Source organism: Myxocyprinus asiaticus, chromosome 29 (genome assembly GCF_019703515.2).
Source record: "Myxocyprinus asiaticus isolate MX2 ecotype Aquarium Trade chromosome 29, UBuf_Myxa_2, whole genome shotgun sequence".
Taxonomy (NCBI): domain Eukaryota; kingdom Metazoa; phylum Chordata; class Actinopteri; order Cypriniformes; family Catostomidae; genus Myxocyprinus; species Myxocyprinus asiaticus.
Window position 1 is genome coordinate 6,336,263 of NC_059372.1, and position 131,525 is coordinate 6,467,787.

At 36.7% G+C, this 131,525-nt stretch overlaps 4 protein-coding genes across 11 annotated transcripts in view; 2 read left to right on the forward strand and 2 right to left on the reverse strand.

The window, feature by feature from the left end:
* The window catches only part of si:ch211-196c10.15 (uncharacterized), a 10,655-nt gene extending 5,939 nt beyond the window's left edge, over window positions 1-4,716 (reverse strand). Inside the window, exon 1 of one of the 2 annotated variants that reach the window (XR_007893704.1) lies at window positions 1-4,702. This exon is cut by the window's left edge and continues 1,190 nt beyond it. Coding sequence is in view for 1 of the 2 variants with exons in the window: in XM_051661218.1 (XP_051517178.1) it covers window positions 3,175-3,993 (819 nt within the window). In the remaining variant the exon portion in view is untranslated. The other variant, XM_051661218.1, reaches the window with a different exon arrangement.
* Window positions 4,717-39,104: 34,388 nt separating this feature from the next.
* Window positions 39,105-82,716, forward strand: LOC127419640 (E3 ubiquitin-protein ligase Itchy-like). Of its 6 annotated transcripts, none has more exons than XM_051661202.1 (25): window positions 39,105-39,251; window positions 46,501-46,590; window positions 50,166-50,307; window positions 50,507-50,631; window positions 54,395-54,529; window positions 54,780-54,825; window positions 56,347-56,522; window positions 59,949-60,144; window positions 60,808-60,882; window positions 61,110-61,205; window positions 64,666-64,840; window positions 65,397-65,460; window positions 65,752-65,836; window positions 67,980-68,108; window positions 68,983-69,055; window positions 69,195-69,266; window positions 70,641-70,733; window positions 70,885-71,040; window positions 71,707-71,840; window positions 72,370-72,510; window positions 75,881-76,001; window positions 76,084-76,188; window positions 76,267-76,363; window positions 76,466-76,538; window positions 79,742-82,716. In XM_051661202.1, the coding sequence occupies exons 2-25, from the start codon at window positions 46,521-46,523 to the stop codon at window positions 79,839-79,841; spliced, it is 2,679 nt and encodes an 892-aa protein (XP_051517162.1). In that variant the 5' UTR covers window positions 39,105-39,251; window positions 46,501-46,520; the 3' UTR covers window positions 79,842-82,716. The 6 variants fall into 6 exon arrangements, with proteins under 6 accessions (XP_051517162.1, XP_051517163.1, XP_051517164.1 ...); XM_051661203.1 differs by having other exon boundaries at window positions 56,350-56,522; XM_051661204.1 differs by lacking the exon at window positions 60,808-60,882.
* On the reverse strand, window positions 81,809-105,522 carry LOC127419641 (zinc finger protein 341-like). 2 transcript variants are annotated; one of them, XM_051661210.1, is made up of 16 exons: window positions 105,472-105,522; window positions 103,683-103,790; window positions 102,234-102,424; window positions 100,167-100,316; window positions 99,830-100,045; window positions 99,481-99,655; window positions 99,128-99,218; window positions 96,698-96,903; window positions 96,331-96,506; window positions 94,276-94,484; window positions 92,735-92,831; window positions 92,437-92,569; window positions 89,974-90,085; window positions 89,821-89,891; window positions 89,377-89,586; window positions 81,809-84,856 (listed from the first exon to the last, which is right to left on the reverse strand). In XM_051661210.1, exons 1-16 carry the CDS (start codon window positions 105,500-105,502, stop codon window positions 84,597-84,599), a joined length of 2,436 nt encoding a protein of 811 aa, XP_051517170.1. In that variant the 5' UTR covers window positions 105,503-105,522; the 3' UTR covers window positions 81,809-84,596. The 2 variants fall into 2 exon arrangements, with proteins under 2 accessions (XP_051517170.1, XP_051517169.1); XM_051661209.1 differs by having other exon boundaries at window positions 99,128-99,221.
* Window positions 105,523-107,018: 1,496 nt separating this feature from the next.
* e2f1 (E2F transcription factor 1) lies at window positions 107,019-116,147 on the forward strand. Its single transcript, XM_051661215.1, has 7 exons — window positions 107,019-108,173; window positions 108,388-108,490; window positions 108,634-108,853; window positions 111,906-112,056; window positions 112,229-112,345; window positions 112,434-112,647; window positions 113,653-116,147. The coding sequence occupies exons 1-7, from the start codon at window positions 107,931-107,933 to the stop codon at window positions 113,898-113,900; spliced, it is 1,296 nt and encodes a 431-aa protein (XP_051517175.1). The 5' UTR covers window positions 107,019-107,930; the 3' UTR covers window positions 113,901-116,147.
* Window positions 116,148-131,525: the final 15,378 nt, after the last annotated feature.

The following is a 131,525-nucleotide window of genomic DNA, read 5'->3' on the forward strand; positions in this document are numbered from 1 at the left end:
GCATCAAAAACTATTGCAAACTCTTTAGCAGTCACCGGAATCTTATAGTAATTAAGGAATTCACAATAATTAAAAAGTTGTCCATTACTCTTAAATAACTGTCTCACCAGTACAATACCGTTATCATACCAGTTTCTAAAAAATAAAGATTTGTTTTTAAACACAATATTCTTGTTATTCCATATTACACATTTGTGTGGAGAGAAGTTATGTTTATAAATGAGCATCCATAACAAAAAAGCCTGTCTATGAAAACAAGATAGCTTTATCGGAACCTTATTTACATCAAAATTACATCTCAAAAAAAATTCCAAATCTCCCAACTTTCCAAAAATCAGGTCAGGTATAATGTTCCATATTTTGTCTTTAAAGCATAAATAATTATTTATCCATTTATTCTTAAATACGCAATTAGCAGTATTAAAATCAAGTACATTCAGACCACCTTCTTCAATTGGACTGCACAGAATCGTCTTTTTTAAATAGTGCGGTCTGTTCTTCCAGATGAAATTAAACAAAACAGTATCTACTTCTTTTATAACTGATTGTGGAACGTCTAATGCAAGAGCTGTATAAACTAAGCGCGATAACCCTTCAGTTTTAGATAATAATATTCTACCTTTCAATGATAGATCTCTCATTAACCATGAATTTAATTTTTGTTTAATTTTCCCAATAATTGGTGTAAAATTCAAATTATTTCTCTCCTTCTGATCTTTACAGATCTTGATACCTAAATAATCTACCACCTCCTTCACTGGTATACCATGTATGTTATCAACGTTACAAGTTCTCAAAGGAAACAAAACACATTTTTTGATGTTTAAAAATAAACCAGATACAGATGAGAAAGTATGAAGACAATCAATAGCTTTTTTTATTTCAATTATCATTTTGCAAAAAAAGGGTAGTATCGTCCGCTAATTGGGAGCAATTCTCCAAAACCAAAAAAATTTAAGGTCTCCAACATGAAATTATGATCAATAGTATCAAATGCTTTAAAAAAATCAACAAACAAAATAAAACTATTATCTGTAATAAAATCGTTGTAATCAATTAAATCCAAAATGAGCCTTATATTATTACAAATGTGTCGACCTTTCATAAATCCCGACTGACAATCATCAATAATGGGATCAATACAATCCTTTAGTCTTTCAGCAAATATACTTGCGAAAATTTTTGCATCATTATTAATCAATGTAATCGGGCGCCAATTTTCTAAAAGTAATAAATTTTTATTGGGCTTTGGTAATAAAGTTATCAAACCTTGTCTCAGTGAACTTGGTAAATAACCGTATTGTATAGCCTCTCTAAATACAGCTAACAAAAAAGGTGACAACTCGTTTTGGAAATATTTATAAAATTCGCTAATTAAACCATCATTCCCGGGTGACTTATTGTCTTTAAGTTTGTTAATACAATGAAGTACTTCATTTAGAGATATCTCTTGGTCACACATTTTCATAGAAGACTCACTTATCCTTTTAGCATCCTCTTTAATAGAATCCAAGAATGACTGTGCATTACTCAATTTGTCGTCATAAGAATACAATTTCTCATAAAATTTTGCCACATATCTTGATATTTCCATAATATTTTCTGTTAACTGTCCATTAATACTCAGTTTGACCATAGATGTGAGTTCTACATTTCTTTTTTCCATGTTAAAAAAATATTTTGTACTTTTTTCTCCTTCCTCTAACCATTTCTTCCTTGATCTAATAAAGGCACCCTTTGCTTTATATTCATATATTTTATCTAAATCTAATTGTAATTGTAATTATTTATTTTTCCCTTCTTGATCTAAATTGCAATTTCCAGAGAGATTTATTATTTCACATATAATTTTTTCTTCATTTTTTTTCCTCTGTTTTGCCATTTCTTTTCCTCTCCTTATGGCTAAAGCTCTTATTTTATATTTCATTAATTCCCAATTTAAACCGAAAGTATTTGTTGAATGTGCCTCATTCCAACAATCTATAATAATATTTTTAACATCCTCTCTGAACTGCTCATCTTTCAATATGTTTTGGTTCATTTTCCAGTACGTAATTGTTTTTACGTCACTGGATTTTGTTGTATCTAGTGAGAGAAAAATGCGTTTGTGATCTGTAAGAACAGACGGCCCTATAGAGACCTCTTTAACAAAATTCACTAAATACCTTGAAATTAACCAATAATCTATACGTGACTGCTGAGTAAGGTTCCTTTTACACCATGTAAATTGAATTTTATCTGGATACTTATGTCTCCATATATCAATTAAGTCAAAAGTAGAACATAAATTATTCAATTCTGGAAGAACAGACCTGACATTTGGACGAGGAGGAAAACAATCCTTTTCAGAATCCCATATTGTATTAAAATCTCCCCCAATTACTAATTTTGCATTGCTAAACTTTTCTATTATTTTTTGAATCTGATCTTCGAAATGTAAAAAAAAAAGCTTTATTTTGCGTGGTAAAGTTTGTTGCATAGACATTTCCCAAAATAAAAATTTCAGCATTCTTTTCTATTACCAATATCACCCATCGACCTGAGTCATGCAATTTAGTTTGAATTATTTTCCCTTTAAATGTACCTTTTAAAACTGCAACACCAGCTGATCGATTATTCCCATATGACATCCATAAATCATCCCCCCATTGACTCTTCCAAAAATTATAATCTGACAAAGAAGCATGTGTTTCTTGAATATAATAAAAGTCACATTTAAATTTCTTGCAAAATAAAAATACTGCTTTCCTTTTCAGCAAATCACGGATTCCCCTGACATTTATAGAACAAACTGACAAAGATACCAATGTGCTGTATTAACAATACCTTACCAAAAGTGAAACAAAATATGTTCCCATCACCTCAATAATGTAACTACAACCCATATTGACCTTAATAATACTTAACTTAAGATCTTTAAGAACTCTGATGTACAGCATATGAACATTTTGGATATATTTCAATAATATCTGTATGAGCATTTCTGTCCTCAACGTAGTCCATTCCACGTAATGACTGTACTTGTTAAAGACACATAGTCCACTAAAGTTGTGACCACATGCATTTCTTATTCAAGGTACTGTATTTGCACACAATCGTATTCAGTATTTAGGCATATATCTCTTTTCCATCAACGAAGGCTCGTACGCCGACGAAGTAAGCCTTCTTTCCTACCTGCCGAGCAGCCTCCACTTTTGGCCACAGTTGTTTACGTACGGCTTTGTCCATAGTTGTTAAATCCTCTCCAAATCGTATCTCCTTTGTCTTCAGATAGGAACTCGTTTTCGCAGCTTTCCAAAGCATATCACGTGAGGATCTGGACACAAACTGGATGATGACGGTTCTCGCTTTCACGGCATTTCCTTCAAGTTTTCTTCCAAGCCGGTGTACGATATCTACATCTTGTTGAAGTTTGCTGGTAAGTTCTGGAAGAACTGCACAACAAATATCTACCACTCGTGCCTTTATGTCTTCGCCTGCCTGTTCCACTAGTCCATACATTCTCAGATTCCATCTTCTTTTGTAATGTTCTACCTCGTTAAGCCTGGCTTCAATCTCCGATATTTTCTTACCATGTGCACCGCTGACCTCATGATTTATCTTCATCTCCTCCTTAACATTTTTCATGTCTTCTTTGACGTCTTTTACTTCATTGAAGAGGAATTCTGTCGTTTTCTTCAGAGCTTCAATGCTCACCGTATTTGCCCTTAAGAGTTCCTCTAATCCGTTGACTCTCTCATTTATGCATCGCACGATGTTTTCTTGAATTTCAGACAAGGAAGGTTCATGTTTACCTTTCTTCGGATCAGGAGTGCTGGGGGTCGAATCCGGTAATGTAGCAAATGAAGTGTTATGCACCGAATATGAGTGCAATGCTTGAATGTCAGTGCCGCAAATGTGTACTTCATCATCTTTGCTTTTCATCTTTGTTAGCGACTTTGTTAGGCTTTTTTCTTTGGTTTTACTTTCTCTCTCTTTCCGTTTTTCCGCCATGGAAGCTTATTGGGTTACACATCGGCGAGTTGCAAAGTTGAAGAAAAAGTTACAGCACCTGATTAACTTTATAATTAGTTATAAGACCTTACATCTGGATGTCCGTGACTGGCCAATTTATTAAACAAAAAGAACAATTTAAAGTGAAGGAACAAACTTTTATCCTCAGCTTCTCAAAACAACCTCCTCACCGGTCGCCATCTTGCGCGACCGCCCCGTCTGCCGTTTTAACACCGGTACCGCGATGGCATCACAATATGGCGACACTACCCATCAGCCACCGCGGCGCACCGTTGCGTTGACGTCACGTTACCAAGCTCTATTGGTGCGTTCCATTTACGGAAGTCGGAGCTCAGTCTTGTTTTTTGCTCAGTCGTGGGCCTTAACCACGAGATGTGTGTATGTAGTAGAAATGGGTAGTAACGTAGATTCCGGAAGTGAGCAGGAGATGGATGAAGGGTTGTTTGTTGTGATGGGAAGATCAGATCATTTTACTGACTTGAATCTTTGAGTCTCGTTCAGCAAAATGAACGAATCTTTATTCAAGTCATTTCGTTCATTTGAGCAGAATTAAAATGTTACATTTTCAATAGCCAAATCCCACCAAACACGTCTACTTACGCAAACTTTGATTATAGTCCCAATAAGGAAAAATTGATAATGCAGCCAAGGACAAATTATAAGAAACAGAAATGATTAGTTCCCCTCTGGAATCTTCTTGTTCTAGTCGTTCGTTCTTTTGTCACGTGACAGCCGTATGCGCATAGCGTATACGGCTGTCACGTGACAAAAGAACGAAGGACTCCAGAGGTGAAATAGGGAGGAATGTTTCGTATGTGGCTAAAAGCATGCAGAGTGCAATTAACGAGGTGGAAAAATGGACTGATAAATGGGGACTTCGTTTATCAGTGTCGAAAACACAGGTTATTTGTTTTTCAAAAAAGAGAGAATGTCCTAGTGTAAGATTACAGCTATAGGACAAACCTTTAGAACAAGTGAATGTGATGAGATATCTGGGGGTATGGCTAGACACAAAACTGACATTTGCAATTCACATACAAAAATAGTTGATAAATGCATAAAAGTTTTAAATATCTTAAGATGTTTAGCTGGGGTGGATTGGGGTGCCAGGCGTCACTCATTGAAGAGAATATATTGTGCATTTTTTAGGTCAACTAGATTATGGATGTATAGCATATGGGTCTGTGTCTAAAACTTTGCTGCAGAAAGTAGAAATAATTCAGTCACAGACATTACGTATATGTTGTGGTGCAATCAGATCTTCTCCTATTCCTGCCTAACAGGTAGAAATGAGTGAACTGCCTCTTGATATTAGAAGACTAAAGTTAATGTTGATTTACTGGATAACAGTAAAGTGAAACTATGAAACTCATCCAATTAAAATGCTGGGAATATGCGTCAACCAAGTTAAGAGTTTTGGATGGATTCCAGAAGAAGAAGCCCAATTATGTGGAATAATAAATGTAGATGTGAGCCCCACAGTAGAAGTGCCACCTATTTCACCTTGGCTATTCCTTTTACCATTAGTAGATCTTAATCTGCAAGAAATTATTAATGATAAAGATAGAGTACTAGCAAAGGATGCAATGGATAAACAGTATCTAGAGCAGAATTACTACACAATGCTTACAATTTTCATTGATGGTTCTAAAGATCCTGAAACAGGTCGAGCTTCAGCAGCTGTATATTTCCCACATTTTCAAGTTCAAACTGGTAAAAGAGTATCTGACCAAGTAGGAGTTTATTCAACAGAGATGGTAGCAGTATTATTGGCTATCAGGTGGATGGAGGACACTCGGCCAATGAATGCGGTGATATGCTCAGATTCATTCTCTGCTTTATCAAGCCTTATTAGCGGGAGTTCCTCAAGACAAGACATTTTATATGAAATTCTTTTAAGTATGTATAGAGTAAATAAGTTAGGAATTAAGATGTGTTTCCTGTGGGTTCCAGCACACGTGGGAGTGGATGGTAATGAGGAAGTTGATCATTTAGCAAAGCAGGCGCTGAAATTATCACATATAGAAATGAATATCCCACTAAGTAAAGAAGAATTTAAGGCCAAAATCAGAACAGCTATAAAAGGGAAATGGCAAGAACTTTGGAATGAGGAGGAAAGAGGAAGACATCTTTATCATATTCAAAAAAAGCTCTGGTTGAACCAGAGGGGGAGCACTGTTTTGTTCTGTCATGGGTGCAGTTAATCAGGAGGGATCGCTGTGTTAATTAATAGTGGGTTTCAAGGAAAGGTCACTGAGACTTTTTCTTCAGGGACAGGGAGATGGATAATTTTAGTGACCCATATAGATAGTAGTATTTATATAATGGTTCAGATATATGGGTTCGTTAAATGTAGCTCTATTTGATGATATAATTCTAAAACAGTTAATGTAAAAATTAAATATCCTTCTGCCTTTGTTTTACTTGGTGGAGATTTTAATGAGGCGCCTGGTTCGGTTGCTGATAGATATCCACCAAGAAGGGTTTCTGATGGTGCTAACCCCCTTACAGGAAAACTTGTCAGAGTTTGAACTGGTTCGATGCACATAGATATACTTACACCCTGGTAGTAAACTTTCAAATTTTTATTGAATCCTGGAAGACTGCATTTAAACATAATTTCTCCCTCCACACTTGTATTATCTGGAATAATGAAAATGTTCTGTCTGGGAACAAATCACTTTTTTTTAAGGAATGGGTGGCACAAAATGTCCTTTTTTATTTCTGATCTCTTCAATAATCAAGGGGAACTTCTCTCATTTAATGAACTTATTACTCTGAAGGGTGCTTCGTTTTCTATAAGAGACTTAAAAAAGTATACCAACATACCATACTCCCATTTTAAAGATGTTAGAAGGTAGGGCGGGTATATTTTTGTTACTGAAATGAAGTGTGGATTGTCAATTATGGCCCTTCTCTGGAATAAAGCGGGGACTGTAGGCTATAGGCTGCCGAAGCATTAAGGAGAAAGTTAGTAGCACTTAAATTACACTTAATCTCTATCTGCATTTCCCAAAACGAGAGCTTTGAAACGCTCTTAAATCCAAGTGTAACTTAAACGTATCTTGGGGATACTAAGGGATGTTTAATAAATTGTATGAATGTTTATCTTTGTAAAGTCACATTGAACACTATTTCAGAGGTTAAAAATTATTTAAAAATCGCCTTGAAATCAATAGGCTTCGACGTCTGCTTATGCACCGTGAAAGGTCTAAATTTACTTGACACATGAAACTGAATATTTTCCTTCTTTTAAAAGCATAACTACAATGGCAAAATAATGTTCTTAAACCGATTCTTTAAGAAGACATACATATGATATGTCTGTACACATATCAGTAAAGTGTACCTGAAGTTTAAAACTTAAATAGGCATAAATAAATAACTTAAATATGGTTAACAAGGAGATAAGAGTGAGATGCAATGGGCAACTCCCTCTCTTTCTTCTTCTTCCTCTTCTTCTTCTTCTTCTTCCACCAATGGCTCATTTAAATCAGCTACTGCAGCCTAAAGTCTATTGACATGTCAGTCACAAATTGCATATTGCATAATAGGCTACAAATGCATAGTGCCTATTAGGGATGTGCCCGAAGCCGAAAACCTTATTCAGAAAGGCACGAATAATGACTTCAAAACGAATAACGGATTCATCCGAATATGCTTTTACGAGTGATTATCCAAAAGGCACAAGGATAAAGCGACATTTTAAATAAAGATATCCAAAATTACAACAAATTTATGAATCTGTGCAGCCAATATTTCTAAAGTGTAAACCTTATGAATCACGGTGTGATTTCAGATCGGATGGCCGTGGTCTCGACTCTAATGACAAACACTTTCCACTTCTTGATTCACACGTGATTCTCATGTATTTATTTACTTTATCTGATTTTAGTTAAGTTCTTGTCCTGAGTGATGTAATCACGTCGGAGCTCTTCTTTCCGTCTCTTAAAGTTGACCACATTTATATTCACATCAGAGATGAAGGTTATTAACTGGTTAAGACTTCATTCCAAAAAAGTTAAGATGTTCCATAAAGGTTTAAATGCTCCATAGAGTACTCATCTATAGGAATATTCCTGCTTATGTAAAACGAAGAAACTTCTTCTTCTTTAAACTGTGCTAAATTTGAGAATGTAAAGTGTTCTTGAACCAGACCCTGTCCCAGATCAAAATCACTGAGGGAGCTTCTGAAAATAGTGGGGGTGCTCTGTATAAAGTAGAGATGTATCGTAATGACAATTTTTTTTAAATACATTAAATTATGTTTAATGCTACTAAAACAACGTAAATATCAGTTTTTAATGTACAAAACATTTATTGCTTCTTTTTTTTCACATGATCAGTTGCTGAAAATGACAGCAAAATGCTGCGCCTGCAGATTAGGATATACTGATTTGCACAATCATACACGGTTATAAGTGTTGATGCAGCAATTGTAGCAAATGCAGGGATTTTTGTGTGTTTGCTGGGATTCAAGGAAATCTGCTTGCCAATTTACAGTATCAGTCTTACATATTCAGTTGAGCAGGGGTGTGCAGGTATTTTGGTTCAGGGTCCACATCAGCTGTTAAGTAGAACATGGAAGAGAGAAGATAAAAAGTTCTGTATAGTTGTATCTTTTAATCCCAGAAGTAGTAGTGCACTCATGCACTCAATGAATGATGCACAATTTTCTGAAGTGTTTTCTGAAGGGTGCATTCTGTGATTGCTTGAAGTTTTGCTGCTACTTTTCTATCATGTGTTAGTAAAACTGAATAAAGGCTGAATAAAATGATGAATTGTTTATTTGACCATACTTCAATGCTGTGGTAATTCAGTATTCAATTTAACACTGTACATCAGGAGTCTGGTTTAATAGTAAAATAAAATATTCGGAAATTATAGATTCTACCATTATCAACCCATTTACACGCTCATGGGTCATGATGTGAGACTCGTCAATGGTTTATTTGGCATCCCATTCAGCTGAATAAAACAGGCTGCATGACACTGATAAATGATTACTGCCAGAGTAACATTCACATACAGGTGTGAGGGACTTCAGCATTTCACAAATAACACAAAGAACAAACATTTTCCTCTCTCACTTTGGTTCTGCTCGCGTGTCCCCTCAGTGTGCGACTGATGTGAAGATCTATTGGGATTTTACTAAAGTTCATCACTGAAAAGGTTTGCTCGCAGACTTGGCATTAAACAGCACACACAGCATCACGAATGGATAAGGAGTGGCTGCATCACACTTTTCTTTGAGCAGAATATTGTACTATTGAGCACTAAGTTTTTTATTTTTTTCGAAGAGGGGATGGTTGCCAGATTGCATAAATTAAGTATGACATAAGGCGAAATATTTCCTATTTGTGCATGTATAAATCTCTGATTGTGGTGTTGCATCTATTATCTGGCAACCCTGAACATATTAAAAGCTTGTGGATGCGCGATAGGTCCCAAAGCCAGATAAATGAAAGATCTAATAAAAAACATTCATGATAAATCGACCCGCGGGCAGCAGTTTGCCCTGGTCTGCTATTGAGGGTGCTCTAAGGTTCGTTTGAGGGTGCTTAGCATGAATGCTTTAGACTACAATCCTAATCATGATCTCTTTTAAAAGAAGACACTTAGGAGTTTTTTGGTGAAGTGAAAGCAAGCAGCAATATAACTGAAATTAAAACAACATTGCAAAAGCTTAAGTTTATTTTAAAGAAAATGCACTGCACTTAACTTGCACTAAACTTAAATAAAACAAGCAAAAACGGCTCACAGTGTCCGTGCCAGTTCAGAGGTCCTAAATACGCTATTTCAAAGTAATAGACTAAAACGAAATAAACATCAATGGCTGACATGACCAATCGTTAACTTGTGATTCTTACCTTTATACTGCTCTTTTTTTCTTCATAATTTGGTTCTTTTTTCACTCATTTTGTCCACATATGATAAGGATCAGATTATAATAAAATCGCGTAGTGCTAGTGCTCAATATATGGGTAGAGGGGCGCACAGTCGTCACGAGAGGGCGAACTTCCGACAAAAAAAACAAACAAACAAAAAAACAAAACAAAAACTCTCATGCGTCATGTTGTGCCCTAGGTAACCGCCTATGTAGGGGACGGCTCTGCTTTATACTATGCATGCTTTATGTATCATAGATAGATCTTCTGCTGAATTCAGGTTTTAAAGCATTACATGTTGTTAAAGCGCAATTTTAAATAAAAGAATTGATCATTTATATTGCGCATGCTTCGCTACACACTCCTAGTGCTTATCTCATAGATGGATCTTCTGGACGAATTTTGGACGAATCGTTTTCGTGGCCCCTCCCTCTACCACATAGTGTAAAGAGGCTTCCTCTAATCTCATGCCATAGCACTTCTGACAACAAATTAAGGTGGACGCATCGTGTGGTATCCTGAACTGTAACCGACCGACTGAGCATGCAGAACTCCAACAAAACAGGTTTTTTTTTCATTTGCACCTGTAAGCTTTTATTTTGTAGTTCGAGGTGTGTTGTAAAGTTCAAAATTGAGCACACAGATAATTGCTGTTTAACCTACATGCTGAAAATAATGCACTGTTATATTCATCAGGCTATTTGTTAAGCTGTTTGTTAATTGTGTTCTCTTAGTAATGGATTGAAAAAATAACCAATGAAAGACGCTGGAAAATGTCTAAATGAAAAATATTGAAAAATAAGATAAAGTATACACTTATGCTACCTCTAAAAGACGGGTTTGTTATATGGTGTAGAGTTGCTGTTTTTCTTTAATAAATAAACAATATACAAGATAAAGCACAAAGAGATCATTTCTGATTAGTTTATTACAAATACTAATAACACAGGGCTCTTTACAAAGTTCTGATTAGTGATGGCTGAGCACCGGGACTTTTACTGCTGGTCAGTCAATCTGTGGCTGATGATCAGATGTCGAAATCAACTTGATATACAACATAAATATACAAAGATTGAATGGAGGAAAGTTCTTACACCAATTAAACGACCCTTTAGCAGTCCGAATAGCAGGGCATGGGTATCCAAACTGTGCGCAGTCCCAAGTCTCGAGTAGAAATGTGCGCAGACCCGAGTCTCGAGTAGCTTGCAGGGAAGTGCGCGCGCTGCGATACGCGCCCTGCGGTTCTCCATGAAAAGATTGTCCTTAATTTTAGTGTGTACCTGTTTTTATCAGGGGCTTCAGTGGCTTGTCATGCAGAATTTTCCTGTCTCTCTGGGATCTGTAGGATGGTGATATATGTTTTTACATGTGGAGGTATGTTTAATATAATTTGTTTCTCCATCAGTTTGTGAACTGAAATAATTCCGTTTTTAATTTGGATTTATTTTCTTACATTTGTAGCCTATGGGCATATGGAAATGGACCGTCATTCTATGGATTTGACTCTTTCTATAGAAGAGACCCAACCAGAACCGACTCAAAGTTCTGTGCGTCCAGTCATCTGTAGCTACCAGAACATAAATCACAAATCTATCTACACAGACTTCTGTTTATTCAGTCAGAGAGGAAGAGTGATGCCTGAAGAAAAGGGGCAGTCCGAAGTGGGAAGTCCTGTTGTGTTCTGTTACAAATTTGACAAATAAAAAGACTTTCTACTTTTAATAAAATGTTATTTGAATTAAATTGTTTCTACAGTGATTATTCAAACTGAAATGTGAAAAATAAGAAACTACTTTAATCTTAAAGTGTCAGGAAACATTTCCATAGACTTTATTCACGCTAGCAACATCTTTGATTTGAAAAGCTCCTAGATCACATCTGATTTTCCACAACTCATGTTGTCTGGAGTTCTTTGTCTGCTGAATGTTCTTGAAAATATGTTTTTTCAATGTTTTGTCCGCAGAACCATCCAAAAACACTTTAAACAACTATCCCTCACAGCCTCGTTGTCATTCCCGTCAAAAAAACAAAGATGGCGAAGCTGTGAATAAGGTCTATGGCTTTGAAGTCAGTTTCAATAAATGGCCACTGGTAGCTGGGGTTCCTGGAAATGGGTTTAAACTCTAATATCGTGACATTCATAATTAAAATTTGTTTTAGAATCTCACAACGAAACTTCACAATATATAGTGTACCAGAGACATCTACAGAGGAGATGATTTATTACATATTACTCAAAGTACAGCCAGGAAGTAACTTTTGTGGGTACAAAAGTTTATGTTCCAAACACTGTTAGGAATATAAATGAAGGCTATACATTTGTCCTGAGATGCTCCATGATGCCGTATAAACATCCCCTTCTTTCCTAATCCAAAGATTTTTCGCTCATTTCAAAACACTCAGCTAAAAACGCTGGAAAGAGACAACTTTACAGAAGGAAGCAGGTTTTCCATGTGAAATTCCATCGTTCTTCTTTTCATTGGTCTCCCATTGAGGGTATTACAATCTCCAATCAGCAATTGAAAAAGAAATGCAGCAGGTTTTGATGTATCTTCACAAATTTGCGCCTGATACTCCAAAGTTTGTGTTCCTCCGAAACAGTCCTGGGGATCCTGACCTGAACCAGTTTAAACTACTACATAATAAACCAGTTCTGATAGAAACACCCACTGACTGACTCGTCATAGAGGAACAGGAACATGAGGCATTAGTCGGGATATATTCAGTTCATGTGATATTTGGTTACAATGGTCCGAGCACATGAATATTCATGAATTATCCTCCTGACATGCGTGTTGAAGAGAAGATGTGTCAGACAAATAATTTCCAAGACCTTTCAAAAGTTTTGATTGTTTAGTGCGGGTGCGGGCGGGAAAACACTGATGTTTAAACTTGTGTGTTATTTGAGCTGTAATGTTTCTTAAATCGTCATTTTCTACAGTCATTTTAGGGATTAAGGGTTTGTCGACGTCACATCGTCAGTTGCGTGTCTAAAGGTTGATTCTGAGGCAATTAGATCCAATTTGTAATATTTTTTAAAATGTTGCCAATTTATGTGGCTAATGAAAATCCCTGAAATGAACGTATTTTATTTTGAGACAAAATACCTCAATTTTGTTCAAGGTTATTAAATCAAAAGTGAAAGGGTGGTATTCGACGTAAATAATAACAATCATAATTTTAAAAAAGCCCCTCTGTTGCAGGGGTTAAAGGCCCCTATAAAACACATTGTTTTTAAGTGGGGGAATACATTTGTTCTGAAAAATGTTCAAAGTGGGCTCACATTGACCGGTCCAATAACAGTGAAGATTCATTTGTTTATAGAATATTTGAGATGTTATAAAATGCCAAATGTGTTTAAAATTAGAAGGAAATCGTGCACTCTTCTGAAGTGGTTATTCTGAGTAAGCATTATATTAAAAAATCATCTTGCTGACTCGAAATTAACTGCATTAGTTGACCAATTTTGTACTTTAACTATTGCCCCTAAATATACACGAAATTATTATATTAATGATTTAAAAGGTTTTTAAATTTGCAACAGAATAGAGCAGGTCTTGACCGCTGTTCCTCTTCATCAGGCATCATACTCTTCCTCCCCAACTGAATCAACAGCAGTCTTCTGTCAGTGCAGTTCTGTTCAGATTGATTAGTGATGTGTCTACTGGACAGATGACTGGACGCACAGAACTTTGAGTCGGTTCTGGTTGGGTCTCTTCTATAGAAAGAGTCAAATCCATAGAATGACGGTCCATTTCCATATGCCCATAGGCTACAAATGTAAGAAAATAAATACAAATTAAAAACGAAATAAAAATAATCATATTTCAATTCACATCCTGATGGAGAAACATGATACCAAGCATACCTCCACATGTAAAAGCGTAAATCAGCATCCTGCAGATCCCACATAGACAGGAAAATACTGCCTGACATGCCACTGATGCCCCTAAAACAGTTACAGACTAAAATTAAGGGCAGTTCTGGGGAGTCTCATGTCATGGTGAACTTTTTACCATTATCGTTTTCAATGAGAGGGTCGCAATCCCGTGTCAATAAACCTGGTCCCCAGGAACGGAGCCAAGGGCCACCCCAATGCACTTGCTACGGCAAGTTTACGGGTCAAATTGGATCCTGTGTTGATTCGATACGGGACGCATCATTTCCTATTTAAATACGGAACGATCTTGGGATGCGATAGTAGCCTACGTTTGTCAGTTTTTCATTTATGAAACAACATATACAAAATAATGTTATATTATGAGGACATTTTATGTTTTGCACTGTACACTTATATGATCACTACACGTTTAGTTTATTGGAGTAACTGACTCGTAAAGCTTTTGGGAAGTTGCATGCCATCCACCATCTAAAACTTTTTCAACAGCAACTTGATAAACATTTTCTAATGTTGTATATTTATTATGCATGCAGCTTTTATAACCTCGTAACTGAGATATATGGAATAATATTTGAACTTTTTAACATTTGTTAAACTGCAGGACCATTTACAATGAACTAGTGAAGTAAAATAAAGAGTTTTGTTTGAAATCACCATCAGTGCGATTACTGTTTGCTTTGAAGTTTCTTGAGCTATATACATTATTTCTTATAGCTTTATTTATTTGTGTAACTCATCATATGTATTTTTCATCTTTTTGCTACTATAGTGGAGTAGACACAGTGTTGATATACTTACTGAAAAATATGTTTTTCAATGAAGACTCTTGAAAATGATGGTCTGCTTAAAATTCAAACTTCTTGAACTTAGATGTATTTGTAAAAATAAATTAATATTTGAGTGTACTATACTTATTGTATTGACTTCATGGAACTTACAATTGTTGCTTTGGTTGCTTTACTTTTGTTTTACAGTGACAGACAAACCATGAGAGACAACAAATAACAAGCTTAATAAATGTACAAATAGCCTAACTGATGAACATAACAGTGCATTATTGTCAGTATGCAGGTTAAACAGCAATGATCTGTGGAGTGACATCTCAAGTTAGCAAAAAACAGTGAATTATCTTACCAGTTGAAAAACTTACCTGTTGTGTTGAAGTTCTGCATGCTGATGTGCTATACGAGCTCGATGCGTACAGATGAGAAATAATGAGCAGAGGATGAGTCATAGCATTATAAAGTCTGAAGTGACGCATATTGTAGTCCACCACAGGCCAAAAAACCGGATTTTCAGCTTTGACTTCGTAACGTAACAGTATGTTTATTAAGTCTCACAACTGTTGCGTTACGCCGAAAGTTGTGTGGGTCTTGATAACAACTTAAGTTATGCTATAAGTCCATCAAAAACATTAAACACTCAATTTACTGATATAATTATGCTGAAATATCCTTTACTGTTTTTGCTTTTACGTTTTTGTGTAATGTACCACTGTTGCTACTTGGAAGGTAGGATCAGATATTATCTTATGTTTTGTCTTCGAAGTAGCACAGTGCAACAAATTGTGTTTTACTTAGACACAAATTGGCTGGCTGGCAGAACATAATATAATAATAATGAAGGCCCAATGTGCCATCTCAAGAGAACAATAATCACCATAATGGTGACTTTAAACAAAACAACTACTGATAACAATACAACACCAATTAAAATAAGACTTCTATTAAGTCTGAATAAAAACATTTGTCCTTTTTTTTTTTTTTTTTTTGTAGCCCCAATGTATTGCCAAAGCATACATACTTATTTAAGTGCAAAGGCTTATGGATATTTCACCATTATAACCCCCAATGCAGTGATATACTGTTATTTTACTGTGTACAGATTGTTATTGTTTTTCATAAAAAAATACACTGTTCAATCTAGGGATGTGCGCTACGACTCGTTTAAACGGAAGTATTGTAACCGACTAGTCAACTAGTCTAAAGAGAAACCAACCTTCAGTAAACAGAAAAAAACAAAACAAAAAACAAAAAAACAAAAAAAAATGAAAAAATTGTGACCCATATAGAATACTTAATCTATTCCAAATCCGAAGCTAAATTCCACTGAAAGGGGCATTTATCTGCGACGTGCTCGCCTTGAATTATGATCACTGTACATTAAATATAGAACATGACACGCATTCACTGAATCAATGTTAGCAAATATTTAACAGGCATATTTATTGAAAACAACTGAATGAATAGTGCAGGATTAATGGAACAACTCTAAAAGCCTGTTCTAAACGGAAATCACCAAGTAAAAGTTACTTAACATATTAAAACAGTCATGACATTGTTCAAAATAATTAACAGGTAGACTAAGCCAAATCTGTGAGAGAAAAAAAATGCGCTGAAAAGTTGTGCGTATTTCACGACGTGCAGTCGTACATTAACCATTGATCAAATATGACAGCTGTTCGGTAAAGAACGTCAACCAATAACAGTTAAAAGTAGCTATAGGATAGAAAAAATGTGCCTGTGATGTAGCCTACAATAAACCTAATGTATTCTAAACATGACGTGCAAACAGAATAAGAGTTTCACCCGTTAATAAAACAGTCATTTTCTTGGCTACATACTCAAAGCATACATTTTTTGATGAGTAAAATTAACACATCGACATGGTCCAGTGAAAGACGGGACTTGACTCGCATGAGGCGGCTATCCTGCGCTTGAAAAAGCCTGCTCAGCAGAAAATGCACAGATGTAAAGAAGACTCGAATGTGAAAACATCCATAGAGACTTTCAAACGTTTGGAAAGCCGATTCACACACAACCACCGAAGTGATTTCATAACTACTTTGCTGAGTTTGCTTGTCTAGTGAGAGCACGTTTTCCCGCGCGCGCGCCGAGAGAGAGAGAGAGAGGTTAAGACGCATGCGCAGCCTGAGGTGAACTTAAACTCTGTAACTGCTCCAGATATCCTCTTTTTTAATATAATATTTGTATTATTAATTCTATTTAAAATATGTAACATTAATATGACAGTAATTTAAGTGCAGCCTCTGCAAAAAATATTAAGCCAAACGCAAATGTGTAAAAAATTATCAGTTTAATGGAGGGAAACATTAATCAGCTAGTAATTCCAGTGTCGACCAGCGGCATCAGAACTGTTTAGTCGATTAGTCTCGCACATCCCTAGTTCAATCCTGGCAAAACTGTATATTTAATATGTACATTGCTTCAAAGATTGTTTTTGTTTTATTTGACTTCCCATTAGACAGACAAGTGAAGTGTTACGTCTCGTCCCCCTTTTGTCTAGGGTTGGAGGAAAAAGGTAACAAAATAAAACACATTCAGTAGGCTTTGTCTCCTGTCCCAGAATGATTGCACAGACTTCCAGTTCTCAAAACAAAGATATTATTTAATGGTTTAAAATACAATCCAAGATGGATTCAGGAGGGGACCAGGCCAAAATAATAAACAAAATGGTATACTATTTAATTATGAGGAGAACCATCTAACCTTTAATCAAATAAAATACAAACAATAAACAATCTACCCTTACTCCCTAACTAGCCAAAAACAGGAGAAAAAGGTGGTCAGTAAACACAAAATGGCGCCCTCCTCCCTACAATTTTCTGTATAAACAAAGTGTTCAAAAATTATAAATAAAGTCAAGCAATTTAGTACTTTCTTCAGTCTTAGCACACAGTACAAGATGATAGAAAAACACACACAAACACTCTGCTCACAAAGAGGTTCAGACGCGACAGTTTCTGGGGCAGGACAATCAAAGATCCCTGACGACACACGCATGGAGAGTAAAGACAAGTCGCTCAAAGTCTCTCTATCTTTCACGAAAGGAACTCTGCCTTATATAGCTCAGATCTGACTGCATCTCCAATCAGGGTGTTTTTGCTTGCAGCTGCTGCTTCAGCTCCTTCATTAAAGAGAGAAATAAGAAAACACAGAGAACACCCGCCCCCCCGCAGGCACATGAGACAGCGCCATAAAGAACTATACGAGCAACAAATCCGTCGACATTAACAAGCACATCCCAAACCCAAACCCAGTCCGAACCAGGTGAACCGCGGGACAAGTTTTGATTGTTCAGTGCGGGTGCGGGCGGGAAAACACTGATGTTTAAACTTGTGTGTTATTTGAGCTGTAATGTTTCTTAAATCGTCATTTTTTACAGTCATTTTAGGGCTTAAGGGTTTGTTGACGTCACATCGTCAGTTGCGTGTCTAAAGGTTGATTCTGTGGCAATTAGATCCAATTTGTAATATTTTTTAAAATGTTGCCAATTTATGTGGCTAATGAAAATCCCTGAAATGAACGTATTTTATTTTGAGACAAAATACCTCAATTTTGTTCAAGGTTATTAAATCAAAAGTGAAAGGGTGGTATTTGACGTAAATAATAACAATCATAATTTTAAAAAAGCCCCTCTGTTGCAGGGGTTAAAGGCCCCTATAAAACACATTGTTTTTAAGTGGGGGAATACATTTGTTCTGAAAAATGTTCAAAGTGGGCTCACATTGACTGGTCCAATAACAGTGAAGATTCATTTGTTTATAGAATATTTGAGATGTTATAAAATGCCAAATGTGTTTAAAATTAGAAGGAAATCGTGCACTCTTCTGAAGTGGTTATTCTGAGTAAGCATTATATTAAAAAATCATCTTGCTGACTCGAAATTAACTGCATTAGTTGACCAATTTTGTACTTTAACTATTGCCCCTAAATATACACGAAATGATTATATTAATGATTTAAAAGGTTTTTAAATTTGCAACAGAATAGAGCAGGTCTTGACCGCTGTTCATCAGGCATCATACTCTTCCTCCCCAACTGAATCAACAGCAGTCTTCTGTCTGTGCAGTTCTGTTCAGATTGATTAGTGATGTGTCTACTGGACAGATGACTGGACGCACAGAACTTTGAGTCGGTTCTGGTTGGGTCTCTTCTATAGAAAGAGTCAAATCCATAGAATGACGGTCCATTTCCATATGCCCATAGGCTACAAATGTAAGAAAATAAATACAAATTAAAAACGAAATAAAAATAATCATATTTCAATTCACATCCTGATGGAGAAACATGATACCAAGCATACCTCCACATGTAAAAGCGTAAATCAGCATCCTGCAGATCCCACATAGACAGGAAAATACTGCCTGTATTTTGGGATGCGATAGTAGCCTACGTTTGTCAGTTTTTCATTTATGAAACAACATATACAAAATAATGTTATATTATGAGGACATTTTATGTTTTGCTCTGTACACTTATATGATCACTACACGTTTAATTTATTGGAGTAACTGACTCGTAAAGCTTTTGGGAAGTTGCATCCACCATCTAAAACTTTTTCAACAGCAACTTGATAAACATTTTCTAATGTTGTATATTTATTATGCATGCAGCTTTTATAACCTCGTAACTGAGATATATGGAATAATATTTGAACTTTTAAACATTTGTTAAACTGCAGGACCATTTACAATGAACTAGTGAAGTAAAATAAAGAGTTTTGTTTGAAATCACCATCAGTGCGATTAGTGTTTGCTTTGAAGTTTCTTGAGCTATATACATTATTTCTTATCGCTTTATTTATTTGTGTAACTCATCATTTGTATTTTTCATCTTTTTGCTACTATAGTGGAGTAGACACAGTGTTGATATACTTACTGAAAAATATGTTTTTCAACGAATACTCTTGAAAATGATGGTCTGCTTAAGCAGAAGATGAATCATGGCACTATAAAGTCTGAAGTGACGCAATATTGTACAGTCCACCACAGGCCAAAAAAACGGATTTCCAACTTTGACTTCGTGACAGTAGGTTTATAAGTGTCACCAGTGGTGCTTTTACGATGAGAGTTTTTTTGAGTCTTAATAACAACTTGAGTAATGCTGTAAGTTCATCAAAAACATTAAACACTCAATTTACTGATATAATTATGCTGAAATATCCTTCGCTGCTTTAGCTTTTACGTTTTTGTGTAATGTATCACTTGCTATTTGAAAGGCAGAATCAGATATTATCTTACGTTTTGTCTTCGAAGCAGCAAAGTGTAATAAATTGTGTTTTACTTCGACACAAATTGGCTGGCTGGCAGAACATAACAGAAAATTAAAGAAGGCCCAATGTGCCATCTCAAGAGAACAATAATCACCATAATGGTGACTTTAAACAAAACAACTATTGATAACAATACAACACTAATTAAAATAAGACTTCTATTAAGTCTGAATAAAAACTTTTGTCCTTTTTTTTTTTTTTTTTTTTTTGTAGCCCCAGTGTATTGCCAAAGCATACATACTTATTCAAGTGCAAAGGCTTATGGGTATTTCACCAATATAACCCACAATGCAGTGATATACTGTTATTTTACTGTGTACAGATTGTTGTTATTGTTTTTCATCAAAAATACACTGTTCAATCTAGGGATGTGCGCTACGACTAATTTGACTGTCGTTTAAACTAGTTGTAACCGACTAGTCTAAAGAGAAACCAACCTTCAGAAAACATTAAAAAAAAAAAAAAAAAAAACAACTGTTACCCAATCCCGCGTCAATAAGCCTGGTCCCCAGGAGCGGAGCCAAAGGCCACCCCAATGCACTTTTTATACGGCAAATTTACGGGTCAAATCGCGTCCCGTATTGATTCGATACCGGATGCATCATTTCCTAATTAAATATGGAACGATCTTGGGCAGGGCCGGAGTGGCAATCGGGAAGATCGGGAGTGTGAAAAAGAGAAGGATAATTTTCTATCCGTTCCGGAGTGGAACTTCAATAAATTGCCCTTAAAGGTCTCTGCGTTGTTCTGTCTTTTCTGAGCGCTGAAGTAAAGCAATTATTGTTAATTCACACATTTGATTCCGTTATTCATTTGATCTGACTCCAATTTTATATTAATCTGACTCCAATTTTAAGTTGACCTCTAATTTATATTTAAGCTCTAATTAATTTCTGATCATTCTTTTAATTTAACATTTTTAGGTTATTGATTACTCTAAATCCTCTTCTATTCATTGTCCTTTTGATCTTTGGAGACTTACGCCGGCTGTAAACCTCCAGAAATGGATAGCCAGTTCTGTTCTTAGTCAGCGGTTGTAGGGTTAACTAATATCGTCTGGTTTGGCTTTTCTCATAACCAGACGATATTGCCGCTTAGTCACGTACATACAACTTGCTAAGACGGGCGGTGAGCAGTGACAGAGTCTTTAAATGGCTTTCTCCTACCCGGTTGTCCTGAGTGGTTTCTCCTATATTAAAGCTCCAGTATGGTCTACCCTGGTCTATTGAAATTCAAATCCTACCCGGCTGTCCAAGGTGGTTGTCCTACCTGGTTGTCCTGAGTGGTTTAAATTCAAACTGAGAGTCTTTAAATGGCTTCCTCCTATATTAAAGCTCCAGTAATGATTTCAGAGGAATTCAGAATAAATCAAATAATAACAATTTTATTTGTCAGGTAGGATATAAAACATTGTTGCTGAAATTCAAATCAAAGCCAATTTCACATGATCAGAATAAACAAGCATTATTGAAAATAAAAGACAAGTCAAAGAAACATACCTGACAAAACTACATGCAGCGGTACAGCATGGGAGATCTGCTTACAGATCCCCAGAGCTTCATGCCAACTTTCCTTAAATATCTAGACAGAATAAACATTGTGTACCAAATGGTATTATCCTTTTGATTTGGGGGTGAATGTGTTCTTGACTTCCTGGAGTTTAACCTTGTTAACATACAGGAGATAATTTCAATTGTATGTCAAGGAGGGGGAGACACCTCCAGAATTATGCAGTATTTGGCAAAGACCTTATAACTTTGTTACCATTAGTTTTATCAACATGGGAAAGAGACCACTATACCAGTCGCACAGAGACCTCTTAAATGATATCAAACACATACAGTTGCATTCTTTGTTTTCATGGTATTTGTTATATACTTACATATAAGTCTTGTGTCTTTTGTGTTGGTCCAGAGCTGATGAAGGGGAGAAGGGGGAGGGAGAAGAGGGGGCAGCAAGGTGATTTGCAATGTATCACACTGTGGTGATATTCAGGTGTAGATTTCAGCTTTTGTGAGAGAGTTCTATGACGTTGATTCTCGCAGAGTTCTTTGACTTTTACCGGAAATGGCACCTTTTGGTTGTAGACATTCTGGTGCTGGCCTTACAGGAGAATTCCCGCTGGGCCTGTCAAAAATTGGGCCGCTTAGGTCCGCATGTTGATTGACAAACTTTCATCATATGTCGCATAACAATTGCCAACAGTTCGTAATATCCGGTATTTAAAGGATCAGAATTGCGTTCCGTATTATAGAGAACGCAGTCAGTATTTTATCATCTCACACCCAAACATGAGAGAGTATCCTGTGAGAGAGGAAACTCATGTTGCGCCGCTTCACTTGACAGCGCGGGAAGAATCACGGAAGATCTATCGAGAACAGACAGGCTACTAATAGCTGAACGTGCTTCAGGTACAAGATCATCACAAGTTTAATACTGACTGCAGTCTCACAATCTCAATCAATTATTCTCTGAAATCCTCTTCCCTAGCAGTGCAGAATGATAATAGCAAAATTATTTTTTTGTCACAAAATAACAGAATACTTAAAGTAAATGAATACAGATGCAACAGCACGACACGGTACGAAAATAATGGGACGAAACAAACTGCACAGAGTGCCTTCAGTGTTGTATAATGCGATAAAACCCTCTTAAAGAGACAGTAAGCATTTTTGCCTTTGTTCTGAACATTTACATTCCAAGTAAAAGAAAAGTACAAATGTGTTCTTTTTAGTCTTTTATTTCACTCTTATCATTGTAAAATGGCTCGTTTTTTAATGGCATGTAAAAAAGTAAAAACAATCATTCAACCTTCATTGTTTCTCTGGATCTGTTGCTATTTTAATTCTCTAAAATACAAAGCACTGATCATTTAAAGTGTGAGCCTGTACATCTAGAGTTATAAACATTTACAGTTCAATAGTGTTATGTGCCTAGATAGTCTTTAAAATAAACTTAGTTCACCCAAAAATGAAATTTCTCTCATCATTTACACACCCTCATGCCATCCCAGATGTGTATGCCTTTCTGTCTTCTGCTGAACACAAATTAAGCTTTTTAGAAGAATTTCTCAGTTCTGTTGGTCCTTTCAATGCAAGTGAATGGTGATCAGAACTCAGATGGTACAAAAATCTCATAAATGCAAAAGTAATCCATACAACTCCAGTGGTTTAATCTATGTCTTCAGAAGCGATATGATAGGTGTGAGTGAGAAACAGATCAATAATTAAGTTTTTTTTTTTTTTTTACTATAAATTCTCCTCCCTGCCCAGTAGGGGGTAGGGGGTGATATGCTTATGAAAATCACCAAAAACAGAAGAAGAACTCTTAAGAGAGAAGAGTGCTTATGAAAGTGAAAGTGGAGATTTATAGTAAAAAATGACTTAATTATTGATCTGATTCTCACCGCTTCTCATTTACTTGCATTGAATGGACCAACAGTTCTTCTAAACATCTTCATTCATGTTGTGCAGAAGAAAGTCATACATAACTGGGATGGCATGAGGGTGAGGAAATGATCAGATATCTCTTTAACATTCACTTTTTTTTTTTTACAACACATACAATATTGTCTTATGACAAAGTGAAAATCTTAGTGAATGCCGTATGTGGTATAATGACATGGAGAGCTTAAATCATTTTCAAGTAATTACATATATTGCATATTTTTGCTGTGATCTTGTTTTATTGTTATCATCTTCACCTCCAACCCCCCTTTTGGGTGTGGGCTGACTTGGACATGACATCCCGGGCTGAATATGAATCCCACAATCCGGGCCGTGCATTTTAAGTCTAAGCCTTCAGTGTGATTCATGCCATAAAGAAAACACAGTTTCACAATGAATCATACATTACGTGGCAGTGAGTAATACCAACTGACAACTAACACACTTAACACTTTTTATTTAACTGCAGCATAGTTGTTTTGTGAAATGAACGTCTCCCGAACAGACATTCAAAAATCGTAACTTTTCATATGAATCTACCAATGAGGTCTATAATTCCTGGAGAAATCTATCTAATAATATTTGTGATTTAAATGTTGTTTGCAATAAATTTCGTTTCGTCAAGGTACACGGTTATGCTGCGTTCCATTCAGGTTGGATGTGGGATATTCATACCTGATATCTCCGACCATAAATGCCCTCCATTCCCCGATATTCGGAACTGCAACACTCCCGTTAGCTTAGCAGGGGTTTGACTCTCATTAGAGATGTCTTCTAGCAACCCAACTGATAAACAATACTGCAGCGCTAGCATTTGTGCTTCAGGTGTACGATTATCAAAAGAGATTATAATATACCATGTTTTATACACCTGTTTCTGCAGGCGTTTGTTAAACAAGCTTTAATATCATGTAATGTGCACGAACTCATTTATCGATATTGCTTAATAAAGTGAATGTTTATCACTTACTTTGTATTTTGTATTTGTTTTTAAATGCATAAGGATCTCTTTCTCAGTGTTGACAGCGGCAGTGATGACGATCTAGCATCAAGGACAAACTGACCGGATAAACTTTTCGTTTTTCTCTGTTTGTTTGTAGATTAATTAAGAGTGGAAAGCGATTAAATATACATAGGCAAAAAGGTGACTGAATTCGCCACTGGCCGTTAAGATGAACATGGAAGAGAGAAGATAAAAAGTTCTGCATAGTTGTATCTTTTAATCCCAGAAGTAGTACAGGTGCATCTCAATAAATTAGAATGTCGTGGAAAAGTTCATTTATTTCAGTAATTCAACTCAAATTGTGAAACTCGTGTATTAAATAAATTCAATGCACACAGACTGAAGTAGTTTAAGTCTTTGATTCTTTTAATTGTGATGATTTTGGCTCACATTTAACAAAAACCCACCAATTCACTATCTCAAAAAATTAGAATATGGTGACATGCCAACCAGCTAATCAACTCAAAACACCTGCAAAGGTTTCCTGAGCCTTCAAAATGGTCTCTCAGTTTGGTTCACTAGGCTACACAATCATGGGGAAGACTGCTGATCTGACAGTTGTCCAGAAGACAATCATTGACACCCTTCACAAGGAGGGTAAGCCACAAACATTCATTGCCAAAGAAGCTGGCTGTTCACAGAGTGCTGTATCCAAGCATGTTAACAGAAAGTTGAGTGGAAGGAAAAAGTGTGGAAGAAAAAGCTGCACAACCAACCGAGAGAACCGCAGCCTTATGATTGTCAAGCAAAATCGATTCAAGAATTTGGGTGAACTTCACAAGGAATGGACTGAGGCTGGGGTCAAGGCATCAAGAGCCACCACACACAGACATGTCAAGTAATTTGGCTGCAGTTGTCGTATTCCACTCCTGAACCACAGACAACGTCAGAGGCGTCTTACCTGGGCTAAGGAGAAGAAGAACTGGACTGTTGCCCAGTGGTCCAAAGTCCTCTTTTCAGATGAGAGCAAGTTTTGTATTTCATTTGGAAACCAAGGTCCTAGAGTCTGGAGGAAGGGTGGAGAAGCTCATTGCCCAAGTTGCTTGAAGTCCAGTGTTAAGTTTCCACAGTCTGTGATGATTTGGGGTGCAATGTCATCTGCTGGTGTTGGTCCATTGTGTTTTTTGAAAACCAAAGTCACTGCACCCGTTTACCAAGAAATTTTGGAGCACTTCATGCTTCCTTCTGCTGACCAGCTTTTTAAAGATGCTGATTTCATTTTCCAGCAGGATTTGGCACCTGCCCACACTGCCAAAAGCACCAAAAGTTGGTTAAATGACCATGGTGTTGGTGTGCTTGACTGATCAGCAAACTCACCAGACCTGAACCCCATAAAGAATCTATGGGGTATTGTCAAGAGGAAAATGAGAAACAAGAGACCAAAAAATGCAGATGAGCTGAAGGCCACTGTCAAAGAAACCTGGACTTCCATACCACCTCAGCAGTGCCACAAACTGATCACCTCCATGCCACACCGAATTGAGGCAGTAATTAAAGCAAAAGGAGCCCCTACCAAGTATTGAGTACATATACAGTAAATGAACATACTTTCCAGAAGGCCAACAATTCACTAAAAATGTTTTTTTTTAATTTGTCTTATGATGTATTCTAATTTTTTGAGATAGTGAATTGGTGGGTTTTTGTTAAATGTGAGCCAAAATCATCACAATTAAAAGAACCAAAGACTTAAACTACTTCAGTCTGTGTGCACTGAATTTATTTAATACACGAGTTTCACAATTTGAGTTGAATTACTGAAATAAATGAACTTTTCCACGACATTCTAATTTATTGAGATGCACCTGTAGTGCACTCATGCACTCAATGAATGATGCACAATTTTCTGAAGTGTTTTCTGAAGGGTGCATTCTGTGATTGCTTGAAGTTTTGCTGCTACTTTTCTATCATGTGTTAGTAAAACTGAATAAAGGCTGAATAAAATGATGAATTGTTTATTTGACCATACTTCAATGCTGTGGTAATTCAGTATTCAATTTAACACTGTACATCAGGAGTCTGGTTTAATAGTAAAATAAAATATTCGGAAATTATAGATTCTAAAAGCTTATTTTAATGTTTGCCGCAAAAAAAAAAAAGTAGTTATATTCTCAAAACTTTGCTTTTAAGAAGAATAATCAAGAAAGAATGTATTAAAATAATCTAGGCATAGTGTTGGGGATTCTCTCGCTTGTGAGTTGAGATGTTCACCGATGTCGTGCCGGTAAATTCATCAGTTTTAACGGGTTAATTACCTCTCTCACTCGCATAGGCTATGAGAGATCAATCAGCTGTATCTACATCTAAACGTAATATTACAACTTACATCTGCACGTGCATTGAAGCAAATAGGCAGGTGAAATTGAAGAAGTTCTGTGCCAGTCAAATACGTGCTGCTTTACAACTGTATAAAACACGACATTGAGTTACAGTTCATAAAACCATCAACAACATCCTAAGTTCTAAAAGGATAATACTCATTCTAGCTAATAATTGAATATAAATAATCTATATGTGCTATTATTTCAAGGGTTTCACAATGAAAGTTTTCATATAGCCAATTCTATATTTTATGATCATAACTCTAAATCTGATATTTGTAGAAATGCTTCAATAAATGTTACATTTTTCGAAATGTGTGAATAATTGGAGTGTGTATTTCACTGACACTTTTTTGTAAAATATAGAGCGGTTTAAAAGCATTACATGTTGTTAAAGCGCAATTTTAAATAAAAGAATTGATCATTTATATTACGCATGCTTCGCTGCACACTGCTAGTGCTTATCTCATAGATGGATCTTCTGGACGAATTTTGGACTAATCGTTTTCGTGGCCCCTCCCTCTACCACATAGTGTAATGAGGCTTCCTCTAATCTCATGCCATAGCACTTCTGACAACAAATTAAGGTGGACGCATCGTGTGGTATCCTGAACTGTAACCGACCGACTGAGCATGCAGAACTCCAACAAAACAGGTTTTTTTTTCATTTGCACCTGTAAGCTTTTATTTTGTAGTTCGAGGTGTGTTGTAAAGTTCAAAATTGAGCACACAGATAATTGCTGTTTAACCTACATGCTGAAAATAATGCACTGTTATATTCATCAGGCTATTTGTTAAGCTGTTTGTTAATTGTGTTCTCTTAGTAATGGATTGAAAAAATAACAAGTGGGAAGTCCTGTTGTGTTCTGTTACAAATTTGACAAATAAAAAGACTTTCTACTTTTAATAAAATGTTATTTGAATTAAATTGTTTCTACAGTGATTATTCAAACTGAAATGTGAAAAAATAAGAAACTAATTCATTTACTTTAATCTTAAAGTGTCAGGAAACATTTCCATAGACTTTATTCACGCTAGCAACATCTTTGATTTGAAAAGCTCCTAGATCACATCTGATTTTCCACAACTCATGTTGTCTGGAGTTCTTTGTCTGCTGAATGTTCTTGAAAATATGTTTTTTCAATGTTTTGTCCGCAGAACCATCCAAAAACACTTTAAACAACTATCCCTCACAGCCTCGTTGTCATTCCCGTCAAAAAAACAAAGATGGCGAAGCTGTGAATAAGGTCTATGGCTTTGAAGTCAGTTTCAATAAATGGCCACTGGTAGCTGGGCTTCCTGGAAATGGGTTTAAACTCTAATATCGTGACATTCATAATTAAAATTTGTTTTAGAATCTCACAACGAAACTTCACAATATATAGTGTACCAGAGACATCTACAGAGGAGATGATTTATTACATATTACTCAAAGTACAGCCAGGAAGTAACTTTTGTGGGTACAAAAGTTTATGTTCCAAACACTGTTAGGAATATAAATGAAGGCTATACATTTGTCCTGAGATGCTCCATGATGCCGTATAAACATCCCCTTCTTTCCTAATCCAAAGATTTTTCGCTCATTTCAAAACACTCAGCTAAAAACGCTGGAAAGAGACAACTTTACAGAAGGAAGCAGGTTTTCCATGTGAAATTCCATCGTTCTTCTTTTCATTGGTCTCCCATTGAGGGTATTACACTCTCCAATCAGCAATTGAAAAAGAAAAGCAGCAGGTTTTGATGTATCTTCACAAATTTGCGCCTGATACTCCAAAGTTTGTGTTCCTCCGAAACAGTCCTGGGGATCCTGACCTGAACCAGTTTAAACTACTACATAATAAACCAGTTCTGAGAAACACCCACTGACTGACTCGTCATAGAGGAACATGAGGCATTAGTCGGAATATATTCAGTTCGTGTGATATTAGGTCGCAGAAAGACAGGAGAAAACTGTTGAACACAGTCACGTGACACAGTCATACACCAAAATTACTTGTCTAGTATCTTTGCGCCATCTAGTGCTGCATGACTATAAATATTTCAGATACATTTAAAGATTATTACAAGTTTGTATACTGTGTAATTTTTATTTGTCATAATTATAAATTATAGCGTTATAACATGATGTCCTGTTGATGATTTTTTATTAATACTTTATGGTGGCTTGGTTTTTGTTTATGCAATTATTGTTGATTCATATAATTAAAACATAACAATCAAAATATCAATCCAATTCAACCTAACAAAGCAAATCCCTTTTTATCCAGCTTTATAGAGCTCCTTGGGGGGCAACCAATAAGTTTGGAGAAACAGAGAGAAGAGAAACTGGACACCACTCTTCTCATTGGAATTGCACATAAACAGCTGGAGTAGGTCCACAGCACCACAGCAGGCTCTGAACTCTTCCTCGCTGTAGATGAGACTAAGCTCTGTCTTCAGCTTACTTCCGTTGAGCACTGGATAGGCCTTCAAGGTGTTGCTCAGTGCATCTTCAGGAAATGCCATCTTGTACTGTTCAAACATGTCCCTTTGCAGTGGCACTAACAAGGTGGTTTGTGAAGGAGAACTGTCTCAGAATGCTATTCTGAGATGCGGGTTGGTGCTGTTTTGGCGGCACGAGGGGGATCTACACAATATTAGGCAGGTGGTTTTAATGTTGTGGCTGATCGATGTATAATCAGCCACATAACGTAAGGCAGAAAAATGTTGGTGAAGCTTTTTTGTCACTTCTGCAGTTTCTGTTTATGATGACTCAGTCAGTGGGAGTGGCTATCAGAACCGTTTTATATATATTGACATGCCTAAACCGATGCAGAATTTCCCGAGACTGTTCAGACTGTGAAACACGAGCTTCATGAGGGATCCACATTTTGAGGAGACACTAAAACCTGCTGCTTTTCTGGTTCAGTTGATGATTGGAGAATATCATTACCAAAGAAGAGCAAAGGAAATCAAAACTTGAAAACTTCCCTCAATGTGTCCTCCTGAGCGATGGGGTTTAAAATTCTTTGGATGAGAAAAGACGGGGATATTTATGATGCATTATGGGACATCTTTGGACAATAGCCGTCATTTTTATTCTTTACAGTGTTTGGTATGAACAAATGTTACTTACTGGCTCTAATTTATTGTAAAGAACTAATAACAAAGTTTCTAGTACATTGTGTATAAAAACAAAGTTTGATTATGAGTTTAATCATTTTTTTTTTTTTACTTAAAATATTTACTATTTTATTTTATTAAAGATTACTCAATTCAGTTTGATGGAACTTTTAATGAAATTGAACTGCATACATGTAAAAACATAAATGCCTATCTCTCACAGAACAAGCTGCTAGATGACAATCAGTCAGGCTTCAAAAGTGGACACTCCACCGAGACTGCCCTGCTGTCTGTCACTAAGTCACTGAGACGGGCGAAAGCTGAATCCAGATCATCCATCCTGAATCTACTGGACCTTTCTGCAGCCTTCGACACAGTCAACCATCAGATCTTACTCTCCACCCTCTCTTCGCTGGGCATCACAATAACTGTGCTTGACTGGTTTAATTCCTATCTCTCAGGTAGGTCCTTCAAGGTAGCCTGGAGAGGTGAAGTGTCCAAGTCACATCAGCTACTTACTGGGGTACCTCAGGGATCAGTGCTTGGGCCACTTCTCTTCTGTATATACACAACATTACTGGGACCCATCATTCAGGCACATGGTTTCTCTTACCACTGCTACGCTGATGACACACAGCTCTACTTGTCTTTCCAGCCCAATGACACCACAGTGACTGCTCGAATCTTTGCCTGCCTGGCAGACATCTCGGCCTGGATGAAGGAACACCACCTGCAACTTAACACAGCCAAGACTGAACTCCTTGTCTTTCCAGCCAACCCTGCTGTTGAACACAACATCACCGTGCAGATGGGTGCAACTACAGTAACGTCTTCCAAAACGGTCAGAAATCTAGGGGTGACCATCGATAACAAATTACATTTCACAGACCACATCTCAAAGACCGCAAGATCTTGTAGATTTACACTCTACTATATCAGGAAGATAAGACACTTCCTCTCTGAACATGCCACACAACTTCTTGTTCAGTCACTTGTGATAACTAGACTGGACTACTGTAATGCTCTCATTGCAGGCCTCCCTGCATGTGCAACTAGACCCCTCCAAATGATCCAGAATGCAGCACCACGTCTGGTCTTTAATGAACCAAAGAGAGTGCATGTTACACCACTTCTTGTCTCTCTTCACTGGCTGTCGGTTGATGCGCGTATCAGATTCAAGGCTCTGATGCTGGCGTACAGAACAGTCACTGGGTCTGCTCCAGCATACCTAAAATCATTTCTGCAGAGCTACGTTCCCACCAGAAGCCTGCGGTCGGGTAAGGAACGTAGCCTTGTTGTACCAACACAAAGAGGCACCAAAACACTTTCCCGGACTTTCGGTTTCATCTTACCGCATTGGTGGAATGACCTTCCCAACTCTATCTGTAAAGCTGACTCACTATCTGTCTTCAAAAAACAGCTAAAAACACATCTTTTCCATGAGCACTTAACCAATCACTAAAAAAAAACTAAAATTCCTTGTTGCACTTTAATCTGTTTTGAATGCTATTCTGATTCTAGTGAAACTTTGTAATATGGCACTTTTCGCACCACTGTCTCCTAAAGATGATTCGCTTATAATATGTTCCTCTTTTATAAGTCGCTTTGGATAAAAGCATCAGCCAAATGAATAAATTATAAGTAAATGTGTATTTATAACTATTCTAACTGTTAGTCTATATAAATATACTTTATGAAAATGCTTCCCGACACTCTTCAAACTGTCTTGAGCTGAATTAATTAGTAACTTGTTTTGTAATCATACTCTAATAAAATTTCAGTCGATAGTCAAAAATGCAACTTTTTATTTTTTAAATTTGCAACAGAATAGAGCAGGTCTTGACCACTGCTCCTCTTCATCAGGCATCATACTCTTCCTCCCCAACTGAATCAACAGCAGTCTTCTGTCAGTGCAGTTCTGTTCAGATTGATTAGTGATGTGTCTACTGGACAGATGACTGGACGCACAGAACTTTGAGTCGGTTCTGGTTGGGTCTCTTCTATAGAAAGAGTCAAATCCATAGAATGACGGTCCATTTCCATATGCCCATAGGCTACAAATGTAAGAAAATAAATACAAATTAAAAACGAAATAAAAATAATCATATTTCAGTTCACATCCTGATGGAGAAACATGATACCAAGCATACCTCCACATGTAAAAGCTGAAGTCAGCATCCTGCAGATCCCACATAGACAGGAAAATACTGCCTGACATGCCACTGATGCCCCTAAAACAGTTACACACTAAAATTAAGGGCAGTTCTGGGGAGTCTCATGTCATGGTGAACTTTTTACCATTATCGTTTTCAATGAGAGGGTCGCAATCCCGTGTCAATAAACCTGGTCCCCAGGAACGGAGCCAAGGGCCACCCCAATGCACTTGCTACGGCAAGTTTACGGGTCAAATTGGATCCTGTATTGATTTGATACGGGACGCATCATTTCCTATTTAAATACGGAACGATCTTGGGATGCGATAGTAGCCTACGTTTGTCAGTTTTTCATTTATGAAACAACATATACAAAATAATGTTACATTATGAGGACATTTTATGTTTTGCACTGTACACTTATATGATCACTACACGTTTAGTTTATTGGAGTAACTGACTCGTAAAGCTTTTGGGAAGTTGCATGCCATCCACCATCTAAAACTTTTTCAACAGCAACTTGATAAACATTTTCTAATGTTGTATATTTATTATGCATGCAGCTTTTATAACCTCGTAACTGAGATATATGGAATAATATTTGAACTTTTAAACATTTGTTAAACTGCAGGACCATTTACAATGAACTAGTGAAGTAAAATAAAGAGTTTTGTTTGAAATCACCATCAGTGCGATTACTGTTTGCTTTGAAGTTTCTTGAGCTATATACATTATTTCTTATCGCTTTATTTATTTGTGTAACTCATCATATGTATTTTTCATCTTTTTGCTACTATAGTGGAGTAGACACAGTGTTGATATACTTACTGAAAAATATGTTTTTCAATGAAGACTCTTGAAAATTATGGTCTGCTTAAAATGCAAACTTCTTGAACTGTACAAGATGTAGCATATTTGTAAAAACAATTAATATTTGAGTGTACTATACTTATTGTATTGACTTCATGGAACTTACAATTGTTGCTTTGGTTGCTTTACTTTTGTTTTACAGTGACAGACAAACCATGAGAGATAACAAATAACAAGCTTAATAAATGTACAAATAGCCTAACTGATGAACATAACAGTGCATTATTGTCAGTATGCAGGTTAAACAGCAATGATCTGTGGAGTGACATCTCAAGTTAGCAAAAAACAGTGAATTATCTTACCAGTTGAAAAACTTACCTGTTGTGTTGAAGTTCTGCATGCTGATGTACTATACGAGCTCGATGCGTACAGATGAGAAATAATGAGCAGAGGATGAGTCATGGCATTATAACTCAATGAAATGATTTTGAAGTTGGAAGCCTGACACGTTAGTTATGCTGCAGTAACCAGGTTCCTTTTGAGTCAATAGTAGTCATCGTGATGCTTTTTTCAGACTCTGTATTCTGGTAAATGGGTAAACATGTTTTTGGGGTTTAAATCTTGTAAAGATGGTATAGTTCACCCAAAAATGAAAATTCTCTCATCATTTACTCACCCTCATGATATCCCAGGTGTGTGTGATTTTCTTTCTTCACCAGAACACATTTGAAGAAAAATAGAAAAATATCTCAGCTCTGTAGGTCCTTATAATGCAAGTGGATGATGATTTCTTTTTTGAAGTTCCTAAAATCACAGACAGTTAGCATAAACATCATCCATACGACTCCAGCGGTTAAATTAATGTCTCCTAAAGTGACACGATTGCTCTTGGTGCAAAATAAAAGATAAATATTTAAGTGCTTTTTAACTCTAAACCATCACTTCCTAGGCTTCACGAGAGGGTGGAGTCCAAGCGGTCTCTCATGTGACGTATTCCGTTTCAATGATTCATAAGTAATCTCATGTTCTCCTCTAGGTTGAGACATCCAGGATGAGCACACAAACGCACAACTGTGAGTAAAGAAACAGATACAAATACAGATCTAAACCAAAACCAACAAATCTTCTGTATAGTGTTCCTCCTTCTCACTTGTAAACAGCACTGCTCTTCCAGCTGTGTTGCATGTGCGTCAGTTCTCACGTGTTTTAAATGCCAATGCGATTATGTCACGCGCATACCACTGCAGAACAGAAGCATGATTTAGAGTTAAAATGTATCTTTTTTTGTTACTTTAGAAGACATTAATTTAACAGCTGGAGTCGTATGGATGACGTTTATGCTGACTGTCTGAATATTGGAGCTTCAAAAGAGAAATCTCAATTCACTTGCATTTTAAGGACCTACTAAGCTGAGATATTTTTCTTCAAATGTTTTTCTGGTAAACAAAGGAAGTCAAGGACAGGGACGGAATGATAAAAAAGGGCATTGATTTTTTTTTTTTTTTTTTTTTTACGAGTAGTAATTATAAATAATTAATTTCTTTGCTTTTTGAGTATTTACCCATTTTCTTGTATATACAGTATATACTGTACATCATTTTTCCCCATTTTTCCTTTATCACAAATAATAGCCTATTCTGTTATATTTCTCACAAAAAGCCCCATGGTTATACACTTGTTTATTTATTTATTTTCAGACATGGTCTGTGATAACCCCATGTTTGTGACATGTGTCATAGTAAAACCATGGTATTTTTTAAAGTACCTTGGAGTACCATGACAGTATCATGAAATATGAACATGATAATTCATTCAGTCCCTTGGCATTACCCTGGAAACGTGGTGCAGGTTGAGGAGGTGCGATGCGAAAGTGCGAGCAAGAGGCGATCGACTGTGTTCCGCGAATGCTACAGGGTCCTTGAATAACATATAACATGCAAGTAAGGGCAGCCGGAGGAGTTTCTGGTGCCCCACTAGGGTATGATGGTGCCTCCCTAGGGAGTTGGTGCCCTAAGCAGACTGCGTAATATGCATATAGGGAGCTGTGGTACAGCCTAATGGTATTTTTCTGGAAGTGATTAGTCTAATGGCTTATTAGTTTCAACAAAACCAACCTGGCTTTGGCTGAACCAGACAGCTCCCTCAGTTTATGTCAATATTCTATAAAAGACTAATTTAATTTATATCACTGAAAGCGATGTGACCGCTCCCTTTAAAATGAATAAATCTGTCTACATTAGTGGTACGCAATGTCAGAAATGTGGTAGCAATCGAGTGTTGTTCTTTTTATGAACTTACAGCACAATAAATGGAGTGGACTTTTTATCTGATCTGTTACTCGTCTGAGGTAACGGCACTTCGATGTGCCAGGGCGAATTCAATACTGCCCCTCCAATACTGGAGGGGATGCCATTCGAAAGCTCGTTCAAAGCAAAAATGAGAAAATGAATCTTTTCTTGGAGGGCCCTTCCACAAGAATGTTAGCGAAGGGTAAATGCATACAGTAATGCCATGTTTCCTTCAGAGTGCCCACTTCAAGCACTCTGCAGTTCGGAGTGAGTATAGGGCATAGGGAGGATCACTTGCGATAGGAATCCGCCCCCGATCTGCTGTAGCGTGTGCTCTTAAAGGCACCTCTACTTAATTTTCTTTACGCCCGTGATTTACAAATAAATCTCATAATCACACATTATTACTGTTATTGTGAGATTATGACGAGATTTTAACTTTGTTTTATTTAACTATTTTTATTTAATTATTATCATTTCTCCCCTTTTTCTGGATGACCAAAAGGGCATCTTTAGATCTGTGAACGAAAGGGGCAGGGGCTTGTGCCCCTGCTGCCCCCATTCTGTGCACGTCAGTGAGGGTGAGTAAATGAGAGAATTTTCCTTTTGGGTGAACTATCCCTTTAAACAATGGTTTCTGTATTAAAACAAGGTTTAATTTTCATAATGGTAAAACAAATTATTTTTCAGCAGTAACAATAGTTTAATTATGGTAGTAAAACCAGAGGAACCACAAAATTCTAATTTTATTACAGTACTTTCTTGGTTCTTGGTGTTATTATACAATGGTTTCACTACAAGTTTAATGGTTAAAATATGGTTACTACTAAAACCATGGTAGGTTTTGTGGAAAAATCTCACCTCAAGCGACCATGTTCCCCGCTCTTCCCAGAAGTTCATAACGCACTGACAAAATCCTGGTGCGCGCCCTATTCAGGTCGCTCGCACAGCGATTCCACTATCCTGGACCACGGGGAAGACAAAGGTTATGCCCACCTACCCCCTGTGGAAGAGGCGGTAGCGGCACATCTCTGCCCGGTGAGTAGCAGGGCATGGAAATCACACCCCCTCCATCCTTCCAAGCCATGTCGACTGACATCTGCACTGGCTGGAAAAGCGTACTCAGCGGCGGGCCAAACTGGTTCAGCACTGCATGCGATGACGGTGCTCCAAGTTTTCCAAGCTAAGCTCCTCAAACAAATGGACGAGCAAGGCTACAATCCAGAGACTTTCAAAGAGCTCCGCACCACTATGGACTTAGCGCTGTGAGCCATGAAGGTCACTTCACAGGCCACTGGCAAGTCAATGAGCAATCAGGTGGTTTGGGATCTGGCTGACCCTCATGGAAATGCGTGATGTGGCAAAAAGACACTTTATTTGATGCTCCGGTGTCTGCAGTCAGCCTTTTTGGTGCCTCTGTGGATAGATTTGCTGAGCGCTACATCACGACTCAACAAAATTCACAGGCTATGAGGCATTTTATGCCAAAATGGAGCAGTACTTCATCACAACTGGCTCACTCCCACACAGAGATTCAGTCTCCTCACAAAAAACAAAAACACGACAGAAACAGATCTTATCGCACATCCGTCCTCAGGACTGGTTTGCATCAGAAGATCTGAAGATGTGTACTTCATGTACCAATTGCACCGCATTACAAGGGGCTTTTTAGATTCGCATTGGAGGGAACTGCGTATCAGTTTTAAGTTCTTCATTTCAGTCTCTGGCTCCCTGCACTTTCACGAAATGTATCGATGCGGCACTCGCCCCACTGAAAATGAACGGTGTGCGTGTTTTGAATTACCTCAGTGACTGGTTATTACTAGCCAATCAGAGGCACTATTGAGCTACTACTTGTTTTGTTATTCTTAAAAGTAATGTTTTATCCTTTTTTGAGATACATTATAAGTAGACCTACATTGTCACTTATAAGGTGGCCTGAATGATTGGCTGACACTGCATTAAAAATATTATAAGATTCAAACAGTTAGTGGATTTTCACATCAACAAGAAACATAGTGAGTATTAGATAAAATACAGACTACACAGAAGTCATCAAAAAGTTTTTTGAGGGTCTCTGTACTGTTCCTATCGCTTATGTTATTATGCTGGCAAAGCCTACAGACTTTGTTAAGGGTTTTTCCAAAATTCTTAAAAAAAGACCAAAACTATCATTTGTAACTCCCCCTAGAGCTTTCAAGCGACACCCACCAAACTTGGCACAGACCTTCAGACTGTTCAGACTCGTGTTGCTAATTGTTTTCTAACTGATCGGAATTACAGTTTTTGTACAGCGAATTATCAAATATATGAAATTCTATAGATTTACATTAACAGAATGTTCAAATGGACCAAGACTATTCAAACTACAGCTGTATAAAAATGTAAATCTATCTTTCTGAAGGTTTACTTGACCATCTATCTATACATCCATCCATCCACCCATCCACCCCCACCCATCCACCCCCACCCATCCAATCCATCCATCCACCCACCCATCCATCCATCCACCCACCCATCCATCCGTGTATATCGTCTCACATTCCGTTTTCCAATTGTCAAACCAGCACGAATCGAACCTAAATTATTTGCTTAATTATGAGGGTTAAGTGTTGGTCAATGCCACTATCAGATCTTTATTACGAGTTGTGTGCTAAATGTTTCAACAGATGATATATGTTTCATATCTGGTAGGGATGTGTGATCCCACTTATTTTCTTTTCGATCTGATACCAAGTACTTTTAAGCCAGTATCGCCGATACCGATACCAATACCGATACCTCTAAAAAACTGAATTTTTACGAATTCCTTGGATAAAATTAGTAACTTAAATTATTACTTAAAGTTGTATATATATATATTTATAGGCCTAAACAGAAAATTATTAGGCTGCAATTTTACCTTTTAAAAATTAGTATGTATAAGCAAAATATAAAACCACAAAATGAACAATAGATATTATTAAATGGTTACTATTACTAAAACCAAGTTACAATATGGATACTACAGTAATGCTGTAGTAAAACCATGTTAATTGTATCAAAACCTTACTGTCAAAAAACAAAAACAAGAAACATGGTTACTACAGTCGTGGTTACTAGTCATGGTTAATACAATATTACTACAGTAGACATCGATAATCTTGATACCACATCAGTATCGGAAGTATGAATAATTTAGTATCGATCCGCCCCATCCCTAATATCTGGGCAGTTCAGTGGGGGTGTTTCGAAGTGAAAGTGCTATAAAAGCAGAATAAGCGGGTAACAGTGATTTTTGTGGTTCTGATCAGGTGAAATGGATTTAAAGAACCCTGTTTTAAACTCTTCACTGAGTATTTTCAATATTACATGGCTGTTAAACTTCCTCAGTGTCATTATCCAGATTGCGCAGACCAAATAGCCACCTGTTTCCTGATACTTTTCTCAGCGCTGAAGAGGACGAACCAATCCTAGTCATTTGTGATTACTCAATAAGACATTAAAACATGTTTTTAGCGAGATTGTCGCTGCACATGTCGATTTATTTAACAGAAAATAATCTTAAAAAGCAAAACATTAAAAATATGATACTATACAATAATGATACTACAAATGTCTCATTAGACAAATTACATCAGGATATTTGAATGCGGCTCAATGTTGGATTCGGGATTCTGAGCCATGAAGCGCCCCTAGTGGAAGAAAACCGAAATTAGAACGCCCAACGGTCAGCGGATGTAGAAAGGAAGTCCCGCCTTACAGGTAAAAGAGCCAATCACCTTTTAGATTCAGACATCACATGTCAAGCAAGTCTAGACTGCGCATGCGCATTAGCGCTATACGAGCCTGAAAAATTGCGTTTTTTAGCGTAATCTGGGGTAAATAACCACAATTTATTACATTAGTATTATAATATTTTATTGCTGATTTGAAATGTGTGCTTTGATCATAATCTTAACCAACCGGTTTTGAGATTTTGGTCTTTCTCCATTCAAGTAGATAGGAGGTGAACTGGCATGATTGGAAATAGCCTCCTTAGAGCGGTCCAAAGATTGCCTGACTCGCTAGAGAGTCTTTGTTTATGTCTCAACGGAAACAGACTGGAGTGGACGGGCTTATTTCAGAACAGCTTCTTTGCCTGACGTCCGTGTTGCCGTGAAGATGGCGGAAGTTCATTCCTGATCTGAAGCGCTCCGTGATTCTCTAATAAACTATTTCAGGACTGATCGGTTCGGTTTCACGTTTCACATCGGACCCACCGACACATTCGGGTAAGAGATGAATAGTCGATCCAGAAATGTAGCTATGATATAGATTACTGTCTGTATAGGAGTGTAGCCTATATGTGCTGTGCTGTTCCTCATAGTGTCACTCAAACATGTTGACAGGTTGATCAACCACTTTGACTGTTCAAATCACATGTAATCAGCTCATATTTGACCATGAGAGACATTGGTAATCAGTACCATCTGTTTAAAGGTGTATCTGCTGGTCTATTACCAGTGTTGGGTGTAATGCAATACTAAGTAATTAATTACTGTATTTAAACTACTTTTTCATTGGAAAAAAAAGTAAAGTAAGGGATTACTCTTAATTTTCAGCAATTTAATTACAGTTACTTCTGATGTAATTGCGTTAAATACTGTATAGACTATAGAACAATTATATATATACATATATATATATAACAATAGTGAATTTAAAATCTAAATTTAAAGTCTAATGTTAAAATATATATTTATATTTTTTTATTTAACGCTGCCCCTTTAAATTGTATGGCCAGTTCATGAATAATTAATTAGAATTTACATGATTTATTTGAAAGAATTAAAAGAACAGTTTCATGTTTATCCTTGTATTTGTCATCTGGTCGAGGTTGATAAGGGTTTTAGAAAGTAATTAATAATAAGTAATGTAATAAGTACAGTAATCTAATTACACTGTAGAAGATGTAATTAGTAATTAATTACTTTTTTTAGAGTAACTTACCCAGCGCTGTCTCAACAGACTGCTCAGCTCATGTTTTGGTTTCAGGTGCGATGATCATTTGAACAGCTGAACAGGTCTGTCCTGAACAAAAGCTCTTCTGTAAACCCTTACAAATATTTACCATGGTAATCACAGTATTTCCAAAATATCTTACTTCCTACATTCACTGTTATGACTGTGGAATCATAGGAAATTAATGTTTTCAACATTGTGAGAAGCTTTCAGAACTTTTTTTTTGTCATTTTGTTTATTGTTTTAATGACAGTGGTGGTTAATACCCTTATGGAAATTCACCATATGAGTAATACTGTAGTAAAACCATGTTTAAAGGAATAATCCGGATTCAAAGCTCAGTCAACAGTATTTGTGGAATAATGTTGATTAGCACAAAGACTAATTTGTAAGAAAAGAAAGCAAAAAAATCTGTTCCAGTGAGACTTTCAATGGATATGAATGGGGGCCAATCGGTAAATGTTAAAATACACACTGTTTCAAGAGTATAGTCACAAGACGTAAACAATATACATGTTAACATGATTTTAATGTGATAAAATTGCTTACTAACCTTTTCTGTGTACATTTATGTTCGATTTTACAACTTAATTGCCAAGATGACATACCACCATAAATCTTAAAACCCTAACATGACCATAAAAACAGATTTAAACAAGTTTACAGCTCAAATAATACACACGTTTTAACAGAAGAATTAATTAAATTGCGTTTATGAACTTGTAAGCTTAGCATTTCTACCTTTAAACCCTTTGAAAATTGGCCCCATTCACTTCCATTGTAAGTGCATCAGTGTAACCTCTGTTTTTGCTTCTTTTTTTCTTTTCAAAAATAAGTTTTTGTGGTAATCAAGATTATGCCACAAATTCTGTCGATTGAGCCAAACTTATATTGAACCCGGAATATTTCGTAAATTCGATCAAAACCATAGTTTCTATTGAAAGAAACTGTTACTATAGTAAAAAAGTTTTACTGTAGTAATTGTGGTATTATGGCAGAAACCATGATTGCCATGGTAAATCCTTGTAAGGGTATCTTTGACAAGGGGAGATTAAGACAATAGCATTAGGCAAGAAAGGTACCCTAATGATTATTTTACCATGGTAATCATCATTTCAATCAAAAATACAATATAGTTAGGACAGTTATTGTTACTTGGCATTAGCCATCACTGTCATCAAAAACGTAAAATTCAACAAAACTGAAGAAAGTTTCCAATTACAATAAAGTATCATGGTATTTACATGTACCATGGTAATATCATGGTATTCTTTAAGGTAGCCTAAATCAAGATCATGGTATTATCGTTGTTACCATCTGATGCCATCCGTACTGCACCATGGTACTGCCAAAGTATAACTTTTAAGGGTCTGAAAGCTTTTTTAAACTGTATGAAGGAGATTCAATGCTAATTTATAGGGATGCACCAATATGAATTCTTTTTGGCCGATACTGATTTTTTGCGACTTATCTTTTTTGTCATTGGGTTTTACTTTGGAATTAGGCTTTAAAAATATTGTACAAAGGTACAAAAGTTTATTTACTGTTCTAACAATAAAATAAATTCCATTGAACATGGATTGGATCTGTTGAACACATGACAGGCCAAATGTTTAAAGAGAGCCACAATAAAAGATGAATAGACGATAAAAAGATATAAAAAAAAATAATTAAATATGATCATATTAAAAGAGATTATTTTGTACTTCTAAAACATTTTTGCAGTTCAAAACTCATTTTACATGCATGTACAAATTCATACTAGTCATATGTTGAGAAATTCTACGGAAATGTAACCACATCATGGTTGGAAAAATAGTAAGCAAATTTAACCAAAGGAACAAAACACTCTTTTAAATTCTGAATTATAGTGGTATAAAGGCGTGGTCACACATACCTTCACGACGAAAAACAGTCATCTCAATGGGAATCCGCACAATTGTGAATTTTGCGCGATGGACCTCCGATTGTGAAGAATTTCCCCTTGTGGACTTCAAGTTTGGTGAACTTCGACAGGCGAAAACCACCGCGTTGACCAATGGGAAGTTGTTTGGTTTGGCAGCGACCTCTGTGTTGGCGGTGCTTCGTACACAACTACATTGAATATTTACAATGGACGAGGATATCATTTTAGCAGTGAGTTTCTTTTTAACATCACTCTCACAGAGTATAAAGTGCAGCATTAAAAGAGGCTGCTTGACAATGATATTTTTGCTGGTTTCACACGCGCTCAACGCCCACCCACGGCGTTAACGGCCGCAAAATTTTGCCGTGCAAAGGTATATGTGACCGCGTCGTGGATAATGCCATCCTGGGGTCAGATTCACAAAATATATTCAGGAATATATTAAGAAAGTTCTTAGGATAAATTATAAGAAGTTCCTAAGTGCAATTCTTTAAAATTTCTTAAGAAGTTCTCAAATAATTTCTTAAGAACATCTTAATTTTAATTAATTTTAATTTTTCTTAAGAATAAAAAGACCTGCTTTGACTGTCTGATCAGCCTGCTCATGGGGTTGCCTTGTCTAATAGCCTACAACAAATTCAATACTTCAGTGCTGGTAAATCGTAATGAGATATTAACCCTTTTTTTAAGTAGCAAGTACCTCGTGATAATTTATTTGAATGTGAAGTGCATGAGATGTGTTAGTTTAATGACACTACCTATCATTGGAGAATTTACTTACTGGTAACCATTTGATAATTTTTTATTTGACATGGAGTAAAAGAAAAGAAACAAATACTTCAGCAGACAAGAGGTTCTTGTTGAGCAAATTACTGCAAGGAAAATGTTCCCCTTGAGAAGCTTGATTATTATATCACGTCGGAAAGCTCTCTCCGGTGTGACCAACTCCGATAGGAATGTGGATGGGGGGTGAAAAATAAAAAAAACTTTCTTAAGACGTTTTTTCGTGAATGCAAAGTTAGAAATTAAGAAGGAAATGGTAGTTAGGAAGAATTTTCTTCGTAAGAATGTTTATTGAATCCGGCCCCAGACCGCTAGAGGGCGCCGCTTGCTCACACAGTGCTGAGTGCAGACTGTATTTTAAAATGCAGCATTTAAGGGTTTAGTAATGGCGCCATTTTTATTCAATCAATGAAGCTGCATTAATGGATATCATACCGAAGTCTCAAGTCAAAGTCATATATATTGTGGTTATTATTATTTCGGGATTGTGCATTTGAATTCACAGAGCTTTTTACAACGTGTGTAACTAATGAATTATAATTAAACCATTGATATGCTGATGGTTTTAATTTGAACTATAATTGGCCAATAAATATTGGCAGCTGATACATCGGTGCATCCCTACTAATTTATTATGATTTATAGTAGTAACAATAACTGTAGTATCGATGGTATTTTGGAGGAAACTATAACCATGGTCAATTTTTGTACGGGTAAATCAAGTTTTGAGGAAAATCCATGTGTAAGTCAAATCCTGGTGTCTTGACCGCAGTTCTACTTATAAAATTGATTTCTAAAAACTGTTGATGGGGCAAGTAAAAATGTCATCTGCTGCCTTGGAAGTCTTTCGTAACCTCGTCACTGTGATTAAAACAATGTTTCATTATCTGTGACGTCTCTGTCTGTTGGTCTGTCTTTGCTCTGGGTTTGGCCTGTAGCTGTTATTGTGGCTCGACACACGATCAGTGATAAATAATTAACTCAGAGTTGAGCTACAGTGAAAGTTTTGTCAGATCTCTTGCAGATAGCTCTTCATATCTCTCTGTCTCTTATGTGAGGCGACTGTGAGTGTCTCGGGATTTATCGTGTGTGATTCCTGATGAAGCTTTGTGATGTAACTCGAGGAGACGTTATCGAGTCCAGCGAGTGATCTGGGTTCTCTTTTCAGTGGTGGAGAAACCAAGTTTCATGGCTTGTAGATGTTTAAGCTCGAATGAAGATTGTACTTTTTTATTATTATATTTTACATGCCGTGTTATTATAATGCTGAATGTGGATTGTGTAGATTTTGGATTGACTTACTGAGAGGGTTTCAAGTAATCATGTTTTTTGGGGGGGGTTTCTTGGCATTGCCATGGTTTTGATACAATTAACCATTGTTTTACTACAGCAACACTGTAGTATCCATATAGTAACTAGGGCTGTCAAACTAAATCCGAATTGTTACCTTAAATATTTCCAAATTTGAAGTAGAATTTTAAAGTCAGCTGATTTTTAAATTGACATTTTTTCCTTAGTCCACAAGAAGGCGCATTAATCTGAGAAACGCTTATAAGAGAGCAAGACTCAACGGCCAAAGACCTCCACCAACTGTAAGGGGCTGTTCACACTGAACACTTTTGCAACCATCCATTTGTTTTTCTGTGTAAAGGTGCGCTAGACGAATGTCTTTGTTTCCATTTTTTGTTTGTTTAATCAGCATCTTGTGCAGGAGCGCTGTTTTTTAGATGCTGTGTCTAATTAAAAAGAACTTTAAAAAGCATCTTGAGACACCTGCTTTCTGTTAAACTGTATTTGTTGTATTTTAGTTTGACAGCCCTAATAGTTACCATGGTTAATTTTGTGGTTACTATGGTTGTACTTCAAATACCATGGTTAAACTAATGTCGCTTCTCCACCATTGGGCGATTACAAATCGTTCTCGGCCCAAATTTCTCACAGGTCCCTTTGACAGTACTAGACTGTGTAAACAACAAACAAAATGTGCAGATCAGCCAATCAGAAGACTTTGATGTGTTTTCTACCTATCAATCATTTTGCATGTTCTCATAGTGTAGTAGTTGATGCAGAATGTTCAGGTTTAATGTCATATTCAGATTAAGAACAGTTGTCAGCTGAGGGCACTGTTTTGCTACTTTTGTGTTTGTAAACCATGAGAAGACTCATTGCTGCTGTACTGTTCGTGGCAGTCTCAATGGTATCTTTGGAGGGTGGTGTTTTGGAAAGAGGGGGCGTGTCTATTTTAACGGCTCAGTCTCGTGAAAGTTCCAGAACGTCTTAAATCGCTTACAGCACCTTTAACTAATATACCAACAGTCATGCCATGCTCCAAATCACTGAGATCAAGATTGTTCCCCATTCTGATGGTTGATGTGAACATTAACTGAAGCTCTTGACCTGTATCTGCATGATTTTATACACTGCACTGCTGCCACACGATTGGCTGATTAGATAATTGCATGGATGATTGTTGGTGCCAGATGGGCTGGTTTGAGTATTTCTGTAACTGCTGATCTCCTGGGATTTTCACGCACAACAGTCTCTAGAATTTACTCTGAATGGCGCCAAAAACAAAAAACATCAAGTGAGCGGCAGTTCTGTGGACGGAAATGCCTTGTTGATGAGAGAGATCAACAGAGAATGGCCAGACTGGTCTGAACTGACAAAGTCTACGGTAACTCAGATAACCACTCTGTACAATTGTGGTGAGAAGAATATCATCTCAGAAAGTTATTCTGAGATGCGGTTTGGCGCTGTTTTGGCGGCATGAGGGGGACCTACACAATATTAGGCAGGTGGTTTTAATGTTGTGGCTGATCGGTGTATATTTAAAATTTACCAAATTGAGCTTTTTATATCCTACATGTTATCGAGGGATGTTTCCATATAGTAAAATGTTTCATTGCATGTCCTCGCTTCAAGTGAAAAACGTAATTATCAAAGGAACACGGAGGAATAAAACAAACTATCTGCAACTATCGCCATAGATTTTTGCAGATAAGCGATAGTTCAGAAAAGCAACTATCGCCACTGATTATTTGGAAAACTGATATATCAGTCTACCTCTAGTTCAAGCAACTGCAATATGCGCTGAAACACGCTGAAACTTGAGTATTTAAATTAAGTCATGCTTTTCCATGCACACACTCCTCCTTTCTGTGTAAATTAGGTTCATTATAGATTGCGCTTTGTTAGCTCTGCTAATTGCCTGCCGCAATAAACATTGTGCTATAACTGCCTGAGAAATCAGCCGAAAAACATATTATATCATATTATATCGATGATGGCAGTAGAAATTCAAATCAAATAATGATCAAATGATAAAGAGTGTTATATCCTGGCATATATCCAGTTGCGCGGTGTAGTCGAGCGCACTTTCAGCACGTTAAAGAGCCGATACGTCAGTCTTCTTTTAACGCAACTTTGCGTTTGATGTGAACGGACCCTTAGTTATAATAAGCTTTGAAGTGAACCAGACTTTATGCTAAGATAGTAAAAACCCAGATATCACACGTACATCTCCGAGATGTCTGTTTTAGATCTTTTCATCTGGAAAGCATCACAATCTAATTAACATCTGCTAAACATCTTAAAAAGATCAGATTTACAAACAAACTAAATCATAAACGTCTCAAAGACATCTGCTGAATGTCTTATTGACATCCGAGAGGAAATGTCTGATAGATGAATTGCAGATGAACAAACAACCTAAAAAATACATCTTCCAGATGTAAACACACATCAAATAGACGTCTGGGTGATGTACGTGTGCTATCAGTGAAGTCTGGATTTAAGTGAAGTTAAGTTTTCTGTGTTTTTTTTTGTTGCAGGTCTCAGATCCGCTCATGTCATGGCCAGCAGTGTAGTTAAAGCAGGCCCTGCTAATGGCTTCTCAATGAAAGCACAACTACAGATCATGGGTATGTTTTTCTCTCTGTGTGTTTGCATTTGTGTCTGGCTGTGGTTTATCTGATGTGGCGGTCTTCCTCATCAACTGGCTGTTTGATTGATGGACTTTGTCTTCTTGCACCAGTAATAAATTGTAATAATCTTTCATTATAAACTCTAACAGTGCCACTCTCCTGCTGTAACTAGATAAAAGTAGAAACTGAAGGTTATAGAGGTGTCAGAGGCTCACATGGGTGACGTTCGAATCCAGCTTGCAGTAAAATAAAAACAAGAAAATTAAAACTAAAGAATGTTGCAGTGGTAAGAAAGAGCACAACATAGTTTTTTCTTAAATGCTTTTAAATTAATTTAAAATAGTGGCTCGTCATATTAGTATGTCTGCTGTAACATATGGCCAATAAAAATGATTTTTTAACCGTTAAAAAAACGATTTCTTCCTGCTGTTGTGCTGAAAGGCGTGCTGTATGAAACCATTTAACCATGTTAGTTAGATTTACCACAAGCATCTGTTAGTGGGTGATATAAGCAAAAATGTATATTGTGATACTCCTGACAATTTTGGTGAATACGGATATTAGGGTTTGGGTTAGGGTTAGTTACGGGTAGGAAAAGTGATTCAAAATCTTCGGGGGGAAAAATAAGTTCCTATTTTTATTTAAAACAATGTCCTAAGTAACAGTAAACATGTAATGCCCATTGCAATGAAGCAACTATCAGTAAATATCTAATTTTAAAATATAATATTCTGTCTATTTTATCTACACGGCATCGTTTTTTCATTCCAAGCAAAAAATAAGGCTTCTCTCTTTTCAGTTGAACATTACGAGATGTGTATTTGTTTCGTTTGTTCGGGCATCTATGATGAGTTTGGTTGAAAATGTTATTTACTGCAGAAAATTGCAAATTCAACAACCATACTTTCTGATAACAGAATATAATAGCTAACAATATTTGTAAACATTTAATTTGTATCATTTTACGTCAACTTCACCAAATAAATTAGCGTCAGTTGGCGTCCGTCAAGAGGCTTTTGTTTACAGTGGTATTTTGCTCATAGTACGCTTAATGTCTTGTGTTTCATAACTGATACAGAGCCTTAATTTTATTAAATTAATTTGATTGAATTAGCATTTTACGGCACATTTTATCTTAAAGGGCTCAACGCTTGTATATTTATGTGCACAAAGTGTTTATTAAATGTTTTGTTTAACCAAAACAAAAATCACCACTGAGTTATCATATTTAAACAAAAATACACTCAAAAGATGAAATCATCACCCTTAATTGAATTGTAGAAAGTTTTTACAAGTAAATTAATGTCTTTCATTCAGATTAAGTCAGTTTCATTGAGCCAGCATAATTTAATTGGATTAGGTCAAATTAATTTACTATAGTAGTTGTAGCTCAACTTCATCAGGTTCATCAAACTCAATTTACCAAGGATTATTTAATAAAATGTCTTGCATTGGTTTTACTTATTTATTAATCATTAGTACAATTAAAAAAAAAATGTCTTCTTAATTTTATCCCCATTTCTCCCCAATTTGGAATGCCCAATTCCCACTACTTACTAAGCCCTCGTGGTGGCGCGGTTACTCACCTCAATCCGGGTGGTGGAGGACAAGTCTCAGTTGCCTCCACTTCTGAGACCGTCAATCCGTGCAATCTTATCACGTGGCTCGCTGTGCATGACACCGCGGAGACTCACAGCACGGGAGGCTCATGCTACTCTCCACAATCCACGCACAACTTACCACACGCCACACTGAGAGCAAGAACCACTAATCGCGACCACGAGGAGGTTACCCCATGTGACTCTACCCTCCCTAGCAACCGGGCCAATTTGGTTGCTTAGGAGACCTGGCTGGGGTCACTCAGCACGTCCTGGATTTGAACTCGCGACTCCAGGGGTGGTAGTCAGCGTCAATACTCGCTAAGATACCCAGGCCCCTTTTTTGTTGTTTTAACTTAATTCAATGGTGGGCATTGGTTCCACACAATGAAAATGTATTTCTATGATCTGAAATTAAAATGTAGGCTCTACTCAAATACTTTGTGTAGCAAAAACCTAACTAAATTGAGTTGACCTAACTTAAATTGAATTTGTTCAAATAACTCTATTGAGCCTTGCAGCTTGTTGCCTGCTAGCAACAAACACATAAGCATATTATATATGTCTTTTTGTACTGTATAAAATATGGTGCTGCTGAGAGATTGCAGATCCCCAAACAGTCATTATATTGATGATCCCTCAGTATTTGTTTAAAGAAATACACTCTGTAGAAACGGGCCCAACCTCAACCTAAACATTAGCTCTACTCTTCTCCACAATGGTAACCTCTCAAAAAATTCAACATGACAGAAACTGGTCTAAATCACAACATAACATCAAACACTAGTAACTCTCTTACTTCAATTTTGCGTAGAAGTACACTAAAATAGCATTTAATTTTAAAATGGACTAATCCAGTCCTATGCAAAGCATGCTGGATACTGGAGATCCCATGCCTGGTTTCAGCAATACATTGATGCAATATTATTCACATAGTCCCAACACAATTGGAATAAGTGAACATTGTACAATTGATGGATTGTACACAATGAAATTAAGTTGATATCAAATGCTAAAACATTTTGTTGCATTAGTTCATTTTAAATGTTAATCGAGCAAGCATTAAAAATCGCATTGAGTGAACACCATCTGTTAGAAGTCTGAATCCATTTGAACATTTCGTAGCAATTTTATCGTATCACTTTTTGATGACTCTTTGATGTACTTAGTTGAGTACAGTAGAGCTGCATTCCCTTTTTTTCAGTGTATATGCCAGGTGAACAAGTGTAAGATCAGTGAAATTGTTACAATTTCGATTTAATAGCGACTGCTTATAAAGCTAAAAAAAGTCCTTCCTCAAGCTAAGCACAAGCGTCGTTCTTCACCACAACGAAAAAACGATAATAAAAATGGTAGTCTGTTGCCCTGTAGCACTGTGGCTTACTAGGGTAATGTTTAGTGTTTAACCCTTTAAGCTTGTTACTCATACCTGCATGCTTTAGAGAGAGCAAACCTTTAGTCATTGTTGTGTTTGCATGTGTAATTAGTTCTTTTGGACACTATGATAAATGATTTTTGTAATGCTATAACTTTTGATTGCTTTGTCATATTAACACAACATTTTTCTCAGATACAGTTGACATGATTGGGATCAAAACAGACAAAGTTTTTCAGAGACACCTTATTTACACCCAGAGATATGTAATGTCAAATAAGAAAAAAAGTTCATTTTTGGCTCAAGTTTTCTTTTTTAGATTATTCAGCAGTATCTTATGCTGAGAGTCTCAGAATGTATCATAATCTATATCATTAAAAAATGTGAAAAGTTTTGTTTAAAATTATACCAAACACATACCAGACCCTCATTGTTTTTTTACATTTTTTTTATAAGCTTTTAATTTCGGTTATGCAACTGAAACACCTTCAGAACTTATGTTTGCAAACATTTGGTTATGACTGTATGTGAGGTCACAGAGTTTAAACGCTGATCCAATGTGTGTTTGACCGTCTGTTCCTCCTGTGTGCACTGTGCAGTGATCTCCGGCAAACTGAAGGACAGCAGGAAGAACTGGTTTGGCCCGAGTCCGTATGTGGAAGTGTGTGTGGATGGACAGTCCAAAAAAACAGAGAAGTGTAACAACACGCACTCACCCAAATGGAAGCAGCTGCTCACTGTGTAAGTGTTTATACAGTACACACACTGTATCTTTTAGACCTGTATTTTCGATTAAGTACTACCACTAAATAGTAACTAAATATAAACTCTATCATTAGTGGTGTTTGCTATTGCTCATAGTTAGAGTTTGTTTTGGGCCATTTGACATGATGACATTGTAGAACATCTCTTTTGGATTTCTCTGCATGTTGTCCATCAGGATTGTGACTCCGTTTAGTAAGCTGATCTTCCGTGTTTGGAGTCACCAGACGCTGAAGTCTGATGTTCTGTTGGGCGTGGCCACCCTCGACATCAGTGAGACTCTTAAATCTAACGACATGAAAAGTGAGTTTCTCTGCTCTGCCCTCATCACCACATTAACCACATTAGAGATGCATAATTACATAATACAAGTGACCACATTTAAAATAAAAAGGCAAATGCTGTGTACAGTAATGCACTCACAATGGAAGCCTTTGGGCCAAGTGTACTAGAGGTTTTAAAAGCAGCAAAGCTTGTATTTTTGTTAAATCATTCGAGCTCTTCAGCCCTAAGCTCTCTTGGTGCGTTCATGAGAGAATTAGCGATGTCCAATTCCTGAATGAATTGCTTCAATAGAAATGTATTTTCTTGGGGTTTTTAATGTTTGTTTACTTTTGCAAAGGCTTTTTTAAAGCATTATGCAGATGTGACCTGGTTAACCCCTGTGACATAACTACACACACACAGAGAGAGAAGAATGGGATAATAATAAACAGAATTTACTCAAATGCCATCGCAAACACAACAGAACCTTTAGTATGGCAAGCCGAATTGACATGCATGTCAAAACATGTGCTGGATATAAATGATAAACATCTGTAATTCAATTATAGATTCAATTATATAATTCAGTTGCATTTATAACTGGTCAAAATGCTAATTTTTGATACTAGAAATTGAATTACTACAAGTGAAAATGCCATTTTATTTATTTTTATATCAGTTACTCAGTGTGCACTAGTAAAAACATTTCACTAGTGTCAGTGTTGATTTCAGATATAAATAGATTGAAGAGTTATTTAAGAGATCCTACAAGGCTTTCTTACTAGTTTCAGTAACATTACAGACATCTCAATTTAAAGGGATGGTTCACCCAAAAATGAAGATTCAGTCATTGTTTACTCACCCCTGTGTTGCTATAACTTCATCTGACTTCGGAATGCCCAATTCCCACTACTTAGAAGGTCCTCGTGGTGGTGCGGTTACCTCAATCCGGGTGCAGAGGATAAGTCTCAGTTGCCTCCGCTTCTGAGACCGTCAATCCACGCATCTTATCACGTGGCTCATCGTGCATGACACCGCGGAGACTCGCAGCATGTGGAGGCTCATGCTACTCTCCGCGATCCACGCATAATTACCATGCACCCCATTGAGAGCGAGAACCACTAATCGCGACCACGAGGAGATTACCTCATGTTGACTCTACCCTCCTTAGCAACCGGGCCAATTTAGTTGCTTAGGAGACCTGGCTGGAGTCACTCACCCGAACTCACGACTCTAGGGTTGGTAGTCAGCATCAATACTCGCTTCGATGAGCTACCCAGGCTCCCTTTCTTACTTTTTCTTAACACAATTTGTGCTCAGTGATGTCATACAGTGGCAGTTTATGGTGACCACCTCTTCAAGCTTCAAAAGGTCTAATTTCAGAAGTCTAATAAATGATTCCATGAGACTCATGATTGTTATGAAAGCATATGATAAGGATGGTGCAAAACAAACCGAAATGTAATGTATTATTTACTAAAAACTTTCACTGACCATTGATCTGTGAGCGCTCATGAGTCTGCAACTCTTTGCACGAGAGCAACAGTAGTTAAGCAGAACGCGTGAGGTGGGGTGTTCAAGCGAAAACGCTCTTTGTTTCGCTTCAACAGGACCACCAGAGATAATAACAGCAGAAAACACAACATAGCTGCACACAAACCAGAGAACAGAACTTACAAACATGTCTGAAGTGTTTGTAGTGGAAGAATAGATGCATTTCAATGTCCATTTTTCAGAGTCCTCCATCAAACAGAGCGGTGGTGCTGAAGGTAGCTACAGTCACACCGTGTCCTACTCAGACACCAAACGACATGCAATATAATTGATCTTTTATATGTTAATCAGAGTTTTTGTCCTAAGCAGCTACGACGAGCAATGGGACATTCTGTCGATCGCTTGTTTTCTATATATGCCGTTGCACCCGGTAACCCCGTCCGCTATGAACTGGCAATGGTCCAAAATTTGATGCGTGGTGTGAGCGTGAGGCTATTGTCTGTGTTCCGCGACTGCTTTCCGGTCCTTGAATAAGGTATAATGTGCAAGTGAGGGCAGCCGGTAGAGTTTCTGATGCCCCCCTCAGGTAAGATGGTGCCCCCCTAGGAAGTTGGTGCCCTACGCAGACTGTGTAGTATGCGCATAGGGAGGGGTGGTACTGGTAGCTACCTTCAGCCTTCTCCATCACACTTTTGTATTGAGGACTGGACATTGAAATGCATCTAGTCTTCCACTACAAACTCTTCAGACATGTTTGTAAGTTCTGTTCTCTGGTTTGTGTGCATATATGTTGTGCTTTCTGTTGTTAATATCACTGGTGGTCCTGTTGAAGCGAAACAAAACGAGTTTTGCTGCATGCTGCATAACTACTGTTGCTCTCGTGCAAAGAGCTCTAAAGCTCGCGTGCAGACTCCCGAACACGAACAGGAGAATAACGGTCAGTAAACATTTTCATTAAATAACACATTAGATTTCGGTTTGTTTCGCATCATCCTTACCGTATGCTTTCAAAACAATCATGAATCTCATGGAATAATTTATTAGACTTCTGTATTATACTTTTGTGTCCTTTTGAAGATTGAAGAGGTCGTCACCATAAACTGCCATTGTATGACATCACTGAGCACAAATATTTTTTCACAATTTCTCCCTTTGTGTTCAGAAAAAGAAAGAAAGTCATATAGGGTTATAACAACACTGGGGTGAGTAAACAATGACTGAATTTTCATTTTTGGGTGAACTAATCCTTTTGCTATTAGTGGAAACCAAATCACAGATTTCAAAATTGAGAGTTTTTACTAGATGTAATTCAATCCTTATCAGGAATGGACATTTTCACTAGTAACAACAATATGATTATTTATATAAAAATGTATTATTTTTTACGTGTAAGAAGTATATATAGCTGAAATGAATATTCAAAATTCCATCTACGAAATTAATTATAAATATCTGAAATTGCATTTTGAAAGTTAATGACAAATCATTGTGAGATTTGTGAAAATGCAGTTATATCTATCAAAAATTACGTTTTTCAATAGTTTATATTCCATATTATAGGTAATTATGCCGTTTTTAGAATCAACGTTTTTACTAGTGCAACACTAATTATGAAAAAATTAAATGATCTTTTTCACTAGTAGTAATTCCATCACTGATATCAAGAATTACAATTGTAACTAGTAAAAATAGAATTGCAGATATCTGTAATTCATATCCTGCATGTGATTAAATGTTAAAAGAGCTTGCCATATTAGTAGTACTTTGCTGATGTGAAAAAAATGGAATTTTAACTGGTAAGAAATTAATTATAGATATCTGTAATTGTGTTTTTAATAGGATTGAATGACAGGCCATTGTGAAATTTTACTAGTGAAAATGCTGATATCAGTAATTATGTTTTTTACTAGTTGTAATTCCATTTTGGATCTCAAGAATGGGTATTTTCTAGAGTCATGACGTCAATTTTAGTAAAGAATTAAAGTTTTACTATTACAAACCTAGTTACTAAAATCACATATTAGCATTTTAACTAGTGAAAATTGTATTTTAGATATTTATAACTCATTACCTGCACATGATTATATGTTGATACCTTGAGAGCCAAAGAATATCAAACCTGCACATACATTTCACATAAGTAATATTTATATTTAAGAATTTTTATTCTGCATTTCCAGCAGATGTAATGATTGTTTTTGAGTGTAGTTTTGATCTCTGTTTCTGAATTGATTGTTTGTTTAGTGCCAGTTTCCTTTTAAAATGCTTCTGTTTTGTCTCTTTAACAAGTCTTTTATTTGTCTTTCAGTCTGTGAGGTGGTGCAGACGCTGCAGTTGTGCGCAGACGGAGATCCATCTGATAGTGTTGGCGATCTGTCCGTGTGTTTGGACGGTCTGCAGGTTGATCGAGAGACGTTCCTCACTGCGGAGGCCAACAACCAAAGTGAGACCTTTGAGTTTGATCTATTTCTGTTTCTATTTCTCTCTCTCTCTCTCTTACACAAATACAAACACACACACCCACATAAACACACACACACGGAAGTGGCAAAATATGCACGTTTTAAAAAGTTAAATAGGCATTGCCTGTGAAGAATTAAGAGTATATATTTTAAGAAAAATACAACATTGTAAGGTTCCACTAAAATGACCCCCAAATTAATTAAATAACGTTACTCTCTTTTTTCCCCCAGGTACTTTAAATGGGGAGTCTGAACATTATGAAGATTTGAGCAGGAGGTAATTTGAAATAGCTGTTGGAAATGAAGGTTAAAATGAAGAAACTGAAATTAAGAAAATGAAGAGTGCATTATGTTTCTTTAGCTTTGTTTAAAAAAAGAAAAAAAAAAGATTTATTAAATTTGATTGCAAATGAACAAGACATTTCCGTCCACAGAACTGCTGCTCACCGGATGTTTTTTGATTTTGGCACCATTCTGAGTAAATTCTAGAAACTGTTTTGTGTGAAAATCCCAGGAGATCAGCAGTTACAGAAATATTCTAACCAGCCCATCTGGAACCAACAATCATGCCATGCGATTATCTAATCAGCCAATCGTGTGGCAGCAGTGCAGTGCATAAAATCATGCAGATACGGGTCAGGAGCTTCAGTTAATGTTCACATCAACCATCAGAATGGGGAAAAATGTGATCTCAGTGATTTGGACCGTGGCATGACTGTTGGTGCCAGATGGGCTGGTTTGTGTATTTCTGTAACTGCTGATCTCTTGGGATTTTCATGCACAACAGTCTCTAGAATTTACTCAGCATGGTGCCAAAAACAAAAAACATTCAGTGAGCGGCAGTTTTGTGGACGGAAATGCCTTGTTGATGAGAGAGGTCAACAGAGAATGATCAGACTGGTTTGAACTGACAAAGTCTACGGTAACTCAGATAACCACTCTGTACAATTGTGGTGAGAAGTATATCAGTGATATTCTGAGATGCGGGTTGGTGCTGTTTTGGCGGCACGAGGGGGAGCTACACAATATTAGGCAGGTGGTTTTAATGTTGTGGCTGATCGGTGTATATCGGCCTAATGTAGGTAAATTGCCACCCTACACTCTATTTGTCAGTATTGTTATAAATTATGTCATTAGGGCTGTCACGATTATGAAATTTGGCTGACGATTAATTGTCAAACAGATAATTGCGATTATGATGATTAATTGTCTCTTCTAGGGTTTTCAAAATTCATTGTCAAACAAATTGTCATATTTAATTTACTAGTGAAAATGGAGTTACATCTATCGAAAATTATGTTTTTTAATAGTTTATATTCCATATTATAAGTAATGACGTCACTTTTAGAATTAACGTTTTGACTAGTGCAGCCAATTATTAAAGTAAATAAAATGACCATTTTCACTGGTAGTAATTCAGTTGCTGATATCAAGAATTAGGCAACAGAGATTCGTCCTCCGCCACCGCGAGGACTTCGAGCGCATTGGGAATTGGGCATTCCAAACTGGGGAGAAAAGGGGAGAAAAAAAAAAGTCTATAAAGTGATTTATAGAAATGTATATAAACCTTATTTTTAGTTATGCTCAGTAAGAAATGGCTTATTTTGAGTGCAATAAAATAATTGTTAAAATCCCTTATCCAATAATCACAAACAACTGGAAAAGTGATGGGAATTAATTGGACAAAAAGGGTGGGAATCCCTTTATAAAATGAACCTGTGATTATTTGAGTCATATCACATAACATTGTCACTAGTAAATGGTGTGTACCAGAGTATTTATCTCTCTCTTTTTGGAGTAGCAGAGATCCGTCGCCCGCAGTGACAGACAGTCAGGAACGATCGTCGACCCCTAACGGACGTGTGAATGGAATGGACTCTCCCTCGGGGGCAACCAGAGGATCACGACCCCAGAGACCCGCACGACCCTCACGACCTCCCCCGCCAACCCCGCGTAGACCCACCTCTTCACCAGGTGAGACATCTCTATTTATACACCATGTTGTTTTATACTTGGCTGATATTTTGCCATTATCGGTTTCGGTTTAAAATATTTTTTAGTAAATTTAAAGGACAATAAATTTTTATACAGTGGCATGTCTGTGAACCCATTGGAATTACCTGCATTTATATATAAATTTGTCTTGAAATCTTGTTTGATCTTCATCCAAGTTACAATAATGAACAAACACAATCTGTTTTAAATCATAACACACAAATAATTGTATTGTTCTTGTACATATTGAATACATAAAACATTCACAGTGTAGGTTGGAAAAAGTATGTGAACCCCCTAGGCTAATGACTTCAACGAAAGCTAATTAGAGTCACGAGTTGGCAAACCTGGCAACCAATTAATGAAACAAGATTGGAGGTGTGGGTTAGAGCTACTTTGACTTATGAAAAACACTCAAATGTTTGAGTTTTCTATTCACAAGAAGCATCTGCTGACGTGGACCACGCCTCACAAAAAAGAGATCTCAGAAGAATTACTATTCAGAATTGTTGCTTTGCATAAAGCTGGAAAGGGTTACAAAGTTATCTCAAAGAGATGAGATATTCATCTGTCCACAGTTAGACAAATGGTCTATAAATGGAGATGATTTAGTACTGCGGGTACTCTCCCTAGAAGTGGCCGTCCAGCCAAGATGACTCAAAGAGCACACCACAGAATGCTCAATGAAGTAAAAAAAGAACCATAGAGTGACAGATAAATACTTGAAGGAATCATTGGAACTGGTTAACATCTCTGTTCATGAGTCTACTATATGGAAAACATTAAACAGGCATGGTGTCCATGGCAGGACACCACGAAGGAAGCTGCTGCTTTCCAACAAAAACATTGATGTGCGCCTGAAGTTTGCCAAAGACCACCTTGACACTCCACAACGCTATTGGGAAAATGTTTTGTGGACTGATGAAACTAAGGTTGAATTGTTTGGGAAGAACACGCAGCACTACGTATGACGTAAAAAGGGCACCGTATACCAACATGAAAACATCATCCCAACGGTGGAGTACAGTGGAGGGAGCATCATGATTTGGGGCTGCTTTGCTGCTTCGGGGCCTGGACCGCTTGCCATTATCGAGGGAAAAATTAATTCCCAAGTTTATCAAGATATCCTACAGGATAATGTCAGGGTTGCTGTGCTCCAGCTGAAGTTCAGTAGAAGTTGGGTGATGCATCAGGACAATGACCCTAAACATCGAAGTAAATCCACTACAGAATGGCTTCAAAAAAAGAAAATCCAACTTTTGGAGTGGCCCAGTCAGAGCCCAGACCTTAACCCAATATAGATGCTGTGGAATGACCTCAAGAGAGCCGTTCACACCAGACATCCTAAGAATATGGCTGAGCTGAAACAGTTCTGTAAGGAAGAATGGTCCAAAATTCCTTCTGAACGTTGTGCAGGTCTAATCCACAGCTTCTGGAAACTCTTGGTTGAGGTTATTGCTGCCAAAGTAGAATCGACCAGTTATTAAATCCAAGAGTTCACTTACTTTTTCATAGCACTGTGAATTATTAATGGGATGTGTTCAATAAAGACATGAAAGATTATAATAGTTTGTGTGTTGTTAGCTTAAGCATATTTTGTTTGTCTATACTTGTGACTTTGAAGGTGAGATCATATTTTATGGCTAGGGCTGAAACGATTAGTCTACGTTATCGACAACGTTTGAATAAATAATTGTTGACAGAACTTTGCATTGCCGAATAGTCGTTTGATCTCATTTAACGTAACATGAGATCACATTAAACTCTAATGATGACGTGTGAGAGCAGCACTGCAGTTCACGACTGACTGAGGAGAGGAAGAATTACACAGATCACAGATGCACTCTAAACTTTCACAGATTCAGGTGACGAAGATCGCAAAGAATGAGGGAATTATACAAAAATACAAAATAAGTCAATACAGAAGCACTCTCGTTGCCGGAGCTCTTTAAAAGGAAACACCCCGGCGTTACATCTTTAATAGTTATATTTAATGTGTTATAGCTTTATTAAAGTTCAAATCATACAGACGCAGGTCATGTAAATAACTACAAACTCTGAAACTGTCATTTCTCTGTGCGGTCAGCACCTCTTCTATGAGCTGCGTGAAGTGTCCCGATCTTTGGGGGAGAGATTGAAACTGCACCGGCTGATGCACACTCTGTCGCGGGGACGCTTGTCCCTCGAGCGCACACACTTAATGCAGCTAGATTATAACGTGATGACTCGTGACTTATTGAATCATAATATATGTGTCACTGTGCATTTCTTATCATGAAGACAATTGGCAATACGCAGCTTTATTAATAAGAGAGAGTTTGTTTTTTTGTGAGTTAAAGATGAATTGAAGTGAACAGAAAGCTGAGAGAGGGAAGTCTTCGCCCCATTATGATTTGGTTTTGTTTTGGCTTGTTTTCCAATATAAATATCTAAAACTCCTTTAAAACAACGTACATTTACTTTAGCAGCTATACTGCAGAAGAAAACTCGTTATCTGAGAATGTTGAATATAATATTAAAAATACAAATATTTTAAAATATCTAAAAATCCTTTAAAAAAAGATGCATTCATCTGAGAAGCAGCATATAAGATATTTAGACTTGATATTAGAGAATAGATCTTGAATAGAAGTATATTTTGTCTTTACTGCACTCGCAGAAGTATAAACAAGTGAAAAAATACACTTATATTTAAGATACATTCTCTTAAAGCAAGTCTAAATATCTTATATGTTGCTTCTCAAGTAAATGTATCTTGTTTTAAGGATTTTTAGACCATTTTAAATGGAAAACAAGACAAAAACACTTGATAACAATAGGATTTTTTGCAGTGAATTCTTTACTGAATTAAACTTAATAAAAAGTTTTGTTTTTCTTTATTTCAGTGAATGTCATTTAGAGGTATTTTTAAAAGATGATTTTGTCCTCTTTAATGTTAGTAAGCACGTTTAATACAACCTTTTAAGTCGGGGCACAGGCTGAATATTCGGTTAAAAGCTAACGATTAATCGCTGCAATAATCGCCGAATAGTCGAATAATCGTTCTAATAATCATTAGAATAATCGATTATCAAAGTAATCGTTATTTGCGGCCCTATTTATGACCAATTAATGCATAAAAACCAGCGAATTCTAAAGGGTTCACATACTTTTTCTTGCCACTGTACATCTTATTGATTTGCGCATTTTGATTTTATTAAATCATATATATTGTTGTAGATATATCGGCATAATATAGGTAACTGGCCACCCTACACTCTAATTGTCTGTATCGTTATTGAAAAGCCCATTTGGGTCGAGTACTATTGTGAAATATATAGTTTTCTCATTGTTTTGTGAAGGATACATTGCAAAAATGGTGAAATAATTGAATGCTACTCAGATTTAAATATTTTTCCTTTGTAGCTTCCTCTACTGGCTCATTTCCTGATGGCAGCGATTCGTCACATTCTGACACTCCAGTTCGAAACCCTTCTGGGGGTGGAGCTTCAGACTCTTGCCCCGCCCCCACGCAGGAGCAACCCAGTAGGATGGCCCTTGGCGTAGTCCCCGCCCCCAACAGGATTCCCAGTATGGTTAACACTGGACCACTGCCGCCAGGGTACGACAATCATGAAAATCTCATATACGTTATGTTGCTTAGCAAAACTGAGGTGGAAGTGATCATATGCCCTACTCTGTAGGACAGAGCCCTTGAAGTGGGCACTCTGAAGGGAGCATGGCATTACTGTATGTATGTACCTTTCACTAAAAGTCTTGTGGAAAAATTTTTTTTTCGTACTTTTGTTCGGAACGACCCTTCGAGATGCGTCACCTTTCCAGAGTGCCCTTCAAGGGTGCAAAAATGTAATTTGCAAAATAGTTCATTAGTGGTAATACACATATCAATTGTTTTGGCCGATTTCAATAGTTGCTAATTATTTTTATGTTCGATAACAGATATTATGGCCGATATTATAAATCTATACTATTTAGCCTGTCTTTTACACAAAAATACATTTCACACTTGGTGAAATTTTGTGCTTCAAATAAAATCAGTCATCAAACATTTTAATGTGAAATTGATTATATCGGCCTAATCAGACCGATACCGATAGTTAAAAAAAATGTTTTAATCTAAGAAAATACTGTTGATTGTAGTTCGTAGTTAATTGTAGTTTGAGATAGATGGATACTGGATATTGCCCTGGGCAATGAATCCCCCGATATTTGTCAATTTTGAGATTATCTGTATGATAACTGTGTTTGCTTTGTCAATTAACAGCAGTGGTAGTTTCTCCTTGTGTCACCTCCCAAATCAACCAACAGCCTTGTCATCAGAAAATGCATGTTGTATAAGGTCTGAAAATATACAAGTATATTTTGAGTACATATTGCGAAAAATAAGTGTTTATTAAATCATTAGTTTTCAGTATTTTGTGTACATTTGCTGTCATTAAACTACATTACATATCATATATCTGCATCATATCAGTCACTCTGCTCTTTAGATATTGGTATCGGCCACTGAAGTCCATATCGGTTGACCGTTAATTGTCGTATCTGTGTGTATGTGTGTGTTTGTAGTTGGGAGCAGCGTGTGGATCAGAACGGTCGTTTGTATTTTGTTGATCATGTGGGGAAGAGAACAACATGGGAGAGACCTGAGCCGTTACCAGCGGGGTGAGAATACTTCCTGTCTCACTGAAATACTGGACACACCCCCTAAAAGAATGTGTTTTGCATACTTTACGTGTGTTTAACATGTTAAAACTGTTACACAGTAAGCCCAACAGTTCAGGATGAGGAACTCTTTTAATCTGAGATCTCATGTGTTGGATTGTTGCTGAAATCCCAATTTTGCCTTATTTGGGTTGATTTCTTGAGCAAATGTATAGTGCAATTTGAATGAAAAGAACAGATATTCAAACTTGTTTTTAAATGTTTTCAGTGATTTTATTTATTTATTTATTTATTTTTGGCTGATTAAACATTGGTTAATTAAAAGAGTCTAATATTTGTTATATTATTCCATAATACCACATATATAAATACAGTTGAGCTCAGAAGTTTACATACATCTTAGCCAAATACATTTAAACTCAGTTTTTCACAATTCCTGACATTTAATCCTAGAAAACATTCCCTGTCTTAGCTCAGTTAGGATCACTACTTTATTTTAAGAATGTGAAATGTCAGAATAATAGTAGAGAGAATTATTTATTTCAGCTTTTATTTCTTTCATCACATTCCCAGTGGGTCAGAAGTTTACATACACTTTGTTAGTATTTGGTAGCATTGCCTTTAAATTGTTTAACTTGGGTCAGATGTTTTGGGTAGCCTTCCACAAGCTTCTCACAATAAGTTGCTGGAATTTTGGCCCATTCCTCCAGACAGAACTGGTGTAACTGAGTCAGGTTTGTAGGCCTCCTTGCTTACACATGCTTTTTCAGTTCTGCCCACAAATTTTCTGTCAGACTGAGGTCAGGGCTTTGTGATGGCCACTCCAGTAGCTTGACTTTGTTGTCCTTAAGCCATTTTGCCACAACTTTGGAGGTATGCTTGGGGTCATTGTCCATTTGGAAGACCCAATTAACTTCAAGGCTGATGTCTTGAGATGTTGCTTCAATATATCCACATAAATTTCCTTCCTCATGATGCCATCTATTTTGTGAAGTGCACCAGTCCCTCCTGCAGCAAAGCACCCCCACAACATGATGCTGCCACCCCCATGCTTCACGGTTGGGATGGTGTTCTTCAGCTTGCAAGCCTCACCCTTTTTCCTCCAAACATAATGATGATCATTATGGCCAAACAGTTCAATTTTTGTTTCATTAGACCAGAGGATATTTCTCCAAAAAGTAAGATCTTTGTCCCCATGTGCACTTGCAAACTGTAGTCTGGCTTTTTTATGGCTGTTTTGGAGCAGTGGCTTCTTCCTTGCTGAGCAGCCTTTCAGGTTATGTCGACATAAGACTCGTTTTACTGTGGATATAGATACTTGTTTACCTGTTTCCTCTAGCATCTTCACAAGATCCTTTGCTGTTGTTCTGGGATTGATTTGCACTTTTCGCACCAAACTACGTTCATCTCTAGTAGACAGAATGCATCTCCTTCCTGAGCGGTATGATGGCTGTGTGGTCCCATGGTGTTTATACTTGCGTACTATTGTTTGTACAGATGAACGTGGTACATTCAGGCATTTGGAAATTACTCCCAAGGATGAACCAGACTTGTGGAGGTCCAGAAAGTTTTTTTCTGAGGTCTTGTCTGATTTCTTTTGATTTTCCCATGATGTCAAGCAAAGAGGCACTGAGTTTGAAGGTAGGCCTTAAAACACATCCACAGGTACACCTCCTATTCACTACATCTCCTATCAGAAGCTAACTGGCTAATTGTCTAAAGGCTTGACATCAAGATGGTGGCGCATGCACAACGCGAGGCTCAGCGTCTCTCCAGTTTTTGCAAATTAGTTATTATTTACCTAGTTATTTTATTTATATATATATATATATACACACACATATTGCTATTTGCACTTCTGGTTAGATGCTAACTGCATTTCATTGGCTCTGTACCTGTACTCTGCACAATGACAATAAAGTTGAATCTAATCTAATTTTCTGGAATTTTCCAAGCTGCTTAAAGGCACAGTGAACTTAGTGTATGTAAACTTCTGACCCACTGGAATTGTAATATAGACAATTAAAAGTGAAACAATCTGTCTGTAAACAATTGTTGGAAAAATTACTCATGTCATGCTCAAAGTAGATGTCCTAAACAACTTGCCAAAACTAGAGTTTGCTAATATGAAATCTGTGGAGTAGTTAAAAAATGAGTTTTAATGACTTCAGCTTAAGTGTATGTAAACTTCTGACTTCAACTGTATATATATATATATATATATATACTTATAGTACTGTGCAAAAGTTTTAGGCACTTGTGAAAAAAGTTGCATAGTGAGGATGTCTTCAAAAATAATGCCATAAATAAGTTTAATATATCAATTGACATCATACAAATTTCAGTAATCTTAAAAAAAGCTAAATCAATATTCAGTGTGACCACCTTTGCCTTTAAAACAGCACCAATTCTCCTAGGTACACCTGGACACAGTTTTTCTTGGTTGTTGGCAGATAGGATGTTCAAGCTTCTTGGAGAATTCACCACAGTTCTTCTATCTAGTTAGGCTGTCTCAATTGCTTCTGTCTCTTTATGTAATCTCAGACTGACACGATGTTTGTGGGGGCCATGACATCTGTTGCAGGGCTCCCTGTTCTTCTATTCTAATCTTTTCTATTTGCAAATGTAATGTTTGGGAGTCTAACATTTATATTTCCTATTGACACACTAAAGCTGAAGATATAAATAACCATCATAAGACAAATGCTTTTGTGAAACATCTTATGTGCCTAAGACTTTTGCACTGTACTTATATATATATATACACACACACACACTACCGTTCAAAAGTTTTGAGACACTTACTCATTCTTTATTATAATGTTTTTCTTCACATTTTAGAATAATAGTAGAGTCATCAAAACTATGGAATAACATAAATGGAACTATGGGAATTATGTTGTGACTAAACAAAATCCAAAATAAATCAAAACTGTGTTATATTTTAGCATCTTCAAAGTAGTCACCCTTTGCCTAGAATTTGCAGACATGTACTCTTGACATTTTCTCAACCAACTTCTTGAGGTATCACCCTGGGATGCTTTTTAAACAGTATTGAAGGAGTTCCCATCTATGTTGGGCACTTATTGGCTGCTTTTCTTTATTATTTGGTTCAAGTCATCAATTTCAAAAATGCCATTTTTTTTAAAATTAAATTTCAGTTTTATAATTAAATAAATTAATATGCTGGCACAATTATATTTTTGTCTAAAACTAATTTCAAACATTTAAGCATACACCTTCAGATCAAAAGATTTTTAAGATCATGAGAAACATTTCAGTCAAGTGTTTCGAAGTTTTGACTGGTAGTGTGTGTGTGTGTGTGTGTTTGTGTATATATGTGTGTGTGTGTGTGTGTGTGTGTGTATATATATATATATGTGTGTGTGTGTGTGTATGTAGGTATGTGGTTGGAAAAAGTTGCAATTTGGCATCTAATTGATTGTGCTCTCTGTCATAGCTGGGAGCGGCGTGTGGACCCGTTGGGCCGTGTGTATTTTGTGGATCACATCACAAGAACGACCACGTGGCAGCGCCCCACGATGGAGACGGTGCGGAACTTCGAGCAGTGGCAACACCAGCGCAATCAACTGCAGGGAGCCATGCAGCAGTTCAACCAAAGATATATTTTTGGGGTGAATGATTCTCTAACACACTGACAAACTTAATGTATGAGGAAGACTCAGGGTTTGAAAAGTTTTACGCAAACGTAAATAAATGGCAAATTTGGCTTTAAAATTAAAGTATAGTTCACCCAAAAAATGACATTTCTAATTTTCATGGTCCAATCAAGTCCCGTCCTTCATTGTTGAATATTGTTTTACTTGCAGATGAGTCATTTTAAGGATGTTAAAAGTGGCGTGAATGCTAATTTATGTCTGCAAACATGTACATTATTTTTTTTTTATTTGTCTATGGACAATACAAAAACATGATTTCAGCAAGAAACAAACGGAAAAAATATGCATTATAAACCGATATTATAGCACATGCTAATTTGCTACTCAGATCCCTAGTTAGGCTTTTCCTCTAAAAGGCTAAACACAAAAGACTAAAAATAAATAAAAGTCGTAGTAACCAAAAATTTGAAATAGCTACAAAAAGCTATATTGACAATTTATGCACTTTCACAAACATTTCAATACAATGTGACCAATTTGCCAAACTTTATTTTTTATTCTGTAAGTGCAGGACCAGACTGCAGCCCCTCAGAATAAGGAATTTGACCCCCTGGGACCTCTGCCACATGGATGGGGTGAGAGAGAGAAACAGATTTTCTTTTCATTGCCAAGAGAAACTGCAGTAACGCAGATTGTGAATACTGAGCTGAGGCTTTTCTGTAGCATGCTGGACTAGCAGCGGTGTTTAATTGTTCTGGTAACCTTATTATCAGTACCCACTACATCCTTCAGTGTCCCGATTTAACATATGAGACTCCTTGTTCAGTGTAAAATAATGGGTGAATATAAACAGAATGATTTGAGGAAAAGCTAACTAAAGTATTAACTTGACTCCAATATTTCCAAATTTCCCCCTGATATTTCAGAGAAAAGAACGGACTCTAATGGCAGAGTTTACTTTGTTCATCACCCGACCAGAACAACACAGTGGGAGGATCCACGCACTCAAGGGTCAGATCTCATCGTATTTTTCATTTGTGTGAAAAGCAAAGGCAGTATTGTAAATGCAACAATAATGACATTTCTTAATATAAGAATATTCTATATTATATTATATATTTTAAGCACTGTTGACTTCTAGAAACTAAAATTCTGCATTTTTCACACACACAATAATATTTTAAAAATTTTCTAGTACAATGTCCAACAGTGTATGAACATGCATCACAGGAGATTTTTTTTTAATTTCAATTTTTTTAAATAAAAAAAATAATAAATTCCCACCACAGCGTCATTTTCAGCACATCTCAAATTCTGTATTGTCTTTAATAAATATATATATTTTTTAAATAAAACTTCCTACTTTTTATTTATTTATTTATTTTTTATTTTTATTTTTATTTTATTTTTTAAGGCTAATTTCATAGCTAACATTTATGTATCCTTAATACAATTAAATTATATTTTCACCTTTTTTGCATAATTTGGTCAAATTAAAGCTTGATTGATAAAAAAGAAATTTCTGTGCACAAGTAATATTTTCCTTGATTTTTCTTCAAACATCACTTTGCATATTATATATATATATATATAATTTATTTTTCATTTCAAGCATGCTCTTAACTAACACCTTTGTCGGCTTGGTTAAAAAAACTTTCTTAGGGGACAAAATTGGTGTGGCGGAAATGACGCCACAACTGTGGGACAGTCGTAATTTTTGAAAAATGTATAGAAATAATTTTCACACAATAAAGAATGAAATGGTTTGTTTATTTCACTCTTTGTTTAGATTATCGTAGTTTTAAACATGTAATAATTTGTATTTTTTTTTAACAGATTTTCATAGTTTGATATTGAAAGTCTGGGTCTGGGACAAAGATAAAACAGTCAAATCGTACATAAAAGGCATTTGAAAAGTACCAAAACTAAATGTGAACTTCATGTAATAAAAAGAAAAGGTTGAAATGTGTTAGATTTAACACTCATAAATAAACTCAACTCTAGATATATTAATATAATATACTACGGCTTTCAACGTGGCTCATCCAGTCAGATTTTAAAGCCAGAATATTTTATTCATATTTGATATTAAGGGTGCATTAAGTATTGATAAATGAACTCAGGTCTAACCAAGGCCAATGTTAAAGGAATATTCCGGGTTCAGTACAAGTTAAGCTCAATCGAAAGCATTTGTGGCATAATGTTAATTACCACAAAAAAATATTTTCAAAAATGTGGCTTCCAGTGAGGCATTTACAATATAAGTGTATGGGGGCCAATCTGTAAATGCTAAAATACTGTTTCAAAAGTATAGCCACAAGACGTAAACAGTGTGCATGTTAACATGATTTATGAGTGAAAAAATCACTTACTAACCTTTTCTGTGTAAAGTTATGGCCAATTTATTTGTTTATTTATTTATTTATTGGATTTTCTCCCCAATTTGGAATGCCCAATTCCCGATGTGCTCTAAGTCCTCGTGGTGGCGTAGTGACTCACCACCACGAGTGGCGAGTCACTACGAAGGACGAATCTCAGTTGCCTCCGCGTCTGAGACCGTCAATCCGCGCATCTTATCACGTGGCTTGTTGAGCGCTTTACAGCGGAGACCTAGTGCGTGTGGAGGCTTCATGCTATTCTCTGTGGCATCTACGCACAACTCACCACTTTATAGCGACCATGAGGAGGTTATCCCAATGTGATCATACCCTCCCTAGCAACCGGGCCAATTGGTTGCTTAGGAGACCTGACTGGTGTCACTCAGCACACCCTGGATTCGAACTCGTGACTCCAGGTGTATAGCCAATTTTACAACATTGTCGCCATGATGGCGTAACGCTGTAAACCCTAAAACGTCTGTTAAAAACTCCAGTATTATAATCAACTTTACAGCTCAAATAATAGACAAGATTTACCAGAAGAATTAATGTAAGTGCTTTTATAAAATTCACTTCCATTGTAAGTGCCTCACTGTACCCTAGATTTTTGCTTTTTTTAAACAAAAGGAGGGACGAAATATGTTTTTGTGGTATCAACATTATGCCACAAATGCTGTCAATTGAGCTTAACTTGTATTGAACCCGGAATATTCCTTTAATTAGTAGTGTCTCTGTCATGAACTGCAGCTTATTAAAGTGTTTTTATGCCTTTGTAGTTTGCTGAATGAGAAGCCGCTACCTGAGGGATGGGAGATGAGGTTTACAGTTGACGGCATCCCTTACTTCGTAGATCACAACCGCAGAACCACCACTTACATCGACCCACGGACTGGAAAATCTTCACTGTATGTGCAAACCACACACACACACACACACACACACCAACAGACATACTCTTCTCAGTCAGGCTGCTTTAAAGTGAGGCTTTTCATCTCTGTGTTCAGATGTTTCATCAACAGTAACCGATGCATTATAATTAGAGATGCACAGACGGATCATCAACATCGGTGTCGGCCAACAAAAGCAAATGGAAAAATCATCCAATTTTTATCTTCCTCCTGAGATAAAGTGATACATACTGCAAGTTATTTTGATTTAGCTGTGAGACACACAGATGAATCTCTTTCATGCGGGCAGTGTGTTTGTGTGTTCATGCAGTTTCAGGACACACAAACTGAGTCATCAGATCTATAACAGGAAAAACCGGATTTGTGTGTGTCAGAGGAGTGATATTTCATGATGTGTTCGCTCAGAGAATCACACACACCCCTCGCTCTGTGTTCAGTTCAGGAATGTGTGTGTTGATGTACAAAAAATGTTTTATTCGAAATGATCGTATACGTCAGAGGAATGCGAGTGATGTGCTGTTGATGTCACAAGAGCTCAGAATCAGCTAGAAATAAACATGTAAACAACGCTTTTATCAGAATACTTTTGCAGCCTGAATAAGTGCATTTAAAGTAAGTTCAGCCGGTCTGTACACAGTTGGGTGGATTTACAAATGTCCAGGTCATATTTTACTCCAGTATCAAAAGAAAGACTTTGGAGAAACAGCGAGTCAAAGACGTCCACCCTGCATGTGTTTAGATAGGAAAACAATGGAAAAATAGAGCAGACTCGCACATGACTCCGATTCATATGATATTATGTACTGTATATCAGGCTCTGGTCCAGTTTCTAGTTGTGTAATGAATTATTTCGCTCTTCTCTTCTGCTCAGTGAGAACGGCCCTCAGATCACATATGTACGAGACTTCAAAGCCAAAGTTCAGTACTTCAGATTCTGGTGTCAGGTAAGTGTTTCCATAAATTACGTGTTATTATAGATGCAGAAATGTCAGAACTTTTATAAATATCTGAAGCTTGTCATTGCTGAACGTCACTAAACGTTGGTAGGTGTTCTAACTTTTGGATTGTTCATTCTTATCCCAGCAATTAGCGATGCCGCAGCACATCAAGATCACGGTCACCCGCAAAACACTGTTTGAAGATTCATTCCAGCAGGTAATCTTCAAATTATTATTTCTGTCATGACATAAACTACCTGGTCTCCTAGATTCACGTTATTCTACGTACATATTTGTTGCTCGTTGTACATATCACTGCAGTTTCCTGGTGAAATGACCACTAGAGGCGCTGCTACAACAACAATGACTTTTGCTCACTTTCAAACAAATCACAAATAAAACGGCAGATTATTCGTTTATAAACCCTTACTTTTCGCCCTGTTCCTCACACAGTGCTATCTTATGACATCTAAACACTTTGAATGTAGCGCATGACTTATTTTAACATTTGCATTACGTAACCAACTACATTTACAAGCTTGTTCGAGTGTGGTCAAATCGCGGAGTAGCTCAACTGATAGAGTGTTGCAATTGTGATGTAAAGGACCGGGATACGAGTCCTGAAGAGCACACGAGTCAACACGTGAGCCGAAAGTGTCAAAGAAAATGACGTGAATCATGTTTTTCGTCTCGCATTAGCTTTTTTATGACACCATCGGTTAGGTTTAGGTTAAAAGTTTGGGTAGGAGGTCGGTTTTGTTCAGTTTAAAACTCGACAGAGCATTAACCATAGAAACCGTATCTGTCTGGAAGAACATTTAACTCGTTTCGAGTGCCACGCAGTGGACATTTCGCTTTGTTACTGCCGCGATTGATTTCTGTCATTTTGCAAAAATGTCACCGCAGTAACATGATTTTGATGACATCAGGCTGGATATGAGAAAGAATAAGAGAAAGAAAACCTGTTTTTATTGGGCATGATTTAAACCACCCCCACCCGTCTTCATGCGGGCATATTATTTATTTATTTTGGGGGGGGTGGATTTTCCCCCTTTTTCTCCCAATTTGGAATGCCTAATTCCCAATGTGCTTTTTAAGTCCTCGTGGTCGCGTAGTGATTCGCCTCAGTCCGGGTGGCGGAGGACGAATCCCAGTTGCCTCCGCGTCTGAGACCATCAACCCACGCATCTTATCGCGAGGCTTGTTGAGCGCGTTGCCACGGAGACATAGCGTGTGTGGAGGCTTCACGCCATCCACCGCGGCAACCACGCTCAACTCACCACACGCCCCACCGAGAACTAACCACATTATAACGATCACGAGGAGGTTACCCCATGTGACTCTACCCTCCCTAGCAACCGGGCCAATTTGGTTGCTTAGGAGATCTGGCTGGAGTCACTCAGCACACCCTGGGATTCGAACTAGCGAACTAGCGAACTCCAGGGGTGGTAGCCAGTGTCTTCTACCACTTCTAGGAGAAGCTTTAATCTGTGGAGTCTGTGAGTGTCTTCTAAATCACACATAACGCACGCTTAGCAGCAAGAACTTCTGTCATGATGTGAAATGACATTGATCTTGTGTCTCCTGTCAGATCATGAGTTTCAGCGCACAAGATCTCCGGCGGAGACTCTGGATCATCTTCCCTGGGGAGGAGGGGCTTGATTATGGAGGCGTGGCCAGGCAGGTTTCATGTTACATTATTGCATATACAGTTACAGTTCAGGAGAACAAAGATCAAGCCATACTAGATGATAATTCTTCAGTGTCAAGTGTTTCTCCGCTGTTTTCAAATATATGTAAAATAATAATTTACCCTCTGTGTTTGTTGTAGAGAGTGGTTCTTTCTGTTGTCTCATGAGGTGTTGAACCCAATGTACTGCCTGTTTGAGTATGCGGGAAAAGACAACTACTGCCTCCAGATAAACCCCGCCTCTTCCATCAACCCCGACCACCTCAAGTACTTCAAGTTCATTGGACGCTTCATTGCCATGGTAACGTTTTCTTGCCATATTTAGTCATTGTAAGATTGTATTTCATGTGACAAGATTATTTGGCATAAAACAAGCCTGGAATAAGAAGCACACAACACGTTTAGGTTTGGACACAAACATGAACATAACAGTGGCAAAAACGTCAGATGCCAGCTCAGCGGCTCTCAGGATTAGTGATAGACCGATATATGCCGATATATCGGGCAGGCCGATTAATCACCCGATATTTGGCCATTTTGCGATTTATTGGCATCGGACGATTAATCGGCATAGTGACAGACCGATTTATCGGCAATGCCGATAACCGTGTTCGCTTGACCGATTAAGATACTGTAAGTGTTAACTTTCCCTTGTGCCAGTTCTAAAATCTAACAATAGATTTATCAATGGATAGTAAACAATATCTGTTTACAAGGATTTTTCTTTTCAAGTTTATGCAAATTAGAAAACATATTGCATAATAAAAGTGTTTCAGTTTAGATATTTTTTTTGTGCATTTGATTTGCAGTTGTTAAATTGTATTATGTTTATCGGCATTTATATCTGCCATCCTGCTCTCTAAATATCGTTATCGGCATCGACCATTAAAAACAAAAACATATTGGTAGACCATTACTCACTACTGTTACATTAAACCTTTTTGTTCTATATTTGTGATTTCTGCAGGCTTTGTTTCACGGGAAGTTCATCGATACGGGCTTCTCTTTGCCGTTCTACAAGCACATCTTGAACAAGCCTTTGGCTCTGAAAGACCTGGAGTCCATTGACCCGGAGTTCTACAACTCTCTCATCTGGATCAAGTCAGTTTACCTGCGTTAATGTATTCATGAATGTTCAGCAAGAATAAATACAGCTGTAACTCCCTCTTTATGACCTCGACATCAGTAATACTTTTTATGAAACGTAACACCTTATAATCAGTTGTATTTACATATAACAGGTCAATTTGATAGCACACGCAAATGTTTGAGTTTGCTTTAGTGAATATGCAATGTAATGCGCACCTCTAGCATGCCAAGGTTGTGAGTTTGATTCCCAGAAAACAAAACAAAACATTAAGTCTTCGATAAAAGCATCTACAAAATGCATAATCATGAAAATCTACTCTTTACTATTTGTATCATAAGGCATTAGCAATACCTTTTAAAATGCATTGTGGCTTGAGGCATCATAGAAAGACGACTTCCTGTGTGAATGTGTTGCAGTGTCTTTTCTTGATGATGTGGTGTGATTTTAACCCCTACTGATGTTCCTCATGGCTGTAAAAGAGCTGTTCACTGACACATCTGGAATGTAGCTCACGTGTGACTGTGTCGTGTGTGTTGTCAGGGATAATAACATTGAGGAGTGTGGTCTAGAGATGTTCTTCTCCGTGGATAAGGAGATTTTGGGCGAGGTGTCGACTCACGAGCTGAAGCCAGACGGCGGGAACATCCAGGTCACAGAGGAGAACAAGGAAGAATACATCAGGTGCATCTCATTCACATAATTAAACTCAGTGCTGTTAATGAGTGACTCCACACTGACATACATACGGCCCTGAATGTTGTGGTTTGCATGTACTCAGTGCTAATATTATTTCCTGCAAATGAAGTTGCTCAGTTTGGTTTTCTGTTTCACACTTTTGGGTGATGTCAGCAAGGCATCTAGCGTCAGATATACTGTTCAATACTGCTGATATTGCCTTTGATTGAAAAACCTTTTTTGATTTTGTATTTACCTAGAACATTTTGACTGATAGAAAATAAATTGTAACTAATACATTTAATTTGATTGATTACAAGAAATTTGCCTACTGTGGGTTTGATTTTTGATGTTTTGAGATCATGAGCAAAGAACATACCACAAAGGGGTCCCAACGTGGGGCGCCATGTTATGCGCTGCATAACAAAATGTAAAGTTGACCAAAAAGACGTATTTTAAGTATTTGGAAATATTTGAATATTTAAAATATTATTTTCCATGTCATTTTCCCTGTGCGATATTTTCCACATTTTTAAAGTCTTAAAGGAAATCATGTATCCCTATTTTATTATATGATTCCAAGTTAACCTCTTTAACTCTGGCGCATTTATTGATTGCTGCTTGCAGTCTTTCACACCCAAATTTAAAAGCTCACCATTTACACATACAGTGGACTAATGGCATAAAATGGGTCTCATTTTACTGAAAAAAACACCAAATGTTAAGAAAATATTTTAATAGTTAAAGGTACAGTATGTAAGATTAAGAAACCCTTGTTATTAGTGACACCGGTGGCCATTAAGTGAACTGCAGCCAGCTACATGTTGCTAGCGCTTGTGCACACACTGCATAGAGTGAGCGAGCATCGGCCAAAACAATGATGTAAGGTACAAAGAGACTGAACGTGATCCACCGGCATCATGCTGACAGATGAGGTAGCATAATTAAAATTACACAGTTATGATTGTTTTACTACAAACTTTGAGACTAAACTAAAACTACTTATCAGCTAACATAGCATACTGATACACACATACAGCTGCATACTAGCAAACTATACCAGACAGTTACTGTTGCACTGTTGTGTTTTGTTAGTCATATGTTGTACTACGATCAAGAAACCAGCGTATTTGCTTAAACTGATCCTGACTGACTTTTAGTATAAAGAGAAGATCGTTGAAATTATTTGAAAGTTACGAAGCAAAGTAGCTTGCAATTCGTCAGCGTTAGCAGGCAAGATCAAGTTAGCTAAAATTACACAGATCAATCCTTATGGCACTATATTTCACATGCTTTGCAGTTATGTAAGCTTACCTGTCCAATAAGAAGAATGCCAATTCAGGGTCGGTTTTGACCCCAAAACCGAACGAAGGTTCCTCCAGGAATCAAATGCCCTGCTGATGTTCACTCTAGTTTTCGCTCGACCACGATCACGTTCCCGCTTAGCCAGACGAGATTCAGTAGTTAAATGTTTTTTTTTTTTTTTTTGGCTTACTCTGAGTTTGTGTAGGAGTCGGTGTTCTGCTGGGAGCCGGACGTTTGCTGGATTCCATCTCTAAGATAACGTTACCTAGTGTTGCAGTTTGTTGTCGCTGTTGAATAGCGGAAGAGAAGCACTGAGGTTCTCGGGAGCGTGCATAAATGTCACATCCTTTAGATTTTCCCGGCAAAACCGACCCGCTCCCTTCACATGAAAATCAGTCTACAATCTTTAATAGGCAACCTAGGAAGTCTGGGAAGGGCTCATCAAGTTGTGTTACAAGCCGTTCACACATTGGCAAAAAAGGCGAATATTACATGAACAATTTTACATATTGCACCTTTAATAAATAATATTTTATATGTTTACAATATTATGATGAACATAATATTGTTTGATTTTCTTCCATTTTTCCCCCTAACTTCATAAGTATGTAATTCTGGTTCTGCTTGTTCTATCTCCCTGCAATATTTCATTATATTCGTATTTAAATTCCACTAGATAGCAGCAAGTACTAGGTAAAATAATTTTTCCTCTATCACCTTCCATCACAATATACAGATCGGAAATGTAGGTGGCGCTCTAACACAGCTGAGCACTCACACATGCGCTCATCCATAGACAAAAATCAATATTTAAAGCGCATAGACCTTCCTCACTGTTTCGAAGAATATCTCTGCTTCGGAGTTGTCTAGAAGCTCTATGAGAATGTATAACATTTCATCATCAATAGTTACATACTGGACTGCATATTTTTTCATATTGAGAGCTTTCATTAGATTTATGACATGTCTATTTATGTGCTATATGAAACACTTTAGTATCTCTACATCATTACCAAAAGTTGGCGCTCATTTGCGACGAGGAGATTTTCAGGTCTTGTTATTTTATGTAACGTAAATGAAAAAGTGATGGAGTTCTGTGAAAAGTTCAGATTGTAAGCTTTCAGATGGTACCTCATATGCCTGACTTGTGGACTTTTATTTTGTAATCCTAAAAGTTATTACACGCTTCTGGCCGTGCCCACGGACCCGGTACGGGGTCTGCAGAGTTGAAGAGGTTAAATATGAATAAATGATGTTTATTAAGCGCACCTTAAAAAGTACAACCATTTGAATTACAATTCATCGTCATAACCGTAAAATAGACAATTGCAATTATTTGTATGACAACTAATCGTTAGCCAGATTTCATAATTGTGACAGCCCTTCAAAATGTTTCAAAATTAAAATGATAACGGGGGCCTGGGTAGCTCAGTGGTCAAATACGCTGGCTACCACCCCTGGAGCTCGCTAGTTCGCTAGTTCGAATCCCAGGGCGTGCTGAGTGACTCCAGCCAGGTCTCCTAAGCAACCAAATTGGCCCGGTTGCTAGGGAGGGTAGAGTCACATGGGGTAACTTCCTCGTGGTCGCTATAATGTGGTTTGTTCTCGGTGGGGCGCATGGTGAATTGAGTGTGGTTGCCGCGGTGGATGGCGTGAAGCCTCCACACGCGCTATGTCTCCGTGGCAACGCGCTCAACAAGCCACGTGATAAGATGCGTGGGTTGACTGTCTCAGACGCGGAGGCAACTGGGATTCGTCCTCCGCCACCCGGACTGAGACGAATCACTACGCCACCACGAGGACTTAGAGCGCATTGGGAATTGGGCATTCCAAATTGGGAGAAAAAGGGGAAAAATAAAAAAAAACAAAACAAAAAAAAAAAAAAAATTTTAAATGATAAAAAAAAACTTAATTCACTACTCTTGCGCTGATTAGACATCATAGCTTAGCAACATGCTAACATTAGACTCAATTGAAATCAACTGTGAACTGTTTTATTTGGTAGCTAGGAAAATAATTGCATCTCATTCACTGTTAGTTGGTTGTAAATGTTTTTTCTCTGTACGTTCAGGCTGGTAGCAGAGTGGCGTTTGTCTCGTGGTGTTGAGGAACAAAATCAAGCGTTCTTTGAGGGTTTTAATGAGGTCCTTCCGCAGCAGTACCTGCAGTATTTTGATGCCAAAGAGCTTGAGGTGAGCGACAAACACTCTTAAATACTCAGTTCAGCCGATGTATGTTTTCAGTGCTCCGTTATTAATAGTGCTTTTGTCATAGGTGATGCTGTGTGGCATGCAGGAAATTGATTTGAATGACTGGCAGAGACACACAATATACAGACATTACACATGTACCAGCAAACAGATCGTCTGGTTCTGGCAGGTACTGACATCTTCAATAATCACGATTGAGACATTGTTAGACCTGAAGAGTTAGTAATGCCTCTCTTTCTCTCTCTAGTTCATTAAAGAGATGGACAATGAAAAGCGCATGAGACTGTTGCAGTTTGTCACTGGTACCTGCCGTCTGCCTGTCGGAGGGTTTGCAGACCTGATGGGTGAGATATTTTGTAGATCTGTACTTATTGTCACTTTTCAAACATGTCTTTAGTGTTGACTGATGTTGAGACAGAGCTGATGGTTAGTTGGTTTGTTTACAGGGAGTAACGGGCCGCAAAAGTTCTGCATTGAGAAAGTTGGGAAAGAGAACTGGCTACCTCGCAGTCACACATGGTAATCTCACTCATCATTTATAACCCTCAATTCATGGAAAACATTATATTTGTGTTTACAATTCTCTTGATCTCTTTGTTACTAATTAGTTACTAGTTAAGCCATTTTTTTTATTCAAGCTTGAACTATGTAAGTATGGAGGGTCATCTTGTTTCAGAGAATGTCTTTGGTTCATTGGTTGCATCCAGTGTTGAGTGTAATCCAATTACAAAGTAATTAGTTACTGTAATCTAATTATTTTAGTAAAAAAACAAAGTTGTGTAATACATAACATTTTAAATGCTTGTAATCAGATTACAGTGACTGGCTTTCAATGAATTAAATTACTTTAAAGTACATTATAGGGTTATGCTTATTTCTGATATATTATTTATGTAGAGTACATGATTTATGGTCCTGTAACGAGTCACTGTGAAGGAGAAATGTGAGGTGCTGAGTGTATGACTTGTGTGTAACAATGAACAAGAAATATAGACATTATTTATATTTGTAATGTGATTACTTTGTCAATAAAGTAATCTGAATACAATTTTAGAAAAATAATTAATAATTTGTATTGTACTACTATTTATTTTTTTAAATAACCATACTGGTTGCATCCTAGTGATCAGCTGTCCAAAAAAACTTTTAACTGAATTATAGGGCTGCAACTAACGATTATTTTGATAATCAACTAATCTAACGATTAGTCGAGCGATTATTCGACTATTTGGGTGATTATTGCAACGATTATTCATTAACACTCAACTGACAATTTACCTTGTGCCGGAGTAAAAAGGCTGTATTAAACGTGCATACTAACAATAAAGAGAACAAAAGCATCTTTTAAGAACTCAGTACAAAATTCACTGCAAAAAAAATCCTATTGTTATCAAGAGTTTTTGTCTTTGTTTTCCATTTAAAAATATTAAAAAATCCTTAAAACAAGATGCATTTACTTGAGAGGTAACATATATATTTAAACTTGCTTTCAGAGAATGTATCTTGAATATATGTAAGTGTTTTTTGTATATACACTGATGAGCCAAAACATTATGACCACTCACAGGTGAAGAGAATAACGTTGATCATCTCCTAACAAGGCCACATGTCAAGGTCTGGGTAGATTAGATGGTAAGCGAACAATCAGTTCTCATAGTCAACGTGTTGAATGTAGGAGAAATGGGCAGGAGTAAAGACCTGACTGATTTTGACAAGGGCCAAATTGTTATGGCCAGATGATTGAGCCAGAGCATCTCTGAAACGGCAAGGCTTGTGGGGTAATCCTGGTCAGCAGTGGTGAGTACCAACCGACAGTGGTCCGAGGACAGACAAACCACAAACTGCGACAGGGTGTTGGCGCCCAACGCTCATCGATGCGCGAGGGCAACGAAGGCTATCCCGTCTGGTCCAAACCGACAGAAGGTCTACTGTGGCTCAAGTCACAGAAAACTTTAATGATGGTTACGGGAGGAATGTATCACAACACATGCAGACCGGTCAGAGTGCTCATGATGACCCCTGTCCACCGTTGAATGCGCATACAGTGGGCATGTGAGTGTCGTAACTGGACCTTGGAGCAGTGGAAGAAGGTCGCCTGGTCCGATGAGTCCTCTTTTCATTTACATCACACGGACGGCCGTGTAAGTGTGCGCCGTTTACCTGGGGAAGTGATGGCACCAGGATGCACTGTGGGAAGACGACAAGCTTCAAGAGGGAGTGTGATGCTCTGGGCAATGTTCTGCTGGGAAACCCTGGGTCCGGCCATTCATGTGGATGTCAATTTGGCACATGCCACCTACCTAAACATCGTTGCAGACCAGTTACACCCCTTCATGGCAATACTATTCCCTGATGGCAGTGGCCTCTTTCAGCAGGATAATGCGCCCTTCCACACTGCACACATTTTTAGGGAATGGTTTGAGGAACATGATGAAGAGTTCAAGGTGTTACACTGGCCTCCAAATTCCCCAGATCTCAATCTGATTTAGCATCTCTAGGAAATGCTGGACCAACAAGTATGATCCACAGCAGCTCCACCTCGCACCTTACAGGACTTGAAGGATCTGCTGCTAATGTTTTGGTGCCAGAGAACACAGGACACTTTCAGGGGTCTTGTAGAGTCCATGCATGACCAACAGCATATTAGGCAGGTGGTCCTAATGTTTTGGCTCATCGGTGTAAGTGTATTTTTTCACTTGGTTATACTTCTGCCAGTGCAGTAAAGAAAAATATACTCAATCAAGTTATATTCTCCGAAAGCAAATCTAAATATCTTAAATGATGCTTCTCTTGTTTTAAGGATTTTTAGATATTTTAAAATATTTAAATATAAAATTTCGTATTCAACATTCTCCGATAACAATATTTTCTTCCGCAGTAAAGCTCCTAAAGTAAATGTACGTTGTTTTAGAGGAGTTGTAGAAATTATTTTGGAAAACTAGCCAAAAAAAGACCCATGAAAAATATTTTGGTTCAGTGTATAATGGGGCGAAGACTTCCCTCTTTCACCTTTCTGTTCACTTCTAGTCCATCTTTAACTCACAAAAAAACAAACTCTCGGGGACCTGGGTAGCTCAGTGGTCAAATACGCTGGCTACCACCCCTGGAGTTCAATAGTTCGAATCCCAGGGCGTGCTGAGTGACTCCAGCCAGGTCTCCTAAGCAACCAAATTGGCCTGGTTGCTAGGGAGGGTAGAGTCACATGGGGTAACCTCCTTGTGGTCACCATAATGTGGTTTGTTCTCAGTGGGGTGCATGGTGAGTTGAGCGTGGATGCCGCGGTGGATGGCGTGAAGCCTCCACACACGCTATGTCTCCGTGGCAACACGCTCAACAAGCCATGTGATGAGATGCACGGGTTGACGGTCTCAGACGCGGAGGCAACGATGTAGACTAACACGTAAAATTAGCACCGACGGAATTAGGCCAATAAAAAAATTATGATCAAAGTAAGGAAATAGAACAAACAATATTTTGTATAAATAATATTTGCGATTAATTGCGATTTAATTCAGTTAATTAATCGGCACATCGTGAGATTAATTTGATTAAAAAGTTTAATCAATTGACAACCCTATTATTAAACGACATTTTTAGACATGATTTAAATTGTAAAATGTCTTGACATTTAGTCGTGATTTATTTGTTACAATTTTATGTAATTAAAAGAAAGGGTTCAGTACAAGTTAATCACACTTGTAAATCTTTCTTTTCTGTTCTAGTTTTAATCGTCTAGATCTGCCGCCATACAGGAGTTATGAGCAGCTGAAGGAAAAGCTCATGTTCGCCATTGAAGAGACGGAAGGTTTTGGACAGGAGTAAAACAGATGCACTAACACACACAGCGGATATACAGTCCATCAGGAGATCATGAAAGCTAATTTTCATGCAATACATCGTGTGCTGGTGAGAGATCAGACCTTGCCTCTATGATCCAGCACACAGGTGCATTATGGGAAAATGGGGTTTCTGCGCTCACCTGTCACTTGGTATTAATTCTGTATTACCCCTGGAAGAGATTAGCAGGATTTATGGATGGCATTGGAGTGTGTAAGATATGTGACTTTGACGTTTCGACATATGATTAATCCAGCAAACTTTTCTTCTGAAGTGTCCCACAATTATCATACTGAATCGAGAAAGCTCTGTGAATGTGTTTTTATGTTCACAACCTTGTGCCTTTTTCCTCACTGTCATTCAAACAAAATATATAACAATGTAGCATTATTTTTAGTTACAAATATCTGCGATGCCTCAATTTGTTGTTGCAGTCTTGATTATAGCAGAACTGACAAATTATTCACTTTCAAACTTTGACAACAAAAACTGTTAAGATTATGTCTGGGTCATATTTCATCAAAAAAATCACAATAAAAAAAGAGAAATTAGGTTTTGAGAGAATGAAGCCTATTATCAAAACCATTACGATTTTTTTGGGATTGTGACATTATTTTCATGACAGTTAGGCACTTTTCCCCTCCAAAATTCCCATTTCTATAGTCTGGGAAATACATCTCATTCTTGTTATCGTAATGCATAAATCTGAAATTATTTTTACCATAAAATCAGTGAAACACATATTGAGGTCCATTAAAATGTTTTGCTTTTTCATTGTTTTCATGAAAATTAGGCACATCTTCCTTAAAAGTCTCATTACTGTAATGTACAAAAAATACTAAATAAATTACCATTATGCAAAATAAATGTGAAATTAGTTTGTTTTACCATAAATTCAGTGAAACCTATTGGAAATTAGTCATGCAAAAAAAAAAAAAAAAAAATCTTACAATGTAAAAATTCACATTATTTTTACTATAAATTCAGTTAAACCAATTTTTAGGACCATTAAGATGTTTTGCATTGTTAAAAAAAAAATCATACCAAATAAGCACATTTTCCCTAAAAAAAATGTCCCATTATTGTGATGCAAAAAATAAATAAATAAATAAACGTCCGTAATGCAAAAATTTGAAATTATTTTTACTTTAAAATCAGTCAAACTAATTTTAAGACCATTTAAGATGTTTTGCATTGTTTCATTTTTTCATGAAAATTAAGCATAACTTCTCTGCCCCTCCTTACTTTAATGCAAAAAATAAAAAATAAAAAAATACTCTTATGTACAAAATGTGACATTATTTTCTACCAAAATTTCAGTGAAACCTATTTTAAGGACAATTGAAATGTTTTGCGTCGTCATATAGTTCTCAGAATAATTAAGCACATTTTCCCCCCAAAATGCAATTTTCATACATTTAATATTTATTTTATTATTTTATTTGTTTGTTTATTTGACAGGGACAATGCAGAATAACATTGCTACATAGTTTCAAGCAGCAGATGCTCTACATACAGGCTTCTAGCCATAGGCTAATTTGCAGCCCCAGTCCCTGGTTAGGCTTTTTAAAAATAAAAAATACAATTTACTATATTAAAAGAAAATTAAAAAGCAAACAACAAGAGGCTGTGTACAGCCATCAGTGTTCACAAACCTGCTTCTTTAAACCATTTGTTTAGGTTTTTTGGGGAAAATTTCCACTCTGTTTGCAGACTCTACCCACCCTAGCAACTGGGCCAATTTGGTTGCTTAGGAGACCTGATTGGAGTCACTCAGCACACCCTGGGATTTGAACTAGCGAACTCCAGAGGTGGTAGCCAGTGTCTTTACCACTGAGCCACCCAGGCCCCGGGCTTAAGGGCATCTTTTTAAATATTCTGGAGATCTCTTTGACTGTTCAGAGTGTAGTTTTTAACACTTCTTAGGTTATTTGAAGATATACTAGTCTAAACCACTGGAGCGGCACTATAGAGCCCAAAGGAAAAACCCTCTCATGATTTACCACAGTACCGTAGTTCAGTGCAACGCATTATGAGTGATTATAACTGCAAAAAATCTGTATTTGTTGTCTTGTCTTTTAGTAAAAATATCAAAACATCCTTATAGCAAGATACATTTACTTGAGAATAAAATTGCAGATGTCCAAGCATAAATCTAAAATTGCATTGAAATTATGCATAAAACAAGAAAATGTAATTTGCCAGTTAAAGGTGCTGTAAGCAATTTTAGCCATTCTGTTTCCACAAGATGAGCCACTGGATTAGCCACACCCCCTCTTTCCAAAACCAAATGAGCTTTGAGACTGATATTGAGCAGAAATGGTTGTTAAAAACAACAGCAGGAAAATAGCGCCCTCAACTGTTAACTGTTATGAACAACATGGCATAAAATTGAATTAAGACGAAATTGTATTTTTTATTTTTTTTTGCTGGAAAACAAAAATGCTGTTTTTTGCAGTGAAAGCTCACATGGATGATCGGAGAACAATCTATATCTTTTTGAATTTCATAATAGAAATCAACGTTGAATATTGGAAACAGTTACTTGATCCATGACAAGAATTTAACCGATGAAATCCCTGGGACGATTGTTATAAAAAGTGAAATGACTTGTATTTTTATTATTTCTTATCTTCCAACTGATCCGTGTAAATCAAACCACTTTCACTCTGTATATGAACTGAAACTGTACATGGTGTGTATACTCATTCTCATCTCTGTTTAAAAAAATAAAATGATTTTAGTATTAAAGTAGAAGCGACTGCTTTGAAAAACACTTCAGAGGTTTATTTACCAGTTGATTTGTATGGATTGTAAAATGTGAAAAACAATGCTGAATAAATAATTCAATGGAAAATGATTTTCATTTGGTGTTTAAGATGCAGTCTACAATGCAAGAAATGATTATTAGGATTGATTCCTTAACCGTTGGGCATTTATTATTCACGTTTTTCTTAGCCCATACACGCTACAGTGGTAAAGCTTGGGGTATTATCAGAGGACTCCCTGGGATTTTCAGAGATACTGAATGTTTGAGAGTTTGGTCATGACAACTTCCTCTCCTTGGTCTATAAATATGGATTGAAATATATCACAGTTCAGCACATCAAATACAATATGAATAAAATATTATTTTTTCAATAAACAATTTTTATCATATGTAGTTTATGCACCAAACAATATATTGACATTTAAAAAAGGGAAAAAACTTTTTTCACAGGGTCTCAGGAACTTAAGATGACATCATCATAGCTTGTAATGTAAAATAATGAGATCTTTATAATAACAGAGCAGGCTGCATATTTGAAAATACACAGAAATATTAGTTCACACTTTAAATATATCTTATAAAATGTATAAGTCAGACTTTCCAAAGCGTTTTTTTTTTTTTTTGTTTTTTTTTGTGGTGGGCATGAATGGAATGTAATGGTGATTGAGAGATATGCCTCAAAAGCCTGTTGAATCATATTTGATACATGGATTTCAAAGGGGTTTTCCAATAAAATAATATATAAACTTTTAACCAAGCACACATTGCTTATATTCAGAAAATACTCATTTTAAAATATCAGTAACTATATAATCATTACAGTCACTTTTACTTTATTAAAATATGCTGTCATTTATCACAACATAAGAATCACTTTTCAAACAAGTCAGCCGGCATTTTAAATAGAACGATATAAACATTGAAACCACTTTTTTCCACAAAAAAACACTAGATGGTGCCATAAACGTGAAACTTACATTCCATAGGTTGTTTGGCTCATCAGCTTGAACAGAGAGTGAAACAGCAGCCGTCAAATGTTGTGTATCATATTTGATACACACGGCTTTATAGGGTTAAAGGGGGCGTTCACACAGGATGCATTCTTGCGTTCAGTGGAATGTAACAAAGCAGAGGTCTTAGACATCCGCCCTTAACACACATGTACATATATAAACAAATACCTTTTAGCTAGTCACCTTTTCTGAAGCTAATTTGCCCAAATTGTTTGGTAAAGTTTTCTACATTTTCCATATTAAAATCACTTTCAAGGGTTACTTTACGCTTAAACACTTAAAAATACAAAATCTTTAAATACAACAAACAAATCCACTGCAAATATACATCTTAAACACCTGCAATGACTTTCTCACTTTGTTCACCTCACATGAGGTGCAACCCTGAAATAAAAAACTAGCTCAGAATGCAAGTATGCCTCCTTTGTGAACGCCCCCGTAACACTTCAACAAAGTTTATTTTCAAAACCGTATCCTACAGACTGAGTTCTCAAATCTGAGAAAAAAGAAATGAGCCGTAATGTTTTAATATAAAACAAAGAACTATTAAAGATGATAAACAGGGATTTGAACTCTGAACTTCTACGATAGAAAACATCATAGATGGTTTTAAAGACGACTTTGAAGGTCCTTAAAGCCGTCTAAAGTTGTTTAAGCTCTTCCCACTGAAGATTCGTAAACAAGACAACACAAGTTTGATATATTCATTCATATTAAATGTCTTTGTACCAGCAAATACATTTTCAATGTATTCAGGGGTATAGATTTAAAACTGTAGTGTGTAATTTTAGCACCTCTAGAGGCAGAATTGCAATTTGTTGAGCAGCCCACCACTTGCTCAACCAAAGGCGTAAGTTTGGGGGCAGAACTACCTGTTCTGTTTGGTGCTGCAAGTGGATCAGAAATTACACACTTCCAATTAAATCTTTGTCTTTCACATCATGCAGTCGTTCTCCATCAGTCCACTGTTTGGAAGCACATGGGTTCTGACAGCAGCCTGATGGCTCCGCCTCCTTCCTGCATGGGATCCAGCCCTGCCCCGCCCTCCAAACCATCAGACCTTCCCTGTTCCTCTTCATCCTCTTCTTCCATCTGCTTCTCTCCACTATTCATTCCCATAATTTCATCCTGCTGTATCTCCCCTTCATCATCCTCGTCCTCATCTGCAGTTTCTCCGTGTTCATCTGGTTCCACGGCAGGAGATTCGTCCCCTGCACCTGAAAAACATCAAAACATGCTGTTTTAGAGGAGGTGCAAAGAAAAACCCTCAGCTCACAATGATAAATGGAGTAATTCAGCCTCAAGGCCTATTTACAACAAGAGCGACATACAATTTTGTCAGTTTGGTCAAAGCGTGCTGACATATGAGGAGATGCAAATAATCTGTTTTAAATCAATATATTTTTAGCTCTGTATGTGTTTTTAATGATGTTTTGCTGTAAAAAAAAATAAATAAAATTGTTTTGTTTAAATTCACCATCATATAAATCAAATAAACCTCATATGACTTTATTTCTTTAAAAGAATCCAAAAGTATAATTCAGATGTCTAATAAATTATTCCATGAGACTCATGATTGTTATGAAAGCATAGCGACAACAAAAAACACAATACAGCTGTACACAAAACAGAGAACAGGACTTACTAATCATGTCTGAAGAGTATGTAGTCGAAGAATTGATGCATTTCTATGCCCAGCCTTATTTTTTTTGAACGGAGCACTCGGAAATCAAACATAATGAAATTAAACATAGAGGAGGCTACAGGCAGACACAGTCACACCGTGTCCTAAAGTGACAGCAAATCACATGCAATAAAAGGTATATTTTCTATGTTTATCAGAGTTTTTGTCCTAACCAGCAGTGACGAGTGACGGTACATTCTATCGATAACTCCTTTTCTATTTTCAGCATTGTGCGGGTAACTCTGTCTGCTGTAAACTGGTACCGGTCCAAAAATGTTGAAAAAAATAAGGCTGGGCATAGAAATGCATCAATTCTTCGACTACAAACTCTTCAGACATGTTTAGTAAGTTCTGTTCTCTGTTTTGTGTGCAGCTGCGTTGTGTTCTGTTGTCACTATCGCTTTGGAGGACCTGTTTTTAGATAAACAAAACGAGTTTCTCTTGAACACCCCAATGTTGCGAGGGGGCTGCGTGAACTGTTGCTCTCGTGCCTTATCATAAACGCGCACAGGACAGCAACGGTCAGTGAACATTTTCACTAAATAATACATTAGATTTCGGTTTGTTCTTAATCAAACCTTATCGTATGCTTTCATAACAATCATGAGTCTCATGGAATCATTTATTAGACTTCTGAATTATACTTCTGGATTCTTTTAAAGCTTGAAGAGGTGGTCACCATAAACTGCCATTGTATGACATCACTGAGCACAACATTTTTTCACAATTTCTCCCTTTGTGTTAAGAAAAAGAAAGTCATATCAGAATTAGAATTAGAATTAGAATGAGCTTTATTACCAAGTGTTCTCACGTACACAAGAAAAAAATGTGGTGATAGGAGAAACAAACGCACACAGAACATTACAGTTATATAGGGTTATAACAACACAGGGGTGAGTAAACAATGACTGAATTTTAATTTTTGGGTGAACTAATCCTTTAAGTTGAAGGGATGGTTCCCTACAAACTACTTGGTACCTTGGTGGGGCTGACACATGATATGTTGAAATGTAGATCTGCTTAATTAAAAATATTTTTTATATCAAGAATACTGAAAATTATGGTCAGCTGTACTAAAAAATGCAAGTTTACTAAACTTACATCTATTTGTAGTTTAAGGTACGAGAGGCTGTGCTATATTGTGAGTATTGTCATGGCTGAAGGCCGTTCTTAGGCACAATGCGAAGGGAGTATATAATAAATTAATAATCACTTGCTTGATCTAAACAACTAAATAGGTGTCATTTTAAAGCTTAGAATCTGGACTTTACAATGCATATAGCTGATCCTATCAATTCTTAAATAATGCTTTTTAATTTACTGACAAATAAGAACTGTTTTGTTCTCATTATTTTCAAATTTGTTATCACAACAATTATATCCAGAGTTGGTAAACCCATAAAAAAGATGAGATAGCCATGTGTTATACAGTCATGGGAAAAAGAAAGTACACCCTCCTTGAATTCTATGGTTTTACATATCAGGACATATTAAAAATCATAGGTAAATACAACCTCAGATGAACAACAACACATGTCATATTACACCGTGTCATGATTTATTTAACAAAAATAAAGCTAAAATGGAGAAGCAATGTGTGAAAAACTAAGTACACCTTATGATTAAATAGCTTGTAGAAACACCTTTAGCAGCAATAACTTCAACTAATCGTTTTCTGTATGACTTTATCAGTCTCTCACATCGTTGTGGAGAAATTTTGGCCCACTCTTCTTTACAGCGTTGCTTTAGTTCATTGAGGTTTGTGGGCATTTGTTTATGCACAGCTCTCTTAAGGTCCCACCACAGCATTTCAATTGGGTTGAGGTCTGGACTTTGACTGGGCCATTGCAACACCTTGATTCTGTTGTAGATTTGCTGGTGTGGTTGGGATCATTGTCCTGTTGCATGACCCAATTTCGGCCAAACTTTAGCTGTCGGACAGATGGCCTCACATTTGACTCTAGAATACTATGGTATACAGAGGAGTTTATGGTCGACTCAATGACTGTAAGGCACCCAGGTCCTGTGGCTGCAAAACAAGCCCAAATCATCACCCCTCCACCACCGTGCTTGACAGTTGGTATGAGGTGTTTGTGCTGATATGCTGTGTTTGCAAACGTGGCGCTGTGCATTATGGCCACACATCTCCACTTTGGTCTCATCTGTCCAAAGGATGTTGTTCCAGAAGTCTTGTGGTTTGTTCAGATGCAACTTTGCAAACCTAAGCCGTGCTGCCATGTTCTTTTTAGAGAGAAGAGGCTTTCTCCTGGCAACCCTTCCAAACAAACCATTCTTGTTCAGTCTTTTTCTAATTGTACTGTCATGAACTTTAACATGCTAACTGAGGCCTGTAGAGTCTGAGATGTAACTCTGGGGTTTTTGCAATTTCTCTGAGCATTGCACGGTCTGACCTTGGGGTGAATTTGCTGGGACGTCCACTCCTGGGAAGATTGGCAACTGTCTTGAATGTTTTCCACTTGTGAATAATCTTTCTCACTGTAGAATGATGGACTTTAAATTGTTTGGAAATGGCCTCATAAACCTTCCTAGATTGATGGGCAGCAACAATTGCTTCTCTAAGATCATTGCTGATGTCTTTCTTCCTTGGCATTGTGTTAACACACACCTGAATGCTCCAGACCAGCAAACTGCTAAAACTTCAGCTTTTATAGAGGTGGTCACACTTGCTGATGATCAATTAATCAAGGGCATTTGATTAGCAGCACCTGGCTACTACTTAGCCTCTTAATTCCTATGGAAGCAGTAAGGGTGTACTTAGTTTTTCACACATGGATTCTCCATTTTGGCTTTATTTTTGTTAAATAAATCATGTGTAATATGTCATGTGTTGTGGTTCATCTGAGGTTGTATTTACCTAATTTTAAGACCTGCTAAGGACCAGACGATTTTTATTATGTCCTGATACGTAAAACCATAGAATTCAAGGATGGTGTACTTTCTTTTTTCCATGACTGTATATCATTGGAAAGGTCTCAATTTGAGGAATGCAATGAGCAAATTTGTTTCACTCAAAGGCCAAACTGCAGTGAGTTTTAGTGTATGAAATTACCACAGGCATGCTTAAATATAATAAACAGGAGTGTCTTTTTGTCACGTTTATCCTTATTACTTCCTGAAACATACATATAACATAGACAATGACATATCGTAACTTACAGCAGCGTATCCCAATTCAAACGAGCCCAAACACAACATAATATAATAAGTAGATCTTGAAATATTCCTCAAAGAGTGTACATTGAAAGACGATGCACAAAAGGCCACTCAACACACAGTGTGTGTGTGTGTGTGTGTGATGTCCGAGGACTTTGTGTGTGCAAACACATCCACATACTGTATATGCTCATCTACAGGATTGGGATGCTCTTGAACACTTAATATTTCTGTATTTTGTAGTCTAATCCATTTATTTCCAATGGCCGGTCATTTTTGACCGGAAACACAACAAGTGTAACAAAGTGAAATAAAACCACAAAAATGTAAAGAAAATGGCTCAATTTTTTTGTGTTTTCAGATACCATATGTGAACTAAGTCAATTAATTGTATTCCAATTGGATTAAGTACAATAAATAAATAGTTCCCAAAAAAAAAAAAAAAAAATAGTAGTCTGGGTCAAAATCATTAAATACCATCCTGCCTAATTTGAACTAACAATACAACCTGAATTGTTAAGTTGGTACAACTAATTTGCCTGAATTTGAGTAAACTCAAAAAATATTTTGCAAAGAGAATTTTATTTTACTTTAAATCTTAGAACATTTCACATACCTGAACAATATTAGCAGCTCAACGTCTGTGACATGTAGTCAAAAATATCTGGAATTACGTGAAACTGCAGTGCTTTGTGTTCACAAAGCATGTCATAATTAAATCAGGTAAACACTGACTTTTTGACTAGACCACTACTTTTTCGGACAACTAGTAAACACGAGGAGGATTGAGGATTGTTTCGATATAAAATGTTGTGTGTTAAAAGATTAACTTTAAGATGTGGATTTCACTCATGTGTTTGTTTATGTGTGTATATTTACCCTGCGTTCCTCGGGCCCCCTCTGCGTCCCCTGCCGAAGCCCCTGCCAGCGGGCACTTGTGTTCTCTGTAGTATTTGTGGCGGGTGAAGCCCTTGTTACAGACGGCGCAGCGGAAGCGATAGTTATCTGTGTGCGAGCGCTGATGTTCCAGCATGTGTGCGCGACGACTGAACGACTTCTGACAGAATTGGCACTTATACGGCTTAATACCTGCACGACAGAGAGAGAGAAAGAGATGTATCCGTTCACTTTATAGAGATGTTATTAAAGCAATAAGCAATTTGAGAATGACTTACAGTGATTCTACCATGGTAAAGAGTGGTAAAATCACTGTAATGCATGACATCTTGTGGCTTTTTGCTTTTGTAAAATGGCAACAACAGCAATATGATTGAAGGCAATGTTCAATAAATCATCAATAATTCTTTGAGAGGTCATTCTCACCTGAATGAGAGAGAATATGAGCTTTCAGTTTGTCCGGCCGGTTAAACTCTTTGGAGCAGCCCACGTGAGTTCTAGCACAAATGCAAAAAGAAATCATAATAAAGCATATTCACAAATCCTACAGTGTCTGCTGATCTCATGCCTGTAACTCACTTGAAGGGGCATTTATATTTCTTGAAGGGCTCGTGAATCAGCATGTGTCTCTTCACTTTGTCTTTCCTGTTGAATGTGGCCTCACACACAGAACATTTATACGGTTTCTCTCCTACACAACAAAGAAAAACTCACTTAACATCAATAACAACACAGTATTGAGTCAGACACAAGTTAAACACATTTAAAGGGATGCACCGATATGACATTTTATGACCGATACCGATTTTAACAAAAACCTATAGGCTGATACAAATATTTCGCCACTAACTTTATTTTGTCATCAGATTTTACTTTGGAATTATGCTTTAAAGTTGTACAAAGAGGCACAAAAGCTTTTTCACTCTTCTAATTTCCACTGAACCTGGATTGGATCTGTTGAACATATGACAGGCCAAATTTAAAGAGAGCCACAATGAAAAATAGAAGAGGAAACGATAAAAAAAAGATCTCAAATTTTACATGTACTGCATGTACTGTATTTGATAGAACATGACAAATTTATAATATGCATATGTTGGGAAATTCCACTGAAATGTAAACCACATCATGGGAAAATAAACAGCTTTAATTAAAGGAACAAAACCCCCTTTTAAATTCTGTATTATGTGGTATAATGGATAATAGATTATGCCATCCAGACCGCTAGAGGGCGCCGCTTGCTCACACAGCACTGACTGAAGCGCTGAATGCAGAAACGCAGCCTTTTAAGGTTTAGTAATCGCGCATGGCCATATTGCAATTTCAGTCTTAATTCAATCCATCATGCAGCATTAATAGATATCATTTGGATATCAAAGCGTTTGAATGGTTTCCTTCATCATGTAACCTATAGGTAAGTGTCGTTTTCACAAACGTCACGTCCGTTTATGACGTTTTTTCCACATTAAAGTGAGAGCAAGAAAAATATTTTTACAAGTGCCAACCCTTCTACATATTGTGGCTATTATTATTTCTGGACTGTGCATTTGAAGCAGAGTTTTTACAAAGTGTGTTACTAACTAATTATAAAAATAAACCACTGGTTTTTCATAATGGACTATACCATTGGTTTTCATTTGGACTATAATTAGCCGATAAATATTGGCAGCCGATACATCGGTGCATCCCTACGTTTATGTATCTGTCACACCTGCTCAGTTCGTTCACTCATATGTTTTCAGTGAAATGACTTAAAGGTGCACTAAGTAGGTTTTTGCTAATTAAAATTTTTTACACAAAGACATGCATAGTATTTTTTTGAAATATGTTGAAAATGATGTACACTCACATGAGATGAAGACTCAAGTTATAATTCAGAAACCCTGTAAAAGTAGTTTAATTTTACATGGAGCGGGTCGCCCCCTCATGGGCGCTGCCATGTTGACAACACATGACACTGTGTCATGCAATAGTCATCAATAGTACCAATGATGGTATGGTACTGATAAACAGGAGTTCAAACAGAATGAGTAAAAGTGGAAAGATAAAATGTCTTAACAAGAAGTAGTCCCTGCTGGAGTGATGAAACAAACAGCTACGACCAGCAGCTCTCACGGCGCAGATCACGGATAAGCAGCGCAACATAAAACGGCAAGCGCAAACACAAAGCGGTGTTCAGCCGGCCGAGAGCTTGCAAGTTGCAGCTGTCCGGTCATAGTCCAGCACGCAATAATGCGCTAAAATTCATTAGGATTGGATAAATCATAGAAGAATGTCCATTATAGGGATGTGTGTAATATGAGACGAATAGAAACACTGATTAAAAGTAACAAAACAGATGATAAACACACACATTTGATAAGAAGCGACAGCACTCCAGGTGTCAGTATATAGTCCAAAACAGCATACTACTACTGCGACCGATAAGACGAGTAAGAGCCAGCTAAATCCTTACTAAAATCTTAATTAGTGTACCTTTAAGTCTTTTTTATTTTCCTTTTTCACCCAGTTTAGAATGCCCAATTCCCAATGTGCTTTTAAGTCCTCGTGGTCACATAATGATTCGCCTCAGTCCGGGTGGTGGAGGACGAATCCCAGTTGCCTCCGCATCTGAGACAGTCAACCCGTGCATCTTATCACGTGGCTTGTTGAGCGCATTGCCACGGAGACATAGCACGTGTGGAGGCTTCACGCCATCCACCACGGGAACCACGCTCAACTCTCCACATGCCCCACCGAGATCGAACCACATTATAGCGACCACGAGGAGTTTACCCCATGTGACTCTACCCTCCCTAGCAACCGGGCCAATTTGGTTGCTTAGGAGACCTGGCTGGAGTCACTCAGCACAACCTGGGATTCAAACTAGCGAGCTAGCGAACTCCAGGGGTGGTAGCCAGCGTATTTTACCACTGAGCTACCCAGGCCCCATCCCAGTGTGCTTTTAAGTCCTTGTGGTCGCGTAGTGATTCGCAAAATGAAACAAACATCATTGATTTTTCATGAATGATTTGAGGAAACAGTCTTATAACTTGAGTGTACCTGAGTGGATCTGTGTGTGTAGTTTGAGGTAGTGTCCGGATTTGAAGAACTTTTTACAAATCTGACATTTAAATTTTCCCCCAGCACCGTGAGTTGCAAGATGCCGCCGTAAATAACGCTCACAGGGAAATACCTTCAACACAAAAAAACACATCATTTATTGTACTTCTTCACAATACCAAGTAATAGGAGAAAGCGCAGTTATATTTCAACTATATATTGATCTGATACAACAGAAAAGACCAACAAAAGATCAAATGCAAAGTCAAATCAGATGTACAGTATTTTCAGATGTTACCTTCTGGCAGCTAGGACAGGGGTAGTTATGAGTCGCGTTCAGCAGATGCTGTTGAAGAGCTTCCTGTGTGGAATATTTACTCTGACACTTCATACATCTGTACAAAAAAACAAAAAAACAATAGTGGCACGTTTAATTCACTTCAATTTAAAGTAGCTAAACTGGTAGAACATGGCGCTTGCAACACTAAGGTCATGAGATTCATTTTCAGGGAACACACAAACTGATCAAATATATAACTTGAATAAAAGCATCTGCCTAATGTATAAATGTAAAAGTTAAAGATCTGGGCTGGTTACCGAAATGTCACCATTGTCACCATTGCGCCCTTGAGCAAGACACCTTGGTCTGACCTATAGTTATTGAATATAATGTTGTGGTGTTTTGATTCCAACCCAGGGCGGTAGAGTGTGACTGATCTGCAATCTAAATTAATAACATGCGACGACAATCGATTTGAACCCATTCACATATGTGCGATTAGTGTCATTTCCACCTACAAAGAGCATTGCAACTAAGACCATGTACAATAAGTTGGATGTCTGCTTTGCCATTGCCAAATCTTGAGTGATCGAACTTTAGCGTGCTGCCGCGGACACATTATCTGGGTCGCTGTATTTTCATTCTTTACTGCACGCTGATCGCGCAGCCACGCTTAAGGGCCAAAACATACTCTACACAAGTACCTGAACGCAGACGCTCGATTTCACGCGTCGTTGCATTCTGAAATATGTCTGACTGCAATTCATAACCCACCGCATGTACGCGTTGCATTCTCAACGTTGCCTCAAGGGGCGCTATAGCGAACATTAGTGTGAACTGTCCACTTCTGCGGTTCTACGAGTTTTCACAGCGATGTCTTACAGAAACCATATTTCACTTTGTGATTCTTTTGAAAATCTTTCAAACTGTGTTATGAGGGCAACAAAATTAACTGTACAATCACATTCCTGTGAATGAAAGCTTTCATTTGATATATCATTTGTCTATTTAAGTGCTATTTTAAAGACTTTTATATTCATATTAATATTTCTACCACATTACCCCTAGGTGGCGCTGATTTGCGACGCTAATGTTGGCCTTATTTTGTTATTTTATGTAACATAAATGCAGAAAAGCTTTCAAACGATACCACATATGCCTGACTTATGTATTCGGAGACTTGAACATTTTAAGTGTAAACTTTTTTTGTGACATAGTGCCGGCAGGAGTTGAAGAGGTTAATATGTTAATAAAAAATGATTAAAAATCCATATATTCTTGTTACATACATTACAATACATATTCTTACGACACATATTCTGTGGTGTTGAGGTAAATGCAGAGTCAAGGACATGACGAGGATATTGCAGCACCATGATTTATCTTGTGATGAATGTTTATAGTAATAAAAATACATCATTATATCAAATAAGTCAAAAAATAACAATAAGACACTTTCGACTATACCTACTATTAAAATTTAAACGCACAGCCCTGTTCTGGTCAGAGTTTAACTATTGATTATATTAGCAGGGTTTGCGTGTGTGTGTAGTTCTGACCTGTAGTAGTTGGTGTCTTTGCGCTGGTTCTGTTGAGGACAGAAACTGTGCGAGTACTGGTGTAGTCCCAGCTCAAAAAGTGAAGGAAACACTTTACTGCACTGGTGACACCGGTACGTCAGCTGCTCCTGATGTGTGTGAATGTGCTCGAGAAACTGATCCAACTTCTGAAAGGTCTGAGAGCAGCTCTTCACTACACAGCCGTACACCTGCCAAGACCGAAAGAGACAATGGAAGCATGTATGATTAAATCTGAACTGGCGAATGACTCTTTATTTGTTTCAAAGCACTTTGAACTTTTTCTCATTCAGACTGTCTACATTGCATGTTACTTTCAGGGTTCCCACCCTGTCATTTGTGATCTCTGGAAAACGATTTTTAGAAATCATTTTGATTTAGACTGATTTGCTAATAAATCGTTAAGACTGGTTTGTGAACCATTTCAGCCAATGAACCCTTATGTTGTGTTCCGGTCATTTTGACATGGGCAACTTTATTTTTTTTTTTTAGCTAATTAAAGTGGAATACAATTCCTTGACGGTGTTCACATATGGTATCTGAAAACACAAAAACAATCTGGACCATTTTCTTTACATTTTATTGGATTTATTTCACTTTTTTACACTTGCTGTGTTCCCGGTCAAAAATGACCGACCACTGGAAATGAATGGATTTGACAACAAAATACAGAAATATTAAGTGTAAAAATGCAATATGAAAGATTTATAAACAATCTTAGTGGGGCAGTCATTTTTGACCGGGAACACAAAATGTGCTAGCATTTAACAAACACAACACAAGGGTTAACTATGCAAATGAATATACTTAGGAAATGTGAGACAATCCAAGGTAGTATTCACCCTATTTACTTTATTCTGGTCTGCAATTAAACAGTGCATGCTACTCTAAAGAAAATAATGTTTGTTTTCATAATCTTTCATTAAAATGTCAACTTTCCTCACCTCTAAAACAACTTTTCTTTTTGCTGATGCAACTAAGGCAGAGTAGGCGGGGTAAAAATAATATTAACCAATAAAATTACAGCCCACTTATCAGGATCCAATCAGATTCCGATTTAACCTTGTGCGACCCAACGTCCACATGCGTGGACATTTTATTTTGGCTTCACTATATGCAACGCATAATTTAAATGAATAAAAACCTACTGAATACTGTTCACAAGACTCTAGACTGTCATTTAAACGGCCAACTTCTGCCGCACAGAGTCACCTGACACAACAGCATGCCGTCGATTTCCTCGAAGCGCTCCTATGGACACAGCGCCAGCAAAAGTGCCTCTGGTAAGAAATTTATTTTTCATTGAAACCTGTTTGTTTGTAAAGAGTAGCATCTCTAGTTTCGTTTGATATGCCACTTTAAAAATCTGTTAATTTTTCACGTGTCAGCACGCTGATAAACATGATGTCTACATATGTGGACACTGGCACCGCATTTCCTCAAAAGTAGAAAAAACATGTTAGTTATTTTGAATAACTTTCAACATCTGTGGGTCATTTAGCTTCATTTTAATATAAATGTTATGTTTAACTTTGTTATCTCTGTTCAATACGATTCTATTCATTAACATTAGTAAATGCATTCCTTTATATTCACTGTGCATTTTCACATTGAGAATAAATGTGTTCATCCTAAAGCTGAACATTTTTTATTTCAGAGGCTTTTTATGGAGTTAGGATGAAACAAAAGTGCATTTTTAACTGTTCTGAGACCAGTGCAGACAGACCGCACACCCTAGGTGAAGTCATTCACTAAATAGTGAGCAAAGGAGCAAGGGAGTATCTTTCTATGTACTGAAGTGCATTCAATCCTAAAATCCAACCTAAAGTTCAGTTTCAGGCTGCAGATGATGTTTGGACCACTCAACACGTTTGGCAGACATGGGACAATGGTAATCAGTGCATAGAATGTTTCATTTTATTTTAACATGGTTGGCAGTGATTCGATGATGCTGGACACTGTCTATAGTACAAAAAAATTATATTACACGTTTCTTGACAGTTTCTCTGTGAAATCTTTTCATCCTTGGTGTTGTACCTGTTCATTCTTGTGCTGGGTCATGTGAGACTTCAACTGGAAGTAGGTGCTGAATTTGGCTGAGCAGAACTGACACTGATATGAGCTGTCAATCAGGATGATCTGTTTGTCCTGGTTCTGTCCATTGTGTTTGGCCTCCGCTGAGCTCTGTGTCTCACCGTTTCTCTCCTCTACAGCTGGAAACACACAAGAAATCAAACCAAAGCGTAAATTGTAAGTCTGATAACTTAAAGTAATAGCACATCTCTCTTTAACAAGCTGCATGATTTGAGGTTTCATTCATGTCTGTGTATGGCAGGAATGATGAGTGAAGCCCTGAAGTTTAATCATTTGAGTTAGGAGTTTGTTCAAATCAGTGATACAGCACCTTGTTCCTGTGTCTCTTCCTCAGTCTGCTGTGAGTTCTCGTCATTGTTCATTGGAAGCACTCTTACAGTGATGGGCATCCTAGAGGCGGTGCTGTGGACTCCAGCGGGCCAGACCTTGTGTGTTTGCATGTGTTTCTTCACATTGGACTTCTGAGCAAAGGCTCGGCCACACACGATACATTGGAAGGGCTTCTCGCCCGTGTGACTTCAGGGAGGAGAGAACAGCATTGTATAAAGAATGCTGTATATCTCAGAACTGAGCTGCAGAGTCCTATTGAGTTTTACAGTCCTAAACAGTTCTAGAACAGAGTTCTAAAGTGGTCTAGAATACTGAAGTCCTATCCACCTTTTTTTCTGAACGCAGAAGTATTCTACGATTCATAACAGAAGCCTGTTTTCATTTTCCGGTTCTTAGAGAATAATGTGATGTTTAGCATATTCAGTTTGAAAAATTGCCAAACAAAGCATGTACAAGGCTCCATAGTGCAAATACTTTGAAGAGTCTTGATAAAACAATTTTGACACCTTTTTTTGTACCTCACCCATCAAAGTTCGAGGAGTGGGTGGATGACGTGAAGCTATTGACCTGGGTTAGTTACACTGATATCATAAAGTACTTTAAGTTTTTATGACAGCCAACAACTGCATAAGTTGAGCCTGAACTCATTTTCACTCCAACTAACACTTAAAATGGTTGATTTGCTACTTGCAATTAGAATTATCAACCCAGTGGTTGGTCTGGAAAACTGTGTATAGAGTTCAAGAACTGCAAAGTCTGACACAGTTCTAGAATAACACAGTTCTATCACTGACGGTTTTTAAGACAGACTCCTATATAGTTCTAGAACACAAACATGACATATTGAGTTCTAGAACAACATGTCCTATAGAGTTCTAGAACAGCAACATGTCCTATAGAATTCTAGAACAAAAACATGTCATATCAAGTTCAAGAACAACATGTCCGATAATGTTCTACAACACCAACAAATATAAATATCAACAAATATAAATAAATATCTGGAACATCAACTTGTCCTAGACAGTTCCAGAAAGAGAACAACATGTACTATAGAGTTTGAGAACATCAACATGTCCTATAATGTTCTTAGAACACCAACAAGTCCGATAGCATTCTAGAATACCAACTTGTCCTAGAGTTCCAGAATGATAACATGTCCAACAGAGTTCTAGAACAACATGTCCTATACAGTTCTAAAACAACATGTCCTATAACGTTCTAGAATGACAACATGTCCAATAGAGTTCTAGAACAACAACATGTCCTATAGAATTCTAGATCACCAACATGTCCTGTAAAGTTTTTCAACACCAACTTGACCTACAGAGTTCCAGAACGACAAAATGTGCTATAGAGTTCCAGAATGACAACATGTTATATAAAGATCTAGAACAACAACATGTACTATAGATTTTGAGAACATCAACATGTCTTATAAAGTTCTAGAACATCAACAAGACCCATAGTGTTCTGGAACACCAACTTGTCTAATAGAGTTCCAGAATGACAACATGTCCTATAGAATTCTAGATCACCAATATGTCCTATAAAATTCTACAACACCAACATGTCCTAGAGGTTTTAGAACAACAACATGTACTATAGAGTTTGAGAACGTCAACATGTCATATAAAGCTATATAACACCAACAAGACCTATAGCGTTCTAGAACACCAACTTGTCCAGTAGTTTCAGAATGACAACATGTACAATAGAGTTCTAGAACAACAACATGTCCTATAAAGTTCTAGAACACCAACTTATCCTATAGTTCCAGAACAACAACATATCCTATATAACTCTAGAGCAAAATGTCCTATCGAGTTCTAGAACAACAACATGTCCTGTCGAGTTCTTGAACAACGTGTTCTATTGAGATCTAGAATGCCTTAGTACAACACTTCTAGAATGGAACAACAAAGTTTTAAACAGAGTTCTAGAGCTCGACAACAACAGAGTCCTGTAGAGTTAAAAATGCAGAATTCTTTTGAATTCTACAACAACACAATCTTATAAAGTTCTTGAACATCAGAGTTCTAAAGCATTCTAGAACAGAATCCTGTAGAGTTTGATAACAGCAGGGTTCTAGAGAGGTCTAGCCTGAGCTCAGACAACACAAGATTTCTTGTTCTCCAAGTATCATAAGATCTCCTGGATCAAAAATCCAAATGTTCCATAAAAACACTAAAGATCATAGAGCAGTAAGTTGTCTATGTCATAAACACATCACAAGCTTTGGCCCAAGTCTGGATGAAACTAGATTGTTACATATTAGTTAGATCTTTGTCAATACATAAGAATTAAAAGCTCAAAACAGACATTTGCCAATAAATTTTTTTCTGAGTTCGGGGGGTTAAAACATTTACTGGCATCATTTTAAGACCCCCTTACAAAAACACAAATTTACCTGCGAACATGTTGCTGTAGGTCAAAATTCTTGGTGAATACTTTGTCACAAAAACTGCAGTTCAGCTTCTGAGCTTTTCCTTTTGATTGACCTGCTGGAACAAATTGATTTGTTTTTTATTATCTTTGACACATCCAAACACACATCACAGCAATTTTGTAAAATATTCTCATCCATTGACACTGGTGTTTTCTTCACTTCACTGGATGTTGTAGCACTAGCAACTAGTGTAGCTCTGTAAAACATGTACTTTCTTTCAAGTCACTTTATTTATTTGCTTAAAGAAATATCCTATATCTAGTTATTAAAGCTTGCTGATGTAGCTGTATAGACTGATAAACAGCGTGAAGTACCATCCTGTGTTTTCTTGGAAGTTCTGGTTTTCTTTGGGATGATGACCTTATCGTATTCTCCGAGCTGAGAGAGGTTTGTGCTGATGGTGCAGGGCTTGTTTTTGGTGGTCTGTTTTCCAGGGCTGTACACTGGGGCCGTAATGAATGCCTGACTCTCCACACACTGACTGGGAACCTGACAGACAACGACATCTGATCAGATCATTAATGTTCAATACACAGCTTTTTGTACAGAGCTAAACCAGGATGCATTTAAATAACAGTATTTATCATCATGCCTATAAAATATATCTATCATACAGTTTCATTTTGGTGTGAATTAACACAAGACTACAGAAAGTCAGTGTACCTGAATGGACTGAAATGGCTGCAGACCCAATGAAGGCACCTCTGCAATACTGCCTCCAGCCATAGGGGGCAGTGTGCTGTACACCTGCACTATTGAATTACTGTTACTGGTGGGCACCTGTGAGGAAAGAGGTGTGGCCTGGGTTGGTGGGAGGGGCTGTGGAGGCTGCTGATGGTGCTGCAGGTACGAGGTTCCTGCATGCATGCTTAGGTTACTCTGTAAAATGTGAAAATTGTCAAAGATCACATTTATGTTGGTCTCAGGCTGTATCACTACCTCAGTTACGAAATGCTCTCTCCTGAATCATGAGGTCTGTGTCTCTCAGGTGTGTGTTTACCTGTATGGAACCATGCATGGCTGCCATTGGCTGATCCAGAGAGCCGAATGCTGAGATAGCTGACATCAAAACCTCATCGCTGACCAACAGGTTACCCTGCACCAGCGTGTGTGTGAGAGGAGATTGCGGCACAGTTATATACGTCGACACCTTTAGGAGATACAAATATATTAACAAACAAATAAATAAAAATTAACATTTTACAAGTGCAAATGCAATTCTTGATATCAACGACTGAATTACAACTAGCAAAAAAGTTAACTTTTGATATCAGTAATTGGTTTTCACTAGTGGCATTATTCATTTCAGATATGTGATTTCATTGTTGATATCAGGAACGGATATTGTACAAGTAACAATTTGATTATTGATATAAAAAATATTTTTACTATTAAGACATACATAGCTGATATGTGAAATTGGAATTTCAAAAGAAACAAATCAATTTCAAGATACCTGTAATTGTGTTTTGAAGAGTGAATGATCATCGTGAAATTTTACTAGTATAAATTTTTTTTAAAAATGATCAAACATTACAGCTTTTACTAGTTGAAATTTTATTTTTTATAAAGAATGGATATATCCACAAGTAATTATGTAAATTTTTATATCAAAAATTTACATTTTACTAGTGCATATGCAATTACTGATATCAACAATTGAATTAAAACTAGCAAAAATGCTAACTTTTGATATCAGTAATTGGTTTTCACTAGTGACAATATTCATTTCAGATATCTATAATGTGATTGTAGTAAAAAAGCCTTCTAAGACATCTTAATCTACTCTACAATTTATTGATATCTGAAATCCATTTCCAGATATCTGAAACACCAAATCTAACATGTTACTAGTGCAAATGTCCAATCCGGATATCAACAATTATATTACACCTAGCAAAAATTCAAACTTTAGAAATCAGTAATTGGTTTCACTAGCTGCAATATTCCTTTCAGATATCTATAATGCAGTTTCAGTAGTTGTAATTTAATTGTTGATATCAGGAATGGATATTGTACTAGTAACAATGTAATTACTTATATATAATTTTTACTAGAAAGACATACATAGCTGATTTGTGAAACTGGAATTTCAACTGTAAGAAATTAATTTCCTGTAATTGTGTTTTTAAAAGTGAATGATTATTGTGAAATTTTACTAGTATAAAATTACAAAAAATGTATCAAACATTACAGTTTTTACTAATTGAAATTTTATTTTTGTTATCAAGAATGGGTATTTCTGCAAGTAATGATGTAAATTGTAATATATCAAGAATGAACATTTTAGTAGTGCAAATGCAATTACTGATGTCATAAATTTGCATTTCTTTTTTTTTTGGGGGGGGGAGGGGGATTTTTCCCCTTTTTTTCTCCCAATTTGGAATGCCCAATTCCCAATGCGCTCTAAGTCCTCATGGTCACATAGTGATTCGCCTCAGTCCGGGTGGCGGAGGACGAATCCCAGTTGCCTCCGCATCTGAGACAGTCAACCCGGGCATCTTATCACGTGGCTTGTTGAGCGCGTTGCCACGGAGACATGGCGCGTGTGGAGGCTTCACGCCATCCACCGCGGCAACCACGCACAACTCACCATGCGCCCCACCGAGAACAAACCACATTATAGCGACCACGAGGAGGTTACCCCATGTGACCCTACCCTCCCTAGCAACCGGGCCAATTTGGTTGCTTAGGAGACCTGGCTGGAGTCACTCAGCACGCCCTGGGATTCGAACTAGCGAGCTAGCGAACTCCAGGGGTGGTAGCCAGCGTATTTTACCACTGAGCTACCCAGGCCCCACAAATTTGCATTTTAACTAGTGAAAATTCATATTCTGTACATGATTAAATGTCGAAAAGGCTTGTAATAAAACATGATTTGCTACTTGCTATCACTAGTCAGAGGCAGTTGGTATTAGAGGGAGGGACATTCTCATTCTACAGAGCATTTTAATTGGACACAAATCTGTGTAGTCTTTTAAATTACATGATCGTTTTTCAGCCACTGTAAAGAGTTATAGGTTATCTCAAGGTGTGCTGTGTATGCTCAAGATCAGGTGAGCTGTACCTGTCTGTTAGTGGGCAGCTGTGGACCCACGCTGATGGACGGTAAAGTGGTGTAGGCGTTGTTGGAGGCCAGAGAGACGGTGGCCAGTGACGGGGTGTTGGATTGACACTGCTCACGCTTGTGGGTCATGAACGCCGGTAATGAGTTAAACTGCTTCTTACATTTCCCACAGAGAAACACATCGTCATCATCTGTAAATATAACATCATGTTCAAGAATATTAGAAGAACTTGTTTTGCATTTACAGACATATGAGGTACATCCAGGGCTGGAAATGGGGGGGAACGTGGGAGAACGGAGTTCCCGGAGTGAATTTCGTGGGGGCACGGCGTTTCCCGTTCAAACTGGCTACATTAGTTAGGGGAATAAAGGGTATTTCTGTATTTTCTCCACTAAATAGCCTACGAAAGCTTTGCGGGTTCCGCACATAAATGCGTGGGATCTTCTGCGTCTGTGGTTGCGCAGTGTTGACTATGTGAGTGGCCACAACACATTCATGCAACAGATCGACAGATGCACACGGGAATCCACGAGCAACCGATCCACACATGCACGCAACAGATCCACACACGCTCAAATCACAAATCCATGCACCAGAAGAATGCACAAATATACGGGTTTCTTTGCTCACAATACCATCCACAAGTACATAAGTGTGTGTGTGTGTGTGTGTGTAATTTAATGCAAAATTTATAATAAAATTTAATTTGTATCCATGATGGCAAAGCCCCATTTTCAGCTGCCATTATTCCAGTCTACTATGAAATAGTTTCACATAATCCTTAATAAATCATTTAATATGTTAACTTAGTACTAAAGTAACACTTCTTTTTGCTAGAATGGTTAAAATGGTTGTGCTACTTAATGAAATGTGGAAATCGCAATATAGTGTCTTTTTCCAGAGATATTGCATTTTTTTAGTTACTTTACAGTAAAGTTACTTTAGACTTGCAAGTCAAATTTCAGTTTTAAAAATAACCAAAAAGAAACATATTTCTCCTCAAATTCATCAATCTATTGTTCTTTTGAGAGATGAAGGCTATTCCATGCACTTCTGTTTTGAAAGAATAAAACAAACTTGATCTAACCAGGACAGAGAGACAAGTGAATAACCCAGATGCACAACAACAAGAATGTAAGTACATCAAAGTCTCTAATTTGAGAAACAGATCCTCACAGGTCCTAAAAATAGCAGCTTTAATGAACAGTATATGCTGAACACTTGCATTACTGCAAGTAGAGGATTCTTGGATGAACAGAAAGTTTGAAGAAAACATTTATTTGAAAAGAAATTATAACTAAATAAATGCCTTTAATGTAATTTTTCAATTATTTTCAATCAATTTAATGCATCCTCTGTGAACGGCAATTTCCACCACTGAGTACATCCATATTACAAACATACAGATCACACATTATATGTTAAATAAACACATGAATCGTCCTCACCCATTGGTTGGATAGTTGTTCCTGAGACATTCTGTGCACCTGGGTCCAGAACACCAGCTTGACCGTCTAACAATGATTGGACATTGAGGACCGTCTGATTGTCCATGCCTGAAATAGGACAAATATGTAATAATCAATCAATAACTTATATTTTCTTTGAAAGCTGGTAACTCCCAGAACAGTACCATTATAGTACCGTTCATAATTGTAGATTCATTGTAAATTGTAGTGCTACATTCATGGTATTAGATGGCACATGTCCAAAAGACATGTTAATAACATGGAGCTAAATGATTAGCATATCTCTGATAGCACACATTCATCATCCAGACATCTATCTGATGTGTGCATTTACATCTGGAAGACGTATTTTTTACATTGTTTGCTCATCTGCAATACGTCTATAAGACGTTTCCACTCGGATGTCAATAAAACACTCAGCAGATGTTTTAGAGACGTTTATGATTTAGTTTATTTGTAAATCTGATCTTTTTAAGATGTTTAGCAGATGTTAATTAGACTACGATGCTTTCCAGATGAAAAGATCTAAAACAGACATGTCGGAGATGTACGTGTGCTATCTGGGATATTCATTTACCACAGTGATAACATGTACTTCAAAGAATAACATTGTATAACCATGATAGCCTACATGTCCAAAAAACATGCTAACACCATCCCAGCCAGATAGCACACGTACGTCTCTGATACGTCTGTTAAAGATTGTTTCATCTGGAAAGCATCACAATCTAATTTACATCTGCTAAACATCTTACCCCAGATAGCACACATATGTCCCCAAGATGTCTGTTTTAGATCTTTTCATCTGGAAAGCATCACAATCTAATTTACATCTGCTAAACATCTTAAAAAGATCAGATTTACAAATAAACTAAATCATAAACATCTCAAAGACATCTGCTGAATGTCTTATTGACATCCGAGTGGAAACGTCTTACAGACGAACTGAAGATGAGCAAACGACCTAAAAAATACGTCTTCCAGATGTAAACACACACATCAAATAGATGTCTCGTGATGTATGTGTGCTATCAGGGGTTCATGTGTGTGTTTACATCTGGAAGATGTATTTTTTTAGGTCGTTTGTTCATCTGCAATACGTCTATCAGACGTTTCCTCTCGGATGTCAATAAGACATTCAGCAGATGTCTTTGAGACGTTTATGATTTACAATGTTGGTAAATCTGATCTTTTTAAGATGTTTAGCAGATGTTAATTGGACTGCGATGCTTTGCAGATGAAACTCTCTTAAACAGGCATCTCAGAGATGTGTGTGCTATCTGTTTAGGTGAACATTGCAGTAAAATGAGCAAACATTTAAAAAAAGAGTGGAAACTATTGTCACACTGGAAACGAGAGTGCGCACGTCTTACACAACAGTAAAATCGTCTTTTGAGGTAATATTATATTATATTATATTTAATGTATATATCATAGCAGTGAGGTGTTTTGTGGCTTTTCCAGGGATGTCTCTCTCTCCCTCCGCCATGATCCCTCAGCACGCGGCTGTTATTCCAATCGCTCTTCCTCCCTCCTCTACATCAATCTCTGCTCACGTGCATTAAATTGAATAAATCAACATACTGACCGCAAAACTGCGTTAATATCATTGATAAAAAAAATGCTCTCTTATGATTCAAACACACTGACATTCATATTAACCGAAACATCTACTGTTCGTCTGAATCATGCAAAAAATTTACTGCAAAAATAAAATGTGAAATCAACATTGTTTATATAGGATTTAAAATAAAGTATGAATTTATACCTTCCAGAACCTCAAATATTGCCTGCGCCATTTTGTAGTTCCTCTGTGCATAACGCCAGTAGTGGGCGGGGTTTATTCCAATGATTCACATTTAACAGAAAGTTTGTTTGTTTGTTTGTTTGTTTGTTTGTTTCACATGACATAAACACTTCATTATCATATCTGTTTTGAATCTTTTTTTTATTTATCTTTACACTAATTTGTCAATATTTCATATTTACTATATTTTGCAATGCTATCAGATAAAGCTGATTACCATACAGAAGAAATTACATAAAACAAATTAGATTAAAAATAGATATTTTTTATCAGTGACATCAACATTCATATCTGTGTTGAACCTCAGTATTTTCAATCATTTGTCAAGACATTAAACAGCATTTAATATTGTTTGTGCAATTAAAGCTGATAACCACAAAGGCTAATACAACTTTTAAATGAAATAAAATTCACAACAAAATAACAAAGAGCACAAAATGACACAAAAATAGATTAGAGTACCGGTAATTATTATTCAGTAAAAACAAAATAAATAAAATCACAACAAAATAACACAAAAATGTAACACAAAAAGAGATTTAGATGAATCAAACAGAACTAACTTCTTTACCCTTGTGCGTCAATTTAAAAAAGTTACTCAGAGATCCTTTGAGGACAAAAATGTCCGCGTCAAAAAACTGCCATAATAATATATTAATATTATTTTCCACTTTCAATTACATTTTTTAACCAACATCAGTCCTGATCATAACTACCAAATATTCATTCATTTTCAGGATTTTAACCCTTTAAATGCTCTATAATACAGCAAACAGAAAATAGGAAAAAAGCATGTATTTGCTCCATAGGCTAAACATGAGTAAAATGGCGCCATCTGGTGGATACTATTAATATTTTGAAGCCAGGGCTCTGGAATGAAAGCATAGTATAACAGAATTCATGATTTTATGCTTTAATTGCACTGGGATCAAATATTGCAGTTTTAATGGGTTTCAGTGGGGACATTTTTGCCCTGAAGGTCCTGAGTAACTATTTTGTGTACACAGTGTGTTATAGATGTATTATAGGAACTGAGGTTGAAATATCAAAATTCCCCAAAAAATACACACCTTTGGCAAAATGTATACCATTGGCATTAACACAGCCAAAATGATCGGAAAAATAAAATCAAAATACAAATGAAAAATAAAAATGTCCCGAAGGTCGCACAAGGGTTAAGCAATTAAACGTAATTGTATGGAACACAAGTGGATGTACATGCAAATAATGTACATAACAAATCAAAGTCCGTTTCAAAACGAAACGGTTTGCCATCAGCATTAATCATTAAAAAAAAACTCAAAGACTTGTAAGTTTCCATTCAAACAAAAACATCTAAAACAAAAAGAAAGAAAAAGCGACGCCGTTGAATGACACCCGCTCCAGCCAATGAGAACTCTGACATCGGCCAATCAGCGAGCGTCAGGACGGCACGTGCCAGTTTCGCGGCAAAAAAGATTTGGCGCGTAAACCCTTTGAGCAAGTTCCGATCAGCTGTATCAAAAAACAACAATAACAAAAGTGATTCCGGCCGCACCGGCGCGCGGGCACAGTCGGGCCACATTTCTCCTTTACTATCAGTGGATTTATGCATTTAAAATAGAAGATATTTAGTATTATTTGGAGTTAAAAGCAAAACTTAGTAGATGGAGTGATTAAAATGGACAAAAGCGGAGGAGAGTTTGGATTTATGTGTCCGATGAGAAGAGAAACTGGATTTGGCTTTGTTCTGCATTCGGTTCGGGTTAAATGTTTATATTTTCACTGTCTAAAAAGCTTTTTAACCTATACAATTACGCATTTATAGCAAGTTTAGTAACGGTAATTTAAGATATACATATAAGAATGTTTGTTTGAAAAAATACCCCAACAACATCAACAATTTAGCATTTATTCTTAATTATAATTTTGTTTGTTTTGATGCACTTTAAAGATTAAAATTGCTTTGCAATCTGTGTATATTCAGATATTTATTATACACCGTACATTTTATGCTTCTCAGCCATTTTCAATAGCACTTCCCTAAACAAAGGACTCATAATTCAAAATGTATCATGCGCGTGCTTATAATGCATCTTTTAGGTTTATAAATAGCATGCATGGCCTAACTTTTTAATGCAAAGTGTCATTGTAAAGTTGATAGTTTTGTTCCACAAACTGTTGACCTAGATATTGGCTTTGTTTTGGCTCAGAGACTCTAAAGGCCTGTTTTTAAAATGCTATTCATGCATTCTGTGTCTACCTGTATGAAACCTGGCAGAAGATGGCTGATACAACCATACAAACTCCAGTCCTCACTATTTTATGTGCAATTTGACTCACCTCTTCTGGAAAGCATTCATTAGTTCCCATATACTAAGCCTTAAAGGTTGAAGATAACCCCAGAGAGCCCAAGTAAACCCTGCTGTTTTAACCCAGATATGTCTGAGAGTTGTATATCGGGTCAGACCTCGGAGGACCTCTTGGCTGATTTTGAGTCTTTGTTGAATAATGGCAGTATTGATCTCAGTGAGGATCATCAGATTGTCATCATCTCCACTCCCAACACAGCCACGACCAGCACTGCAGCGGGGGACCTACTGCTGTTCGCCACCCCACACAATACCACCAGCACCACCACAAATCTGCCCGACCTCAGGAGACCCACCCTGGGCAGACCACCGGTACGACTGCAGTCTTCTTTTGGTGCTGTTGGATTCCGTGTTGTTGCAATAATTTTGTGACATTAGTTATACTAACATTAATCATGCTATATGTAAACAATTTGAAAGAAATTGTTCAGTAACATGAAAATTCTGTCATTATTTGTTTGGTTCATGCTGCTCTTTCAAAACTGGCTCTTTATTACATTGTTTCCTTTGTGACCTTTGACCTCAGGTAAAGAGAAAGTTAGATTTGGACAGTGATCACCAGTACATTTGCACCTTCCGACCCACTTCACATGGACCAGCACCTCCGGCCACGCCCGCACCACCCAGAGGTACAAACCCCTGCGCAAGTTCTTGTCATGTAGGCGCTAGGCGTAGACTATCAGAACAGAACTTATCTATGTCATATCAATATCATATTAATGCAGTGATTAGACACACCCTATATGATGTTAACTGAAAAATCTTCTTTTAGTGCCTAAATTGGCTACGGAGAAATCTCGCTATGACACGTCGCTGAATCTGACCACCAAACGCTTCCTGGACCTGCTCGCTCAGTCACCTGACGGCGTGGTTGACCTGAACTGGGCCTCTCAGGTACTGGACGTCCAGAAACGGCGCATTTACGACATCACCAACGTCCTAGAGGGCATTCACCTGATCTCCAAGAAGTCCAAGAACAACATTCAGTGGCTGTAAGTAGAGCTCGACCATTATGGGATTTTCAGTGACTAATTCCAATATTTAGGGTGCAGGATGGTTGATATAAATGATTTAATACAGATATTGTAAAATGCAGTTTATATGGATAGTAATATAATAATCAATCATATATAATAAAATATAATTTCATATAATAGTTACGTAAAAATATAATATCCATAATACTGATATAAAATAGTTAAAATTTACAGTTTATATCAAATGCAGATTCAACACTATAATGCCAATATCATAAAATGCAGTTTGTAAACTGTTGTAATGGATAATAATATAATGATCAATCATATATAATATAATATATCATAATATTGATATGATATATAATAAAATAATATATTATATATTGCATATAAATATATTATATAAAGTATATAATATATTTATATACAGTTTATTATGCAGATATCATAAAATACAGTTTACAGGGATTATACACCGATCAGCCACAACATTAAAACCACCTGCATAATATTGTGTAGGTCCCCCTTGTGCTGCCAAAACAGCACCAACCCGCATCTCAGAATAGCATTCTGAGATGTTATTCATCTCACTACAATTGTACAGAGTGGTTATCTGAGTTACCGTAGACTTTGTCAGTTCGAACCAGTCTGGCCATTCTCTGTTGACCTCTCTCATCAACAAGACATTTCCGTCCACAGAACTGCCGCTCACTGGGTGTTTTTTATTTTTGGCACCATTCTGAGTAAATTCTAGAGAATGTTGTGTGTGAAAATCCCAGGAGATCAGCAGTTACAGAAATACTCATACCAGCCCATCTGGCACCAACAATCATCCATGCGATTATCTAATCAGCCAATCGTGTGGCAGCAGTGCAGTGCATAAAATCATGCAGATACGGGTCAGGAGCTTCAGTTAATGTTCACATCAACCATCAGAATGGGGAAAAATGTGATCTCAGTGATTTCGACCGTGGCATGATTGTTGGTGCCAAAAACAAAAGTAAGTAAGTAATTTTTATTTCTATAGCATTCAAAAAACATTCAGTGAGCGGCAGTTCTGTGGATGGAAATGCCTTGTTGATGAGAGAGGTCAACAGAGAATGGCCAGACTGGTTCGAACTGACAAAGTCTACGGTAACTCAGATAACCACTCTGTACAATTGAGGTGAGAAGAATATCATCTCTGAATGCTATTCTGAGATGCGGGTCAGCGCTGTTTTGGCGGCACAAGGAGGACCTACACGATATTACACAGGTGGTTTTAATGTTGTGGCTGATCGGTGTATAATAATCCACAATATATAGTAATATATTATATAAGATATTGATATAATATATAATTTATAAATATATAATATAATAATTATGCAATAACAATTCAACAATATTACATACAGTTTATAGTTAATATCATAATGTACAGTTTATATTAATAATGATATAATAATCCATAAAATATTATATTGACTTAATCATTTATATAATATAATAATTATGTAAACAACATTAATAATAACAATAAAAACAATTATATACAGTTTGTACAATTTATATACAGATTATAATGCTGATATTATAAAGTAGTTTATAAACAGTTTACAGTGTATAATACATGATATAATAATCATGTAATAACAATGGAACAATATTGTTTATATACAGTTTATATAAAATGTATATACACTTTATAGTAAATATCAAAATATACAGTTTATATCGATAATAATATCATAATCCATAGTATATAATATTGACATTAATTTATATGATACAATAATTATGTTAAAATAATAATGTTTATATAAAATGTATATACAGATTATAATGCTGATATTATAATAGTTTTATACAGTTTGCAGTGTATTATATATGCTATAATTATTATGTAATAACATAATAACAATATAATTTATAAATATTTTATATACAATTATTATACAGTTCATAATGCTGATATTATAAAATAGTTTATATACAGTTTGCAGTGTATTTATGCTATAATTATTATGTAATAACATAATAACAATATAACTTATAAACATTTTATATACAATTTATATACCGTTCATAATGCTGATTTTATTAAATAGCTTATATACAGTTTGTAGTGTATTATATATGCTGTAATTATTATGTAATAACATAATAATAATATAATTTATAAACATTTTATATAAACGTTATATACAGTTTAAAATGCTGATATTATAGAATAGTTTATATACAGTTTGTAGTGTATTATACATGCTATAATTATTATGTAATAACAATTTAATTTATGAAACATTTTATATAAAATTTATATACAGTTTATAATACTGATATAAAATAATTGATATACAGTTTACAGTGTATAATATATTTTATAATTATGTAATAACATAATATAACAATATTGTTTATATACAGTTTATATAAATTGTATATACACATTTACAGTTAATATCATAATATACAGTTTACATTGATTCTGATATATGAATCCATGATATATAATATATAATATTGACTTATTCATTTATATAATATAATAATTATGTAAAAATATAATATTGTTTAAAAACAGTTTATAGAAATTGCCAAGCGTTCATAGTTATTGGCCGTTGCTGACCTCAAAATGGCCAAATATCAGCCGGTCGCTGTAGACTCTTCAACCTAAAACAAAACGAAATGCTACCAAACAGCCGCTCCTCTGCTTTGCTTTTTGCTGCCTCCTTAACTGAGCTGTATATGTTTTTCCATATCTCTGTTATTTCAGCACAGTTGCATTAACCATCACTTCATTAATAATGCTTGTAAACTGAGTGAGATTACAGTATGAGTAATTTGAGATTTTGTGTCACTCATGCTTTGGATTTTGAAACTGGAAACTGTTTGGTTTAACTTCTACAAGCTTTCTTGGTATCTAGACTGTGTGCATTTTACCATGGTGAAGTCTCTTTGTTTCCAAACCCATCTGACTTAATCTCCCAAGATAACTGCGAATTGCAGCAGATTTCTTCCAGTGTGTAGCTGTTAATCTGCAGTGTGTCATGTTTTGTCTGTTCATGTGTGTGTATCTCAGGGGTAATCGTATAGATGGAGCGTCTGTGGCGAGATTTCAGAAGCTGCAGCATGAGTTATCTGAACTGACAGAGGCGGAAGAAAAACTTGATGAGCTCATTAACAAATCCAGCCTACAACTACGGCTCCTCACAGAGGACACCCATAACAAGAAATATCCTTCATCTTCATGTCTGACTGATCTTGAAAGTCTTTGTGTAGTTGTTTTTGTTAACATTTTAGGTTGTAAATTTGCATTAAGGTCCAGGAAGTAAATGAATCATTTGTTTTATTGTTAATGCTTGTATCTGTGTGTGTGAATTATATGATCTTTAACAAAATGTCAAGTTGAGCTACATCAGATGTCAAGATCTGCGTAACACTGTGGATCCTCCAGATCAGATCGTCATGGTGATCAGAGCTCCACCGGAAACGCAGATGCAGGTGTCTGAACCCAGTGAGGTGAGCAAAACATTACATGTCCAATAAATTCTTTTAAATGTCTTTGTTTCTTTAAATGTGTTAAAATGTTCTTCTCTCTCTATTACAGGGTTACCAGATCTCTCTAAAAAGCTCCAACGGTCCGATCGATGTGTTTCTGTGTCCAGAGGACAGTTCTGGGGTTTGTAGTCCTGTCACTGATTGTAGTCCTGCTAAATCATCCAGTCAGAGCCCCCCACAGCCTGACCCTGCCTCACAGGAAGTGACATCAACATCATCTGCACTCCCTAGCTCCTCCCCTCTGCCTCTGGGTACTGACTCGGGTTAGTATGCAGGCGATGACAACATAGTTCACGAAAATCATTGCTTAGGTGATATGAGTGCTGAATGGAAATAAAATGGCAAAAACACAACAAACAAATCAAATGTTTAATTTTTTGATACGTTTATGGTTTAATAAATATGTAGGACAAAAACACGAAAAAGCATTCAATCTATGTACATCTTAAATATAAATCTTAAATATACTTCAAATGTTTAATCCACAAATATTTAAGAAAAAATATTGCATATAAATGTAATTCTTAAATAAAAATCTTACTTACAGTGTACATGTTAAATCCAAATATAAATATAATTTTTTTTATTGTAAATCTTCAATATAAAACTGAATGTTAAATATTAATAAACATTAAAAAAAAAAAAAATACTTTAAATGTTAACTCCAGATGATATAAATGTATATAAATATAAAATTATAAATGAGTAAATTTATGTAAATATAAATCTTAAATATTCTGTAAATATTGAATCCAAAAATAAATATTAAAGAAAAAAATATTATGTGTAAATTTTAAATATAAAACTAAACATTAAATCTAAATATACATCTTAAAAATGTCTGGATATAATCTATTGAATCCAAAAATAAATATTAATTAAAAAATATTAAATATACATTTAAATCTTAAGTGTAAATTTAAACATTAAATATACATATAAAAATAAAAAACATAATGTAATAAAAAATATTAAATATAAATTTACTGTAAATCTTAAGTATAAATGTAAACATTAAATCTAAATGTAAATATAAAAAACGTAATGTAACTTAACATAATGTAATAAATAAATTAAATCTAAATCTAATCTAAATAAAAATCTAAATCTAAAACTTTTATTTTCACATACATGTAGCAATCAATAATTTGACTACATTATGAAAGTTTGTGTTGCTGCCGTTTGTTTTTTCCTGATCTTTGCTAAAGGCCATTCTTAAGATTAAATAGTCTAATTACGCAATGACAAATAACTTTTTCTGTTTTCAGACTCGTTTCTGGACTCTGATCCTTTTTCTGGCATTTGTGAGATGCCGGATTTCGACTTGTCTCCGTTGGACTCTGACTTCCTGCTTGAGCGGGGCGGGGTGGTGGAAGGGCTCGGCCTCCCATTGGACAGTTTCATCTGCCTCTCACCCCCACGCAACCAGGACTACCACTTCGGCCTGGAGGAGCACGAGGGCATCAGCGAGCTGTTCGACTGCGATTTTAGCGACCTCGGTCCTCTGGAGTTTTGAGAGACAGATTTAAGTGTTGATTTCCCCTTTTGCTCTCGATTCTCGGTGTGAACAGGAAACAGATTCCACATCGCTTCACTTTTCAATTCAGATTCGTCAATCCGGCTCTAGTCGCAGCACTTGCCATTTAATTTATTTATACAAATATTAAGTCACCTTCACTTAAATTTGTGAATTTGTTGTACATTTAATGTTGTCGCGAAGGTTTTAGGATGTTGTAAACGTACCGAATAGAGGTTTAAATATATAAACTGACGAGGTTTTATGGAATATATCTCAGGAGTATCTTAGAGTATTTCAGATGAGTGATAATGTGCTAGTTATTTAGGTTATGGTTATGTTGCATAGGTTGGTTATGCATGCTGCATGATAATCGATCCATCATCGTTCATATATGATGACAGAGGATTGTTTTAGAAATTACAGGCGCAAAAACCCCAACAGACTGCAAAAAAAAAAAAAAAATGAACTAAAACTGCCAGGATCCAGGACTAAATGGAAGTGGACCATCAAGCTAAACATTATATATGTCAATATTCTAATCACAATTCTATTCACACATTCTATCATGCCACAGACGTTCTGTATCTTTTTAAGCATTTAAAGTCTGGTTTTCTTTGATTTTTATTACAGGGGTTGTTCTGTATTTACTGGAATAAGACTTCATTCATATCTGCTCCTGGTACAGTTATTATATTCCCATAACAATTCTCTGTTTTGTTGTGTATTTTGTGTTGTATTGCCTGCGCATGTGTGTAAATGTTCCCATACTTTCCAGACTCATCTTGATATTTCAAAAAAGCACTATATATTTTTTGTCTTTATTCCTTTGGTCTTTTTCAGGAGTCCAGATATAGAAATATAATATCTTGGATCAAACTTGATGGAGTTAGTTAACTGTGCAACATTTAATTTGAGGCCTTGATGTTGGGTGTTTGAGAAGAAATTCCTCTCAAATTGTGCTACGTCAGAGGACGTATGAAATATATAGTCATGTTTGGGTTAGAATGATATGATATCTTTTGTAGTGGGATATTTAAATGCAGTTTGGTAGCATATATACAGTAGAGTAGATATAAAGGACTCTGGAGTTCACGAGGACAATGTTTTATAAATTCTTCACTTTATTTAAATGTATAATTTAATGCAGAGTTTTGCCTTATTCTGTTTTCCAAAGGCAGCGTTTGTTCTTTGGTTATGGATGTGTTTGGACAAAATTTAAATCACAAATCTGTGTGTCGTCCGTTGCACTAGTTTTGTGTAATTTGATGTTCATAAGAAGGTTAAGTTGCTTATAAATCGTGTTTTATTGTAGTTTTATTGATTTTTGTTCTTTTGGTTGGCGTTTTCTTAGGTTGAGTTGTCTGGGACAATTCTTATGACAGAATCAAGCGCTTTGGTTTAGGGAGTGTGACTAGTGTTTCAATGCATCTAAATGTATAATGGCAATATTTTGGTGAGATGGATTTTCTCTGAAGTGGACTAAAGCTAAAGAATGTGTATGCTTTTAAAATTAAAGGTTTTTTTGCATGGAAAGATATGCAAAAATTGTTCCTATTCCCTGAAAGATATTACTGAAATAAGTGTTGTAAGATATTTACCTGTCTCTGTGACAGCTCTAGACTCTGTAAACAGCAAACAAAAATCTGTCTGCGGACAATGACGCTTTCGACTTGTCAATTATTTTGCACGTTTTCATAGTATTGTAGTTGCAGCGAATTATTGAGGCTTAATGCCATTTTTAAGCCATGTTGTTCATAACAGTTGTCTCTTGAGGGCGCTATTTTGCTGCTTTTGTTTTTACAGCCATTTCTGCATGATGTCGGACTCAAAACTAATTTGGTATCTTTAGAGTGCGGGGTTTTGGGAAAAGGGAGCATGGCTCAGTCTCATGGAAGTAGAAAAGGCTGAAATTGCTTACAGCTCCTTTAAGTAACAAAAAAATCATTTTGAAATGTAGAGAATTTGAAACGAGAATTATTATGATGTTTGTGGTGTGATGTCAGTTATCCATGTGTAAAAGCTTCACAGTATCAACTGTCAATCAAAATAATTTTAGATTGTGTTCTGAAAATGACACAAACTCTTTGCCTTCATACACTGGAGTAAAATCTCTTGTGCTTTAGTGAAAAATGAAAAGATCTTTAAAGGTCATTTTCTTTAAAGCAGTAAATAAGATGTTACTTAATTTTTAGCATGTATGCATGAAGATATGAAGAATTTTACCTGACATTTTCAGGAAATTAAATTTGGAGTTAAAAGAAAGAGTCGTTTGTTCTGATTGTTACAGAATCTTTCCTTAAAGGAATATTACGGGTTCAATACAGGTTAAGATCAATCGACAGCCTTTGTGGCATAATGTTGACTACCATAAAAAAAATTAAAAAAGCAAAAATGTAAGTTGTGAGGCACTTACAATGGAAGTAAATGGAGGCTATTTAGTTTTTGTTTTTTTGCGGTAATTGACGTTATGCCACAAATGCTGTTGATTGAGCTTAACTTGTATTGAACCCGGAATATTCCTTTAAGAATTAAGACATTTTTTGCTGTTTTGGTTGCTTAAATCTTATGTTTTAATGATATCAAAACATCTCTGTATCTGTCTCTCTCGCACACAAATTCCCTGCTTTCCTAAACTAAATACTGTTCTTTTAATATAGAGTTTTGTTTTTATAAACCGGTTTGAAAATGAGGCAAGCAAAGCAGGAAAACAATCTGACATCTCTCCCGGTCACCAGCAGATGATGCTCTTATCAAACAATGTAACCCCCCCAATGTTCAAGCCAAATCTATGCCCTTGCTTTGAATTACTATAAAGCTTTTTGAAGCCATAGCTTTTAGAAAGGGACAAGACCGAACATTAAGTTGATCTGGAAGACATTATTTATAAAAAAAATGTTTTACGCATATCAAACCCTAATGTGTACACCAAGGTGAGCGGACGGCGAATAGGGATTTTTGCTCTGATCCTCACACAAAGCTATCATATATGGCTTCAGAAAATGTATATAAATGATGAATAAGTAGTATTAACTACTTTTATGTTTCTGTTCTATTTCTATTGGGTATACAGTATGTGTTTTTTAAGCTTAGTGTACATCTCCAAGATGTCTGTTTAAGATCTTTTATATCTAGAAAGCATTAAATATAATTAACATCTTCTAAACATCTTAAAAAGATCAGATTTACAACATTCTAAATATTAAACGTCTCAAAGACATCTGATAAATGTCTTAATGACATCCAAGACATACATACTGACATCCGAAAGAAAACGTCTTATAGACGTATTGCAGATGAGCAAACAACGTAAAAACAAAATACGTCCTCCAGATGTAAACACACACATCAAATAGACGTCTGGTTGATGTATGTGTGCTATCAGGGTGACCCAGCACCCATACTTTGCAATAGCGAACAGTAGGCCTACTTTCTAAAAAAAAAAAAAAAAAAAAAATCTCTTTATTTTGTGTTCTACTGAAGTAAAAAAGGGGTTATGGTGAGTGAGTAAATTCTGACAGAAATTAAATTTTGCAGGTGAATTATTCCTTAAATATTTTTACTATTATTTTATAATACTTTTTGTTAGTTTAATGAACAGACTTGCGACGCTTCATACAAATAGCAGATCTTTTCAGTGATCAAACAATGAACCCATTTCATACAGGAGGGAAATATGTTATGATACCACGTCACCTCACGGTCCAATAAAAATCTGACTCCGTTTGATTTCATCAGCAACTGATTAACCTGCAGACGGAAATAATTGCCCTCATTAAAACTCATCTGGAAGATTAATAAACCTCACAATGCTAATTTCTCAGTGCAGACTAATGACTAATTTGCATTTTTCTGGGTTTTAATTTGCTGTTATGAGGGCTCAGGGAATCTCATGATGGTGAGGTGCTATTTTCAGGCCTGCAGACGATAAACAAAAACCTACTAATGGAGGAGTTTCACACAGACAGCAGAAACAAAATTCAGACTCTCCTGAGATCCGGTCATTAAGAATAACACAGAATCAACCAGTAAAAGGACTCATCACCTGCTCTCATCATGCAGAGGTGAGAGTGACATCATCGCCGTCATCATTGCAATCACATCCTCATCACATCAGTACCACCATAAACATCGCATTACCATCATAACCATCATGTCTTCATCATCATACTTACATCACATCAGCATCAACATCATACTTACCATCACTATCGCATCATCATCATCACAGTCATCTTACTCACCATCATCATCACATCAGCACCATCATCATACTTACCATCACTATCAATTCATCGGCATCACAGTCATCATAATCGCAATCATCATCACTATCATCATCATCATTATAGTCATCACATCAGTACCACCATCAACATCACGTTACCATCATAACAGTTATGTCTTCATCATCATCATCATACTTACCATCACTATCACATCATCATCATCATCACAGTCATCTAACTCACCATCATCATCATACATCACACCAGCATCAACATCATACTTACCATCACTATTGCATCATCATCATCATCACAGTCATCATACTCACAGTCATCATCACTATCATCATCATCATTATAGTCATCACATCAGTACCACCATCAACATCACGTTACCATCATAACAATTATGTCTTCATCATCGTCATCATACTTACCATCACTATCACATCATCATCACAGTCATCTAACTCACCATCATCATCGCTATCATCATCATCATTATAGTCATCACATCAGTACCACCATCAACATCACGTTACCATCATAACAATTATGTCTTCATCATCGTCATCATACTTACCATCACTATCAATTCATCATCATCACAGTCATCTAACTCACCATCATCATCATACTTACATCACTATCACACCATCATCATCATACTTACCATCACTATTGCATCATCATCACAGTCATCTTACTCAACATCATCATCACATCAGCACCATCATCATACTTACCATCACTATCAATTCATCATCATCACAGTCATCTAAACTCACCATCATCATCATACTTACATCACTATCACACCATCATCATCATTATCACAATCATCTTTCTCACCATCATCATCACACATCAGCACCGTCATCATACTTACCAACACTATCACATCATCAGCATCACAGTCATCATACTCACAATCATCATCATCATCAGATCAGTACCATCTTCATCACATCACAATCATAACCATCAGTCCCATCATTATCACATCAGTACCACCATAAACATCACATTACCATCATAACCATCATGTCTTCATCATACTTACATCACATCATCATCATCATCATCGCAGTCATCAACTCACCATCATCATCATGCTTACTGTAATTCACTATCACATCAGCACCATCATCATACTTACCATCACTAACACATCATCGGCATCACAGTCAACATACTCACAATCATCATCACCATCATCATCATCATCATCAGATCAGTACCATCTTCATCACATCAAAATCATAACCATCAGTCCCATCATCATCACATCAGTACCACCATTAACATCACATTACCATCATAACCATCATGTCTTAATCATCATCATCATACTTACCATCACTATCACATCATCATCATCACAGTCATCTAACTCACCAACATCATCATCATCATCATCATCATTCTTACCATCATCGAATCATCATCATCATACTTACCATCACTTTTGCATCATCATCATCATCATCATCATCATTATCACAGTCATCTTACTTGCCGTCATCACATCAGCACCATCATCATATCAGCATCAACATCACATCATCACCATTATCATCATAACCATCATGTCTTCATCATCACATCAGTACCATCTTAATCACATTCACAAATCATTACCACCATCACCATCAACTGCCAACCCAACAGTCATGTCTTATGCTGGTTGGGGTATACTGAAATACCTATTAAACATTAACATTTAGACATGTTGTAGTCACATAGGAATATTTATTATGTTTTTTATGTTACAAAGGGATAATTTAATATCAAGCAATTATGTTATGACTATAACTGTTAAATCTAGGATTATAATATAGTATATTCATCTAGAATTGAGTCTTACATCACCTCTTGGACTCAATTACATCTTCTTACCGCTTGGAGGCGCTATCGAGACATCTTTTTCACAACATATAAAACAACTCAATGTCATTGTCTTTCATGTCAAAGTTGGGCACACACCCATTGCTTTACTCTACATTAAACACCACCATTTCCATTTTACGACTCATTTACAATCAAATGCATTCCAAATGATCCTCGAATCATTCAACAGGGACACATATATCATCCCGGGCTTATCGGCTCAAGGTAGTACTTAAAATATGAGATATATGAGATATATTTCACAAGACAGATTTCACAAATCATTTATACTCTCTCTCTCTCTCTCTCTCTCTCTCTCTCTCTCTCTCTCTCTCTCTCTCTCTCACACACACACACACACACACACACACACACACATACACAGCAATATTTTAGAGGATATTTTGAAATAATCCAGTAAAAATAGATATATCAATGCAAATATTAATTACTTTACCTGCAATATGCAGTATAGAGACAGAATTCGATCTGACTGGTATTGGATTGCTATTTCTTTCACATGGACTATAAATCACAATAAATCACTTTCCCAAAGCACAATGGCAGTACTATGATTCAGTGATAGTATCGAACCATAACCATGGTATTTTGATAAATAGTGGCCCCAAAAAGTATTTAGACACTTAAATCACACCTGAACGAATGTCATTGCGTTAGATAAGAAAATATTAAAGGAAGTGACATCTGCAAACAAATGATGCTTTACTCAGAACAAACTTCACTTTTCTGAGCCATGACTTTTAATGGTGTCAAGGTGATCATTTTTTAGGCTTCATTTTTTTTTAATGCAAAATGCAATTTCTTATTCTTTTGATTTTGGGGTGAAATGTGACCTTGTTTTTGACTGGTTTCACGAGATTCATTCATTTATCCACATCATGTAGTTTAAGAGTATGAGCAGAACAATCTTGTGCAGGTACAAATATAACATGATCAGATGCATCATTCTTTTCTGATGTTACCTCTGCGTCGTGATATTGACAGATCTTCAGACGATCAGTGATGGTGAAAGTGCAGATCTGGAGGTTGGTGGGAGTCTTTGAGATAATCAGACTTGCACGCTCGCTGATTTTCAGACAAATTAAATGTCAGGGGAATCAGGACGTGCTCGAGTACTTTGAAAAGACTATCATAAATTATTAAAGGCTCCGTTACTTTTCCAGAGCCTCTGAAAATCCTTCACACCAAAGCTGATGTTTTCCAACTTTTTGCCAGCATGAGGAATTAACAGAGACTTTACTATCTGATGGGATTTCATACGTGTCCCAGATAATAAACTCAGCAATCCGGGCACGTATATTATAGGAAGCACTTTTGAAAGACTGATATTTAATGCCTTCCTATAGGGGAATATTATTTCACCATGTGACAGGAAAGTTAAGAAACAAGTCATGAGGCTGAAACAGAAAGAAAAGCTTGCAGAGATGTTAGATAGTACAACCACAGAAGGGTCATTCCTGTTATGAAGCACCTTTTGATCTCTGCAACTTGGTCAAGCTCAAGCACAAGTATATATTTAAGGATATAAAAATGTATTGCATGGCAGGAATGGCCCAGAACAGAAATGGTCCACAGCCTGATTAAAATAGCTTGCATTCATTTTTGTTCACTACATTTCCATGCTTGGTAGCTCTCAGCAAAGTGTTAACTAGATCTTCCTGACAGCAATAATGAGTCTATTGGTGACCTCATTCATCGGCATTATTAACAGGTCAATACTGGACTCAATATCCCATTATAAACGCAATTCTAATGCGCTGCAGACGCTAACTAGTCTGCATAAATATATACTACATAACTGTAATGCAAAAATCTCATTCTTATTACAGTAATGTTAAGAAATAATTTTAGATTAAAACATAATATTTTATTATATATTTTAAAATATTATACATTTTATTTTACAATAAATATTACATAAAAATATTAAATAAATGATTATTATTAATATATGTAAATAAACATATAATTTAATGAAATAATTTCATATTAAAATGTAATATTTTATTATATATTTTTAAATATAGATTTTATTTTATAATAAATATTAATATATTTATACAATATATGTTTTGTTTTTCTGTGTTCAATATGTGAATCAATAAAAAATTGTTAATCAGAAAAAAATATATACATACAATATATATATATACAGTATTTATATAATATATTAATTGTGTTTTTATCACCCTGCTGATGAGTTTGACTTTTTCCTCCACCAGATGACTCTACTGTAAAGATAACAGTTAAATGTGCATTTATTTTGTGTAACATGTTCTTTTTTCAAGTTTTTGCTCATAAATATTCAATGATGTAATGTGTGACATGTATATCTCATCTGTATATTTCAGAGGCACAGTGATGGATGAGATCAGAGATGATTCTGCAAGCAGAACGTGTTTTTTGCATGTGGCCACAGGGCATCATTACAACACACTCATTTTATGAGAAACATGCCATTGTCCAACCATCGGTGGAAGTTTTACAGCGGAAATCATGAGATGCATCTTAAGGCATTATACACTGAATCTGAACATGTATGTTTTATTTAAAGGGACAGTTCACCCAAAAACGTATATTCATCCATTACCTATTCACCCTAATGTCACTCAGACATCTTATTTGTGGAACACAAAAGTAATTTTCCATCAGAATGTGGCTCTTTTTCATACAATGAAAGTGAATGGGATCAAACAGGTTCCGAAACACACCCCTTGGATAGTCCTGCCCCAAACTCACATGATTGGTTGAGTCACAAGTGACATGTGGGACTGCTCAAACAAAAAGAGCAATGTTTTGTCAAAGTAGGGATGCACTGATACAGAATGAGTGTGCCGATATGATAACCGATTATGAAGAACAACATCTGCCGATACCGATATTTTGGTGGTTTTTATGCTACCCTGTTTCAAATCTGTTCAAATGACACAGCTTCGAAAGAAATGTAAAAAATAACTTTAAACTGGTAAGAGTTCTTAATTTTTTAAAATGTTTTTAACTATTGGTCAACCGATATGGGTTTTTCAATGGCCGATACCGATATCTAGAGAGCAGGATGGCCGATATAAATGCAGATAAACATAATACTATTTAATATCTAACAACAGCTAATCAAATGTACACAAAATTTCTAAAGTGAAACAAACACTTATTTTATGCAGTATTTACAACATTTTTCATAAACCTGTAAAACAAGAACCGTTGACTATCCAAATATCGTCCGATTAATCGGCCTGTCTGATATCGGTCTATCACTTTTCTTAACACACATTAACTGAATTGCAAATGATCAACCTGAAGCAGCATCCACTTTAGCTTTAACAAATTATATTTCTTGCTGTTTGGAGCTTTAAAGCAAGTAATAAAATAAGTTAATAATTCCACACAAGAGACATTTTCTTTCACACACAGCACAAGTTGTAGGCTTGCTGCCCGACACTTTTTTCTGCCCCCTGTTGACAGGAAATAATTGGCTCTTATGATTGGCTGTTTTTAAACAATCAATCGATTACTGATAGTGCAGATAATTAAAGGATTACAAACAAACCGAAATCTAATGTATTATTACATGACAATGTTCACTGACCAGTTGATCTCCTGTGCACGTTCATGATAGGGAACGAGAGCAACAGTTCACGCAGCCCCCTCATGACATTGGGGCGTTTAAGTGAAAAGTAATTTTGTGTATCTAAAAACAGGTCCTCCACAGTGATAGCGACAACAGAACTCAACACAGCTGCACACAAAACACAAAACAGAGAACAGAACATATTAAACATGTCTGAAGAGTTTGTAGTCGAGGAATTGATGCATTTCTATGCCCAGCCTTATTTTTTTCTCTCCCCTTTTTCTCCCCAATTTGGAATGCCCTATTCCCAATGTGCTCTACGTCCTCGTGGTGGCGTAATGACTTGCCTCAATCCAGGTGGTGGAGGACGAATCTCAGTTGCCTCTCAGTAATTGGAAATTAAACAGAAACATAGAGGAGGCTACAGGCAACCATAGTCACACCGTTTCCTAAACTGACGGCAAACGACACATGATAAAAGGTATATTTTCTATGGTAATCTGAGTTTTTGTCCTAAACAGCAGTGACGAGCAACTGTACATTCTATCGATCACTTGTTTTCTATTTTCGGCATCGCACTGGTAACTTTGTCTGCTGTGAATTGGCACCGGTCCAAAAACTTTCAAAAAAATAAGGCTGGGCATAGCAATGCATCAATTCTTCAACTACAAACTCTTCAAACGTGTAGTAAGTTCTGTTCACTGTTTTGTGTACAGCTGTGTTGTGTTCTGTTGTCGCTATCGCTGTAGCGGACCTGTTTTTAGATGAACAAAACATGTTTTCTCTTGAACACCCCAATGTCTCGAGGGAGCTGCGTGAACAGTTGCCCTATCATGAATGCGCACAGGAGATCAACGGTTGGTCAACAGTTTCACTAAATAATACATTCGTTTTCGATTTGTTTCCCATCAAACCTCATCGTATGCTTTCATAACAATCATGAGTCTCATGGAATAATTTATTAGACTTCTGAATTATACTTCTGGATTCTTTTAAAGCTTGAAGAGGTGGTCACCATAAACTGCCACTGTATGACATCACTGAGCACAATTTGTTTTTTCTCACAATTTCTCCTTTTGTTTTAAGAAAAAGAAAGAAAGTCATATAGGGTTATAACAACACAGGGGTGAGTAAACAATGACTGAATTTTCATTTTTGGGTGAATTATCCATTTAATTTTACTGGCCGATACAGATACATTGGTGCATTTTTATTTGAAAGCATTACAGAGTCACAGTGCTTACACTCTTCATTAAGTCAAATGGCTCACTTATAGTTGTCTCTGCACATTAAATGCACTTTCTATCATGTACTGGCACCTTCAGTTCCAAAACAGTTTTCTTGACACAATCTTTAAGCACACAAAGGTCATATGTCACAGTTATCTTCATGTCATTCTTGCCGCAGTGTGACCTCACAGGTTTAAAACGACCCCTTGCTTCCTCTTAGGCGCTGTGCAGGTGTCACGTAACCCTGCCACACCGTGGCCTATCAACACTCCTGCAGTCACCGCAGGAAATGGGTGTTTTATGGGAGCGATACATCACCGAACTGCAACAGCAGCAAGTGACACTGGCGATTTTTCTCCTTGTTTACAGGAAAGAAGCCAAGAGGCAGGAAATAAATGGACAGGAACAGCCGTGTGTTTGTGTGAAAGGTTGAACGGTCATCCACGCTGACAGAAGAACAGCTGAACGCCAACAACAACCCTGGAAGCATATTTCAATGTGTGTTTAATTAAATCAATACGCCGGTCGTGTCTGTGAGGCGTTTTATGGTTGGCACCTGCCTGAACGGGTGTATCTCTGATGAGATTTACCTCAGTGAGGGCGAGAAGGTTTAGACAAGGAGAGCTGATACAAGTAGATTGTGAAAAAACAATGTCACGACCGCTCAGTGATAACCAAATGTGCTTTTAAGGCAAGTCAGGTCACTTGGCAGCCATGTTCATAATGCCTCCAAGCAGCTATTTTCTAGTCATTTACTTTCATTCTTACGCATGCTACTGAAGCCAGAGCTGAATACGAGTTTGCTAAAAAAGTGCTTAAATAGCTGTTTGGCTAATGGTTAACATAAGTTGACTTGCTGACTTTGAAAAGCTGTTGTCAGCTGAGTTAATTGAATTGAATGTATTTTTATTTTATTATTTATTTTATTTAACAAACTCCCAGAATGAAGCAAGACCAAAACCAGTCTAATGACACGTTGTAATAATAGTATGACATGGCTAAATCGTATGAGTTGGCTCGTTCAAAAATGTACGACTTTTAGAGAACAAAAAAAAAACGAACCAACAATTGTTGTTATTATGATTTTTTTCCTAACTTTAACCCGTAACCCAAGCCTAAACCTAACCATAAAGTCTAATCTTATCCAAACCCTAAACCTAAACTATGATTTTAATAAGAAACATCACTGTTGTGTACCACGAAAGAAAGCTAAATATTGCGGTTTTGAATGAGCATTCTTACAATATTTACAATGTTAAACCCCTAACCCAAACCTAAACGTAACCATGAGTCAAACCCCTTACCCAGACCCTACACCTAACTGGGATCACAATAGGAAAATATGTTAAGTGTAGCACAGAAGAAAGAAAACATCATTGTTTGGAACGAGACGAGGGAAGTGTGCTACAGGTTATTGACTTACATCAGTCATTTGTATTGCATATTGCCTGTATTGTATCAATTTGAAATTGTATTTGTTAATTGGTTGGCCTAAAAGTCAAGTAGTATGATATCTTTCGATTTCGCCACCTCCTACAAATGAGTAAGGTGAGACTGTTGGCCAGACCTGAATATGAGTGATTCGGCTAATGGTTAACATACATTGTTTTGTTAACATCAAAAAGCTGGTTACGTCACACTAAAAGGCGTAGCAAGTTTTTGATAAAAGTTTATGTAGAGAAACTTTTATTTTCTTTGGAATAACGTGCATTGATGAATCGATCACAGTTATACCATGAACAAGTTTTGATTTTATGTTGACTCTAGTGTGAATCTAGAGCGACCCCCCTTTACAATGGGCAAAAATAACTGTTTAAACAGAAGAATGGACGCTGTGAACTTATTTTGCGAGAAACCAATGAGCTGTCTTCACCTAAAGAGTTTGGCGCTGTTCCTCTCTGATAATTAACAGTGACTCATGAGTACCAAAGAGGAAGCACCTTTTTTCTGTGAGGGAAATAAATGTAATCTCATTAAACTTTACTGCTGAAGATGAGTTGTGACCTCGTTTGAGAAACACATTTATATTAGAGGCACAACTCCTTGCCTTTAATTTCACACTGAGTGCGTCTTTGCGAGAGAAAAATAAGGCTCAGATTTCTGCCAAGATTTTTAAACCAGTGAAAATGAAAGTGCGAGTTTTCGTCATGAAATATATCAAGTTTATTTTACAATGCAACAGTTCCATTTGTGGTCCATTTGTCCAATTATATCTTACTACTGATATAATTAACAGGAGACTGAACTAGGTGGTGATTTATGTGACAATTTTGCTAGTTAAGGCCATCATTAGCCACTTTTAAATGTAACAGGGCTGACAATAACTATGTTTTTTGTTTCTTGGATTTTTCTCCCCAATTTGGAATGCCCAATTCCCAGTGCGCTCTAGGTCCTCGTGGTGGTGTAGTGACTCGCCTCAATCCGGGTGGCGGAGGACGAATCCCAGTTGCCTCCGCATCTGAGACCATCAATCCGCGCATCTTATCACGTGGCTTGTTGAGCGTGTTACCGCAGAGACGTAGCCCGTGTGGAGGCTTCACGCTATTCTCATGGCATCCATGCAAAGGGTTGGGAGTGTTACTTTTGAAATGTATTCCACTACAGATTACAGATTACATGCTGTAAAATGTGATTGGTAATGTATTCTGTTAGATTACTCAAGGTCAGTAATGTATTCTAAATACTTTGGATTACTTCTTCAGCACTGGTAGATTTTTTCACTTGTTTTGATTATAAAAACTCTGCCAGTACAGTAAGACAAAATACACATGTTAAAAATACATTCTCTGAAAAACCTAAATATCTTATGCAGTGTTGTTTCTAAAACAAGATTAATCAAATTGATCTTGTTTTAAGGATTTTTAGATATTTTTACAGGAAAACAATAAAAAAATTATTATCAAGAATATGATTTTTGCCCTAATATCAAAAGATCTTACTAAAAAAAAAGAAATTATGATCCAACGTGAATTTTCTTGATAAAAAAATATGAATGTGCCTGGTAACGTGTGCATGTAAAATGGCTAGAAATAGCATTTTATCGTAGCGTAAAGCTGACAATTTACACAAGGTTTATTTCTATTTCTTCTGCTTCAAACTTACTTCAAACTTACTTCTCTGTCTGCTCGTATGAATGTAACACATCATAAGAAAGTGTTTCACCGCTGTTCAAATGCACTTTGGATCACATCATTTATATGTATAAATGTTTTCCATCTGAAAGGACTAAATATTAAATGAAACAAATGACAATAAAATGCAAAGTAATCTCTTCAGTAATCAAAATACTTTTTGAATGTAACTGTATTCTAATTACCAATGATTTAAAGTGTAACTGTAGTGGAATAGTTACTTATATTTTGTATTTTAAATATGTAATCCTGTTACATGTATTCCATTACTCCCCAACTCTGTCCACACACAACTTACCACATGCACCACTGAGAGTGAGAACCACATTATAGCAACCATGAGGAGGTTACCCCATGCGACTCCACCCTCCCTAGCAACCAATTGGTTGCTTAGGAAACCTGACTGGAGTCACTCAGCACACCCTGGATTTGAACTTGCAACTCCAGGTGTGGTAGTCAGCATCTTTACTTGCTGAGATACCCAGGCCCCCACAAACTATGTTTTACATTTACATTTATACATTTGGCAGACACTTTTATCCAAAGCAACTTACAGTGCCCTTATTACAGGGACAATCCCCCTGGAGCAACCTGGAGTTAAGTGCCTTGCTCAAGGACACAATGGTGGTGGCTGTGGGGATTGAACCGGTAGACTTCTGATTACCATTTATGTGCTTTAGTCCACTACGCCACCACCACTCCTGTTTTAAAAAAAAGAATTGACATGGTGTATTAATATATTTATTAATAAAACATTATTTCTCAACTATAATGTGTAAAAGACACACTGAAACTAAGTCATACTACTAGAAATTACTTACCTTCAAATTATACTGTATACCCTAATGTTATAATTACTGGAAAAAACAAGTTGTTTTAATTAAACATTACTTGAAATGTCCAGTTTGGGCTCACAGCTCAAATATCTATGTTCCTTGAACTTATCTATCTTAAAATTCTGTATGATCACAAAGTTTTAATTTAACTTAATTACACAAGATTTGGAGAACCCATTACTCAATTCAATTGAGGGAACAAATTTACTCAATCAAATGAGTAAATTCAACCCATTAGGGTTTTCAAATGAACACTGTAAATTATAAATGTATACATGGCAAGAAAAAGTATGTGAACCCTTTGGAATTACCTGGTTTTCTGCATTAATTGGTCATAAAATGTGATCTCACCTTCATTAAAGTCACAATGTGCTTAATCTAACAACACACAAACAATTATAAACTTTCACGTCTTTATTGAACACATCCCCTTAAACATTCACAGTGCTGTGGAAAAAGTAAGTGAACCCTTGGATTTAATAACTGGGCGATCCTTCTTTGGCAGCAATAACCTCAACCAAGATTTTCCGGAAGCTGCGGATTAGACCTGCACAACATTTAGAAGGAATTTTGGACCATTCTTCCTTACAGAACTGCTTCAGCTCAGCCATATTCTCAGGATGTCTGGTGTGAACGGCTCTCTTGAGGTCACTCCACAACATCTCTACTGGGTTAAGGTCTGGACTCTGACAGGGACTCTCCAAAAGGTGGATTTTCTTTTTTTAAAGCCATTCTGTAGTGGATTTACTTCGATGTTTAGGGTCATTATCCTGCTGCATCTCCCAACTTCTACTGAGCTTCAGCTGGAGCACAGCAACCCTGATATTATCCTGTAGGATATCTTGATAAACGTATCAATTAATTTTTCCTTCAATAATGGCAAGCGGTCCAGGCCCCGAAGCAACAAAGCAGCCCCAAATCATGATGCTCCCTCCACCGTACTTCACCGTTGGGATGATGTTTTCATGTTGGTATACGGTGCCCTTTTTATGCCATATGTAGTGCTGCAAGTTCTTCCCAAATAATTTAACCTTAGTTTCATCAGTCCACGAATTATTTTCCCAATAGCATTGTGGAGTGTCAAGGTGGTCTTTGGCAAACTTCAGGTGCACATCAATATTTTTGTTGGAAAGCAGCAGCTTCCTTTGTGGTGTCCTGCCATGAACACCATGCCTGTTTAATGTTTTCCATATAGTAGACTCATGAACAGAGACGTTAACCAGTTCCAATGATTCCTTCAAGTCTTTAGCTGTCACTCTAGGGTTCTTTTTTACCTCATTGAGCATTCTGTGGTGTGCCCTTTGAGTTATCTTGGCTGGACGGCCTCTTCTAGTGAGAGTAGCCACAGTACTAAATCATCTCCATTTATAGACAGTTTGTCTAACTGTGGACAGATGAACATCTAAGCTCTTCGAGATAACTTTATAGCCTTTTCCAGCTTTATGCAAAGCAGCAATTCTTGATAGTGGGTTTCTGAGATCTCTTTTTTGTGAGGCATGGTCCACATCAGCAGACGCTTCTTGTGAATAGCAAACTCAAAATGTTTGAGTGCTTTTTATAAGTCAAAGTAGCTCTTACCCACACCTCCAATCTCGTTTCATTAATTGGTTGCCAGGTTTGCCAACTCGTGACTCTAATTAGCTTTTGTTAACGTAATTAGCCTAGGGCGTCACATACTTTTTCCAGCCTACACTGTGAATGTTTGATGTATTCAATATGTACAAGAACAATACGATAATTTGTGTTTTATTAATGAAAACAGATTGTGTTTGTTCATTATTGTAACTTAGATAAGACAAATTACACATAAATGCAGGTAATTCCAAAGGGTTCACATACTTTTTCTTGCCACTGTAAACTAACAGTAAATAACTATTGATACTGTACTTTATTGGTACTGGCATACTTAAGGCTCACTCACCGTACAGTCATCTCAGTAGGAATCCACGCGATCAGGAAATTTTCCTGATGGACATCCAGTGGCAAAGAAATTTCCCTTTGTGAATTTCACATGGACGCAAATTCAACCTTGTAACATTCAACCCCAAAACATTTAGAATGTAACAGGGCTGACACAAAATATGTTTTGAAAGAGAAATGTAATAGTTTATTACTATTTTTTTAAGTATTAATGTATTTCTCAACTGTATGTACACTTACTGAGCACTTTATTAGGAACACCTGCACACCTACTTATTCATGTGATTATCTAATCAGCCAATCGTGTGGCAGCAGTGCAATGTATATAAAATCATGCAGATATGGGTCAGGAGCTTCAGTTAAAGTTCACATCAACCATATGAATGGGGGAAAATGTGATCACAGTGATTTCGACCGTGGCATGATTGTTGGTGCCAGATGGGCTGGTTTGACTATTTCTATAACTGCTGATCTCCTGGGATTTTCACACACAACAGTCTCTAGAATTTACTCAGAATGGCGCCAAAAACAAAACACATCCAGTGAGCGGCAGTTCTTCAGATGGAAATGCCTTGTTGATCAGAGAGGTCAACAGAGAATGGCCAGAATGATTTGAGCTGACAGAAAAGCTATGGTAACTCAGATAACCACTCTGTACAATTGTAGTAAGCAGAGTAGCATCTCAGAATGCGAACCTTGAGGCGGATGGGCTACAACAACAGAAGACCATGTCAGGCACTTTATTAGGACCATCGTGCACCTAATAAAGTGTATTTTATTTCAAGGCACACTGAAACTAAG

Coding starts and splice junctions, on each gene's coding strand:
- LOC127419640 (XM_051661202.1), top strand. CDS start 46,521: ATGGCCAGCAGTGTAGTTAAAGCAGGCCCTGCTAATGGCTTCTCAATG. Junction 61,206..64,665: donor CCTGAGCCGTTACCAGCGGG/GTGAGAATACTT, acceptor TCTCTGTCATAG/CTGGGAGCGGCGTGTGGACC. Junction 69,267..70,640: donor TTGAAGATTCATTCCAGCAG/GTAATCTTCAAA, acceptor GTCTCCTGTCAG/ATCATGAGTTTCAGCGCACA.
- LOC127419641 (XM_051661209.1), bottom strand. CDS start 105,502: ATGGCGCAGGCAATATTTGAGGTTCTGGAAG. Junction 90,086..92,436: donor ACACACACAGATCCACTCAG/GTACACTCAAGT, acceptor TTTGTTGTGTAG/GAGAGAAACCGTATAAATGT. Junction 84,857..89,376: donor GGGGGCCCGAGGAACGCAGG/GTAAATATACAC, acceptor GATGTTTTTCAG/GTGCAGGGGACGAATCTCCT.
- e2f1 (XM_051661215.1), top strand. CDS start 107,931: ATGTCTGAGAGTTGTATATCGGGTCAGACCTCGGAGGACCTCTTGGCT. Junction 108,854..111,905: donor AAGAACAACATTCAGTGGCT/GTAAGTAGAGCT, acceptor TGTGTATCTCAG/GGGTAATCGTATAGATGGAG. Junction 112,057..112,228: donor CAGAGGACACCCATAACAAG/AAATATCCTTCA, acceptor TAACAAAATGTC/AAGTTGAGCTACATCAGATG.